At 37.7% G+C, this 119,483-nt stretch overlaps 2 protein-coding genes across 3 annotated transcripts; both read left to right on the top strand.

Moving 5' to 3' along the window:
• The first annotated feature begins 6,971 nt into the window (after positions 1–6,971).
• On the top strand, positions 6,972–34,840 carry LOC306887311 (mothers against decapentaplegic homolog 3). Its single transcript, XM_079444952.1, has 9 exons — positions 6,972–7,411; positions 23,448–23,641; positions 25,344–25,478; positions 27,016–27,090; positions 27,465–27,515; positions 29,205–29,417; positions 29,510–29,647; positions 29,837–29,981; positions 34,040–34,840. Exons 1-9 carry the CDS (start codon positions 7,209–7,211, stop codon positions 34,161–34,163), a joined length of 1,278 nt encoding a protein of 425 aa, XP_079301078.1. The 5' UTR covers positions 6,972–7,208; the 3' UTR covers positions 34,164–34,840.
• Positions 34,841–63,703: 28,863 nt separating this feature from the next.
• Positions 63,704–112,783, top strand: LOC306880874 (dual specificity mitogen-activated protein kinase kinase 5-like). 2 transcript variants are annotated; one of them, XM_079434673.1, is made up of 22 exons: positions 63,704–64,144; positions 64,324–64,372; positions 64,655–64,722; positions 69,198–69,267; positions 69,682–69,722; positions 71,061–71,128; positions 73,228–73,279; positions 74,503–74,567; positions 78,655–78,694; positions 79,997–80,065; positions 81,048–81,129; positions 81,242–81,303; positions 81,629–81,677; positions 81,953–82,026; positions 83,314–83,364; positions 83,738–83,809; positions 85,816–85,845; positions 90,422–90,448; positions 90,770–90,802; positions 98,461–98,522; positions 102,053–102,098; positions 111,519–112,783. In XM_079434673.1, the coding sequence occupies exons 1-22, from the start codon at positions 64,013–64,015 to the stop codon at positions 111,627–111,629; spliced, it is 1,353 nt and encodes a 450-aa protein (XP_079290799.1). In that variant the 5' UTR covers positions 63,704–64,012; the 3' UTR covers positions 111,630–112,783. The 2 variants fall into 2 exon arrangements, with proteins under 2 accessions (XP_079290799.1, XP_079290800.1); XM_079434674.1 differs by lacking the exon at positions 83,738–83,809 and having other exon boundaries at positions 111,519–111,771.
• The last annotated feature ends 6,700 nt before the right edge of the window (positions 112,784–119,483 follow it).

The raw sequence follows: 119,483 nt of genomic DNA, 5'->3' as shown, positions 1-119,483 counted from the left end.
AAACCTGTTTACAATTACAGAGGTCAGACGTTTCCTGTAGTTCTTGACCAGGTTTGCACACACTGCAGCAGGGATTTTGGCCCACTCCTCCATACAGGTCTTTTCCAGATTTTTCAGGTTTTGGGGTTGTCGCTGGGCAACACAGAGTTTCAGCTCCCTCCATAGTTTTTCTATTGGGTTCAGGTCTGGAGACTGGCTAGGGTCATTGTCATGCTGGAAAACTCAGCCACGACCCATCTTCAATGCTCTTACTGAGGGAAGGAGTTTGTTTCTTACTGAGGGAAGGAGTTTGTTGCCCAAAATCTCGCGATACATGGCCCCATCCATCCTCCCTTCAATACGGTGCAGTCGTCCTGTCCCCTTTGCAGAAAAGCACCCCCAAAGCATGATGTTTCCACCCCCATGCTTCACGGTTGGGGTGGTGTTCTTGGGATTGGACTCATCCTTCTTCCTCCAAACACGGTGAGTGGAGTTTATACCAAAAAGTTCTATTTTGGTCTCATCTGACCACATGACCTTCTCCCATGCCTCCTCTGGATCATCCAGATGGTCTTTGGCAAACTTCAGACGGGCCTGGACATGTTCTGGCTTGAGCAGGGGGACCTTGCGCGTGCTGTAGGATTTTAATCCGTGACGGTGTAGTGTGTTACTAATGGTAACCATTGAGACTGTGGTCCCAGCTCTCTTCAGGTCATTGACCAGGTCCTCCCGTGTAGTTCTAGGCTGATCCCTCACCTTTCTCAGGAACATTGATACTCCACGAGGCGAGATCTTGCATGGAGCCCCAGTCCGAGGGAGATTGACCAACAGTTGTTGCCTTCTGACCAAGCTGTTTGCCTATTGTCCTGTAGCTCATCCCAGCCTTGTGCAGGTCTACAATTTTGTCCCTAGTGTCCTTAGGCAGCTCTTTGGTCTTGCCCATAGTGGAGAGGTTGGAGTCTGATTGATTGAATGTGTGAACAGGTGTCTTTTATACAGGTTATGAGTTCAAACACGTGCAATTAATACAGGTAATGAGTGGAGGATAGGAGGGCTTCTTAAAGACAAACGAACAGGTCTGTGAGAGCCAGAATTCTTGCTGGTTGGTAGGTGATCAAATACTTATTTCATGCAATAAAATGGAAATGAATTATTCAAAAATCATACAATGTGATATTCTGGATTTTTTTATATTCTGTCTCTCGCAGTTGAGGTGTACCTACAATGAAAATTACAGATCTCTCCATTCTTTTTAAGTTGGAAAACTGGAAACATCGGCAGTGTATCAAATACTTATTTGCTCCATGGTTAATTGTCCTCATTTGTGAGTCGCTTTGGATAAAAATGTCTGCTAAATGACTAAATGTAAGTATATATCGGAAAGTATATTTTAGCCACATAAAGTTTGAGGTCCAAGGTGGTCTACCAGTAAGAAAGCAGATAAAATGTTCTAAAAGATCTCAGCTGAAAACAAAAGAGTAGCAACTTCAATAGAATGTATTCGCCACCAGGTGGCGCTAGTTTGCTTGTGAATCCTTAAATAACAGCTGGCCCAACTGAATGGCGTCTGTACTATTAAGTACACATTTTGTACAACCAGCTGAGTTGTTGGAAAAACTATTGAGGGTCAAGCTAAAAAGACTTTTATTTGTGTGGTTGCATCCCCCATGTGATAAAACAAATGAGATTATCTTCAACTCTGTCCAAATGAAAGGCCAAGATGGCATGGGCCAGTGGCATCATCATTTTACATTTATGCATTTAGCAGACGCTTTTATCCAAAGCAACTTACATTGCATTCAAGTTACAGTTTTTAAATTTTATCAGCTCTTGCTTTCCCTGGGAATCGAACCCATGACCTTGGCGTTGCTAGCGCCATGCTTAACTATTTGAGCTACAGGAAAGCTACTTCATCACCATTTATGGTCTCTGTTAGACTTTAGTCAGCGCTTGCTGATCCGTGTCATTCTGCCTTCAGTATTTCCAACACACAGTTGGCTATTCGCTCTGACTCATGGGTGCTAAGAACAGTATGCATCACACTCAGCACAATAGAGGAGTCAGATCTCCAGCCCTGTGCACGTATCAGCACGTGAATCATGGTAATCCTCACATGGGTGTGGATGCTTTGGGCCCGTATCAGCCACAAAATATATGCCCTCCATGCTGGGTCTGCACTCTTTTAGTCCCTGTTACTCACACAGATAAATCAAACAGAAACATACACACGGTGAGTCACTGGTGGTTTTGCAACGCAGCACACTCCTTCAGTAATACAAATCCAGAGCGTCATATTACGTAACACCGGAGTGTGGGCTGGTGTTGACTAAGTGATGGTGTCCAGATTTATCACGGCCCTCAGAGCTTATCAGTCTCTTTCCACAGACGAGTGAAGTGACTACAGCATGCAAAATAACTCATATGTTTGGGTTATCTTGTTTATCATTTTATTCCAACAATGAATGCTTTAAAACAGCATTTACTCATTGTTAACATGACATGGAATGGCTGTATTGTAATGGATGCAAGAGGTGTTGATTGGCTTTTAGTTTCATTGTGCTCACACTCAAGGAACATAATTATATATAGTTTGGGTCTTCATGACTTTAATAGCTGTTTTTGTGCTATGGAGAAATAAAGAATCAAACATAACATCACATTAAATTTTCAGAGCAAAAGCTGAAAATAGCATGATGAGTCTGAATTTGACCTTCCCCTGCTTTTTTCAGTTCAGTCAGTGCACTGTAGAGGTATGACCTTCATTCTTTATGAAGACTTCAGGATATGTGTCGATATGACAGCATATAGTGAATGTTTATGACGCTGACTGAGGAGTGGCTTTTCTTTAAAGTTAAAGGTTTTATGGAGGTGTGTGTGTTTGTGTGTGTGTGTGCATATGCCTGTTGTTGTGTTTTGGATCAGATTGATGGATTTAAAAGAGCAAAAAACTTGGGTTGTTTTGCACTCTGCTGCCTGGAATCTTCATGCTGTCGTGGTGTGATGGCTCTCAACATAACATCCTACATATGTTTGCCATAAAATGTGCCTTTTTCACACCCTATGGAGTTGCAAATTTCTCAGGTACACTCGTAAACAAACACACACACACACACATTTTCTTAAGCAATGCAGTGCAAATGGGGACATACCATAGATTTATATCTGTTCTGTGTCAGCCGCACCACACGGATGCGTCTTCTATGTTTATTTACGCTTTAATTTGAACGAAAACAGTGCATCCGTGCGGTGCGGCTGACACAGAACAGCGTACTCAGTTTGCGTCCAGCGGATATTTTCCAAAATGGCACTGCGGTGATGCAGATAAGACAAATTGTTGAATAAAGTCATTATTTTCATTTTCTTTGCGTACAAAAAGTATTCTCGTCGCTTCACAAAGTTCATATTGAACCACTGATGGCAGATGCACTATTTTGACGATGTCTTTACTTTTCTGGGCCTCGACAGTGCTATTTACTTGGCAGTCAATGGGACAGTCACAAGCCTCCTGGTTTTCATCCAAAATATCTTAAATTGTGTTCCAAAGACGAACAAAGCTTTTACTGGTTTGGAAAGACATTGGGTCAGTGATTAATGGCAAAATTTTCATTTTGGGGTGGAGTAACCCTTTAACAACTATCTTATTAACTAAGTAATAAGCAGAAAATTAGGAGTTTATTGAGGCAAAAGTTATATTTAATGGTTTGCTGATAGCAAGAATTAGACCTTAAAATAAAATGTGACCGTGATTTTACACTGGAATAAAAACATAACATATAAACAAAAATGTATGCATGTAAACAACATAGAGATCCCACCATGCACAAACACTGCTACCCAGAGCTTCACAGAACTAGCTCTTGGCAGTAATATTTGTTTATCTCTCAGTACACAACATACTGCCACAAAGTTATCACGTCAGAACTGTTTTCCGAAATGATTAAGTGGCATTTATTTCCATCTGTCTCCTTGTCAGCAGTACACTTTATATGCATAAAGTTATCTGTCAATGCAACAGAGAAAAACATGTTACACTAAAGAAATATTCAAAAATTATATACAGAGAAAAATGCTTATATATATATGTTCAAGATAATACTTAATTGGCCTAAATAACAAAAACAAAAGAAAACAAATAGTCTGACATTGATGTTGTTGTCCCGCTGAGATGCTCTACTGCTGTTTTCAGTTCTGCTGAACATGTACAGATGAAGCCGAGATCATTGCTTTCTTCCAGCTGTCCTTTATCACATTGGTACTAGCATTGTGTTAAACACTGTTGATTAGACATAAGCTTCATCTTATCACTCTAACACATGTCCTCCACTGGGACATAGTTCAGCCCCCTCCGACCCTCTTTACCACCTTGTAGCTCCCCAGGGTCTCTTGAGTCCAAGTATGCACAATACCCTCATCAGCCATCAGATTGTATAGGGCCATTACTCATTCACACAGCCTTGCCTTTTGTGTGAGGCAATTCTTCAGACAAATCCATGCACACACACACACACACACACACACACACACACAGACATATATACCCCCAAATCCCCCCACTTTGCTCTTCTAGATCCCATCTGCCTCCTACCCCCACACATCCTCAACTACAAGCCCTGGACTTCATCCTTTCCTACACCCCTAAACCAGCTGTCCAGGAGCTGAAGCCCCAGAGGGAATAAACAGGTGCTGAGCTTGTGCTGGCCACTGCAGTCAAGCTGCACATTTTAGTACTGGCAGCCTCCGTCCTGCCACACGCTGTCATGCAGATACATGATGAACACGAACAGACACGAACACACACACCCACATGTACTCATGCATGTAAACTGCACATCTATACATGTTTTTCAGGATTCTTTGGTAAATAGAAAGTTCAAAAGAACAGCATTTATTTTAAAGTACTGAATCTATATTGTATCATTATGTCTTTACTGTCACTTTTGAACAATTTAAAGTGTCCTTGTTGAATAAAAGTATAAAAATTACTAGCTGACCCCAAACTTTTGAATGGAACTGTGCATTGTAGACGCATATTTGTCAAATTTAGCCAGCATTATATTGAATAAGATGCAGAAACTACATTGAATGAACAGCCATGCAGTTTTTCAGCACATGATCTTTTAGATTCCTGAGGTGTGTCATGCCGTGCATAAAAAGATTGTCTGTTTATACAACAGTTTTGAGTATATATTGACTATAACCGTGTGGGAGGACAAAAAGAAAGGAAATGCTATAAAAATATACATCAGTTGTTTTTTAAAATAGATATAAGACAGAAACAGTGCCACACTGAGCTGAGGACCTGGATATTTTTAGCACAGCTAGTGAACTGTTTTAAGAATGTACCAAGGGTTGCCAAACATAAATTTAACTAAATGTGTGTGGCCAAACTCTAATGACCAGCACTTTAAAACTCTCCATTTTTAAATTAAGAAAAAAAATCATGAAAATTGCCTTGATAAGTAGGCTACATCTTAGAAAATTTAGAAATGAAAGAAATTAAATACAATTCTTACTTACTGCTTCCTTCTTGAGTGATATGTCTTGTGTAAAGAGACAAAGGCTCAATCTGATAAAGATAAATCAAATCTGACTAGTGCAGGCCCTAGGTTTTCATTTTGTATATAACAGCTGGCCCTTGGCTGCACACACTTCTCTCGACACTTCTGACCTAAACTCCCACTAGCATATGTTCATGTGTGTGTGTGTGTCTACCCAAAGATGATGGTCAGTAATAACTATATACGACAGATACCAAACATAAACAAAAGGTTAAAACCTTATAACCTAAAAATGCATAAATAATTATGTCAATGATAAAATATTATCACAAGGCCACACAAGAGATAAAAAAAGAAAGCAATATTATAATACCTCATGCATTTCTTAGCTCATCTATTTTAACTAACTGGTAACACAATAAAGTGCTGTAAAATTTCCACAATCTTCTATTTGGAAAAGAGCTATTTGTTGAGACTCATTTATTGTGCTTTCAATGAGTCTGGTGCAATGTTTGTGTGTATATGAGTTTACTGCTCATTAGGGACATGTACAGTGGGGCAAATAAGTATTTGATTGCATGTTGTTGTCATCATGCTGAGGCAAGGCCGCTACATACTCAGCGTTGTGTCTTTCATCCCCACTCCCTCACTAAAAAAAGAAGCTAATGCCTAGTATCAGATTAATTAAACCCTGTATACTCCGTTCAGTGGGATGCCCACCCCCACTGACTGTCCTATGGTGAGAGAAAGAGTGGGTGGGAGAGGTAGAGAGAGTAAAAGAGACTCTTTTCTCTTTTGAGAATTAACTGCAATTGTGTTTACTGATTCTGTGAATGATAAGGTTTTGTACAACTCGCTTCCTGTGTGTCACTGTCTAAGTGGTTATTGGGTGAGTTTTATGAGTGTTTACAATAGCACAGGAGGAACAGAACTATAAAACTGTTCAGGAGGTTCAGATTAGTCCCTGTTTCAAATGAATGTCATTGCTCCCAAATCTATGATATTTTGTACATATGTCTTCGTGTATGTAAGTAAGTTTGGCAATGTGATGATGTCAACATGTACGTAGCCCTCAAGAATGGATAGACCACCATAAAAAGTGCTTTATCAACATACTGATATATGACTAAAGTCCTTGTTTCATTTGATTGATTGTACATGATTTTAAACATATATTCAAATGTACTACTCATTTCGGGGTAAAACTTTTCGAGGAAAAATTACTAAGTGTACCTTTAAAAGCAAACGCAAAACGTCACAGAGAGCCGCAGCACACAGCAAAGCGGATGACTTTAAACTTGAGTAAACCTCACGATTTAAACCGTGACTGTACAAAAACATACGCTATATTACAGACATATGAGGTACTGCATAAATTATTTGAACATATCTGCATTTTTCTCGCACAACGGTTTGTTTAATTTGTCCAGACGGGATGAAGGGAACTATTTCCCCGCGCGGAGGGATATGAATGGCCTGGCAGTGGTGTGTGGCGCGCACTACGCTTATGATCTTGAGAGACAGACGGAGCGGAGCTGAGCGCTGAACTTGAGACCGTGTCTCGGTCACGTCTCAAGTGCCTCTCACTTTTCTCAATTTTACTATCGACCACTGAGCAGTTTATTTTGATTCACCGCCTTCGGATTACGCTGAATACAAAAAAGTATCCCGAATTTCTCTCCGAGTTGCGTGAGAGACTGCGCAGTAGAGGACCGCTGAACTGAATTCAACATGTCAATTTTACCGTTCACTCCGCCGATCGTGAAGAGGTTGCTGGGCTGGAAGAAGGGTGAGCAGAACGGACAGGAGGAGAAATGGTGCGAAAAGGCCGTCAAGAGTCTGGTGAAGAAGCTGAAGAAGACGGGACAGCTGGATGAGCTGGAGAAAGCCATCACAACTCAAAATATCAACACCAAGTGTATCACCATACCACGGTGAGTGCATTTAAAACATCCTCTCGACTCATCGAAACTTGTGGTGAAGTGGGCTGTTTTACTGTCGTGATTTTAGCAGAACTAGTCCACATAGTCTTAAAGTCAAGCTAAAACACCTTTGAAGAACACAGTAAAGTTGAAGACAGCAGCAATGCCCCTTATGTTTAGTAATCAACAGCATCTCCATCCATAGTGCGGTAGCTCGTTTCTGTTTATGTTATCAAATTCCGACACTCCTGTTGATTTATTTTAACTTTATACTCTCCTGTGCTTTCATAAACCCACATTTGCCTTGCCTGGGGTTGTCGTTTGGGTTGTGATGAGGTTATATAACCCGACCTTAATCTGGGGAGCGCTGGAGCTGCTGTATCTGGGCTAAACGGTGTGTTATGAATTGTGGATGGTGGGGTATATTTGGTGCAGGACGTTTAGGTTTTTTATTTTTCATCAATGTGTGTGTGTGTGTGTGTGTGTGCATAGGTGGAAATGGGATGGGGGTTGTTGTCTGAAGTTGTTTTTCCTTTTAGTTTGCAATGACTGGTTAATCTTGTTATGTCACAGTACTATGCTGGCCAACTGCTCACAGGTCTTACCCCTACGAGCCACATGAGGGTTGCCTACAAGCTTCAGTCTCAGCACTTCAGTACAGAGAAACATGACATAGGCTCTGGTTCTGTCATCCTGTTTGTTGATGTATTTAAACGTGCAAATCTAGAACTCGTTTATAGAGGTCACTTAAGTGTTGTTGTAAACGATGCCTTTTTGTTGTTGTAAGATGTTTCTTACATAAAGACTGTCCTGGCATAGGGTTAGGATAGCAGATAAAGGTCACTTCTTAAATTGCATTTGATAATAATACATTTGCATTTGAGCCAAAGTGACACGTTTATAATGTTACAAAAAGTTATAAAAAAAAATAAAGGCTGTTCTTTTGACCTTTCTATTCATTAAATAAATCTGAATGTATCAGTTTCTATAAAAATAATAAGCAACTCTGGTTTCAACGTAGATAATAATTAGAAATGTTTCTTGAGCACCAAATCAGCATATTAGAATGATTTCTTATAGATCATGTGACCCTGACGAGTGACGACTGGAGTAATGACTGCTGAAAACGAGAAATCTGCCATCACAAATTTAATTACATGCATTAAAAAAGAAAACATTTTAAAACATTTCTAAAAATCCAACCCCAAACTTTAGAACAGTAGTGTATATTGTCATTATATTACTCAGTAGTTATCATGATCTCTACATATTGCCTCCAGCATATACATAAACCAAACATTTTACATTATTTATCAAATCTTGAAAACGCATGGAAATTTCCAAATGATTTTGTCAGTCTGGTAAAGTAAAAATAATAAACTGTTGTATTACACATCCCTAGTAGAATTCCAACAGTAAAATATGCTAATATAGAGATTAGAATTTAGAAGAGAAAAAGGGAAGAAAGCTTCCTCTTTATGGACAGAGAGAGACACGTGTGTGAGAAAGTGAAATAATTCATGGGATGTTGGTTTTTAAATCAGGTCACCAGATGTCTGTTGTCTTTTTCACATTATAAGATTAGAATAAAAAGTGAGAGTGGTTGGAAAGACTAAAAGAGCTCTTGACAGAAAATATATTTGTGATATCAATATCACATTAAGCAATGCAAGATCTAATGGAAAATAAGTAGAGCATGATGGGAATGTACCACCATACCACCATATGGAATTTACCAAGTCATTCAAACTGATGGATAATGATTATTTGTAAAGCAACCTCTGACTGTATTGCCATTGAAAACCTCATTGGTTGCAATTCAACAATTTCAGTGTACAGACAGTAAAGACAGATCCTTTGACAGACTCCTTTTATGTACTGTAAAGGCCACAAAATCTCACCTATCTGCAGTCTTAAGCTTTCGAATCACAGGTAGCTGTCTGAAATGGAACAAGATGCTACATGTAGATTTAATATGCTGGTAAACCTCATAGGATAATTTATTCATGAGCTATATGCCATTGCCTTGACACATTTAGGTTGCTTGACTAAATTGACTATATTTACTAAATTGGGTTGCCTAGCGGAATTTAATTAAAAACTTGAAGACACAACAAAGAACTTTGTAACCTTGTAGTCAACATTTACATTTCTAGACATATAAAATGGACATAAATAGAGTCCCTTTGAGATTTCCTTTCCAAATTTGAAGTTTGCATAATTGTGTGGTGTTACAGGGCCGAACAGCTGCGGTCCAAGCCTGCAGCACTGTTGTATTGGTTCTTGTTTTCAAACAACAGATATCTCAGTGAAAGCAGGGCTCCCAGCCTGAGATCAGGCTGAGTCACCCCGGAGGGAGAGGGAGTTTGAGCCTGTGGCTTTGTGGTGTGACCCACTGGTGCTTCTCTGGTAGAGCTCGGTGGTGACAGAAACTGTAATAAATGAAGACTTCAGCTATTGGGATATGTGTACCAGGTTAACTCTGATTGACTGGTTTTGTGCATCAAAACAGTTTTGGCTTATACTTCAGTTTTTTTCCTTGTTGTAGAGTAGTGTAACCTGAATCAGCACAACGTCCAGTCCAAGACACTATTCTTGGCCAGATCTGTAGATGGTAGCCTTCACAACACTCTGCCTCACCCTGCTGGAGGATCCAGATTCCTCAGACACCCTCGACTCGCTTCAGGCCACACAATCCTGTTTTGCCCTCACATGCTGCTCACGCTGGAAGCCTGTCCCAGCCTGCTGGAGATCCAGACATTGAGTTCAAAAGAAGCAGCGGAAAGAGGAGATGGAAGACAGATTGAAATTGTCCAAGACAGGATACGAAAAACATAATTATTCCATGGTCACACTTCCTTCGCCTGCCATACACCTGTCGAAGCCCTATCGGAGTCTCCATATAGACTTCCTGAGAGGATGTCTGCTCCGCAGTGTCTCTGTGTTCTGGGATGCCTACTATATCTTAACCCCGCAGTCTTTGTTTGCTTTTGCACTCCACACACAATGACTTCAAAGGCATATGAACTGTGAATAAAATCTGTGGTCCATTGCGTAGGCGCATTCAGCCGATTTCTCAAACAAGTCGCCTATCAGCTAAGAAATTATGTGTGCCCTGCCGCGGCAATGGAGTTTATTGTTGGCATTTGAAACTGAAAGTGTCTGCACCTTGAAGAGATGTCTGGCTTTAAGTCTGGCATCCTGAAACTCTATACAGTATACAGTGATTCAAAAGCGCTTTTGATAAAACATGGAGATTGGATGTCATTGGCTTGTAATTGATGTGCCGAGGGTTGTTTTGTTTCGGCCAGGGTAATCCTTCAAAGCGGCGCGCATCTGAGGGAAGTGAATCTGTCTGATGATTCAGAGTTATTGTGTGGCAGCTGATGGAAAGAGAGTGAAAGACAGTGTGACAGAATTTCACAACTCTTTGAAGTGATGGCTGAAACTAACAGTAAAGACACAATGTGAGCACCATTGGCCTCAGACCTGTCATGGTCTTTTAACACTTTTATCTAAAGCAACTTGCTGTGGACTGCCCTGGGGCAACATGCAGGCTTAATAGAGATGATTCATGGTAGGGGTATGCAAAACTACATATTTTTTGTATTGATTAGTTTGTGGGTTTACAGAAAGACTTGCCCGTAAAGAGCTATTAGTCTGGTTTAGGGTTCACCTGATCCTGAAAGTGCAGAGTGCAACTGAATATAGCAGTATGCAGGAGACCAGACACGCTTTTTAAAATTTGGACTATTTTTAAAAGCGCAACGTTGTGGTGGGGCTTGGAGATACAAAACAGTTCGAGACACAGCGCACCGGCAAAAGACATCTGTCTGAATGTGTATGGTATAGCAGCAGTGCTTAAATAACATTCATGCAACTCAAACAGTAAAACATGATGCTAGCAATGCCAAGGTCATGATTTCAAGGGAATGCATGAACTGATAAATTGTATACTTTAAACGCAATGTAAATCACTTTGGATGAAATGCATTTACATAAATATAAATGGAAGTAAAATGCAAAACTTGCATAAAAGTTCTTACCATGCAAAAAACAAGCACAATGCATTGAAGCACAGTTGCTATAATATAAAAATAGACACATATAGAATCTAGATCTCTAATAGATGGTCCTCAACCAACTAGTCCGACCGTTGTAATCTATCCCTACTTTAGCTTCTAAAAATATAAAAGTAAAAGTTATGCAAAGAAATGTATACTTTTATTCAGCAAGGATGCATTAAATTAATAAAATCTTATGGGCCCCAAACATTTGAACTGTTGTGTATGTAAGTAAAAATGTATATATGCTATTCAACACCACTAATCAGTTAGTTGGTTGTTGGACAATTAATCAACTGTGCAGACCTACTGAATGCAGTTGCCTGTTTAGTGTAAAATGTAATACTGTGCATGAAAGTTGTGTTCATATTTGTGTCCTGAATGACTGATGGTGTGTCTATAGGTATTTGTAGATTCCCTGAGGGTGTTATGATGGCTGTAGCACCCAAGTGATGGAGAAAACCGAGTGTGCCAAGTCTGACTGCGGTTGTGGTGAAGATTAGTGACACAGTTTGTCGTCTGTGAGTTTGTGTACACTACAGTATGTGTTTGTGCATTTCTATGTTCTGGAAGTGAGTGCACTCATTGTGTGCTGTATATGTACACACTCCGTTGTTGTGTCTAAGCAAGTCTGTGCATTGAGAGCAGGTATTTGTGTGTTAGCCTCAACACATACACGTCTCTCCCGTGTGTGTTGTTTGAGGCGGGGTTAGTCAAGCCTCAGGAATGCTCCGTCTGCCCAGGGGAGGGCGTGGGCTGCTTCTGGGTTTGTGGCTCCTGCCGGGGTTGAAGGTTTAGAAAAACTCTATGCCGCCTCCATATCTGCTGGAATAATAGACACTCTGTACAGCAGACAACAAGACTGCTTTGTGCTAGTCTGTCATCACAAACCCTACTGCTGACCCTCAGACTGCTTCTGACCACCGTGAGAAAATAACTGTCCTTCAGTCGTGAACTCTCTCTGTGTGTGTGTGTGTGTGTGTGTATGTGTGTGTTCTAAGAAAAGCGCCAGTTTAGACTTTGCGCAGGATGTTTTGAAGTTTGTCTGAGAGTTTTGAGAGACTTACTTTAAAGTCTGCCATGAATGTACACTGGCACTGATCCAAGTTAATCGCTGTGGTCTCTAATTTTAAGATTGAGGTGTTTTATCTGAGGTGGCTATGTATAGGCTTGGACCGCAATTAGGGCTGGGTGATATGATGTAAATTTTAAATCTCAATTTTTTTTTTCCAGAACGTTTGACCAATTCTTAATTATTATTTTTTTTAAGTAGTCTACTTGAAAATATAACTACAACATGATTCAAGTAACTTTTTCTTTATTAACCCTCTTGTTAAAGAAAATTCAGTTTCCGAGTGCACCACACATGTTGTCAACATGTTAAACAAATCACTTGTTAAATATGCTTGCAGAACAGATGGATGAACTACAATTACATCCTGTACAAATTTGTATTAGACACATTATGTTCAGAAATAATACTAGAAAAAAATCACAAAAGTCAAGGTAATTCAAATTCAAAATGACTGAAGGTATAACACCAGTAGACTATTATTAACTATAAATGATGCACCATGCACCATTATGCATGAAATATCAGACATACAGTAGTAGTTCTTCACAGGTTTTTCATTCGATTTTCTATGTAAACATAGACACGTTTGACTGTTACACTCGCATCTTTTGCAGCGTCTCATGCATGAAACGGCATTCTAAAAACAAGGCCCTCAAGTTAATCTTCTTGGCATGTTTCTCCTATTCCACTGCCCTTGTCGCATCAACACAAAAACACATTCTGTGTGAATGGCACCTAGCGATATAATCGTTAATCACGTGCGCCAACATGCAGTTGGATCAGTCTTTTCTCTTTACTGTTATCATTGGCATACTGCCAAAGTGTCTAATTCTAACGTTTGGTAATATTTCTATTCAAAATCATGATTCCTCGATTTCTAAAAAATAAAATCTTGACAAAACATTAACTTTGAATTAATCAATAGCATCGTAAAAATCGCCCCGCCCTAACTGCAATACATGGAAAGTTCATATCTTTGATTTGATTGTTATTGTAAACTAATAGGTAGGGCACCCTCTGCAGTTTGCCTACAGAGCAAACAGGTCTGTGGATGATGCTGTCAATATGGGACTGCACTTCATCCTGCAGCATCTGGGCAGACCAGGGACTTATGTGAGGATCCTGTTTGTAGACTTCAGCTCCGCTTTCACGGACACCCTTCAGAATAAACTGACAGAGCTCTCCGTCCCCACCTCCGTCTGTCAGTGGATCAACAGCTTCCTGACAGACAGACAGCAGTTAGTAAAGCTTGGTAAATTCACATCCATCACCCGCACCATCAGCACTGGAGCTCCTCAGGGCTGCGTTCTCTCCCCACTGCTCTTCTCCCTCTACACCAACGACTGCACATCTAAAGACCCCTCTGTCAAGCTCCTGAAGTTTGCAGACGACACCACACTGATCGGCCTCATTCAGGACGGTGACGAGTCTGCTTATAGACAGGAGGTTAAGGAGCTGGCTGTATGGTGCAGTCTTAACAACCTGGAGCTTAACACGCACAAAACTGTGGAGATGATCGTGGACTTCAGGAGAAACCCCCCTGCTCTCCCCCCACTCACCATCATGAACAGCACTGTAACAACAGTGGAGTCATTCAGATTCCTGGGCACCACCATCTCTCAGGACCTGAAGTGGGATATTCACATTGACTCAATTGAGAAAAAGGCCCAGCAGAGGTTGTACTTCCTTCGCCAGCTGAGGAAGTTCAACCTGCCACAGGAGCTGCTGAAACAGTTCTACTCTGCCATCATTGAATCCATCTTCTGCACTTCAATAACTGTCTGGTTCAGCTCAGCTACCAAATCTGACCTCAAAAGACTACGGAGAGTAGTCCGGACTGCTGAACGAATCATTGGTACAACCCTCCCCACTCTCCAAGAACTGTACTCATCCAGAGTGAGCAAAAGGGCTGGTAAAATCACTTTGGACCCCTCACATCCAGCACACTCCCTCTTTGAACTGTTACCGTCTGGTCGACGCTACAGAGCTCTGAGCACCAGAACGACCAGACACAGAAACAGTTTCTTTCCTCAGGCAATCCATCTCATGAACACTTGACAATAAAACACGGAACACGCAGCTCTATTATTTATTCACCACACTTGCTTATTTTTTTTATTTATCTAATTTTTTCATGTCAAATTTGCACACATCAGACCTTTACACACATAATTGTCTATATATTGTGTTTTTGCTGTTTTGTACATGGCCTATTTGGATACTTGTATTATTCTTTATTATCTGTGTTCTGTCCTGTTGCTGTCTCTCTGTTGCACTGTGGAGCTTCTGTCACTATATAACAAATTCCTTGTATGTGTAAACATACTTGGCCAATAAAGCTTATTCTGATTCTGATTCTGAAATATGCACAGAGTTTCAGAGTTTTGGGCTCAAGTTCACAGAGATGGAACGCGATTCCTATTTGCTTTCATTATTTTACAAAAGTGCAATGTTTTGTTGTTATTGTGAGTGCACAGAAATAAACGTCTTTACAGATTAGAAAGATATATTATGCTTTATATGTATGACCAAAAATGTAGTATTTTAAGTAGAGATCGACCGATATATCGATTTACCGATATTTTCCCGATATTTAAGCATTTTTCCATAATCGAATATCGGTTTTGTAACATCGGATTCACCGATAAACATGTCATCTTGCCATCTTGTGGACGTTTTGAGAATCTGGCCTTTTAGTAAAAAACATACAAACAGTTTTTCTGATATTAAGATGTAAACGTGAATTGATAAGCCATTGTGCAACTTGATTCATAATGTCAGTCAATATCTGTGCAGCCTGTTGTTGACTTTTTGCATGTACATACAACACAACATCATCCGCATACATTTGACACATAACATCTGGAAATCATTTATATACATAATAAACAATAATGGGCCTAAAATAGAACCTTTCGGAACTCCAATATTATAATCCAAGTAATCTGATGTCGCATTTATAACCCGTACACATTGTTTTCTATTTTCTGAATAAGATTTAAACCACATAACGGCCTCAGTTGAAAAATTCAACTGTAATAACCGAGAAAGTAAAATCTCATGATTTACAGTTTCAAAAGCTTTCTTAAAATCCAGGAATACAGCACCGACTACACCTCCTTTATCCATCAAATATTTAATATTTTCCAACATAAAACAATTTACCGTTTCTGTAGAATAATTTTTTCTAAAGCCGAATTGTATAGGGTGAAGAGGAAAGGCACTATTATCAAGATATGTGATTATTTGCTCCGCTACCCATTTTTCAGCGACTTTCGACATTACAGGGAGAATACTTATTGGTCTATAATTACTAATTTCTGTATAGCTTCCAGATTAAAAATAGGAGTAATTACTCCAAATTTCCATGCAGAGGGAAAAATTCCTTGTGTTATCGATAAATTGATAATCTAAGTTAGAGGTCCGGTAAATAATTCTTTATGAGTTTAAGAAAAGAGTATCTAATCCATATTTATCTTTAGCTGTTGAATTTTTAAGTGAACTAATTATTTTATCAACTTCTCTATTTGACACCTACTTAAGAGTAAACCTAGACAAGACACCATCCATCAATGCAATACATGGAATATCCAGACAAATAGACTTAGTAAGAACACGTATTACATCTACAAAATAATTATAAGTATTTGCTATCATAGCATGATCACTAATTTTTAACTCTAATTCTATATTTCTCACTGATTGTTTTGTTTTCTTGTTAAATTTCTCAGATTTTCCCATATCAGTTTAGTATTTCCTTTTTACCTGCTCTATTATAGAAATATAAAAATTAGCTTTTGCTTTTCTAATCTCATTTATTACTCTATTTCTTAAATTATTAAAATTTCGCTATCTTAGATTTTAAAAACTGTTTCAATGCGTTATCTCTTTATTTCATAAGTGACCAAATATTTTCCTTAAACCAAGGTAGGCACTTTTTCTTCCTTGGTCTACTTTTAACTTGTCTCATAAAACTATTCACAGTACTTTGAATAACATCCATTAGAACATTTGTATCCCTTTCAACACAATTTTGAGAAAAATGTTCTTCCCGCTTTATATCTTCTAATGCCCTTTTTAAATTGTTTAAATATATCTCATCTCAAGAAATATCTGGATCCATCTGGACGAAACGCCTATACGATACAAAATTTGTGTGTATACAGCTAAACGCGTTTCTGTGTGGATGGGGCCTAATTAGTGCATAAAAATTGTAGGTGAATGTGCGAGCATATTAGAAAAATCTGTATGTGCGTGCAGGCATACCCTAATGCACATGTAAAAACTGAAGTATACTTTGGGTTTAAGTTGAGAGAAATTAATTCTGCATCTTGAATAACTGTGACCAAGAGCCTGAAACACAGCTCATGACAATGTGAATAATCTGTTTTGTTGGCTCTTTGTTCACAGTTGTCTTTACACTGTCTTGTCTTCACACTCTGTTTTCTATTACACTACTCATGATGTGTCTAGCCAGCTTTAGCTATGTGTTTTCAACAATTCTCATAACAATTTTGAAAAGGTGGGATGGGAGGATGTGAAGAATAGCCCGGACACAGCAGCTGTCTGTGGTCAAGCCACTTCATAAGTGATGCATTGCAAAGGCTATCAATGTCAAACCGCATTTTTACAAAGACTTTTAAACCAGCTCTGGTCTAACTCGTCAGTTATCTTGTAAGAAATGCTTGCAAAGGTGTTGGTTACCAGTGGCCAGAGCCTAGTTCTGACAGGATCATAAGTAAAAAAGCATATTTGCAGAAAATGTACCTGTCAAAAAGTAAGGTTCAGAACATACTGTATCAAGTGACCTTTACTCAATTTTGATTTCGAACCTTGAAGAAAATATCATTGCCCCTTTGAATATTACTGTTTCAATTAAACTAAAGTAGCGACAAATATTTTCTTCCATGATGGTAAGTAAAATGGATTATTGAAAAATAATCTGACTTGGTTTTGTCCATCGGTTGTTGATTGAATGGAGGCAGAGCTGAATGCGAATTTGCAGTTGATTGTAAGAAAGTGGCATTTGTCAACTAAATAATTAGTGAAATCCAGCATACATTACCAGTCTGTCATTTTTACTGTAAGAGATTGAGTTATTAGATGAAAAATAACTTAATTTAAACATGCACATATTCGCGTTAGGTGTTCACAGTAAGATCAATAACACAGTAACTTTTGTTTAGAAAATGGATAGGATGAATTAAAATGTTTTGGGCCTAATTAAGTATATTGCACTTTTTTGAAGAAGAAGTAGAAGAAGAAGAAGAAGAAAAAGCTCCATCTTTCACTTTTTTTCCTTTGGAGGTGGAAATCTACTCCATACTAGAGAACCTGAGGTTCAGGTGTAGGTTAGGAAGACCTTTGACATTACACCTTATGAACAAGGATAAAACAAGATTTTAAGTGATAAAACAATAGATAAATGTCTAGAAATGTTTTGATTGGCTTGCTTACAGCAGCATCAGATACTGGCCAGTCTCACTGAAATGCCACTGTCACAAAGACACGTGGTGTTCTGGAGTTAATGACAACAAAGGAAAAAACTGTTGGCTTCCCTTTCCTATACTTATTATTTTTACACATTTTTTAAATTTGTTATATGACACTTGGCAGTAACTGTTTTTTCAGTAAGCCATCTGAATGTGTGATTTTGGGTAGCTCATTTGTACATTAATTTACATGGCGATTTAAACTATGCAGTATTTTGTGATTGCTAGATAAGTGACTAACTAACTAGAGTGTTAATTTGGGCCAATGCTGCATTTGTATGATGGTTGTAGTGTTTCTGCTATAGTCCTGCTCCCCTGCTGAGAACGGGCCCCCGTAACCACATCCAACCACCTGCACATGAGACCCCTGCAGGGCTCTGTTTACTTAGGGAAGGCCATAATGACTTTAGCAGAGGGAGGAAAACCAAAGCCTTTCAAAAAAATAATACAAGTTAAACGTGATACTTTACCCTCACTCACATTAATATAGGAAATAAAAGATAAGCAGGTATACTTGGCTTGAATTAGAATAAAATATTAGCCTATATAAGTTTCCATTTGAGTTGGTTTCCTGCAGACATTTAATGCAGTATTTTTACTGTCAGATTTTCTATATTGTCAGCTTCCAGATATTCCAGTACTGATATTATGACCAGTCAGTCCACAGTTGAATTACTGTATGTCCAGACATAAAAAGCGTAACTTGGTTTAGCTTTTATCTTCAGCAGTAACTGTGCGATCAGGTATGTGTCTGTCATCACTGCACTGCAGTGTCGTTTAGTATTAACTCTGTTGTACTGCTGCGTGCCGTCTGGGTTTAGACTGGGGGAAGGGGGAATAGCAGTGGACTTAAAGTGTTTTTAAAGGGGGGCTGTGGGGCCTGAGTTGGGGTATGTTCCACTGGGTGAAATGGTCCCACAGACAGTCTGGTCTGATGTCGAAGTTGCTTTTGTCCTTCTCTCCCTCTGCATCACATTTGCATGCATCACAGTTCACTGAGTTCGTGTTTTGTCAAACTCACTGATTTCAAACAGAGAGGCATGCAAGTTCAGCTTTACAAACATCCACGCTAAAGGCCCTTTCACACCAAACGCAGCATGAAAAAGTAAAATGAAACGAAAGTTACTTAGGAAAAATGTTTGTGTGCCAAACAAATTGATCAGAATCAAATATTTAGAATCAGCTGTAGTTTGCCTTTGTATTTTTGTTGCTCTGTTTAAATTTGTGTTTAAGCAAAACTTTGTGAAGGTTCATGTTATGTTGAATGAAAAGATCCAGATCAGTAGACCTGATTCTGTTTTCTGTTACGCATTGAGTTGAGTTTGATAATGCTCAGTGGAAGTGGCTGTGTCATGGTCAAGTCAAGGCTGCATGGGCTGATCCAGAAATTGCCTACTGCAGCCTACGGCGTCTGTGTTTTACCCTCCAGATTAGATCTGCCCAGTGTGGTTCAGCCTGTGTCAGAGCCCTCCATCCCTCCAGGTCACCCCTCTACTCTCTTTCTCTTCCTCACCCCTCTCTGTTCTAGTCTCACCCCTCTCTCTACTCAAGTGACAGCCGGCATGCGGATGGGGGGGTTAGACCCGCCCTCCAGGCTGTGTGTGTGTGAGAGAGTGTGCGTGCATGTCTGTGTTTCTGTTGGTTGGATGTGCCTTGCTGCTGACCTAATTTGCCCTCTTTAGCTCAATCAATAGTCATTCAGTGCTTCCTTTTCATATGAGGTCTGCCCACGCGGCAGCAAACACAGGCTCTCTCTCCGCTGAGTGCTGGAATGTAATGGAAAAGTGAAGAACTGACGGTGGATACAATATTTTCAGACTGAAGCATCTAATGAATGCCAGAGCCCAAGGACTGATCTCATCGCAGACTTTGCCGTTTCTTAAATGAATTGTAGTTACCTGGCGTATTTCTTTTTATTTAAATTCGACTTTTGTGTATATACGCTACCATTCGAAAGTTCTGTTTCAGTATGAATATTTGAATTTTTAGTTTTTTTTTTCAGAAACGGCACATTGAATTGATCAAAAGTGTCAGTAAGAGTCAGTTTTATTTAATACATGCTGTTTCTATTTATCAAAGAATCCTAAAAAATGTATTTCCACAAAAAATTTAGTTTTCAATTCAAGTCAATTCAGCAAAACTGTTTTCAGTTCAATTCGATAATCGTTATAAATGTTTCTTCAGCACCAAATCAGCATATTCGAATGAGTTCTGAAGGATCATGTGACAAAGAAGACTGGAATAATGGCTGCTGAAAATGTAGCTTTGCCACCACAGGAATAAATTACATTTCAGCATATGTTATTTTAAAACAGAAAAAAGTCATTTTGAATTGTAATAACATTTCACAATATTGCTTAGGGTTAGGTTATATGGCCCCAAAAAAAATCACAATAAAATGTTTCATATCAGTCGATATCGATAATTGTCGAGTTGTGCGATAAATGTCAAATTTTTATTTCTTTCAAGTTTAAAGGCAGATTTCTTCTCCTCAGTAAAAGTTGTAGAACCCAGACAATTAATGGTGCTTTTTTTGACAAACACTTGTCAAACAGGTGAACATTTCACAAATCTGAGGTGCAACTATTCAAAACATTTATAATAAAATCATAATAAAATATTTTTTCTACATCAAATTATGCATGGATAAGTAAATCCTTTTTAATTTTTATCCCCTTTACAAAATATCTTATTATAGAAATGCATATGGTTCTTGAAACAGGTTTGTGTTCCCTGTCTCTGATGGCATGATGCAGATGTAAATTTATGTTCATTAACAAAAACGGTAGTATCTGTAAAAATTGTTGCAACCTTATAGGCTAAAATTGAAATATTCTGACTTTGTGTCAAGACTCGACTTTTATTCAAATTAACCATTGCCCATCTATATATCACAAAATTAGATCATGATAACCGAAGGTAAAACCACACATAGCACCTCACTACCATGGTAAAATGGCTTTTATGGTATTTGTATGAAAAACAGCAGCCTATAGGCCTACATTTAGTATAAATACAAATGCACCAATGCTATAGCATTTTAATACATTAACACTGTTTCGTTCCACTTTTGGCACATAGCTAAACGTTATCTCAAACATTTATCCATGTGTTATTGCTCCATCGAGGGGAAAATATAGTGTTAATTATTTTTAACGCTTTATTGCCCAGTCCTAATATTGCTATTTTTTTGTGTATATTTGATTTTTAAAAATGCAGCCTTGGTAAGTATAGGAGATCTTTCAGAAACAGTAGTGTAGAAAAGAGTTCAGTGTACTATGAAAGCAGACTATAGGCAGCAAGTTTCAGAACTGATGTCAGAAAACTGAATGCCATAACACATGGCTCTTATTTTCACATGTCAATGACACCTATTTTGGTAACAACACCGTGGCTCACCTAGTCACATTGCGGTCATAAGGAGAAAGAGGGATAGAAATTATTCCTAAACACCAGATAAAGTGTTATTTACAATTATCACAAAAATAAAAAAGGTCAGTAGTGACTTAAATACTGTATGCAAGCTGTTGTATGAACAGGGCATTTGGAGAGTCAGACCTGTTATTAGTATCAAACTAACTGAGTGAATGCAGCCATAGAAGTATTCAAGACAAGTACAAAAAAAAAATGATTCTAAGCTTCAGAGAGAGGAAGGTCATGGAAACAGCATTATGATCTGTTTTTAAGTGCAGTACAGTGAAGAAAAACAAAATGATGTGAAATGTATTATTTGACCCCTTTTAGAGGGGTCTGGTAAGGAAAGTTCACACCTCTTTTCTCTTTTCTTTTCATATCTCTGCTTTATGGAGTGTGTATAAAGGATGAATAGTGTGCTATGAATGGTATCTGTGGCCTGGATTCCTCAAAGGGTTGAAGAGCTTTGCTGACCTAGTGCACAGCCCTTCTCTCTCTCTTAGCACTTTGGCTGCTGTTGCATATTTCAAGCACACAATGTAGCAGTCATGTATAATAGAGTGCTTTGAGAGGTTTGGACCATACTGTACGTCCCATTTTTCATCACACCGGAGCAGGGCGTGCATTGCGTTGGCGTGTTTGATCTAATTTCAATCACGAATGTACCGTTATAGGAGGCTGCAACGTTAGTCATCAGGAAAATGTTTTAGTCACTCAAAAGCCCTTGAATGTAGAGATAAGCACTGTAGGTGTAAAGAATGAGGTTAGTGTGAAAATGTGTTTTGATATGATGGTGTGCTTGATTGTGTCTGCAAAAGTCCTCTTTTGTTTGGACCGGTGAACAGCTCGATTCAGACGTAAAAAGTTCACTGTGCGGTTGTTCTCCCTTGCTCGAGGCTTTCGCTGCATTATTCTGAGATGATTATGCTTTTTTCCTTTTCCACATGGGGCCATCCAAAGAGAAGTCTGAGTTTATTTGCCTGCAGTTAAAAAGCGAAGCAGGTAAAAATACGATGTGTACTGGAAGGATTTTGTTGTTCTGTTCAAGTTCTCTCGTCTTCCTCCACTCGCTCTCGTCTCCTTTAGCCTTAATGTGTCTTTGACTGGTGGGGCGTGCATGTGTGAACTGAAGGAAGTGACTCGGTGTTTATGGCTCTGCTGTGTGAGGCCCGTGTGAGCTTGTGCCGTAAACATAAAGTGAATTGGTTGTGCCTAAATATTCTTTTTTTATTCTTAAAACGCATTTGTTTATTCTTCAGATTTTATTGCGTAATATTCTCTTATTTTGGTCAGGTTTTTTTTTTTTTTTCTCTCTCTCTTTTTTTGTAAACACTCTCTCTCCATGGGGCGTCTGGATTTTACATCATTATTTCCCCTCTCGCTATCTGCCTGTGAAGCGAAAACTCTGCAATGAAAAATTAAAAGTATATTTAGCTGCTGGGAGAGCCACAGAAGGCCTCGGGCTGGGCCGGGATCGGTGGGTGTAGAAAGGGGAGGGGGCCTGACAGACATGCTTTAAAGAGCTTTTGGGATTTGCATTATTTGGCCTGCACTACATTTGTGTGTGTGTGTGAGTCTACTGTTGCTTTCATATGGCTATATCAGATGAAGCTGTTGTTAAACTAGAGCATAGTCAACCCCCCTAAACACACACACACACACACATTGTTTTGAAATAGTTTTTTTTTTGGACTTCCTCTTCCTCTTTCTTCACCTCATTCACATCACATGTGACGTGTAAACGAAAGCACCACATTAACAGGAAATTGGGCCACTTTTACTTCATCTGCGGTCTCACATAATACCTTGGCGTTGTCCCTGCAAGTCTTTGAGCAGTGAGTGTTTATATTGTGGTAATTTAAGATTTTACACAATGTTTCTTACTCGAGCAATAATAACATTTCCTCTGTATTTCTGCATTTGATTTTGAGAATGAGCTGCTGGGATTGTTCCTGCTGCAGTCATCATAATTAATGCCTATTCTTTTTCTCTCTTTCTCTCAGATCACTAGATGGTCGGTTGCAAGTATCTCACAGAAAAGGACTCCCTCATGTGATCTACTGCCGTCTTTGGCGCTGGCCTGACCTGCAGTCTCATCATGAGCTCAGAGCCGTTGAACTCTGTGAGTTTGCCTTTCACATGAAAAAGGACGAGGTCTGCGTCAATCCCTACCATTACCAGCGAGTCGAGACACCAGGTAATGCAGCCTTATATTAATGAAAGCATCAAGCACACTATCAGACAGTATCATTTGTTTAGACCTGGGGTTGATCACAGAACTGCAGGGGGTCTACCAGTTATTATGTGATTCCAAACATGTTTTAATGAAAATTTGAATTAACGTATGGTCATATTAGATTTTGAGAATTAAATTTTTTTTGTAGTGTTACGTGTAGTGTGACCACCCATTTAAACAAAAATGTGATACTTCGTAATTTATAGCCTCAACCAAAGCTAAAAATGTTTAAAAAAAATATGAAATAACATTACAATGTAATGATCATGTAACTCTGCAAAGGTATGTTATAAATTCAACACAGTTTTATAGACAATACTCCCATATCCATCTCTTAAATTCCTGTCCATACTCTACACTGTTTTATCTAAACAAAGGCAAAACACCTAAAAACAATATGAAAAAAAATATTTATGATCATCTGAACCTTAAAATTAGTACTGTCACGTTTAATCGCATCCAAAATAAAAGTTTTTGTTTACATAATACATGTGTGTACTGTGTATATTTATTATGAATATATAAATACACACACATGCATGTATATATTTAAGAAAAATGTTACGTTTATATGTTAAACATATTTATATATGATATAAATTATATGAATATAAATATATACATGTAAATATTTTCAAAATATATGCTGTATGTGCTGTATTTCCGCACTACTTAAATACTCATCATATTTAGCATTGGGACTGTGCGATTAATCGAATTTGCATTTAAATCATGATGTGAGAGTGTGCGATTTCTAAACCACCGAAAGCATGATTTCTTCGCCACCCCCTCAGTGTGCATTCAGAATGTAACGCCAAGTTCTAGTGTGAGTATGAAAAAGACTTATGGTTATAACATGGAACAAAGCACAGAAACGGGGCACTCGTGCGCTGTCTGAGACAGTTTTCTGTGCACACACACCCAAAGATGCTTCTCAGATAGCATGTGAACACCGAATTTAGTTCTCTTTCATGTCTTTTTGCGCTTTCTATGTTCAGGTCTTAAGTTAACATAAAGAGTTGAGAAAGAAAACGCAGGTGTAACAGTATATGGGGTCTTAAAGAGATAGGTCACCCAAAAATGTATTAAATCTGTAAGACCTTCATTCATCTTCGGAACACAAATTGTTATTTTTGATGAAATCTGTGAGCTTTTTGACCCTCCATAGGGTCATGTAGAAATGTAGCAAGGACATTGGTAAAACGGATGTGACATGAGTTGTTCCGTAAGTTTATGAAGCTGCGAAAAAAATACTTTTTGTGCACAAAGAAAACAAAAATTAAGACTTTATTCAACAATTCTTCTTCTTCTTCCCCAACAATTCTTCTTCTTCTAACTTCTGTTGTTGTTGTTTCAATGTTAATCTAACAACAAAAGACAGCAAGAACAACTCTCACTGCCCTTGACTGAATAACTTTTGTAACTTTAATAAGGATTAATCAAAACTAATTTATACAATGAAGACTATGGAATCTTGTTTTTGTTTACATTTGGTTATTTAATTTCTGTAACGGAATACTACTGTCAGGCATATCTGAAAGCTTAAAGCAATTTAGGTTTCTAAAGCAGTTAAGGTTTTTAAAGCAGTTTAGTAATGGTAAGTTAGGTTTCGTGTTTCTCTTCTTCTTTCTAATTCTTTTTCACTTTCTCTTCTTCGCTGAAGTTCTTCCTCCAGTGCTGGTGCCTCGTCACACTGAAATCCCCAGTGAGTTTCCCCCTCTGGATGACTACAGTCACTCCATCCCAGAAAACACCATTTTCCCTGCCGGCATCGAACCCCAGAGCAACTACATACCAGGTAGGAGACAAATACACAGTAGTAAGGAGAAGAATCTTGCAGTTGAGGTTCATAGTGTTATAAAAACAGATTTGCCCTGAGATACCACAGAAAAAACAAACCAAATAATGTCAAGCGGCCTCTAAATTAATATATCGTCATCATCTGCCACAAAGAGGCTCACTCTGAAGTGTTTTCCAGGTTTAATAGAGTAAGTTTAGTCTGTAGCTGGAGTCCCAGTGGTCTAGTGGGCAGTGGGTGGATCACTTTACTGGAAGGATGTAGGAGGAGGAAAGAGACCAAACACACAGATACAGCAACAGCCCTGTCCACTGGCCTCCATTCAGGCAAAAGCAATCACTACATCATTGTGTTACAGTGCTAATGAAGCACCAATAAAGAAAAGTAAACACAAAGAGAAAAAAAGTCATGTGCATTAAAAATAAATCAGAATTTTAATCTATGTATAAATATTTATACCTGTATTTTTTTTGTAACTTTGGATCTGATTTAGTTGTAGTTTTGTGCTTTTACAAATGTTGGTATTGGATGCTTATTTTCTTTTAAAGCTGCATTTAAACGGCAAAGTTTAACCCTTGTTTTGTCTCTGTGGTTGATTGACAGGTCAGAAAGGCAGTCATTGACAATATTATAAATAAAGTACTCATATGCATTTCTGACCACCAACATTCAAAAGTTTAGGGTCAGTAAGATTTTTTTTTCTTTTGAAAGAAATTACATTTTTCAGCAAGGATGCATAAAGTGGAAGGAAGTTAATGTTTAATGTTACAAATGATGACCATTTCAAATAAATGCTATTCTTTTGATCTTCTATGAATCAAATAATCCTGAAAATATTAAGCAGCACAACTGTTCTCAACATTGTTAGCATATTAGAAAATTGACCAGAAGAATGGCACACACTCGTGTCCTTAGACACACACAGAGTACATGTGAAACCTTGTTTGTACACACAAGGAACTCGAAAGAGAAAAAGGGCGTAAACAATCACAGCCGTTTATTAGTTAGTCATGTTAATCCCACCTACAGGCCTGTTTTCTTCTTTTCGGACCAGTAAACAAATGACTGCTATGGTTCTGTTGGTTATTATATTTGCAGGACTAATCAAGAGATGTTTAACCATTGTTGCATCAGGCAGACAGAAAACTATTTATGCTGAAGTGCTTTAAAGACTGCTTTTGGCTACATCAGGGGAAGACTATCCCATGGAGTATGTATGGAGTGGCTTTGTCTGGGATTAGTTCCATCAGAATGGTATTTGCTTTAGAGAGGCAGTCTCTTACTGTAATAGAGCGGTGTGTGTTGTTTCATATCCTGCTGCTGAACTGAACTGACCACAGCTTTCTAAATCAAGTGTCTTAATCTGGGGGGGGGGGATAAAATCCTTGCGAGTCATTGTCTCTGCTGCACCTGCTAGATTTCGCCGGATATGTTTGCTGGTGTTCCTAATCCTTCATCCATCAGCTGGGTCACTGTGTAACGAGTGTGTATGTATTGTGTGCATGCAGCCTAACCTGCGTGTTTATGCGTGTTACAGAGACGCCCCCTCCAGGCTACATCAGTGAGGATGGAGAGACCAGCGATCATCAGATGAACCGCAGTATGGACACAGGTGATGCCTGTTATACCACCGTCATGTTGCATTCTTTGATTGGTCGGCATGTTGAATTTTCTATAACTGCACAGTTATGAAGAAGTTCCAGGTTTGTTTCAGTTCCATATCACTTTTCCACATTGTTTTTGAGTTGCTTTCTGATACTCAGTCAGTGGTGTAAGGACGTGGATCTACTCAGAAGAACATTTAGGGAGGAAAACCTAAACAATTTGACAAATGAGACAAACACGTGGTAAATGTGATGGAATGGAAGTGGAATAATCGACTCTGCACACTTGAATGATTGGAAATCTAATAAAAAGTGGTTTAATCAAAATGCGCTGTGTACATTCATAAACTATTAAATCATTGATCTGTCCTTTTCATTTCAGGGTCTCCAAATCTGTCACCGAACCCTGTTTCTCCTGCCCACAACAATTTAGGTAACTCTTATTGCTTGTGTGTATCATTTGCACGTGAATTCACGCAGGTGTCCTAGCAGAGTGCAGTTCATTGTTAACTATGAGTCCAGATTATTTTTGTCTTTGTCAGGGCTGATGTCAGATTTTTGTGATTATAATGATTTGCAAGGCAAATTTTGAAAAAACAACAAATTAAATTCAAGTTAAATTAATCTTTAATTTTTGTGTTTTCTCTTTTTTGACCAATGAATCATACTCAAAATACAAGTTTAGGGAGACGGAGTGAGTTTGTAACCACAACTGGCCAATATCGTACAAAAAGACCTTCTTGTCGATCTTCCTGCAGATTAGGGTGCTTAAATCCACATATTTTTTATGGAATTTAAAAAGCTCCCACACTGGCAAGCTAACTTTTTTCAGATGTGGGTAGAGTGTCTCGCTTTTAAATATTGGTGTATTGTGGCATGTTTAAACAATATATATATTTTTAAGAACTGTCTTTTTGTGACGTTTGCTTAAAGAATTTGCTTGTGCTGTATTTCTTTAAAATAAATGACAGTTGGTTATTAATGAAAAGCATGACATTCATGCTTTTCATTAATGTGGCTTGAATGTCCAAATGCTCCTGGGAGCCACCATTTCTGGGATATTCTTCCTGACATTCGGTTGCATTAACAGTTCTTCCTCATGATTCAGATGCTGATACAACAGAACACTATGCTAAAATACCTAATGTTTCATACACTACTATCCAACAGAGCTGCATTGCTGCTGAATACAGAGCCATGACAACAACAACCAAAAAAAAGATACTAGCTGGGCAAAGGCTGACCACTGCAAAGAGATACAGAGACAATAAATAAACTACATGCCTCGCAAAAACACACAAACATACAGCATATACGGTGTAGACTGTCGTGAATTAATGACTAGTATGAAGTAGCTCTTTTTTTAAATGAATTGGACAAAACTGAGTTAACAGTTTGAATCAGTCTAATGACTCACTCTCTGACAGAGTCAGTTAAAGTAGTTCTTATTCGCTTATTTTAGTCATTATGTTCCTTATGTCCAACTAAAGGACTTTTACTGTATTACGTGTATTTTAAAGCTTGTGAAATCAAAATCAGTGCAAATACTGACCGATTGTTCATATAACGGTGTGTAATTAAAAATACACATTTAGTAGAATGTTTGTAGAAATGTGTTTTCAATCTCTCAGAGGAAATGGATTGCTGAAAGAATTATTTGTATGTCCCCCAAACAACTTGGATGAAAACCACCCACACTAAACATCCTGTCAGTTACCATCTTTGCAAGGGAGGGCCCGCAGTTCCTTTTGTATCAGATCGTACTTTTGCAGACAGCGCTCAGATCCCACAGTGATTTCTCTTCTCCACAGCAGTGGTGTGTGCGTATGTGTCGGAGAGAAATGCCATTGCCATAAGCCTGTAATTTTCTACAGTTTTGCGTCCAAGTGATGATGGTATTTCCCGATTCAGCCTTTATTTCTGGGAAGTAACATTTACTCTTGACATCACAGTGTCGTCAGTTCCCAGCCCCCGTGCTCTGTCTCTTCGGTTATCTCCACCCATTTGCTTGTTTTTCTTTTTCCTGTCTTTTCTTCTATTTCTTTTCAAACGCCTATTTCTGTGCATGTCTGTGCGTTTTGGATTCTCTCCTTTTATTGTTCTTTTTTCCTCTTTATTTCAGATCTACAGCCGGTGACATACTGTGAACCAGCGTTCTGGTGCTCTATTTCCTACTATGAGCTGAACCAGAGAGTTGGTGAAACTTTCCATGCCTCTCAGCCCTCTTTAACAGTAGACGGCTTCACCGACCCATCCAACTCTGAGCGCTTCTGCCTGGGCCTGCTGTCCAATGTGAATCGCAACGCTGCTGTGGAGCTTACACGCAGACACATTGGTACACACCATCATTCTAAATCACTCATTCATTAGACAATTATTAAAAATAAATATTTTATCTACTTATGTGGCAACCTTCTGTTTTTGCAGGCCGGGGTGTGCGTTTGTACTACATTGGAGGTGAGGTGTTTGCAGAGTGTCTAAGTGACAGTGCCATTTTTGTTCAGAGTCCCAACTGTAACCAACGTTACGGCTGGCACCCAGCCACTGTTTGCAAGATCCCACCTGGTAAGATAAAACAAGAGGCCCTCAACAAATAGCCCTCATTAAGAGAGAGTTCAACAGCAGAGTTACTGAATAGCTGTTCTGAAGAGAATTAAAACAGAGCTTCCTTCTTGATAGTTGCTTGACATTCAGCTAAATCAATTTGTCTTTGAGTTTATGAACTGTGTTTCAAACTGCTTTGTGTCCATCCAGGCTGCAATCTGAAGATCTTTAATAACCAGGAGTTTGCAGCTCTATTGGCCCAGTCTGTGAATCAGGGCTTTGAGGCCGTGTACCAGCTCACCCGCATGTGCACCATTCGCATGAGCTTCGTGAAGGGCTGGGGAGCCGAGTACAGGTACAATTACTGCAATCACTTCACTATTTCCATATCTATCAGTTCGCTTGCCCCTCTTGGAATGTGGCCTTGATTTGACTCGCTCAAAGACTTTTGAATCACTTGTGAAGTGGTGTTACCCAAAACCACAGAAGCCACCCGCGCTTCCTGTTAAATTCTTTGAGTTTGATGCTGCACAATATATGGATCCACCATATTTGTCGTTAGCCAGTATTAAGAAATTTTGTTAATTTATTGGTATTAGCTGATGTTGAAAATTTAAATGACTGATTTTAGGTGCCAGGGTTTATTTATTTATTTATTTTAAGTTATTTAGACTAAATAGAATAGAATTATAATATCATTAATAAAAGTTACTATCTCAAATGTATTAACTGAAAGTTATTAGCTGAAAATAATCAGCTTTTTGGTATCGGCCAGTATTTTAATAATATTTGATAAAGAAAAAAATCTCTAATATCAGCAGATATAAATAGTAATGATAGAAGCTGATAATGAAGGAAGCCCAAACATTTTACCGCTCCATAGAACAATAGGAGGGAGTGTCATTCTAAGGCTATTTAAGTATAGACAGGCCTGCGGGGTCAAGGCAGGGTCTGACAGGCTGTGGTTTGCCGGTGTTTTTCCTGGTCTGGCTTGCTCTGGTGAAGAGCGCTGACGTAAGAACACAACCCGGTGATCACCAGCGTAGCATGTCCGTCATATAAACTGTTAGGTCTGCGCTGGCAAATCATTCCACACCAAAAAAACTCACACATGGTGTGCTTCAAAACGTCAGAGTTTCCTGGTCTCTCTCTCTTTCTCTTTTTCTCTCCCTCTTGCACTTTTGAGTAACTTCATTGTTTGAGCCCAAGGAACTAAGACCCTAATCAGAAGCAGTTGTGGGTTTTGATCAGGGACATCTGTAACGAAAGCTTGAGAAGAAAGTAGGAAAGAGTAAGACTGGTGTGAGAGAGAGTGAGACTGTGGTTTCCAGACCGCTTGGCGTGTGGAGAGACAATCTGAGCTGTGTCGGGTTTCGGCAGACACCCACTCTCTCTCTCTCTCTCTCTCTCTCTCTCTCGCTCTCTCTCTCTCTCTCTCTCTCTCTCTCGCTCTCTCTCTCTCATGCCCCTCCACGTCTCCCCACCTTCAGATCCACCTCTTTAAATGCTGACAAACTGTCCCTGTTGCAGTTTAAAAATGCCATTTGAGCACTTTGGTTGGTTGGACCCTGTATTTAGCATCACGTCAGTGAACATCATGACGTAGAACAGCAAAGTGCCTTTGTCTGAATTCAGCTTTATATTCTTTCAGTTGTCTGTCACCTAAACTGCCCCAGATTACTTGGTTGATAACGACACTTGATTTCACCTCTGCTAATTTTTTTTTTTTTTAAACCTTTGTCTTGTCCAAAACTTGACATTAAATGTGCTAATCATTTCACAGTATCTGGATAGAAGAGATAACTTTTGAGTTTAGGAAAAGCCTTGCTTACTCTCCTGCTTTCTCTCTTTCCACTACGCCATCTCCTTTTCTCTCTTAATACGCTGTAGACTAGTGGAGACTGTGGCCTGTGCTTATACTGTATTTCAGCACTGCCCTTATAAAAAACCAGAGGTCTATTCATTTACTGAGAAACTTGTGTCGAAGAAGGAGAGACGGTTAAACGATCAATACAAGAAGTTGCAAAGAAAGAAAACAGTGGGCAGACAAATCATTGTTAGAGCTGTAATGAAAAAGGTATAAAATATAAAGGTTTGAAAAACAGTGTTACACTGCATATACACTACCATTCAGAAGTTTTGTGTCGGTAAGAATTTTCTTTATTCTTTTTTTGAACAAAAGTATGGAAAATACTTTTATTCAGTAAAGATGCAGTAAATTGATCAAAAGGGACAGCAAATACATTTTATAATGTTACGAAGGATTTCTATTTCAAATAATTGCTGTTCTTTTAAACTTGCACTGAAAAATTTACTGAGAAACTCACGTTGAAGAATGAGAGACAGGCAAACGATCAATACAAGAAGCTGCAAGGGAACAAAAACAGTGGGCAGACACATCATTGCTGGATAGAGCTGTAACGAAAAGGGTATAAAATGTTAGGGTTACATTGTGAAGTGATTGGAAACAACATGGAAGCAGCAGAACAGTTTAAACAACCAAAGTAATTAAAAGAGTTAAAAGGCAGAATGTTCTCCAAGAACTCACACTTAACTTCCTTTTTAATCACATTACTTATAATTTTATGGATAAAAAACATTAAATGCACTGCATATACACAAGCATTAAAGTTTTGAATTTTCAGTTTTTTTTAAGTGGCAGACGTTTATAGTGTAACAAAAGATTTCTATTTCCAGTAAATGCTGTTGTTTGAACTTTCTATTCATGGTTTCCAGAAAGATATTAAGTTTTTAACACTGATAATAATAATACATTTCTTGAGCTCCAAATCGGCGTATTAGAATGATTTCTTAAGGATTATGTGACACTGAAGACTGTAGTAATAACGGCTGAAAATTTAGCTTTGCCAGCTTTGCTTTTAGGATAATTAGAAAACAGTGATTTTAATTTGTAATAATATTTCAGATGAACCTAGGAGACTAAATCTTACCGACCCCAAGTTTTGGAACAGTAGTGTAGGGTAGAGTTCATTTAAAACTTTTGTTTAACAGTGGGTATGGTTTTCTGTTGACCTCCTGATTGACACGTACATGCTCGTTTGCTGTTACAAATAACTAACATGTATAACAATTATATCTAATGTGTGACAATAAAATTTAAAAAAATCTTTTTCAATACTTGAACTATTTAAAAGCGGCGTCACTTTCAGAGATTCACTCTCTGCACATTGTAAAGATTTGTTGAATCAATATTGAAAATTATTGTTGCTATTTTCATGATGGTTGTTTTTTTCTGAATTATTCTCTTAAGTGCTGAAGTGACTCATGTAGAAGGAGAGGGACTGAGATTCAGGAGAGACTTACACACGTGTGTGTGTGGGTGGAAGGATTAGAGGAAGTCCCATTGAGAAGTGGAGCAGTGTAAGGTGTTGTGAACAGCGGTTCTGAGACTGTGTCTGTTCATGTTTGTGTGTGAGCACAAGCGAGGGGACGAGTATTATGTAAGCATTGTGGAATGTAAAAGAAGTGTGCTTGGCAGTGAATACCGTCCCTGTGAGGGACCAAAGCAGAGAACAGCAGAGCAGAGTATACACACAGTTCATATCCAGACAAACCGGCAAACTCCGTGAACTCTGTGATCTTCTGCTAGTCATTCACAGTGAAGGATGTTAGTGGACAAGAAACCATACATACTTGAAAAAAATCTATATATTATTAGTTTTAGAAACGATCCTTAAAATATATTTAGCTTTTGCTTGATCACATGGTGGAAACTTAAAGGGATGGTTAAGTTTTTAGTTAAAAGTTATCTACTTTTTCTACCACAAAATAAGATATTTTGGTGACCACTGACTTGTGTTGTATTGACAAAACAAACTAATTTTGAGACATTTCTATAAGTATCTTCTTTTATGTTCAACTGAAGAAAGTAAATCATACCGATTTTAAACATGAGGGTGTGAAAATGGACACAATTTTTATTTCTGGGTGAACTATCTCTTTAAACCACACTTAATGTTCCAATTTCATTCATTTCCATTTATTATAAAGAATGATAAGCAAAATATTTCAAAAGAGGTTTGGTAAGTTTTAAATTGTAACACAGTTGACAATTAAAGAACATGTCTTGAGACCCCTGTGTTCTGCCCCTGTGTCAAAAAAAAAAATGTTTTTGTGGTCTCAAAATATTTCTGATCCAAACAAAGGCATGCAACAGATAATTAAAATGTGTAATGAGATTGAAGTGGCAGTCACTGAAATTGCACATTGCTAAAGAAATGCGAGATGAAGTGCATATACATACAAGGAATCTCCTGAGAAGAAAATTGGAAACACTGATCTGATGCAGTTAAATTCACATATTAAAGTGTTGCATAAATGTCTGAATACTGTGAGTTTGTTTGATCTCTTTTCTATCTTAACTCTTTATTTCTCTCTTTTTAATGCGGTCAGGCGGCAGACAGTGACTAGCACCCCCTGCTGGATAGAACTGCACCTGAACGGTCCTCTTCAGTGGCTGGACAAAGTGCTCACTCAGATGGGCTCCCCCTCCATCCGCTGCTCCAGTGTGTCATAGGAAAAATACTCCTTACACATATACAACACATACAAACCATAAGATCTGGAAAAAATAAAGTTCTTTCAGGAGTGTAAGGCTGAAGACCTTCATACCCACCAACCATTTGGGCTCCACAGACTCACACACATAGCACATGTGTTTCTCTCATGTTGGAGGAGTGTATTACAGTATATGTATATATTTGTTTTTTTATGTTGTCATTGTTAGCCATTTTTATTGCCATTATTGATATAAAATATTGCCATTTATGTTATATGTTGTTATATAGCATGTATATGTAAGATCTCTCCTCTGTCCTGTCTTTTATGATGCTGTGTTAGGTACATGTTTACCACAACAGGTATATGAAAGGCTTGATTATTTTTTTTTTAGAGACATGAAATAAGTGCTTTTTATGTAAAGGGAAAATATGAAGTTTTTCAAATATCAGTTAAACTGTATTTTTGTTCTGTTTTGGTTTTGTCAAAATAATGGAAACTTGGTCCGTAATGTTTTGTATTACATATCAAGAGCTCTTGAACTTCCTCCTAAAATTTGACACTTTTTTTTTAACAGTGACTTCAAACATTGAAAACTCAAGTTAATATTCTTTCTTTAAGTTTTCCCACAACATTGAATTTCTATATCCTGTTTTGGCCTATGCAGTGAAATGTTCTTTAAAGGACATACATTAGATTAGATTAGATTAGATTCAACTTTATTGTCATTTATGCAGAGTACAAGTACAGAGCTAATGAAATGCAGTTAGCATCTAACCAGAAGTGCAAGAATATAGTGTTTTATATACATATAAGTGCAGAGTAAGTGAAGATATGATTTACAGAATATACAGTGGAATTGCTATATACAGTATTGAGCAGAGTATATACAGAATATAAAATAGGAATGCAATGTAGGGATTGTATGTACATTATGAACAGAGCAATGTAGATTATATAGATTACAGATTATATATACACATTATGAACAGCAGGAACGTGAGAACAGTGGTAATAAATAAATACAGCTGGATGAGTGTGCAAAGTATTGATAGAACAATGTATTCTATGCAAATTAGCAGTAGTGCAATATTTTATAGAAATAGTTTACTGTGCTTGTACAGTAACAACTTTAAACAGTTTATAGTGTAATGACTTGAACGATGTGCAGTCTGTGCAAAATATGAGTAGTGCAAATGCATGTGTTTAAAGTACTGTGACCAGTGCAGTAATAAGCAGGTGCAGGTTAGATTGGTGGTGTGGCGTTCAGAAGTGTCACAGCCTCGGGGAAGAAGCTCTTCCTGAGCCTACTGGTGCGAGAGCGTAGGCACCTGTAACGCCTGCCGGATGGAAGGAGGGTGAAAAGTCCATGGTTAGGGTGAGAGGCATCCTTGATGATGTTTCTTGCCCTGCCCAGACAGCGCTTATAATAAATGTTCTCAATGGAAGTTAACTGGGTGCCGGTGATCCGTTGAGCAGTTTTCACCACCCGCTGGAGTGCTTTGCGGTCAGATGCGGAGCAATTGCTGTACCATACTGAGATGCAGTTCGTGAGTATGCTCTCAATGGTACAGCGGTAGAATTCCACAAGGATCCTGGGATTCAGGTGAACTTTCTTAAGGCTCCTTAAGAAGTAAAGGCGCTGCTGTGCCTTTTTGACCAGAGTAGAGGTGTTATGGGACCAGGTGAGGTCATCAGAGATGTGGATGCCAAGGAACTTGAAACTCGACACACGCTCCACTTCAGCTCCGTTGATGTAGATGGGTGTGTGTGCATGACTCCTAGTCCGCCTGAAGTCCACAATGATCTCCTTTGTCTTCTGGGTGTTTAGCTGTAGATTATTGGTGGCACACCATACAGCCAGGTGCTGCACCTCATCCCTGTAGGCTGATTCATCGTCATCCTTGATCAGACCTACCACCGTGGTGTCATCTGCAAATTTGATTATGGTGTTGGAGCCATAAACAGGAACACAGTCATGGGTGAAGAGGGAGTACAGGAGAGGGCTCAGTACGCAGCCCTGTGGCACGCCGGTGTTCAGGGTGATGATGGAGGAGGAGAGGTTATCTAACTTGACGGACTGAGGTCTGTTAGTCAGAAAATCTAGAATCCAATTACAGATGGGTGTGCTGATTCCAAGCTGGCTGAGCTTGGAGATCAGCTTGGAGGGGATTACTGTATTAAATGCAGAACTGAAGTCCATGAACAGCATTCTCACATGTGTGTTTTGACTGTCCAGGTGGGTGAGGGCAGAGTGAAGCGCTGTTGAGATGGCGTCCTCTGTTGACCTATTGTGGCGATAGGCAAATTGGAATGGGTCCAGTGTAGCAGGGAGACAGGATTTTAGGTGGGATGCAACCAGTTTCTCAAAACACTTGGCAATGATGGGGGTGAGTGCAACAGGACGGAAGTCGTTAGGGACCGAGGCAGTGGAATGTTTCGGTACTGGTACGATGGTGGAGGTTTTGAAGATAGTGGGGACAGTTGTTTGGGCCAGGGACAGATTGAAAATGTCCGTGAAGACCTCAGCTAGCTGCTCCGCACAGGCTTTAAGCACACGACCAGGTATTCCGTCAGGGCCAGCTGCCTTCCGTGCATTCACCTTACGCAAAGTGGAGTAAACGTCTGATGTGGAGAGAGTGAGAGGCAGTTCACTGGGTTGATGCTCAGCTTTGAGTGAGATCTCCTTATTATTTTGATCAAAACGAGCATAAAAGTGGTTGAGCTCGTTTGGGAGGGAGGCAGAGCTGGAGGGGGGCACAGAGTTAGGTGGTTTGTAATCCGTGATAGATTGTATGCCTTGCCACATACGCCGGGGGTCTGAAGAATTGAAGTGTTCTTCAATCTTCTGTTTGTGTGTGAGTTTGGCCTGGCAGATACCCTTCCTCAGGTTGGCTCTGGCTGAGCTGTAAGCCTCCTGGTCTCCAGACCTGAAGGCTGCATCTCTTGCTTTGAGCAGGAGGCGAACCTCTCTGTTCATCCAGGGCTTCTGATTGGGGAAGATTTTTATTTTTTTGTGTGTAGTCACTCTGCTCACACAGCTGTTGATGTGCTCCATGACAGAGTTGGTGTAAGTGTCAATGTTAATCTGAGAGTTTGTGGTGGCCTGGGCAGCAAACTCACTCCATTCTGTGAGCTGGAATTGATGTTGAAGAGTGGAGTCAGCACCTTCCAGCCAGATTTTAACAGTCCTTGTTGTAGGTTTCACACGTTTGATGACCGGGGTATACTTGGGGAGCAGGAACAAAGAGAGGTGATCAGACTGACCCAGGTGGGGGAGGGGTGTGACTTTGTAGGCATCACTCACATTAGTATAAACGTGGTCCAATGTTTTATGTCCTCTTGTAGTGCAGGAGACATTTTGATTAAATTTAGGGAGGACTGATCTAAGAGTGCAGTGATTGAAGTCCCCAGCAACAATAAAGGCTCCATCCGGGTGCAGGGTTTGTAGTTTGCTAATAGCAGCACAGAGTTCTTTCATAGCCACGTTAGCATTAGCGTCCGGAGGTACATAAACTGCAGCAGCAACAATGCAAGTAAACTCACGTGGTAGATAGAATGGCCTGCACTTGATAATCAGGAACTCCAGCTCAGCAGAGCAGTAGGTATCAACAATGACAGAGTCTTTGCACCATGATTTATTTACATAAATGCATACTCCACCACCCTTGTTTTTACCAGAGGTTGCTGCTACTCTGTCAGCCCTGAAGAGAGCACGTCCATCCATATGCACCACGCTGTTTGGGACATCGTTGCAGAGCCATGTTTCAGTGAAGAACATAACATTACAGTCCATAAGCCATTTCTGTGTGAGGGTCCAGATCTTTAGTTCGTCCATCTTGTTCATCAGAGACCGTACATTGGCAAGGAAGATGCTGGGCAGAGCTGGTCGATGTGGGTTTAGCCTTAGCTTAGCACGCAGCCCTCCACGCTTTCCCCGTCTTTGTTTACGGTCTCGACGCCGACGCCGAGCACTTCCGGTCGGTACGAGTGATCCGCTTGTCCGCGGTGATCTCAGTAGCTCCGGCGGGAGTTCGCTGAAGTCGAAAGGATGATCTAAAACTATGTTGGAACACTGTTTGTTGATGTCCAAAAGTGATTGTTTACTATAGCTGTAGTTCGCATAACTGGATCGCGCGAACACGAGTGAAATAACCAGGTAAATTAACACTATTTTCCAAAATCTGGTAAGACGCTGAGCCTCGCGATGTGTTCGCGCCGCCATCTTGTCATACATTAGCTATTAACAAAAAATACACATACCTTTTTAAAATTCACTACACAGAATACCATGTAACAAACTTCATATACGCACATAACTGTTTGTTACACTTGTGAAAGTGTTATATATGCTTCACAGTTTCTCTGTTATGTTGAAATGTTAGGGCCTTTTGTCATTGCACAGATGCTGAGCCTGATACTCTTCCTACAGCAGTTTTCCAGTTTCCAGTTGTGCCAGCAGTCCTCAGTGAGCGTTTTGTAGTATCTGGTCTAGTGTTGAGATTATCTTTGTCTGCAGTGAACCGGCCGTCTGCTCTGTGTGAACGAATGTGAATTATTGAGTTTTACAGGATTCATCACTCTTATTTGTTGTGTCATGCTTTCATTGTTATTTGCTCAGTGTCTTTAGTGAGTGGGTGAGGAGCTCTTCGAGGTCTGGTGAGGTCTCTCAATTGTCTGCTTTGGAGAAAACGTTTCTCTGTGTGTTGTGGTAGATTTTCAAAACTGGGCATTACATTATTTTGCGCACTAAGAAGTTGGCACTTCATGTCTCACAGTATCGTTTGTGTCCGTGCATGCCGTATACACACACACCTGCGGGTCTTCATGTCCTCTCACCCTCCAGAAATCAAACTGAGCGAGTGTGCCTTCGCAGCAACTTTCATAACAAGAGTTTGTAAATAGTATATTGGAGACAGGCGTTCATCTGTATTGTTGAGTAAGTGGGTTGTCCAGTGTTGGACCACTCAGGGTTGTGGTCTTTTCTCAGCTGAACTTGTAAATATGTTTAATAAAGTAATTATGCATGCCTATTTTCTGAAACTCATGCCATTTGTACTGTAGACTCTATTTTGCTACCAAATATTTTTTCAGAAGTGGGACGGGAAAGTAAATGCTCTTACCTCTGTGTTTGATAGGTGGGGCTTGTACTGCTGGCAGGTTTTTGTAAGGTTAACCGTGTATTTTTATATGTCAGATGCTCATAGGACATGGAGAAGGGAAATGTCACAATGGGCTTTGTGAAAGCCAGATCATGTACAGTACTTTCAGTTCGCCGCAGGTCAGTGTGGTGCACTTGCAATGAGGAGCTCTTTGCATGCCTTTTGAAATTCTCTGATCTCCCAATGTGTTGGACAGGAATCATGGAAGAAAGTTTAGCATTTAGGTGCATTATGTACTTCGCAGACAGTAGAAAAGATGTGTGACATCTGTGTGCATAAATGTTCATAAAGACTGTTGGGTGATTTAGATGCTCTACTTGATAAAGTCAGAGTGTTATTGTGTTGACTAGGATTCCTTGAAATGTATTTAAACGTCTTGATGTCATCCGGAAAAAAGGTACTGAAATTATTCAGGAAATGATTTATTGTCCATTTAAGCAAACATTAAGTGTTTTCTTTGAGAGGAAAAAAAATCAAATCTCATTTTCTCAACAAATTGTTGAATATATATTTGAAGTAATGTGCATTTATTGTGCTTGTGTTCATCTTTCACATTCAGTGACATTGTGGCTTAGTGGTGATTGTTGTGCTTGACATTGTTAGATTTCTTCTTTGTACAAGTATATAATCGTTATTATTTCTCTCCATCTTTAAAGTTTGTCGAGAGAAAAAAAAAGTTTGTTATTGTTGTACCTTTAATAAATATGTAAATGAAAAATGTCTTATTCGTCTGATTTGTTAGTCTTCACAAACATTTTCCTCTTTTTATCTGTGTTCCAGTCAAGTTAGGCTTAGTTTTTTTATGATCAGGACAATGCAGTAAAAGGTGCATTGCTAGGATACAGGTAACACAACCCTGGGCCGTGACCTACTGCACACTTTTTTTCCTTGCTAAAATGTGAAAGCTCTCTTTGTTCAGAAGACCTTAAGGGCAGGGAGGCATTGGAATTCTTCTCAACCGCACGTGTCTTCACAAAGTGTTTGTTTGTCAGTAAAACATAGGTTAAAAAGTAGAGCAACTTGCTCACATTGAAGTAGTCCAGGTGTGTGGTGACTTAGTAGATCAGTTAGTGCAAATGATTAAACGATGAGTGGACACTCACCTCAATAAGCTTTATTCAAACACAGATTCCTCCCAGTATGCAAACAATGTTGACCATAACTCAGGATCACGTAAATCATTTCAGGCAAATGCTGAAATATCTACAGCACCATTTAGTCCTCATTGACGGACCAGACAAACACCAGACTGGGAGTTTAGCTGCTTAAACTCTCAACCCAGCTCTGCTGCTGAAAAATTAACGCTGAGGTTTGAGGGTCAAAACCTACTAACACCGAAGCTCATGAATCATTCACGGCTTCTCGAATGTGTAGGGCACTGGGTCAAGTTTTGTTTCAGGAGGCAGTTGCATTTGCTCCCTTAGATTTCAGGTTAGATGTACAGTAGTCTTGTGGATTATTTCCGTCGCGCCGGTGTAGTGCCGAATTCTGACCCCCGCCAGATTATTACCCCCCTAGTATTGTTAGGTTTAGGGTTAGGTGTGGGGGAGGGGTTAGGATTAGGGGTGGGGTTAGGATTAGGCAATCAGGTGGCGATTTCAACGAGGGGGGTAATAATTTGGCAGGGAGTCGAAAATAGGCACAACACCGGCGCCCTCTGTGGGCAGATGAGAGTAACGCATGCGCTGTCGCGAGTGTGTGTTGACTGAAGCAATCAGATGGGTAAGTTTGTTTGCGCTGTTGTTCAATCACCAGTTTAAATGTCTTTGAGTTTTTTCATTCAACCATAACACTTCACACCTGGGCCCGTATTCATGAAGAATTTTAATGCAAAAAGTAGCTCCTAGTGACAAAATTCTAAGAAAATTCTTAGAAATGTGGGCGTTTACTCTTAAAATTAAAGAAAAAATCCTAGTAAAGAAAAAAGTAATTCAGAAAGCATCTTAACCTTTAAAAGAGGTCTTAAGGTCAAACTTGTTAGGAGTATGGACGAGGACTTTTAAGGGGCTTAAGAGTTTCTTTAACAGCGGAGAAAATGGACGAAAATGAAGAGGGAGAAGAAATGTGTTGCACACAATGCATGACAGTGAGTTAATAAGACACTACACATTAGTTCGTGCAGGGATCATGTTTGTGACTGATCTTATTAAAGACATGCTAACATCTCAGACACCGCGCAGAATTGCCATAGCGCCAGAAATCACTACATTAAAATATTTGGCAACTGGAAAAATGCAACTATGCAGCAGTGATGATTTGGGTCTGTTACAGCACTTATTAGGCTTATATGTCTCTGTTCATTTCCTAATAAAACACAGTAAATATGCAGGGTCGGCGCCAAGGCGCCCAAACGAGTTACTGTGCCCCCCCACTTTCCATCCTCTCCCCTCCTTGCTGAACGCGATCGATTTTGAAAGCGAAAGTACCGATAAATCTGTAAGTATGACAGCATGGTAAATAAAAAATAAAGAATATACAGGTCCTTCTCAAAAAATTAGCATATTGTGATAAAGTTAATTATTTTCTGTAATGTACTGATAAACATTAGACTTTCATATATTTTAGATTCATTACAACACAACTGAAGTAGTTCAAGCCTTTTATTGTTTTAATATTGATGATTTTGGCATACAGCTCATGAAAACCCAAAATTCTCAAAAAATTAGCATATTTCATCCGACCAATAAAAGAATGGCCATTATGTTCATTTATGCACTCAATACTTGGTCGGGAATCCTTTTGCAGAAATGACTGCTTCAATGCGGCGTAGCATGGAGGCAATCAGCCTGTGGCACTGCTGAGGTGTTATGGAGGCCCAGGATGCTTCGATAGCGGCCTTAAGCTCATCCAGAGTGTTGGGTCTTGCGTCTCTCAACTTTCTCTTCACAATATCCCACAGATTCTCTATGGGGTTCAGGTCAGGAGAGTTGGCAGGCCAATTGAGCACAGTAATACCATGGTCAGTAAACCATTTACCAGTGGTTTTGGCACTGTGAGCAGGTGCCAGGTCGTGCTGAAAAATGAAATCTTCATCTCCATAAAGCTTTTCAGCAGATGGAAGCATGAAGTGCTCCAAAATCTCCTGATAGCTAGCTGCATTGACCCTGCCCTTGATAAAACACAGTGGACCAACACCAGCATCACTGACTGTGGGTACTTGACACTGGACTTCAGGCATTTTGGCATTTCCCTCTCCCCAGTCTTCCTCCAGACTCTGGCACCTTGATTTCCGAATGACATGCAAAATTTGCTTTCATCCGAAAAAAGTACTTTGGACCACTGAGCAACAGTCCAGTGCTGCTTCTCTGTAGCTCAGGTCAGGCGCTTCTGCCGCTGTTTCTGGTTCAGAAGTGGCTTGACCTGGGGAATGCGGCACCTGTAGCCCATTTCCTGCACACGCCTGTACACGGTGGCTCTGGATGTTTCTACTCCAGACTCAGTCCACTGCTTCCGCAGGTCCCCCAAGGTCTGGAATCGGTCCTTCTCCACAATCTTCCTCAGGGTCCGGTCACCTCTTCTCGTTGTGCTGCGTTTTCTGCCACACTTTTTCCTTCCCACAGACTTCCCACTGAGGTGCCTTGATACAGCACTCTGGGAACAGCCTATTCGTTCAGAAATTTCTTTCTGTGTCTTACCCTCTTGCTTGAGGGTGTCAATGATGGCCTTCTGGACAGCAGTCAGGTCGGCAGTCTTACCCATGATTGCGGTTTTGAGTAATGAACCAGGCTGGGAGTTTTTAAAAGCCTCAGGAATCTTTTGCAGGTGTTTAGAGTTAATTAGTTGATTCAGATGATTAGGTTAATAGCTCGTTTAGAGAACCTTTTCATGATATGCTAATTTTTTGAGATAGGAATTTTGGGTTTTCATGAGCTGTATGCCAAAATCATCAATATTAAAACAATAAAAGGCTTGAACTACTTCAGTTGTGTTGTAATGAATCTAAAATATATGAAAGTCTAATGTTTATCAGTACATTACAGAAAATAATGAACTTTATCACAATATGCTAATTTTTTGAGAAGGACCTGTATATCGTCCTATCTCCAAACTGAACATCAGTGGAAAGCTTATTTATTCAGTTTTCAGATGATGTATATAAATCTCAATTTAAAAAAACTGACCCTTATGACTGGTTTTCCAGGGTCACATATAATAATGAATATTATTTCATTTTTATGCTGTTTCTAATTTGGTATACATAAATATGGGGAAATAACATTCCCCATATTTATTATTTAGGCCTATTGATTTCTGTTTATCCTAATACACCCCATTGCTGTATTTGTTCATCTTTAAAACAAATAAAAAGTTGTATAAATGCAGCTAAAATCTTTCTTTTAGTGCTAAGAAAACTAATTAGTATACTAAGTAATCTAGGCCTATAGTACTTTATAGAATATGTCTTTAGCATTACTTTACTGGAGAGTTGTCCTTACAGCTTTTGATGAAGGACTGACAGAGAAGATAAACCGAACAGATGACTCCACTAAACTCGCTCTCATCCGGCTGACAGCATCATGATCATCACCAGCCTAGTGACAGCCACTACCTTTGTTGGTAAACAAATTAATCTTCTTAAAGGTCACCATTTACTGTAAGGCGCCGCTGTCTGTCCTCTCGTGATGAGCGCGGGAGAGGCTGTCAGATTGTCCCGCTATCAGCATTCTGCTCAGGTGACTCACACCTGATTGCGGCGTAACGCACTGCTGCGTCACAGCTGTCTCCGGAAAGAAGATAAGACGGGCCTCATGTCTCAAACTGCTGCGCACTGGAACTCTGCCCAATGGCCGATGCGTATCTCTACTACTGGCCAGCATTTCTCCCTTCAAGCCTTCTGTCCGCGACAAAGATATAGACTCTGCCTTTCCTTAAAAAACGCAAACACCTGTTCTACTTAAGACCACGACTCGGTCTCCAGAGAGCTGAGCCTCAGCGCAAAGCAAAAATGATCAAGAGCACATGGACTAAGCTATGGGTGTTAGATATAGGCATATTTACTGTTAAAAGAAAATGGCCTAGCTCACCAAAATTGAGTGGGACTGATACTAAATGTTTTGCTATTTCAAGTAAATACCGAGTGATTGGGTACAAAATATTTTTGTAAAAGATTCTGTTTTACGAGAAAAGATTTTTTCAGTCATTAAAATTTCTGTGTGAACTATCCTTTTAAGGAAGTATAAAGTTTGCTTACATGTTCCTTTCAATCCAGTCATGTTTTGAATCAGTTTTAAATTGATCAAGTAAAGGAATCTTTTCAGCCCAGATTCGGAATAGCTGGAAACCAGTTTAAATGTTTTAAGAGTGGAGTTATATTATCCTAAATTTAGTAAACTAATTACTTTTAAAAATTCTTTAGAAATTAAAATCTAAAATTCGTAGATTTTGAAATTTGACTTCTTACCTTCAGGCTGTTGATAACCTCGCTCCTTCATACCTTTCTAATCTTCTTCATACCTCCACCCCGACTCGTGCTCTCAGATCTTCTTCATCATCAGTTTTTCTTATGTTACCACAGATTCAGTTCAACATTATGGGGTCTAGAGCCTTTAGATATGTTGCTGCTCATTTATGGAATTCATTGGAGACTGTGGTAGACTATCTTGTCTCAGGACTCACCTACAGTATGTAAACAGGCCTTTTTTATCACTAAACATATATTGAGTTTGTACATACTGTTGGAGAATTTTGTATCTTTTAGTGTGTTGTTGTACAATATAGTATTGTTTATTTAATGATTCGACTTTTGATGTAACGTATTCTTACATTTTGTAAAAGGTACCTTAAAATTTATTCTTCCTTCTGTTAGCTAAATTTAGTATATAGATAATATATGCATAATTGAGGAAATAAGCCTTTGTTTTTAAGTTCAACAATACCTTATTATAAGTTTCAAAAAATAAAAAATAAGAAAGATGTAAAATGTTTTAATATTTGTATCTATGCAGTGTAACCTTGTATATGCAACCTTAAAAACTGGGCTTGAACTTGATTCGGTAGGATTAACCTTACTATCACCTACTGTTTACCCCATCAGATACTGTTATCCAAGCTAAAAACTGTTTAAAATGTGTTTATTGTCAAGTTCAACTTTAGTTGAATTGTTTTATCAAACCTTCCAATAGTCCATTGATATAAGTATGTCGGATGTAACATCACATGGATTGTGAAAAAGGCCTATTGACTAGGTTTTGAAAGCAGTCACCTCCCTGTTACACAGACTGCAAATCTAACAGCTTTAGTTTTAGTCCAGCAGCTGCCAGGCTTCTGATTAATGGCTGCTCAATCCCTGCCCAATGAAGAGTAGCCATTTGAGTGGGACAGAAATCAAGACAGCGACCCATTACTAATAACATTCTACTTGAGCAGTCTATTGAGCGCACAGACCACTAGTGGTTATTGTGCTGGCTGATGGTTGTGTGAACCATATGTGAGACAGGGCAACAGGTTAATAATCTAACCTTTCAGTCAGACCATTCATATCCGTTGTTCACTGAATACACATACCTTGGTCATTTCCTGTAGTACTGAAGTCTTGATCTTGTTTAACTCTTGTCTCAAGACCAATTGGTAGTACATGATATCACTATTAATGCTGTCACAAGGTCTTGCTCTTTGACTCGTTATATTCTCATCGCTTTTTATTAATTAAAAATGCTTTAGGTTACATTACATACCAATACATTACATACCAGGGGGAAAAAAAACAGTTAAACTTGGTTTGCTCATTATACATGTAATGTATAGATTTGCAGCGGCACGACTGGTCTTCAACAAACCCAAAAGGGCCCATGTCACACCTCTTTTTATCTCCCTGCACTGGCTCCCAGTTGCAGCTCGCATCAAGTTCAAGACACTGATGCTTGCATATAGAACACCCACAGGCTCAGCACCCTCCTACTTCCACTCACTTATGAGAATCTACATCCCCTCCAGAAGTCTGAGATCTTCAAGTGAGTGACGGCTAGTGGTGCCATCACAGAGAGGCACAAAATCACTTTCCAGAACATTTTCATTCACCGTTCCTGGTTGGTGGAATGAACTTCCCACCCCTATCCGGAATGCTGAATCCCTGACAATTTTCAAGAGACACCTGAAAACTCATCTCATCCATCATCACTTGACTTCATCTTAAAAAAACAAACAAAAAAAAACTTTGCTTTCTTTCCTTAAAGGAACACTCCACTTTTTTTGAAAATATTGGCTCATTTTCCAACTCCCCTAGAGATAAACAGTTGAGTTTTACCGTTTTTGAATCTATTCAGCCGATCACTGTGTCTGGCGGTAGCACTTTTAGCGTAGCTTAGCATAGATCATTGAATCGGATTAGACCATTAGCATCTCGCTCAAAAATGACCAAAGCGTTTTGATATTTTTCCTATTTAAAACTTGACTCTTCTGTAGTTACATCGTGTACTAAGACTGACGGAAAATGAAAAGTTGCGATTTTCAAGATTCAATGATCTATGAAGTGAAGTGACATACTGCCAAGTATGGTGACCCATACTCGGAATTCGTGCTCTGCATTTAACCCATCCAACGTGCACACACACAGCAGTGAACACACACACACTGTGAACACACACCCGGAGCAGTGAGCAGCCATTTATGCTGCGGCGCCCGGGGAGCAGTTGGGGGTTCGGTGCCTTGCTCAAGGGCACCTCAGTCGTGGTATTGAGGGTGGAGAGAGCGCTGGACATTCACTCCCCCCAACTACAATCCCTGCCGGCCCGAGACTCGAACCCGCAACCTTTGGATTACGAGTCCGACTCTCTAACCATTAGGCCACGACTTCCCCATCTATGCTAAGCTATGCTAAAAGTGCTACCACCAGACCCGGAGATTGGCTGAATGGATTCAAAAACGGTAAAACTCAACCGTTTCACTCTTGGGGAGTTGGAAAATGAGCCTATTTTCAAAAAAAGTAGAGTGTTCCTTTAACCTCTCCTTGTCTAGCGAGTATTTAGTCTGAACAATGCCTGAAACTTTGTATTGCAAGCACTTCCTGTGTCTATTTGCCTCTTTATAATGAATCGCTTATTGTATTCCTCAATTCTAAGTCGCTTTGGATAAAATCGTCTGCCAAATGAATACATGTACAGTAAATGTAAAACAATGGCCCTCCCCTCCTAACTGTGGCATGATTATTTTTTACCAATCATTGCCATTATATTTAAATGCATAATTGCTATAATTCTATATATAGTGTACAGTTTACAGTCAGTATAAAACAGACCTTATTTCTTACATAGAGATACAACAGTTGTTCTAATATTGGTATAAAATAATGATAGTAATAAAGGAAATGAAAATATACATTTTGAGTTTTATTCGCATATATGCTCCTGGAAATTATTTTCAATATATATTTTAGCTACAAAAGGAAATCATTCTCAATGCTAGTTTGTTGATAAAAAATGCTATTTTATGTATAAATCTATATTATATATATGTTTAATAATTTATATGCTGTAATGTTTTTAATTATTTTTAAAAATGATATAGGGAAAAGGAAGTGGTGTGTGGCCAAGTATGGTGACCCATACTCAGAATTTGTGCTCTGCATTTAACCCGTTCAAGTGTACACATCCAGAGCAGTGGGCAGCCATTGCTGGGGCACCCAGGGAGCAGTTGGGGGTTCGGTGCCTTGCTCAAGGGTCTCACCTCAGTCGCGGTATTGAGGGTGGAGAGAGTGTTGGTTATTCACTCCCCCCACCTACAATCCCTGCTGGACCTGAGACTCGATCCCACAACCTTCGGGTTACAAGTCCAACTCTCTATCCATTAGGCCACAACTGCCCAACTTATATGAAAAAACATTATATGAAAAAATATATATAGCTAGCAAGATTATAGCAAATCCACAGTTCTGGTTTCAACAAATATTTTTTAAACATGCTTAAAAATATGGTTTTTGTTTTGGATACTTAGAAATAGAATCTCCATATAATATAAGTTTATTGGACTCTCAAAGTTGATGCTGCAAAAATGTAAAATATAAGTTAAAATTAGAAGTTTTTCTCTAACTTGCACCCATTGTTTCACTTCATAGAACATTGATTCATCAAATAGGGTTGTATGGATTACCAGCATTTTCACTTTCTGCTGTTTGTTGAAGAATCAGCTTTGAGGGTCCTAAGTGATATTAAATGGATTCAAGGAGATGGATCATTTTTCTAAAACTCTTGTGTTCATCTGAAGAAAGTCTTCTACATCTGGGTTGGCATGAGGGTGAGTAAAGCAGGAGAGAATGTTCATTTTTGGGTGAAGTATCATTTTAAGAATTTGAAAGTGTAAATGCAGTCAGGGCTACTTTAGGGTCTGATCGCAGTGCTGCTTTCAGATTTGAGAGTCTTTGTTTGGGTCATGGTCATGTGCAGACTTAATGTAGACAGATGGATTTCAATCAGAGCAACAGTTGCTGATGTGGAGAGAAAGACAAAATAATTTCTTCACTGTTATTAACTTACCAAATGTTGACAGCCAAGTCTCAAGCCAATTTGTTCATTCCAAATTTGTGTGGTATCTTTCTGTCAAAGCAGTTTAGCTGCAGGGAGGAGAGGAGCAGCATCTGGATACTAATGAAGCACTGAGGAGCTAGTGCTGTTCCGTTGTGCTGTCATGTCATGTTGTCCCCTTGTCAGCGCCACACAGGCGTTTTTGTGTTCCAGTGTTCAAAAAGAAGTAAAAACAGCCCAGCTGGTATCATGTAATTTGGCTCATGTAATTGATCAGTCTCATTTTGATTGGTTATGCTGTGCAATAATAATGCCAAAGAAATATTTAATAACTCAAATTTCATAACAGATGTCTCTGGATTTTAGAGAAAAGTTTTCATGGAGTAAATCAGTTGTTGTGTTTTGGGTTGTGAATTTGGATGCAGCACCTTTGATGTACTCTAGCTTTCCAGCTAAGAGAGTATTGTAGAAATATATCAGTTTTACACTGCTTATTTTTGGTACTTGTTAAATGCCTTTCATGTGCGTACATTTTAAATTTTACCCCACAAGAAATTTGAAAAAAGCATATACTGTGTGTACACACACACACACACACACACCACTGTCATGCATCATTTCCTCTATAACAAATAACTATTTTTTTTTTTTGAAGGTGAAGAAAAATGTCCTTTGTAAATATCACAGTAACAAAATATTATACTATGCATAGTTTCCATACAAGCTGTAATTTAATGCTAGCTTTAGAATTTGCCTTAGTAGGACAAATGAGTTGGGCACATGAGTAGGACATTTTATTCCAACTGTTCATATTTCAAATCACAGAATTTTATCAAACAGAATAAGTAATTTGCGATGAGTTGGGATTTGCAAATGACAATTTAGTGGAATGACAAAAATGCAAGAATTTTTTAAAGAAGTGAGTGTGTAAAACGTGTTTTAAGTGCCCTAAGTTAAGAAAACACCCATAAATCTAATACAAATACAGTATATGGTGCAAACATGTTTGTGTCGTCAAAGACGTATTTATTTACTTGTGAATTTGTGACAAAAAAAGAGGGAGAGCGAGAGAGTTTTGTCTCATTTACACATTAATACGTTGTTAATTACACCCATAATGTCCCCCTGCTAGCTACACCATGTTGCTGACTAATTGAATATATGAGTCGAAGATGTTTGAAAGCCTGTAACTGATTTAATTAATGCAGTTTTTGCTTTAAGCATCGCCTGTTAAAAGATCTCTGTGCGTCGGCGTGTTCAGGTGCTTATGTCTGTGCGAAGCAGTGTTAATCCTCCTGTCAATGATCAGTGTTTGTCTTGATTTCTGGCAGCTGGCAGCCAACTGGAAACACATCAGGTCTTCCAGGAGGGCAATTCCCCAGCATCCCTCATTATGGATCTCTCTCTTTTTCTCTCTCTCGCCTGCAGGTCCATCACACATGCACGCACGCACACACACACAGCCATCACAGATTTGAAGCAGCTTTCTCGTCTTATTCAAATTGGTCTCGGCAGGAAAATGGGTTCATGATGATGGGGGTAATAACAGTGTAGAAAAGAGAGCGTCTTCAGCTTCAAACACCATTTAATTTGGAGATTAAGCTAATAAAAAGCCATTAAGGCCAATGCCTTGCTGTTGTAGCAGGCCGTAGTGATGCACAGTAATTCCTTCTCATTTAACGCAAATGAGCTATAAAAGATTAGGACTGGGCGTGTTATTCTTTTTATGTTTATATGTTTCCCGAGGTTTTTGGAAAAGAATAATCAGCCTGTTTTAATGCGTCGCTTTTTTCCTGACTATGGTTTTGCAAAACACATGGACCCTTTTTTTCAGAAAAGCAAAAACTAGACAGAATTATACGCAGGTTTTAATCAAATTTGCAGTCAAAATGATTAGCTATAATGTCTGATATTATTTAGCTCTAATTACCAGCAGAAGGTGTCTTTATCTGCACTTAGGGCGCACGAGTCTTGGAAATGCTGCATGCACAAGAATAATTAAGAAGCTGACTTGAGCCGGGGGTTTTTTCGGGTCTACTTTTGTGAGCTTTAATAGTCAGACTATTAGTGCTAATTTGGTATTTTGATTATATTTATTCCTTTAAATCCGATCATTCTCAATTGTTGCTCAATGTGCTTTATTGGCATAACAAATAACGGTATGTTTGTGTTGCAGTCGCAGCAGTAGCTAGATCTGTTTCCCTTTCTCTCTCTTTCCTCTAAATGCAATTATATTTATTATTCATGCAGGAGATCATCTTGTAAGATCATTTGCAGACAATTCCTCCTCACCTCTGGAGATAAATGGACACTTTTGTGTGTATGTGTGTGTTGTTGTTGGGAATGGGAACACGGTGCTCACCTGTGGAGAGAGAAGCAGACCAGCTCACTGGGGTATTGATGGAGTCATGCGGAGTTAATCAGATTCAATGCCAGCACTGATTCCTTCATTTCCTGCAATGCAGAATTAGACGGTAATACGGTCCCTGTTGGAACTTCGGCAGCATATGGTCTTGGGTAATGTGCCTTTTCCGTCAGGTATAGATGCATTCCATAGGACAGAACAGCATTGCCCAAAATGTAGTTGTATAACAAGCTTGCAGTGTGTGGTGTGGTGCCCACTATTACCATCTACACAAAAGCTGAATATAGACAATATATTTCTAATTGGTTTGTCACAGGATTATATGCAATTGGCCTCTGCCTTGATTGCTTAAATAAAGGCAGTGTTTTTTTGTTTGTTTTTTGTGCTGAACTGCATCTATGAGAGATTAATTCTGTTGGTGATGCATTTAAAAGTATTAACTAATCACGTCACACCATGGAGTGTTTTGCTGGAAGGTGTAGAGCTGATGAAAAAGAGGTCAAACTGTTATCAGTTATTCCCACACATACTGAAGTACCATCTGTAGAATTTTAGGGGAAGTCACTTGATTGGCAACCTTGGAGAATAAAACACGCTTTTCAGCAAAGAAGCAAAAAAGGCTTTTCAGTGAGTCATTTGTTAACGATTTAAAATGATTTCATACTACAGGATAATACAGGATACAGGAGATCACAGCAATAGAATGAAAATTAGGCTGAGAGTGATAGCCTCTCATGTTCCATGGAGTTTTTTCTATTGAAAGACTTTTGATCGCACTGTACTTCTGTCCCTCACAGCCTCGTTTTCATTCCTGTCAAAAATGGCATTTGTCACTTCCCTGACAAACGAAAAGAATCCAGTCAATTCCTGATGGACAAAAACAACTCCTGTCCTACATTTTTCCTCATTTGAGAAGTCATTTCATTAAGATGTACGTCATAGTGGGGAAGAAAAGACAATAACAACTTCCTTTTATGAATATTTTAGATAAGAGAGCAAATTTTTCTGGTTCACATTTTATTTATTTGACAACAAATACACATGTAGCCACTTACAATTATTTAGCTAGAAGCATAATTAACATTTAATCAAAATAGCAAAAAATGTTTCAGTGTACATATTTGTTTTAAGCATATATAATTTAGTAGTACAGTGTTCTATTCAAATACTATATAATAGGCCAACACTAAGTATAAGAGCTGTTGTGGGCTCAAGTAGCCCAGCAGCTGTCTAGATTTTGTGTTTGCAATGTATTTATGTCCAAAAGAGTGCTTGATGGCTTGCGAGTATCCAGATCATAAAACCTTTTAGATATGTAGTAGTATACATTCAGCATGCTTCTAGAGAATAGATGATTAGATGGGATAATTTGAGTGGGATTTGGACATAATTATGGAGGAATAAATGAAGGCCTCACTTTGAAGTTATTGTCTGCAGTGAGAGAAAGTAAGGCAAGCCCTTCATTCTGCTGCAATTACAGACCCTTCAGTGTAGGGCTAATTTGTGCTTAGCAGTTGGCAATGCATTGATTTAATATGTAATCAGTACACATAAGGCTGAAATGTAAATTTTTCTGCTGCTTACAAAGATTTTCTGTCACACTTTAATTACTACATTTTGCTGCTCGACGGGAACTTTTGTGAGCTAATTATGAGGTAATCACGATGTTCTGCAAGGATGTTGTTTATCACTGTTTAGAAGTATCCCATTTTATATATTTTTACAGTAGAGTCACCTATCATGCAGAACAAGCTGTTAGCTCACTCTAATTCTCAGGGTGACATAGTTAGTATCCATCCCATAATTGTTGTGGTATCTGCACTGTTAATTACTGAAGTAAATGGTTGAACTGCTGCCAAGGACCCATTGTGTTGGGGCTTTGAATTGTGTTTTTACCATCTGTAGAATTGGGAAGAGGAGAGAGGGGAGCAGGGGAGCAGGGGGAGGCTTAAGAGCGAGCTCACAGCCTCGGGGTCTGAGGCCATATGGAGCCAGCACTTCGCCTGCGCTTTATTGCACACCTTGCTGTTTTAATCAATGGCAAGCCTGTTCACAGTACACAGAAAACAGAGGTTATTGCACTGTGTCAGTGGGCTTTTACTGCATGTTTGTTTCTCTCTCATGTTCAGAAAACTTTTGTATTTTATCTTGCATGTGGACCATGGTATGAGTTTGCCTCTATATGCCGTGTATATATACTATAATATACTATATTTACTTGGAGGCCAGTTCCACTGCACTGCATTTCCTTAGTTTTTTATATGTAAACATGCACTAGACTAACATCTTTGAACGTTGTGCTGACATCTCACATCTTTTGTCACACATGACACTGCGTTCTAAAAACACAGAAAAATGCTTCTCGAGACCTTGTATATTACCTATACTACTGCCTGTGTCTTTTGTTTTTTCTATAATAAAAGGCATTCTGAGTGAATGGCGTTTTACTGTCTGTTTTTGTTCCATCAGTAAAAGTGGTTCCAAATAAAGCCACAGCAGAATTAACCCTTGCTTGTATCCAAGTAAATAAAATACAGTAGTGGTGGTATTGGATCAATCAGTGTTGCTGAACAAACCTAGTGAAAAATAAATATACATACATATATATAATATATTTATTTAATGTTAAGTATACTACAAATACATTTGCATATTTATACGCTTAATAAAAATATCCTGCCATTGCACTTTTAGTATACTAAACTGGTATACTTAAAGACTGCTAAATTGGAACTAATAATTTTGTGCTTAATGCATTTTAATTGTGCGAAAGTAGTGCTGAAGTCCGACTAAAGATATATTGAAGTATATTTGATTGTGCTAAAGTGGAACTATTGCAAGTAAGTACCCTTTAAATATCTTGCATTTAGATCATTCTACACAAGTAGTACTCCAAATAAAGTTTATTTATAATTTTTACATCAGTAAGTTTCGAGCGATTATACAGTAAATTTGTTAATAGATTTGAACTATGAAATAAATGTATTTTAAATATATTACTTTTTTACTAGAGAAATCATTTGCATGATTCGAAAACTCGCTCATGAAGGCGCTTAATGACTCGCTTAAAGTTTTTAATCAATTCAACCGAGTTAGTGATTCACAGAGCCTGTCTCAGCATTTGCGGACTTGGCCACTTAAAAGACCATATACATGCGACTGTTGGAAACATGCCCTTAATGCACACTAAATCCACACTGAATAGAATTTAATAAACTTTGTTTATTACTTTCATCTAGATACAGGTTATACAACGTTAAACAGCCACATCACAGTTTGGCATGCTCATTCTCTACTATTGGTTTAGTGCCGTCATTATATCTGGTGAAGCCTAATGTTACAGCTTGTGGTAATGGTTACACTGTGCGTAATAGTGTGTTTGTGTGTGAAACTCTTCATTGTAATGTTATAGTTGTGTTAATGGGCCAGACAGCGTGATGTGTATGTGTGTAGGAGTGCGTGGCAGGTTCAGTCAAATGTTATAGTTTATGTTAATGGTGCATTAAGAGTGTTAACTGCTACAGTCCCAGCTGTAGACACAGCTAGGCCTCCCTTGCCCCATGCACAACCCTCTCCAAAGCTGAGAGCAACTCCTGCTATTCACCAGCCTGTGTGCATATTGTTTAATTATTGGCTGTTCTGGAAGCACCACAGGAGGGAACGCACTGAAACTTGGCCAGATGAATGTAAGGTTACTTCTTCTGTACTTTGCAAGGTAATCAATCCACATGCTTTATGATGCGAGCACGTCAAGTGTGGCTCTTGTTGAGGTGGCCGTATTAAGGGGCATATTTAGGTTATTAGCCTGAGGCACAAAGTGTGTGGTTCAACCTCAGGCTGTTGTAACAGAGCTGCCTTATGACTATAACTCAGCATCAGCAGATGAAGACGTCTTTCCTTTATAAAAGTGATCAGATAAAAAAAAAAAAAAAAATTCAGTTGTTCTATTAAGATTTTAAGTGTGGTATGTTCATTTTTATTCCATCAAATTGCATATCTGTCACTGCAAGTATGTGTATTTGAAAAGTTCACATGAAGACTGAAGACTGGAGTAGTGGCTGCTGAAAATTCAGCTTTGCTATCACAGGAATAAATTACATTTTAAAATGAATATTTTAAATTGCAGTGCTATTTTACAATATTATTGTTTTAACTGTATTTCTAATCAAATACATGCAGCTTTGGAGAGCATAAGAGACTTCTTTCAGAAACATTTAAAAATTAATTGTTTAAAATTAATCAATTTCAAAGTGAGTTTTAAAAATTCTTTAAAAGCGATGTAAATAAATGTCTTAATCAACAATATTCTCCAGGGCCTGAAATCTTTAAAAATACACCGCTTTACTCATCAAGCAATTTGCTGTGGAGAATATCAATATTTCCTATGAGAGCGGGTTAACAGTAAGGGCAGCAGCATTTGAAAACAGATGATCATTATCGCCTGACTCAAGTTATTGAATTGTGAATAAATGCAGCGTGCCTGGAGTCTGCAGGTGAGACCACCCTCAATTACTAACCTGAGGGACCTCCTGCAGAAATCTTAACACAGCAATTAACAACATAATTAAGTGGTAAAGTCATTGTGCCATTCTCCCACAGCAGAAACAAGAGTGCGATTGACCAGATGAAAGAGGGCTGGCCTCTGATTGATCGTCTGGTTGACTTGCTTGCATGGGCATTTATCACCCTCTCCAGGATAGAGCGAGAGAGAGAATATGTCTGTGTTTAGGGTAGATGAGGTGCTTAGTCTTGGTAAAGTGTCAGAGGCCTTGTTTTTCACATCATTAGACAATTGTGTGTTAATGAGTGGTCACATCCAGCTCTTATACATTAAATTTTCCTGATGCACATGCTTGTGTATATTCACAGATTCAAACCTGAAAAACAAATGGCTCGCCTCTTTCACATGCTCTGCTAAACTGGCTGTTTTATTTCCATTTTAGATCAGCTGTCAAGTGGCGATAATCCACCTTATTGAATGTCTGCTCATCTGATTGAACAGATGTAGGTGCACAGCAAAGGTTAAGCACTTTTCATTCAGTGCTCCAGGAACATAATGACTGCAGATGTGTGTTTGCCAATGGCAAATATCTGCAACTCAAAGCTCAATATTCCCTATTGAAGAGCTTGTTGTGAAATTGATTGATTCCTTTTTTTATGATTGCATGTTTGTTAAATGTTACATTGATATACCATGTAACTAAATTATTTATATCCATTTTACTTATTATTAAAAGTTTATATGTGACTGATAATGATCTTGTTGTTTATAAATACAACATAGTCATTAGTCCGATAATTTAGTTTATGCATATTTGATCATTTTATGTATGTATATATGTATGTGTATGTGTATGTGTATATATATATATATATATATATATATATATATATATATATTTCAAATATAATGTTAAATGGCTAAAATGTATAATTCTATCCCCAGAAACTGGAAAATAAAATCAGTTTGATAGAGGTATTGGTATCAGTATTAAAAATAAAGTCAACAGTACTTGATACATAGTAAAATTATGCCATTAAACTAATATTATTTATGTTGACTCTGCTTTAATTTGGGAATTCATTCTGTAAATATTTTTTAGAAATATACAGTATTTTTATATATAAAATAAATATAAATGTATAAAAATGTGTTTGTATATTTTTATTATATATAGTTATATATATAATCATTGTATATATCATTGTATATAATTATTATTCATCAAAATAACAATATGTATATAATATAATAAATAAGTATATAAATATATACATTATTAATTTAAATATATAATCTTTATATATAAATATAAATGTATATATATACTTACTATATATATATATAAATGTGTTGTATATAACTATAAACGTATTGTAGATGTAATGTAATTAATTGTGCTTAATCACAGAAACCTGTGTAATTAAATAGCTTTGATTCAGTTTTGTTATTATTCAGTCGAACAGGAATTTAACAAGTTCTCTATCATTACAATATGAGGCACCTAAACCAGATTAGCCACTATGTGAACTGGACTCAGGATCAAGGGACCTCAGAGCATGATAACACCCTTGATAGATTTCTCATTTATATAGCTTCTGTTTCTCTCCTTCCCATGGGATCTGTGAAATTGAGAGGCAAACATGAGGAAGGTTGGAACACTGTGTGATGGAACATCAAATAAACTGCCAGGTCTTATTGTGTCAATAAACTAATTTCTCTTTTAGAGTTTGACCTTTGACCTCTAGCGGCTGGACGATCCAGGGTTGTGACAGGAGAGAAAATCTCTTGGGAAGGAGATGGGAGAATGAGAAACAAAGAGAGAGTGAGATTCGTATCCGCCAAGGATGTGTCAACACAGAATATCTCTCACACATCGATTCTAGCAATCATAAATTTCCTTTCTGTTTCCTCATGTGCTGCATGTTTCACAGATGGATCCCCCGCTACAAAGCAAGCACACCTAATGAGCCATCTCCATTTCCTTCCACACAGTCATGGAACGAGATCTGCTCACAATGGCTTTGTTTGCCAAGAAGCTTCAAGCTGATTTTTTTGAGGTATGTTTTATTTTATGTCAATGTTGTGAGGTGCTCAAGCCAGTTCTACCACCAGAGGGCACTGTTATATGGACAGAATGGGAAGGAACTGCATCAGGATCCTTTCTTTCGCTTGGACTGTGATTAGTACATGTTGGTTAAGATTAGTTTCTTCGGCTTGAAAATGACCCTCCGATTTCAGACACAAAACACATATCGAGAACCATAAAGGCCAAGTGCCATTCATCAAATGTGCTGTCTTTGACCTGCGTACCTCTGCATGATTGAAACGTGTGGCCGTTCTCCATCACAGTCAGGGGTCACAAGACATGACAGTCAAACATTTCCTATGTCATTGAGGGTTTTTATAGCCTGAACTTTTACCCTGTAATTACACAAAGGCGCAAGCTAGCACTACACACATAAAGAAGCACAAAACACAGCATTCTAGCTTAGTCAACAGACCAACATCTGTTTAATGTGCCAGTTATAGATGTTTTCCACACTCTGTATGATATTTACAAGCTACTTTAGAGTATGTAACATTAGCTGCTTATGTGCGGTGGATCTCGCAGCGCTCTTTAGTGCACTAAATCAGCTTTCTGCACACAAAGGGAGCTGGAGTCTTTCTTAACATTAAAGAAACCCACAGACATAAAAGCCCAAATGTTGCATGCTGGACAAACCCAGTTACATTCAATACTCCATTTACATTCAAGCCTTTCGCAAAAACCCACCTCAATTTATCTATTTATTTACTGCTTTTTTATTTTTTGAAGGCTGGCGTCAGGTCCCGTGTGTTTGCCCTTGTGTTAGAGGGCTGCATTGTGGCTTTCCCTGAGGCTCAGCTGCAGGATTGTGGTTTTTAATGAAAAATTGACGCTATAGAGCACAGGTACAGTCCAGGCTTGTATTTCAGTTGCTTTTGTTATGTTTTACAATGAGGCAGTGCGGTTGGATACTTACAGACGCTGTAAATGACCCTCTGGAGCCTGCTCATCATGCCGTCTGCTGGATTAAGCATACGGGAGCTGCTTTAGGATCGATACTGGGCAGAATACCTCGATACCTCTGGTACTTTTATACATTTGCTTCTAGTTCTGGCCATTAATTCTGTCTTCAAATATAACTGAGATGAGGAAGCTGGGATATTTGATCAGCCTGATAGAAGAGAACATTTATTCCAGGATGTGAATGTTGTGAAAGACCAGATTCAGCCCTAGTTCTAATTTTCAATCAAAATCAAAATTAAAATACAGATACATTTTTTAGCCACGTTACACCTCATTCTGATTGGTCCGTTGCAGTATTAGTGCTCAAAAATGTCTTAATAAAGAAAATTTTAGTTGACGACAGTATACAACTCATCCATGAAACCTGTGTTAATAAATAAGCCAAAATAATTAATCAGTATTTCAACACACAGTCAGTCATTCATTCATTATTGCAAAATAAACAGATTCAGAGTGATGTAAGACCTTTCTGCTTTGTGTTGGGGTGCCGGTCAGTATTTATTTTGGAATAATGACCAGCTGACTGTATCGCTTATAACACTACCCTTCAAAATTTTGGGGAAATTAAAAAAAAAATGTTTTTGAAAGAAGCATCTTATGCACATTTGAAAAAAAAAAAACAAAAACAGTAAAAATGATTTAAATAATGTAATATAGTGAAATATAAAAAAAAAAAATATATATATATATATATATATTTAATAATTTACTATTGTAATATTTTTGCGGAAACAGATTCTTTGTTTAAAATAACAGAATTTATTTGAAATAGAAATCTTTACATTATATACTTTAAAAGTGATAATTAACATTATAAATGTCTTTAATTGTCTTGTGGAACACAAAATGAGGTTTTTTTTGTTCTCTTTCATACAGACAAAAAATATAATGCATCCTTTTCAATCCATCCTTGATGAATAAATGTACTAATTAAAAAAGAATATTACTGACACAAAACTTTTGAGTGGTAGTGTATATTTACACGGTATACAGTGTATACAGTACACAAAATATGCAATTTACGATCAGTATAAAAATGTGTATAGAATGTATATTGTATAATATACTATATTTAGGTCTGTAATAGTGTGCCATGTGCAACAGATAATATCTAGAAACAATTTAAAGTGTAAAATAAGATGTGTGTGAGTGTGCTTATAGACATGGATGGTACTGCAGCCATTACTAGATCTCTTAACAGGACTAGGGCTGTCTAAAACAAAGGGAGCAGAGCACTTATGTCTTCAGTATAGGTCAGATCTAGAGGCAGTGCTGTGAGTACATTAGCATGCACGCTGGCAGAACGTTTAAGGTGACGAATAGGATAAGCTGAGAGGGCTGTGCTACCTGGCTCAGAGCTATTACCAGACCCCCTCAGGCTTGATTTATCAACTCCCTTCTCGCAGTGTTTCTGCTCTGATATGACTGTGGAAATGGACTAGTTTAAACACAAAACCTTGATCCCACTGACCTCTTAATATGCTTATAATGATCCCATTTAACAAGCAGATGTTAGGGCAGTCACGGCAAAGCCAGGCCACAACACGTGGTGTTGGCAGTAGATAGTGAGGGCGTTTGTCAGTTAGTGCACAGCATAACAACACATTCTTTAGCAATTACTATTTTGTACAAATCTTGTACTATCTTGTACAAATTCTGATACGGCTTGTTTGAGATTCAGTGTGTTTTCTCAAAGAGACTGAAGTATTACAGAACAATAAATGTATTATAATAAAGGTATATAAAAGGAGGTTCCTAATTGCCTACTAATTACTCAAAATTAATACAAACATTTGTATTATAATACAATTTATATAAAAATAAATAATATAAATGTATATATATAATATGAATATGTAATTTGGAAAATATTTATTTGTGCAAAAACTGACAATGTTGTCTAACATTATAGATGCCAACTGTATTTCTCTTATGCAAAGTGAGATGTAGTTGGTACCCAATGCAGACTCGTTCACTACAGTGATAGATGAGCAAAATAAACGGGTAATAAAATATTAACTAGCCAATTTATTATGCATGTGCATCACTACTTTATGGAAGCAATGAGGATCTCATTTACATATTGCACACACTTTAGCCATTCCAATCAGAGTGGTGGACACAATCCAGATGCAGTGGCTCCGGTGGGTGAGTGGTGTGACAGTCAATCCTTAATGTAGTGTTGATCTTTTACAAACTGAGGAACAAATGTGTGAAGTTTCAGAAATTGCAAGTCTTTTTGCTGATTTATATGACTGACCTCTTCAGGTTGATACAACTCTCTGATCAAACCCTTTTCTGAATTTTTACAGACAATAATATCAGAAAATGTATGTCTTTGAAAAATAGTGGAAAATCTCACTACCAATTTTGCCATGATGGAAACGTTCCCAACTTGTCTTTTATTCCAGTTTTTTCTCCAGATCAGAGAGTGAAACCCCAGCAGATCATGTGTCTATAGTCAAACTGCTCTGTCTCGGCTAAGCAGCTTGTCGATGGAGAGGAAGAGAGAGAAGACTGTTTGGGTTGATAAAATGTTTTTTAATTACCAGACACTGCATTCCAGCCCTCTCTCTCCATTCTATGCTCATCCTCATGGCTATAGGTCCAGTTTGATTTCTGATAATTGTGTTTGCTGATGTGGCATGTTTTTTTTAAATACTGCACCAGACATTAACAGCAGGTCCACAGAGGGACGACAAACTGCAGTTACATCTCTCTTCTAATCAGCACTTTACAGCTAGATACATTGACTCTGGTTCTCCATTTCTGTCTACAATTCAACCTCTAAGTCTGCAACAATGAGACTCAGCCATTACTTATTGTGCTGTGTGACACACAATCAGTGTCATGCAGAGCAGCTGATGACTCATTCAGAAAGCCCTCAGAACATGAAGGGTTAACCACTCATTAGGTTTGATTGTATGTTTATGAGCCACTTGTGTATTCAGCTGTTTATACAAACTACATTTTAAAGCTATCAAAACTATTTGGCAATTGTAATACGAGTAATATAATCTGATTATTAAACAGAGCTCTTTGTAAGTTTTTACCAGAAGGTTAAAACCTGACTGTTTCAATTGTAGTTTGAGACGAGAATGGTCTTCATTCAGTAAAAGTCAATCCCATTGCGTATTTAAGTGTTTCGCTTTTGTCCTCTTACAAAGTGAGCAAAGAAAACATTTAAGGTGGCATTCTTTCATTGCTCTTTCAGACTGCAAATTTGTTCCATTGACAGGGCAGCTTTAGGGCTGATAACAGGCCTCACCACTGAGAGGCTGGAATCACTATTATTTTAAAGTTTGATGTGAGACTTGATCCTGTTTGGAAGGCCGCGATCATATCATTGTAGATTTCAGACTTAGCTTTCATAGCTGTTTATCATTACACAATGCTCTAAATCCTGCCTGTGGTCCGGGGTATCAAGGCTACATTAGCTGGACTCGCAGGTCGAAAGAAACAAAACTCTACTTTGCTGAAGGATCAATGTCTGTTGAGGCTTCTGCAATCAGGATGCGACCATGATTGAGCGAATGAGTCGTCCCCTAAGATAAAGCTGTAATCAACAGCGCACTAAATGTTCTTTGTTGTACATACAATTACACACTAATGAGTTGTGCAAAGTGGAAATCTTTAAATACTATTGAAATTTAAATTGTATATAACTAAAGCTGCAAAGAAGTAAATAATAGCAGTAAAATATGAAAGAGATGAAGTAAATAACAAAGGTATTATTATTGATGAGGTAAGAAATTATCTACAGCAATAAAAACCTTGTGACTACATTACCCTTCTTATATCAAAATAAATATGCATTTGTATTTATATGTGATCCTGGACCACAAAACCAGACATAAGGATACATTTTTCGAAATTGAAAGCTGAATAAATAAGCTTTCCATTGATGTATGGTTTGCTATGATAGGACAATATTTGGTCGAGATACAACTATTGGAAAATCTGGAATCTGAGCATGCAAAAAATAAAAATAAAAAATTGAGAAAATCACCTATAAAGTTCTTAGCGATGCATATTACTAATCAAAAATCAAGTTTAGATATATTTCGGTAGGAAGTTTACAACATATCTTCATGGAACATAATATTTAGTTTAATAGCCTAAGGATTTTTGGCATAAAAGAAAAATTCAACATTTTGACCCATACAATGTATATTTGCATTGCTACAAATATACCTGTGATACTTATGACTGGTTTTGTGATCCAGGGTCACATATATTTATTTGAAATATTTATTTATGTTTTGTGAAAAAATGTCTCTGCATCAGTTTTGATCAAACTGTTTGTGTTTATTTTGTGATAACCATATTACTGTACCTCCACTATTATGTGGCTACTTAGGCTAAATATATTTATATATAAAATAAATAATATAAAGCAAAAATTAACTTTAATTCAAAGTGAAAGCTGAATAAACAGAAATAACACAGCAAGAGAAAGATTTTGCAATGTGTTTATAGTTGATTTGTGACTAAAATGATGTGTGATTAAAATTATACAAACAAATAAAATATATAATTGATATAAAGTTTTTTATTATGCAATACAAGAACAACAAATACAATTACAAAGAAAGAACAAAAGAAAATGAGGGTTACAAACAATAATTCAATGCATACCAAGACTTACATGCAGTTTCTTAAGGAGTTTACATACACATCAAAATCAAAATAAAAAAGTAAGGAGTTTTCTTTGAAAATGTACATTTATGAATGTAAAATTTAGCAAGAAATAGCAATATATTAATAATAAATTTGCAGCGAGAGGGGTCTAAATTCAAAGAGTAACCAAAAAACACAATTTTTGGGGTTATACAGAAGTTTGGATATAAATAATTTATCTAAAGTCTTAAGCAAGCTGGCCTACAAAAACTCTTTTATTAATATTTTAATAATTTGATTTAATAACATTTTGAAAAAATAATTACAGGCAACAATAATTAATACAGAAACGTCGCGAGTAATGTCTAGCAGTCAGCTAACGTTACTCTGTTTCAGGCTTTTATATGCAGCGAAAGGACGTTCAGCTTCCGGGTAAGTGTAAAAACACTTCCGCTAAACTTCCTCTGCTTTACTTTCATTGTTGACAATTTCTTAACTACTGAAAAATTAGTTCAAAACCGGATTAACAGTAGTCGGTCCATCTGGAATGTTTATTTAGTTTATTTAGTAGCCGCTGCGTCAGTTGTGTGGGAAATACTTTCATGTTTTCTTCACTGATAGTGAGCTAAGTTGAGCAGCTAGCCGTCTAGCCTGCTGTGTGTCTGTGAATCTGCACTGAACGCCAAGATTATGTTTCTCGGTGTGCTTTTGTTATGCTTTTACTTGTTTTGAATAACCTGTGCAGCATGGAATCTGAGGGAATCATCATTCGGATAAAGACACCGGGGGGAGACATGGACTCATCAGTGGACTGTCCATCACATCTCAACTTCAATGATTTGCTGGTGAGTTGCTGTTTTAATTTTAGTCACAGCGTGTTTTTATGTGGTGTCTCGGTACATTTTGGAGAGAGAACCCATGAAAGCGTGTCATTCCCTGACGAGTCGTTGTCAGAATAGTGGTGCTGATTGACAGCTGTCAGTCAAATGTGTGATTGCTCAGTGATTCTCCTCTTGTTTGGCAGGCCGCGATCAGAGATGTCATGCCTGAAGCCACAGTCACAGCTTTTGAATGTGAGCATTGTTGTTGTATTTAAATTATTTTCCTATATTAAAGCAAGTTACTATCAGTGTATCCAGTAAACTAGTTTAAGACGATAAGAAAATATGAACGAATAACTACTGTCTTTTTCTGTTTGCAATGCTGTTAAAAAAACAGTTGGTCTTAAGGGGCTAAAATGTAAATATTGCAAAAAAAGTAAATATACAAATTTACAGATGAAAGATAAAAGTGTTTGTTTAAAGAGGCGAGTGAGTAGCTGTTAGATGATTCAGATGTGTTCTGGTTTATTTCAGATGAGGATGAAGTTGGCGACCGAATCACAGTTCGCAGTGATGAGGAACTCAAAGCCATGCTGTCATATGTGAGTATGCCTGATGCATAAACGCAGCTGAAACCTTTCATTTTGAGTGATTTCAGCATAATTTCTTAAATTTGTTTAATAGGCAGTAAAGAACTACACTGCTTATAACTGTAAACAAAACGCCACCAATCAGAGAAGTCACACAAAACTCGGACAAAAGAGCACTGCATGAAGCTTTGCAAATGATGTAACCAAGTCTGTCTCTCTGCACTCTTAGATACTTATGTATTTGTGTGTATATTAATATTACAAAAAAAATCTAAAAAGTGTGTATATACTATTTTATATATATATATATATATATATATATATATATACTGTTTTATACTTATTATTAATTACTTTAAGTCAGTTGTTTTATATTGTACTGTTGATTTATTCAACAACATCATTTGCAATACTATGGGATTCATTCCAGTACACAGTCTTGTACTTTTTTTTCTGATTCAGATTTTTTACAGTCAAATCATAGTTTGTTGTAGTGCTGTCACAATATTAGATTTTCACTGCATGGTTGTTATGGTCAAAAATAATTTATCTGTAGAAGGTCTGGGAAAAAAGCTATCAGTCAGATTCATCTTTAACTATGTTTTCTCCTTTTGGCCAATAAAAATATAAACTAAAAATATAATTCTAGGGACATGGAGAGAGATTTTGTAATAGCTACTATCGGTTATCGCTGATATATTGCAATACCTCATCCTGGAGCTGATTGGTTCATAAGACTGTTCAATCACAATGCTGCGCTGAAATGCCTATGGAGAAAACAGACAAAGAAAAGTACTTTCGGAACCAAGGCAGCTGAAAAGTGTGTGGTCACTGTTGCGCTCTATTACAGTCTGTTGTATTAGACTTTTGAATGCTGAGAGTGTTTTTGTTGGAAGGGAAAATCTATTACAAATCTATTATTCCAGATCTATTCACCCTTGGGGTACGTGTTCTCATTACTTTGCTGATTGGCAAGGATGACAAGTAGCTACATATTTTCTTTTTCACCTCAATTTCTTCATCTATTTCCTTTTTCTGGCTGCACCTCTTGATGTTTCCATGGCAACGTGCTCTCTGGCTCGAACCCCCTTTTAAATTATACAGGTGTTAACCAAGCAAGATTAGCAAAGGGAAAACTGTGATGATAAAATCCTGTTTAATTTTTATTATTCATTATATTTGTGTTGACTCAGGCAGTGGCCTCCCCCTGTGACCAGGCACAGATTGAAAATGCTGAAAATATTTGTCTCACACGTTTAATAATATCGTAAACTTTTGATTCAAATAGTCTTTCTTTTCAAGTCCGGGAATGTTGTTGGCTACTCTTGTTTCCTCTCTTCTTCATCTCGCTCAGATTTCAGTTCGTTGTTTTTAACATTCTTCTTTTGAGACCGCCGTAGAAGTGCTTTCAATACTTACTGCTCACATTGTGGACACCAAGCGTAATGACTCGTAATAGTTTTTCCCCCTGTGAAGTACAGTGGAAGTTAAATGAACTATCAACTTTTATTATTTATTATTCAATACTTAAAGTTTCGCCTCATTAGAAGCACAGCCCTCCTGGGTAGAGGAATTTTTTAAAATCCACTTTCAGCTGGTGTTGTCTTTTACCCCCCATCAGCTCTCAATGACTCTCGAGTAGCCATGGGCTTCAAAACCACCGCTTCTGCAGGAAATGAAATCACTTAGATTTGATATTTATTTATTTTTAGACGCTTTATCAAAGTTGTACCTCTCAAGGCCATTGCAGTCATTAGCCAGATTAGGCCAGAAGGTGACACACTGACAATGATGTCTCGCGGGTGTCCTGCACTGCCTGAGTGTAATTCAACTTTTTTTTTTCCTGTCTTGATTAATTCTGCGGTCGCCGTGTGGCTGGTTTTGAAACACACATTCTGACATTGGAGATATCTGCTGGAATGCGAGTATTCGCGACAATCTGCATTAATGCTTATGTACTTATGTTCCTCCTAAGGAACGTGCCATCGCACATCACCAAAGAATTCTTTGAGGCCATATTACTCTGTGAATATTACCGCACGTTGCAGATTACCTCCCCATCGCATTTTGGTTAACAACGCAACCGAGTCCACTTTTTCTGAAAATTAGTTTTTCCTCCCATGATGCCGTTTGCTCCTCCAGGGAGAGCCCAAGCTGCTGAGAAGGGGGAATTTAATATGCGTGTAACATGTTCGGAAGCTTGTGCCTACATTTAACCGATCATTGTGGTCATATTTCAAGCGTGTGCCCTTTGCCTTGGTGGCTCTTGGGGTCTCTGTGGGCACCTTTATGAATTTGCTTCAATTAATTCCATGTGAAGGGATCTACCGTTATGTAGACTTAATAGGAATTAAGAGATGACTTCTTGCTTTACAGGTGCGTAAGCTAATTCACCGAGCTCTCTGGTGGAATCCGACCTTCAAACTATCTTCACTCATGTTTTTTTTTAGTCCAGCAGCGATCATCTGTCTGAGGTCTCTGAGATATTCTGGCTCCCCGGTGAGCTGCTTCTTACAGTCAGCCTTTCCAGGATGTTAGTTCAAAGTTAAAGACTGACCCATGTCAGATGTAGCCTCGCTAACACACACACACACACACACACACACACACACAGGCACAGATCTCCCAGGCTGTGTTTTACTCGGGGTGTTTTAATGATCGGGGTCCAACAGAGCGGAGGTCCGACTCCTCTGTTCCCTCCAGCTCTCAAGCTGCCTTCCTGTGATCAAACTGCCTTTAGTTATTGTCCAACAAAGGGAGGTTTCTTTTAATACACTGTTACAGATTAGTTAGGTAATTCCAGCCCTAATCGATAAAGCAACTGAGTGGAAAATTAAAGGTGTGTGTTTTGGTAGAGCTACATGGTTTCAGTGCCTGCAGGCAGTGCAGAGAGGTGACAGTGATAAATAGGGTATTTAATAACAGCTGCTCTAACACTGCTTCCTCTGCATGTCCTCGCGCGTGCCCCGGCGTATTCATCATGCATTTGCACGCGGTGGAGGGATGGCGCTGTACCGCCGGCCCCTCAGTTAGGCTTGCTTTTGACCTTTGTCTTGTTCTGCTTTTGTCTCTCTTTCTCTCGGTCTCTGTCTTTCTTTCAAATGCTGACATTCTCCCCTCCTCTCTTGTCCATCTGGATCTGTGGTTTTTAATGGCTTTATTGTGTATGATGGGGCTCTGTGTTTGGAGACAAAGGTCTCGTGCTGGACTGAGAGAAGAGGACGAACAACCAGATGGTTCTGTTAACCGAAACATCAATTGAATGTTCTTTTGGCTGGAGAGAAAAATCTCTGCGTGGGTTCGAAAGAGAGAGTGCAGTTCTTTTGAAATAGAATCCACAGAAGTGGTAGATGACATATCACATGTAAAATACACGTATGAGACAAGTTTCTGAAAAAGGTTTTAAAATGGATTCAGCAAAAGTGACTAACTGCAAGATAAATTTAATTAATATTCAATATTGATAATGCAAATATAATATAAATAATCATTATAAATAATATATCAACTAACAAATTATATAATATGTAGATATTTTTTCGTGTGTGTGATTAATTGCGATTTAATGCATGCAAAATAAGTTTTTGTTTACATAATATATGTGTGTACTATGTATATTTTTGTATATATAAATGCACACACATGCATGTGTATATATATTTAAGAAAAAGTTTATATATTAAATATAAATATAAATTATATGAATGTAAATATATACATGTAAATACATTTTAAAAATTTAAACTATGTGTGTATTTATATATAAATAATAAATATATATAGATCTACAATTTATTATGTAAACAAACTTTTATTTTGGATGTGATTAATCGTGATGAAACTTTTGACCACACACACACACACACACACACACATGTGTCTGTACAAACACATATTTTTATGTAATATCACAAAGTCTTATGTAAGTAAATGCACATTGTCATTACAAAACAAGTCTTTTCAATTTCTTTATTAATGGCATAATTAGAGAAATTAAACAAATTATTATTGGATTAAATAAAGATAAAACATAATTACACAAAAAGCTTGTCATGACATTAATAATATCATAAGGTTTATAAATGCCAGACTCCATTTCAGTCTATTATGCAGTTGATTAATTAATAGGCAGCCATTACTGGCAGATTGCGTTACGTCAGGCTGAAATGAGAAAACTCAGTGATTGGTCTGCGTCTGGCAGCCATTACAACGGATGAATTGATACAGAGGGTGACTGGTGTTTCAGAAAGATTACCTGAGCAGGGTGCTCAATTCATTTAGCATCTTTTCTTTTTCTCCCAACATGCAAGTGACTATGAGAGACAAAAAAATGTGTTTTTTTGACATAAGATTGCTTTTATGTACTCCATGGGACTTTTTTCTGAAAGACCTTCACTGAGCATAATATTGATTGTGTGTGTAATATACTGAAAAAATTAAATGGGCTGTTTATAAGAGTTTTTTTTTATCCACTTTAATCTCTGCAGTATTGCAACACAGTGATGGAGCAACGCATCAATGGACTGTTACCTGAGCCTTTACAGATATTTCCACGAGGTGTGTATTGTGTGTGTTAGTGTGCTGGTCCAAATTACAGTTCAACCCCGCAACAGTAAATGTGCCCGAGGCCCGCCTAGATCACAGTTTAAAGCCCTTCTCAGCAATGCCCTGCTCACGTGTTTGCGTATGAGCGTTTTTTCTTAGCAAAATCCCACTTTATTTTATCCTCAGTGGCTTCTGTGAGAGGAATAAATATCAGTTTGGTTTAGTGAAGGAATTTCTTTGACAATATATACACATCCACACACGCAATATTCTTTATGATAGTTAAAGGCTCCCTAAGCTGTGTCTCAGTATGTCTGTTTTGCGAGGATGCAGATAAACGTCTCATTTTAAACGTTTAATATAATCTGCTCATGTTCTTTTTCTCTGGCCTCACGTGATCTACAATCTAGTCAATTTTCTTTTCAGCTGGTAAGACCCCAGGGATCCGCAACATACACGGCCTGAAGGTATGTGTCTCAATGATTGTTTCAGCAGAGTTGGGCATGGATTGGTTATGCTGTGTACCACTTATTGAAATGTCAATTGAAGTCAAGACACTCTGTCTATCTGTCCCTCATTTTCTACCCCCTCTGTGCATTTCATTAGCATGTCTTTTTTTTTTTGTTTTTTTTTATATCTGCTAAAATTTTTAGAATTATTTATCTTGCTTTCTATGTTACTCATTTAGATAACATTATGAAAAATTATGCAATGTTAAAACAAAAACATATTTAAAGCTTGCGTGGTGATTCCAAAGTTTGGGGATTGTGCTTTTTTTTGGGGGGGGGGGGGGGGGGGGGGGGGTTATGCACACCGCAGCATTTTATGCATCTTATGCTCTTTTTATGCTCTTGTGCATCACCATGGAAATATTATGAGCTATTATTGCAATTTAAAATGGCTCTTTTGTATTTTATTATAGTTTGCAATGTAATTTACACCTGTAATGGCAAAGCTGAATTTTCAGCAGTCATTACTCCAGTCTTTAGTGTCACATGATTCTTCGGAAATTATTCTAATATACTGATGTGGTGATCAAGAAACATTTTTAATATTAAAAACATTTATGCTATTTAATATTTTTGTTGTTTTGATTTTTTTTTTCCAGGACTCTTTGATTAATAGAAAGTTCTTTGGTTAATCAAAAAGAACATCAATTATTTGAAATGGTAATCTTTTGCAACATTGTAAATATCTTTACTGTTACTCTTAAATAATGAATGCGTCCTTGCTGAACAAAAATATTAATTTGCTTTAAAAAAAACAAACTTTCTAACCCCAGGTTTAGGGTGATGTAGTTTCTGTTTATTTAAATAGTATGATACAGACCATCTTATTCTTGTTTTGCAGTGGTTTTTGTTTAATTCTGGATTAATTGGCTTGAAGAGAATAAAAAACCGTGAAGGTCTTCATAGACACTAATTAAGAAGAGAATCACTGCTTTACTGCACTACACTATACGACCTACAGACCTCAATTAATCTACTTATTTATATAGAGACTCTCTTTGAGCTTTTTCCTTCATTCTCCCACTGTGATCTGTTAGCATCAGCTTCATGAATCTTCTTTAATGACAAATAAAGGACGTGATGTTGATTCATTCTTTTTTTTTAATTCAAGGATGTTCCCAGAGTTATATTTAATTTTGCCTGATAGATGAAGTGACCCCTTTCCTCAAGCCTCTCTCTTTATTTCTCTCTGTCTCCCTCACAAAAGCCAATTAACCTTGCGGCCAAACCAGGCAGTTTGCTGTTGAATCACAGGTTAATTAGCACAGGGCTGTGATTGTCTTTGTTTGCCCGCAGGTGAACACGCGGCCCGAATCCTCGAGTGGCAGGGGCTCCTCTGCGGCTGATTCCCGGTCCAATGATAGGTGAGTGATCCCAGATCATGCCTGCCCTCATTGAGAGAAAAATCTTATTTCTAAGATTTATTTTGTTTATAAATACACATATATTTACAGTAAAATAACTTCATTAAAGGAACACTCCACTTTTTTGGAAATAGGCTCATTTTACAACTCCCCTAGAGATAAACAGTTGAGTTTTACCATTTTTGAATCCATTCATCGGATCTCCGGGTCTGGCGGTAGCACTTTTAGCTTAGCTTAGCATAGAGCATTGAATCGGATTAGACCATTAGCATTTGGTCATCAAAAATTACTAAAGAGTTTCAATAATTTTCCTATTTAAAACTTGACTCTTCTGTAGTTACAGAAGAGTCAAGTAACTACAGAAGAGGATGCTATTTAACATACACTGCGATTTTCTAGACCGATATGGCTAGGAACGATACTCTCGTTCCGGCGTAATAATCAAGGGTACAGCAGGTGCAATGATATTACGCAGTGCCTGAAAGTAGTCCCAGCTAGGTAACTAGTTATGATATAGCTGGGGACTACTTTTAGGCGCTGCGTAATATCATTGCACCTGGTGCACCCATGGTACAGCAGCAAAGTTCCTTGATTATTACGTAATAATAGTTAGTTAGAGTATAGTTCCTAGCCATATCGGTCTAGAAAATCACAACTTTTCATTTTCCGTCGGTCGTAGTACACGATGTAACTACAGAAGAGTCGAGCTTTAAATAGGAAAATTATCAAAACTCTTTAGTCATTTTTGAGCGAGATGCTAACAGTCTAATCCAATTCAATGATCTATGCTAAGCTAAGCTAAAAGTGCTACCACCAGACACGGAGATCGGCTGAATGGATTCAAAAATGGTAAAACTGAACTGTTTATCTCTAGGGGAGTTGTAAAATGAGCCTATTTCCAAAAAAAGTGGAGTGTTCCTTTAAGGCTTCATTAGAAATACCTTTACGAAATCAGTAGTTGACTATAAAATCTGTTTAGATCTGTTTTGTTGGATGCTATTTAACATACACTGAAATACAATTGTATATTAATGCCTCAAGTTTTCCATATTGCTTGGGCAACAGCTTACAGTTATGAAATATATTACTAAGCAGTGGAATCTGATATTAGTAGAAAAATTGTTAATTTTGACCCATACAATATATTTTTGGCCATTGCTACAAATATACCCCAGCGACTTAAGACTGGTTTTGTGGTCCAGGGTCACATTTATAATAAAAATAAATGTTTTTGAAGCATCAAAGCAGCATATTAGAATGTTTCTGATGGATCATGTGACACTGAAGACTGGAATAATGGCTGTTAAGAAAATTCAGCTTTGCCATCACAGAAATCAATATAATTTTAATTAAAATAAATTTTATATTCAAATAGAAAAGTTATTTTTAATTTTACATATTTAACAATGCTACTGTATTGTATTTTCGATAAGACAAATGCAGCCTTTGTGAGCCTAAGATACTTATTTTAAAGCATCATCATCATCATCAAAAAAAAAAAATCTTACTGACCCCAAACTTTTGAACTTTAGTGTATGTTACCAATGTAATTCCTGCTTATTTATGGATGGTTTTGTCCCATTATGGTGTCTTTGAGCTTTGGAAAAGTAGAAAACATTTTAAAAGAAATTAAAGGAATTTTTTAATTATCTTTAAGGAAAGTAAATATTAATCAATAAGGCCTTGTTGTGAACAGTTGCAGTTTGGCTTTTGAAAATATTTTTGAAGCTGATAAAAAGTGATATTCATTTATTTCGTTATAAGAGTCTCAGTAATGTCATTCTCTTTACAAGAGAAAGAGAAATGCTAACAGGAGTTTGCAGTCTTCATGCCCTAAATATACATCAGAAAGTTGTTTTCAGTATGAATTGGATTCTGTCTTAGAGAATGAAACCCTCTGGCACAGAACCAAGACATTCTGAAGGCCAGTGTGTGTTATTCAGCAGTGATGTGGGGAAATGAAGTGCAGCAGATCATACTAGACAAATTATGCTCATCTTACATTTCTAATGAGAAGTAACTACTCTAAACAATTTACTCATCGTGTCAGCTTTTTGCAAAGCTTTTACAAAATGTCATACTTTGTCTTTTCACTTCAGCAGTTTAAAGAAATCTTCAGCTGAGCTTAAGAAGATTTTGACGAACGGACAGGTATAGTAGCCCTCCCTTCACAACACACACACACACACACATTTACTTCTGCATACATTTTGATGCAGACATATACTGCACAGTATTCCGGCTTCAATCGAATCTGATTATCTTGTTAGCGATGCTGTTAGCACTCAAACAGTGATGCTTGATATCACACATCCCATTTAATTTGTCACCATAGCCCATATTTGCGAATGTGAAAAAGCTTCTATTGATTGCTCCTAAAGGGCTGCTTTCTGACCCTTTCTCTGTGGTGTGGTTGAGGTCTTTATCTTGATTGATCAGAGCTGTATCTGTGTGTCCTTCTGCTCACCCCTCCCCATTTACCTGTCACCCTTTCTCCTCCCTCCACAGGCCCCCAGCAGGCCAGTCTGTCAACAAAAGTGTGTCAGATAGACAATTAAGACAGTCACATCCCCTGTGACACCTGTAACATGCGCAGTTAATGGAGCATTAGCATCCTCCCTCATGCATTCACACACGCACAGGCACACACACACACACACACACTTCAGCCTAATCGGATGTCCTGCACCGGGCCCCAGCAGTCAGGGTGTGGCCCGTCAGCAGAGCACTGATTTCACATCATGTCCAGTTCACAAGAGAATTACTTCCCCTATGCATACTTGTTGAGGTATATAGTTCTTGATTTATGGAAATGTTATCATATTACTTGGTAGAAGATTTAATTATAGTTCAATATAATAATATACTAATGAAAATGTTGCTGTTAATAATAATAATAATAATAATAACAGCATCATCATTCTTATAAAATGTTCATAATTTATTTGAATTAATATAAATTTAAACATCCACCTTATTCTTCAACACCTTATTCTTTAATGTGTCGTGACAGATCACTGTAGCGCCTCAGTTCAAGCAGCATGCGAACCGATCATCTTTTCATATTTACTTAAAGCACAAAATAAACTGGAATGTTTGAACTTAAACTTCAGAATGTATTTTATTTCAACTGCAGAAAGAAATCAATACACACCATTTTTCAAGTTTAAGTCCACCGAAGGTAATCTATTCTCTTGTCTGATTTGTTTGTCGGACAAGATGGCAGGTTCAGCGTTATGACTGGCCAGATCGCCTGTCACTCAAGCTCTTTCCAAAGGGTCAATTGACCTTACACTGGAATTACGGGGGGGGGGGATAACTTTCTCTTTGGATAACTTCAGTCTTTCTTTGTTTTTATTTCTCTGTTTGTTTAGATAAGTGAACATGACCTCCAGTACCAAGAGCAGCTTGGCCATGGAAATGGCGGAACAGTTTACAAGTGAGTGTTGCTCTCGTGGTTTTTACCTTGAGATTTAATTAGACTGATAGTGGTCAGCCTCTTCAATGGCCTTCTTTACCTTGTAGTGCAATCTATAGGTTTTAACTAGAGCCAGCACATTGAATTATGAGAATGTAACTGAAAAGGAAAAAATGTTTTGTTGTCCGCACTCATGTTCTGATTAATTTTATATTGGTCTCACATGTGCTCATGTTTTCAGACATCCTTCAACAACCCCCCAATATTATGATTCATTAAATGTCTTGATACATGTAAGTTAAGGACAATGCTGATTTAGTGCTCGTGAAGTTGAAGTGACTATTTGTGATCCTTCTAAAGCTCCTTTCGGTGCCAAAGCAATATACTACAGCCTATACAGGACAGTGCAAGGTCATCGTTTTGCACTCAGAATTCATTTAATTAATTTCTTGAACCTATGCTGTTGACAAGGCTCTGTGTGCTTTTGTGGATAACACAGACTTTCGTCATATGCTTCTTTAATGGAGGAGCACCTCTGGGTTGTTGGAAATTGTTCAACCATTTTAAAAAAGCCAATACTGCAACCCAGACAAGAATGCAGTCTGGCGAGCTCAGCACTTAATGTGTTTGCCTAGAATTATTTTTCCCCTCAAACAAAAGAAACTGCTGAATTTTGCATTCATCTCCTAATTCAAACCTTTTTTTTCTTTTTAAAGTGTTAGATCGAGAAATACAATAATGTTCTGAACAAAGGCGGTCTGTATAGAGCAGGCACTAAAAACCAATGCAAAATTGTAATGCCACAATTGTATTTATTTTTTTTAGTTCTATTTTGTAAATATTCATGATCTTTAAAGAAGGATAACATTTACTGTTATTGTGTTTCCTGCTCAGACTGACAGCTGCAGTGCAGTACAGGTAGCGGCAGGTGAAATGTAATATAATCTCTGATGTTGCTCGTAGGGAAATTTAGGCCAGTCTCCCATCCATCTCCACAGCTGTCCTCGATCACCTCTACTGTGCTCGCTCACATACACGCACTCTCCTTTATGCAAAACACACACCTTTGTGACCATTAGACTGCATACAGGATGGCGCCAAGGGTATTCACTTAAATTGCTTTTCTTAGGAATAAATAAAAAAAACATTCTGTAAGGCTTTCACCTAACCTGCACCCCTTGATGTTGTGTTACTGTGTTTATAAGCTTGTTTCTTGCTCACATATCCAAGAAACGATGAAGTAAACAAAAACATTCTTAAATTCATACACTAGAAATCTGAACAAATATATGCACAGATACAAGAATATACAGAATGATAGACAAATGTCACTTTCTAAATTTCTCTTGAATTGGTTTTATGCTCTCGGAAACCAATAACTCACTGCTAAAAATGCGTAAACCATGTGAACCCTTAATTTTATGTAGTCCTGGTCATATATAAGTTCTGTTCAAGGCATTGGGGAATATTCACACACATATGTATATATATATATATATATATATATATATATATATATATATATATATATATATATATATATATATATATATATATATATATATATAAGCTTTTGATTGTTTGTGATTATTTGCCTTTGACATTGTTTTTTGTCCCTACCATTTGTGATCGTATTAGAACCTGCGACTCATTTTTGGGTCACGACCCACCGGGTGAGAACCATTGCTGTAGGCTTTGTTTCTTCTCGTGCACATCTCTTTGTGACTTTCTTTCAGGTGAGGTGATCATCTGGTCATCTCAGGTTAGATGGCATTGAGAAAGAGACTGAGAGAACTGTCTGGTCCGCATTGGCCACTGTAATTGAAACCTGTTTGTGTGGTTGCATGCGTGTGTGTTCGTCTGCAAACGCACATGCATGGGATGGCTGTCCTCGAGAGATCCATGAATACTGCATGACAGAGCTTTCATTACCTCGGGCTCTGGAGTGTAAATAACAAACAGAGAATAGGGACACATTTACGGGGGTCAGGACCACACGTCACTACGTCACCTCGTCCTGACCACGCGTCTGTCAGTCTTAAGTCATCGCTGCATGACTTACTCAGCAGGGTCAAAGTTCAAGGACTTTAGCTGAACTTTGCGAATAGGCTTAGTAGTATACATTACTGTTCAGAATGTCCTGAAGCGACCATTTAGACAACATCATTGGTTGAGTTGGCATTAGTAAGTAGTCATTAAGCAGATGCTTTTATCCAAAGCAACTTATAGCGTATATTACACAGTCAGTTCCAATGGAGAGACCTGGGGTTAAATGTCTTGCTCAAGGGTGCAGTGGTGATGCTTATGACTCGCTACATGCGTGAAGTGAAACTAGCAACCTTCCGATAGTCAGCCATGATGTGCTGTATCACCTCCAACAGATATAGATATTGATATCACTTGATTCTGACTATTCATTTGTGTTCCTTGAACACTTTAAGATAAGTACATATTAAAGTATTAAAAATATTTAAGTACATATTTTTGTGTTAACAATAAGCAAACATATCACTGAGCATCTGTGTATCTTGTATGGCGCAGAATCTTCCGAAGTGTAAAGTGTACCTGCAGAGGACACTGAGGTGAGATGGGATCGAGTGTCTTCGTTCTAAATGAGGGAAGTTAGCCGTCGCGTCACTTACAGCGACATTAATTAAAGGCTTGCCGGAGTTACGAGGTGTCTGGAGCTGTAACCAGATCAGCCAACTATTTCCCATAAATCACATGCACGGTCTCAAACACAAACCACTACCAGTTTGTTTACTGCAGGCGTATATGCACATACATACAGAGATTCATAATCAAATCAGTCTTTTTCTTGCTCTGTCGTTTCTTTTCTCATTTACACAAACACGCATACTGTGCGCCTGTGTTGTTGAATCCACCCTCGTTTGGCAGCTGTCTGTTGTTATAGTATATTATCTGGTGGAATGGACCGTGTCGTGGGTTATTGTAACCCAACCCCTCTTCAGCACCTACTGCAGTAACCAGATCCACTGCTCGGAATGAGCAAGGATCATAATTAAATAATTGCGGCTTTGCCGTTAATTCGACCTGTAACAAGAGGCCTGTCTGGGAGAGCTCATGCTGAAACAGGAACGGAGCTGATAACGCTCCACAGCTCAGAATGTCTGAGGTTTCACAGGTGACTGACTCAGGGTTGACCTCACCTCCATTTGACACTTAGGATGAGGACACCCCTCCTCTGAGCTCTTTTTTGTAGCGATTAAGCTGCTGATAATCTGTAAATAAATACAAATGTTTAAAAAGCACCTGGGTGTCTTTCTTAGTCATAGGGATGATCTCAGGTTGCTCTGACTTAAACAAAACCTTGAACTTATTTTCCATCCTTAAACGTCAATCATGGAATGTCTGTCCATATTTTTTTATTGTGTGTATAATGGCTAAAAAAAGTGTTTGGGTACTTGAGCAAAGTTTAAAATGTTTAAATGCATAAGATAAAAATACAGATACGTGTGTGTGTGTGTGTGTGTGTGTGTGTTTGTGTTATGTCACATAGTTTGGGGTCCGTAAGATATTGTAATGTTTTTGAAAGAAGTCTTATGCTCACAAATGCTGCAGTTTAAAAATTATCATAAATAGTAAAAAAAGTAATATTGTGAAAAATATGGTTATAATTTCAAATAAATATTTTCTGCTCTAATAAATGATAAATGTAATTTATTCCTGTGATGGCAAAGCTGGATTTTTTTGAGCTATTACTCCAGTCTTCAGTGTCACATGATCCTGCAGAAATTAGTCTAATATGTTGATCTGGTGCTCAAGAAATATTTCTTATGAGTAATGTTGAAAACGTATCTGCTGCTTATTTTTAAGGATTCTTTGATGAATGGAAAGTTCAAAAGAACAGCATTTATTTAAAAAAAAAATTTTTTTTGTAAAATTGAAAATGTCCTTACTTATACTTTTTATAAATTGAATGCATCCTTGCTGAATAAATGTAATTTCTTTAAAACCTCACCCAAGTTTTGAAGAGTATTGTACGTATACATTTCGATTTTTATTTTTTTTTGTACATTTTACAAAGGTAAGGTACTGCTAAGAAAATTTGCATTGCCATTAATTGTACATTTTTCCATTTTGACAGAGCTTACCACTTGCTTGGGAAGAGAATTGTAGCGGTGAAGGTAAGAACAATACACGTCTCTGAATGCTTTAGAGCCTCAAGCTCTGGAACTGAAAGCGACCAGTCAAAACGTTATGTTAACTTACAGGAATTCACTGGTTTTCCTTAGTACACTTAATAACACTTGTACGTATTTTGTAGATTACATATTGGCAGAGCTATTTGGCTCACAAAGAAAAACCATGAAAACACACATAAAGACCCAAAATATAATATTATAGCACACGTTCAACTAATAGATAAGAAAATGGATTAAATAGATAAAGAACCTGCAGAGCAAAAGAGGTGAACTCAGGCGGCTCTGTTACAGGTGGACTACACTGCGGCAAGAAGCAATGAATAACTGCTGGAGATGTTAATAGTGCTCTACTAATTGAAGGGCACAAAAGAGCAAATCCAGCACTCCTACACACTTTGCCTCAGTTAAGCATGATTGAGAACCTGTGGCCCTCATACGCCAGACTCTGAGTGGCTCTTTCTTTTTCTATCTTAGCTGGTCTCTGTTCTGTCATTTCTTCCACTCTTTCTCTCCCTTCCCATAATCCTCATTGACATCTGTTTAGTTTACTTTTATCCTCTCACTTCTTTTCTGTCTTATCTCCTATCTGTCCTCCTCTCCTCTCGTTTCTTCTGCTGTGTCTGCTCCTCTTTCCGTTTGCGCTCTGCCTGGGTCTGCTCGAGCAGGCTAAGGCTGTAAGTGATCTCTGCTGAGCTTTAACTGCGTGGCCTTGCCTTACCTGTAATCAATTATTTCAGTGGGAGGCTGATAATCTAACCTTAACTAAAGAAGCATTTTAGCTAGTCGCTGCTTCATTACAAAAGTGGAGAAGAGAGAGATCAAACACCTAGGCTACAACAAACAAAAAACATTACAAAACTTTGTAATATTAGATGAAACTTTGGCCTTGGAATATCTCTTTGGGAGTTTAAATGCCTGCTTTTGATATTTTTTTAAGTGATAGGCTGTTTAATTTCCTGTCAGTTGTGGTTAAAGAGAAACGTTTTGAGCATGTTTCTCAAGCATTCACTCTCAAACTCAAAAGCGAGCTGAAACTGAAGTACTGATGCACAGAAAAGTATACTTGAATGACTGCTTATGTTTGCAAGTTGTATTTACCTTATGCAGAAGTGTTGGGGAAATAAGAAGGCGAAGTGTCTAGCATTGCATATGTGAGTTAGATATAACAAAATTTGCTTAAAAGTTCTGTTTGGATGTAAGTTGCTCATTTGATAGTTCAGAAAGGTCAGTGTGAGTGTTTTTTTTTTTTTTTTTTTTAATGCAGACCTTATTCTTCTACTGCAGGTTATTCCTCTCGACATCACTGTGGAGCTGCAGAAGCAGATCATGTCAGAGCTCGAGATCCTTTATAAGGTCTGAACCTCTTTTTATGTCTGCTTGATCTACTTAATCTATATCTATAAGGTGTGTATTTCAGTCCTCCTTTCCAGACCTAATTTTGAAAATGTGTTCACCCAGTATGACCAGTGACTTACAATGCTTTAGTCATATCAGTTTCTTACCTCCCTCTCAATAACTAAACTTAGAGCATTTTGCACTCAAGTGCCATTTTGTTAGCCTTGAGAGTGTCCGTGAAAAGTAAGACCTGAATACTCTCAATGTTTTGTTCTTAGTAAAGTTTGGAGCCACTTTCCAGGTAAAAACCAAATTTATTTAGAGTTGTGTGTGGTTTCAGCTTTCAGATTAGGTGTATGACTGTGATAAGTATAAAAGAAGTGTCATGAATTATTCAGGGATCAATGCCTATGTAGTTCAGTCCACCTGTTCCTGTAACCTGCTCTGACAACAGCTGCAGGATAGACTTCAGTTTATTACAAATCACCCTTTGCAACAACGAGCCAATCACACAGAATAATCAGCCAATTTCACATTCTGAATAAAATACTGCCACATTAGCATTACATGACTTTATATAGATAACTACCAGCCAAAGTCTTAATGAAACAAATAACCACATCTTTTCACTTGAAACAATCAATCCTGTATGTTTCTAATAATGAAGTATCATTGAGAACCATTCGGTGAATCATGCAAATTTTCTTAATAAACTCAATTATTCAAGTTTGGTCAATAAACTGTTGGCCAAAAAGTATAAAAACATCCTTTTCCTCAAGCCGTCTTCATATCAGTGAATACTAAAAACTGTTCTACTGTTTCCACAAAATTATTAAGCAGCACAATCTTGGTGACCTTTTTTTTCAAAAGCATTAAAAAATATATCTTACAGAGCCCAAGCTTTCCAGTGGTAGTGTACATTCATGATAAAGTGCTAAATGTGTTATGGGCATATAAAAGTTTTACCATAGTTTTGAATATTTGATTGTGTTGTTTACAGTGTGATTCTCCATACATCATAAAGTTCTACAGTGCTTTCTTTGTGGAGAACAGAATATCGATATGCACTGAGTTTATGGATGGTAAGTCTCATCTGTTTTGACATTTGTGAGACATCTAGGAGGCAACAATTACAAAAGGAAGCATCACTCAAAATATGTGAAATTTAATTGTATTTATTTGTTTTTAATGTAGGTGGCTCTCTGGATGTCTATTGGAGAATCCCAGAGCATGTCTTGGGCAGAATTGCTGTTGCGGTAAGTCCTCTTCAAGTCATGAAACGGTTTTCGAATTTTGAAAGCTTGGATTTTCGAGTTTTCGGCATGTTCAAAAATCTGATACAGCTCAGACAAGTGTGTGTATATGTGCTTTGTCTTTGTAACATTTTATTAGTGCTGAATTGTCATTGCTCTCGGTTTTGACCCTCATTACCCTCTCCCTCACACTTTCTCACAATAATCAAAGATACGCCACTGTTCAGATAATTTACAGCTCTATCCTCTACAGACATAGCTCTCATAACCTTTTGAGTCTCTTCTGAGTTTGTTTTCAATGAGTGTGGCTGTGTGTGTGTGTCTATAGGTGGTAAAAGGATTAACATACCTCTGGAGCCTGAAGATTTTACACAGAGGTTAGAAAACTACTTTTGTAAAATGTGTAAAAATACTGATAATATCCAAATGTTGGATATTGACCTTGATAAATAAACTAGTTAACTGTTAAGGAAAGGACTGTTCATTTGTACTTAATGCACAAGTTATTTGTTAAATTTGCCTATTAAAATATGCAATAAAATAAAAGTTGAACTCTCCTCCAGAAGTTCAGTAATCTAGTGAAATCTATCATATTAGATGCTGACATATATAATTGTGTGTCACTGTGTAAATGTATTGTTTCTCTGTGCAGATGTGAAACCCTCAAACATGCTGGTAAACACGCGGGGTCAGGTTAAACTGTGTGACTTTGGAGTCAGCACACAGGTACATGTTCATTTGTATCCTGTAACTATTTGAGTGCATGTTTGTTTGCCTGCATGAATGCATATACTCACACAAGTGCTTCTCATGTGTATGTATGTTGTGAGCACAGTTAGCTCAGATCAACCATTGTCCCAATGTCTGTGTTCTCTTATCTACCTTATTCCTCCAGGGACTTTTTGCCTTTGCTGCCTAACCCCCAGATACCCCATAGATTGCTCCTCTCCTCTCACTTCCAGCTCTTTGTAATTACCACATTGACCAGATATTCAGTGTGTGTGAGTGACGGCGTGTGCATGCGTGTGGCTGGAGACAATAGTTCAGACTGAGAAAGTCAGCATCAGTCTCTCCACCTCTAATACACTCAGGAGTCCAACAATGGGACCCAATCACTCCAAACGGCCCTCTTTTAATTAATATTCATACCCATGTTCCCCGAAGAGATTCAAGCTGAAGCTGACCTCTGGATGAGGTGCGCGTGTGTTCTCCTCTGTGCTCGTCCAGACTATTACACTGTATAGTAAACCTATGTCTCTCTTATTCAATTACACACACGTGCACACAGACGCACATCAGGCCACGGGGGAACGCTCTCATTATGTTTGTCCTGTCATTGCTGACATGTGCCATTGTGCCCGGATCTCACTGTCTCCCCCCTGTGAGAGTACAGACTAAAATTAAACCAGGCTGGCATTTCAATAACACTCCACAATAACACACTCTTTTCAGTAGATTTAAATCAGTTCCTCTTACTGTGTCCTTTAGCTTATGGAAGAGAGTTCAGGTCACCTTCTGTCACATCTGGACTGAATTTCAATGTTTAACCAGAGATAATTGTGCTGCTTATATCAGAGGAATGTGATGGCTTCTCTATATTATTCTTGACTGTGCACATACAGAGGGGTAATGTTTAAATTTTGAGGTTGAGGTGTGATCACTCATAAGTTACTTTTTTCTGTTAAACAACTACAACAAAAATCTATAGAAGAATCTTGGCAATCAAATCATTAGCATTTAAAATATCTTTTTTTTTTCTCTGGCAGTGAGCTTGCTCACCGCTTCATTGATTATAAAGGGAGCACTCTTTGCTTGCTATCATTTTTTTTCGTGCTGCACACAATGCCAAGTTTCGAGAGTTACAGCCACATTTAAATGGATGGTTGAGTCCTAAATTGCCATGATTGACAGCAATAACCATAGCAATGGACACAAAAAAAACAAACTCAAAATAGATCTGTGAAAGCCACATTAATGTATCATTCACTTATGATACATTGCTTTCTTCCACAGTTGGTGAACTCAATTGCAAAAACATACGTTGGAACCAACGCATACATGGCGGTAAGCTGCATTCATACTTGTAATAGTCTTGTAATAGACATTTTATTATTATTTTAACTGAATAGAGAATGCATTGCTTATACGTGTGGTTGTCAAGGCCGTCAGTCAAGTGTGTGTCTGTAATGAACACAATACAGTCAAATGCTTTTATATGGAAAAATAAAAATATGAATATGTCTGAAGTCCAATATACACTCATGCACACACACATTTAGACAACAGAGCTTGTTAAATAGCTTACACAGGAATCGCTGCACAAAATATGTGCATGTATGTGTGGCCTTCAGTGCCAAATTCTTACTCTTAAGTACAATTCATATGCAGAATTGTGCACTGCATTGTAATGCTTCTTTATGTGTCTTTGCCTCTATAGCCAGAGCGGATATCAGGGGAACAGTATGGTATTCACTCAGATGTGTGGAGCGTAGGAATCTCTTTTATGGAGGTAAAACAGCCATATAATAATTTCTTATAAACACGCCCACGTATACACATAGCCCAGCCTTTGTAGTTTGGGTGGACTGGTGTCAGTGCTTCTGCTGAGTGCAGTTGATAGTCCCTGCAGGCAGCCTGTCCAAACAGATGTTGGCCTACAGCTATGCATGGATCACACTCAAGATCTCCCACTGACTGTTACACACACACACACACACACACACACACACACATACACAGACTCTGCTCTGCTATCGTTTTGGACCCTCTCCCTTCAAATTCCCATGTGAGCATAAAGTAAGGAAAGAGATTTTGTGTGCATGCATGTGGTTTCTATATACAAAAATGGGATTATTAAATGGGGAATAAATAATATTAAGGAATACAAAATGTGTGTGTAGTAAAACATTAAAGAAAATGAGTGTCTGTCTGTCTGTGTGTGTGTGTCTGTCTGTGTGTGTGTGTGTGTGTGTGTGTGTGTGTGCGAGCGTGTGTGTGTGCGTGAGCGTGCGTGTGTGTGTGTGCGCGCGCGTGTGTGTGTGTGTGTGTGTGTGTGTAAGAATGAAAGCTTTGGAGTCAGTGTGGCAAAACGCTATCAATCACTCAGCCAGCAGAACGTCCAGTAATTAGAGTGCTGTATTCTCTGTTCCAGAGGTGTGTGTGTTCCTGAAAAAGAGAAGAGAGGTGTATGAGTATAGTAAAAAAAAATTGTAATGGATGTTTTTCTAAGCAGAAACCAGCAGCAAGAACTGTATGTGTGGATTAGATTTTAATATGGCGGTTTGACACGTGTACTGAAAATGCCGTGCTGGTAGTTCTCATTGGCTTTATTGATTCCCATTTTGTAATTGTCAGCGCTTCTCATTGGCTGTGATGAATTGTTATTGTATCCCTCCACTCAGTCCCTTGATTGTATTTATCAATACTGTTAGATATTATCAGTGAGACGTTTTGGGAGGGAAATATCAAGGGTCATATGGATTGACATTATCATGAGTTGATGAACAGTATATTGATTTGATTATGATTTAGTATTGACCTTAGCATGTTGTTAGGGACGTGATTGATTCAGCTCGGCTGCCGGAATGTTTAAGCAGTTTGGGTGAATTACCTCTATGTTCTGTTGGCAGATTTCTTAACTAATGAACTGAACTGAGATGGGTATGTTAGATTTAATAAATGAATGCGCTGTGGTTTGATTTGGATTAAGTTTGTAAATGCAACTGGAATGTAATTAAAGTAACGTATGAAAATAGTTTTATTTTTAGTTTGACTTGTGCTTCTGGGTTTGCTGCATTTTCCACATCTGTTCTTTATTCCAACATGTGCTGTAGACTTCACAGAATAACACCTGCTGAAGCACATACACCTGCGGTGATGCTGGGATGTAGGCAGGATTATAAATATAACTGCTCCTTGAACACTTATGAAAAAGAAGTGCAATTACTGTATAATATTGAATAATTTATTTGAAAATATGGGATACAATATTAATGAAATAAATGGGCATTTGAGAGAGTGTTTTAATAATCTTTTGCCATGCTTTAAATAAGTACACTTATTCTGAAGTGGTGGCTAACATACTAAAACATACTGTATATATGCCTAGTTGCATAGTTTGCATAGTATAAATGCATATTTTCAAAAGAAATGCCATTGAAGTTGTTGTTTTTTTCAGTTAACATAAATAATTGTTAGTGCATTCATCAATACACATTAACCACATCTTAAAGGCTTTATAAAACTAAGAAATAACTGAAAAAAACCTGCTTAATTCCCACTTAAGTGGGTAAAAAAACACTTCAACAAAGGGCATTTAATGTACGTTTATTATAAACTGTATGTACATTCTAATTTAATTGCAATTAATATGCAATTAAGTGCCCAAAAACATGCGTGTAATGTATTTTAGTATGTTCATGCATTGGCAAAAGATCATGTGCTTATGCAGGTGTGTGTGATTATTCCTCTGTGCTTCATTATAACTGAACTTTCCCTCTGTTATTTCATTGGCAGTTGGCGCTGGGCTCTTTTCCATATCCACAGGTAAGTCTACTACATCAAATCAGATAGCATTTTAACCAGTTTAACTTTCAGCTCTTGAATACTCAACAGTTCTACACATTATGTACAGTCCTGTAGACCCGCTCCATTCCTCAATCCCAACCACTCTAATCAGATTTCATTCAGGGATTTAGCAAGATTATCCCATTTTAAGAATGACAAACCCAGATTATTATTCGGATTCATTTGGAGGGTTCCCAGGTGTACCACATGGTACCCAATGCACAAAGAACGTTACTTTATGGTGCCTGTTGTATGACATGGTGTAGATGTATAGTGTGCTTAGTATACTTAGTTGTACATGTTTAATTAGACTGTCAAAAATTGTGTGACAAGTATAGCCTTTCAAAATTACATACATTTTTGAATGCCATCCTAAGGAATATGTTAGATCAATGAACCGCTTGTAAACAGCAGACTGAGGCTGATGATACACGGGGCAACATTTTGAGCAATGTTGCAGAGCAACTTTCGGCAGTGTTGCCATCAATGGGCAACCAGGTGAGACACAGGGCCCACGACCAATCTAAAATATCCAGATCCAGTGCCCAAGCAACATGGCTCAAAAAGTTGCCCCGTGTATCATCAGCCTGAGTTTCTTATTCTTCTCTAGTTCTTTGGAAACTCCCTATTCTAAAATTTTACAAAATTGTTTAATTTATTGACGTTGACATCGATTGACATTATTACAGTAATGAATGTCTTATCATGAGTAATACTTTTACAAAATATATCAATCTAGATTAGTGTTAATGCAAATTGATTGAAAGTGAAATAAGACATTTATAATGTTAATAAAATATTTTATTTCTATTTCAAATAAATGTGGTTCTTTTAAACTTTCTATCCATCAAATGATCCTGAAAAACTGTATCGCAGTTTCCACAAAAATTAAGCAGCACAACTGTTGTGCTGAAATGATTCTTGAGCACTAAATCAGCATATGACTAGAGTAATATCTGCTGACAAATGATATGCCACACATTTAGTGTATATCACAGAAATGCTCTACATTTTCAAATAAATACAAATAGAAAGCTGTTTTTAGTGTATTTTCCGATTGAATAAATACAGCCTTGTTAAGCATGAGAGACTTCAAAAACATAAAAAATCTTACAGACCCCAAACTTTTGAACAGTGGTATATTTTCAGCCCCGTGTATATACTGTAGAAATATACTGTATACCCAAATCTGATTCAGTGCCCTAGTTTTCTCTAATCAGCCTCTGCTTTTTAAAGTTCTGCATGTAAGAGTGCAGTGAGTTTAATGAGGGAAATGTTGACTAATGCTCAATAAATTACTCCCAGCATGCCTGTTGGGTTAATTAGCATATTAAAACAAAGCAGCCACTCAGGGCATGCAGAGGAAATCAGAAAGGAACATTTTGAGGCTGCATCTAGAGCCAAAGCCTTGAGAATCGAATGGTCACGGAGGCTGGGCTTGGCACTGGTGTGTGTTTGTACTTTAGCTCACACATCACTTGATACAGAGCTTTGGTGCACAACGGCGAAAGTTATAAAATTGACATGCAATGCATGAAATTGGAAGGATATTATGAGGAGTGCTTTGATTAATCAATTCTAAATTCTAATCCATAGAAGAGACGGACAAAATAAAGGATGAACAAGCCGTATGAACATTAGACATTAGAACATGAGAAGGCTAGAGGCCAGGGTGGTTTCTGCATACGAGTGCATTCATGTGTGCATTATCCCGTGGCCTGGAGGCTTGTCTCATTTGAAATTGTTTTCCTCTGCTCTCCACCATTATCTATTAACAGGGCCATTATCATGTTAATCCACAGAGTATTATTACATAAACTAATGTATTCACATGTACACACAAACACTTCCTCATACACACAGTGTCTGGAACCGTGATTGGATCTGTTGATGTTAAATATTGTACAGCATTTCTCTTCCTCACAGGACTGCAGAACTAAATTATTATTATTATTTTTTTTTTTTATGTTGGCCTGTATCTAAGCCTTTAAAACAAAAATCCTCTTTTACAATGACATGGGAATGTGAGAAATCCATTCAGGTTCTTCTCATCATGCAGTATATCATTATCAGATAAAGCAATAGCAATTGAAACCAATGAATGGCAAAACTTTTGTTCTTGGCCCGTAGAGCCAGGGGCATTATACTGGAGCATTTCATGTATACACACCCCATTAATTTATTACTTCCTCCTTTAATCTTCCTTACTCTCCCTTTTCCTGTTCCTGCATTTCTGAATTCGTATGGAATGGAAATAGAGAGAGAGAGAGAAAGGCATGAAGGAGAAAGAGGGAGGGGGTTAGTCAGTAAGAAAGAGAGGGAGAGCTAAACCTCCCACTGCTAGAGCGTTTTTGCTCTTGATGTTAATTTTCACAGCTCCATATGGTGCTGCAGACTCTTCACCTGCAGGCATCGCACACACACGCGTGCACACACACCACCCAGCCAGCACACACGCTACCTCGGGCCTGGCCTGTCACTCACATCAGCCTGGGCATCTGTCTGTTTTCTCTCTCTCTCACACACACACACACACATGCTCAAAGAGTCATTGTCCATTGTGCTCTGAGATCTCGAGAGATGCCCGCCGTATTTCTGCATCGACTTCTGATGCCCCGCCCCTGCTCCATTCGCACTCCGAGCTGCAAATATGCTGCCGTTTTGTGTGTGTGTGTTTTCTATGTGTTATCTTGTCATTGATTATAAAAGGCTCTTTAATTTCATCTCACCCCATGTTGGGATTAATTTGCATTCTTTGTCAGGAGTTAATGACGTCTCCCGATGGCTCGCTCGGAAAATCTTTGAAGACTGCAGACTGGCTGGCGTGTGTATACAGCCTCCAGCGCTTTTCCTCCTGATTGATTTGTTGTTGCCTTTTCTGTTTTCCGGCTGTTTTGGTTTCAGCTCATTTTAAGCCTCGTATTCATCTGAATATACTGTATGATTTTGCTCTCCCAGAGCTGTAATGCTATATTTAAGCAATATCACCTTAGCAAGAGTGTTGTTGCTATTGAAGCTGCAGGTAATCACAGCCTTGGTATTTTGTATAACAGCACAGTTTTGAGTGTGATATTACTTTTATACAACAGTTATGTAAACAAGAAGTTAATATAGAGTAACTTGCAGTTCAGAGAAAATTTGGACAAAGCGTTGTGGAATCATTTAGCACCAGCTCCACTCTAGGTTTTTCAATTCTTCTCACACACTCACTGGTGAAACCCCTCTGAGTGATCCTGGAGTCAAAGAAAACACTGGCTCCTCTTTTTCCCAGTAAAATCACTCTTCTTCAACTCTGCCCTGCTCAGATACATTGGTCTGAAACAGAACAAACACAGACAGCTGGAGTGTTACAAACAGAGAAACTAAAAAAAAAAAAAAAAACTGATGCAGGAATTATTCAGTTTTTATTTAGAAATTGTAAATTTCACAAATAATAAGGATGAGATTTTGAAGCAGAAAGACTAAGAGTATTTTCTTGTAAAAACCTTCTCAAAATAATCAGTTTTTTTATCTTTGAAACTGTACTTTTTAAAGGATTTATTTAAGGAATAACAATTTTTTTTTTTTTTTTACAGTGTGCAAGAACAGCATTGTTTTGCATTTAGTTTCCGTATAAGACCTTGCTTAAATGGTAGCACTAGCTGAGGTGATGTGTTTAAAGTGGTCTTGACTGTTCAGTGGAGATCACATTGAAGTATTTCATCGAACTTCTGTGGTTTAGTTGGAAAACGGTGCATACAACTAATATTTATGCCTTTAATTGTCCTGTGCAGTTTTAGCCAATGCTGTGTTATTTAGTTCCTACATTATAGGTCCAGCGTCTCCAGGTATTTAAAGAGAGCTGGGCCATGTTTAATTGAGAAAGAGAATCAATGACTAGCGTAATATGTCATCAGAGCAGTCTCACACCGTTAGCTGTTAGTTGAAACTATAAGTTCCAGGCAGGAGGTTTAAGCCAGATTGCATAAGCAGTGTTGCCCTGAAAGTAACATTTTAATTCAAACAACATAATATGTGAAAAAGTTCTCAGTCTGTCTAAACCCTCTGTCAGATGATTGCTTACATCCAGCAAGAGGGAACTACAAAGAAGAAGAGTACTGGGGTTTTTTTTTCCTTTCAAACCGAAATGCTATGTATTTTATTATCACATGATTATGACTGTAAAACAATTGCTCTGAAACAAGTTATATTATGGTAAAAACAAAAAAACACTTTTTATCTCCAGACTGCATTTTGAGAAGCTTATCATGATTACACTTTTAGAGTCAAACGTATAAACCTGGAGGTGAATAAAATGCAGGAGATATGAAATTAATGGAAAAAATGCTTGGTGAAGCTTATCCTAATTGAGGATCAGACTATTAGCAGCTGTGTTTTCATTATGTAAACGATGTTAACACATTATGCCCATATCTTGCCATCAGGGTTTTCCTATTCTTCCCCCAGTGATCATAAACATGTCTTGGTGCAACGCTTGTGATTGTAACATACTAATTGCATGTTTTTGTTCTTGGTTACTCATTCTCACATAAATCCCTTTTTTTACTCCTTGCAGATTCAAAAGAACCAGGGCTCTTTAATGGTAAGTGTTTTTCATGTTTTTTCAGAGATGTTGGCGGCTCCTCTCACAACCCCTTGCAGTTTTCTCCTCACCTCGCATGGTTGCCTCCCTCTGAAGTTAATACCAGACAATAATACGCTCTCTCTTAACAGCCTGTGTTCAGATTAGGTGCCATTAGAAATAAGAAAACATTACAGATCAAATGGCTTTTCCCGAGTCAGAGTGCATTTGATTAAGCTGTATTGCTACCTGTTTTATTTCATTAATGATTTTATTTCCTTTGCACTGTAAGGACGTTGTATGGGGTCTAATCTCTTTTTCTTCTACCCCCCTCTATCACAGCCTCTTCAGTTATTGCAGTGCATTGTTGATGAGGTGAGTCTGTGTCCCATGTACGAAACCATCCCTAATGGGGTGGAAAGCTGATATTTTGTTTCCTAATGAAGCGAGGTGCATTATCAGCTCTGCTCAGGGTTTGAGCTCTGAAGAGCTGGAGCTGTCGATAGCTCGGCCGTGCTGATGTTAAGGCCTCGAACGGAACGATTGCCTTAACTCTGAATTTGGAAATTCAGCTAAACTTGAAAATACATTGAGGAGGGTTGGGCAGCAAATTGTAGTTGTTTCAGACAAACAGTAAAACAGTCAGTTTAACAAATGACAATTTAGTATATTTTCTTAAATGCACAAACTAATTTAAAGCTCAACGGTTTTTAAATAACTCCATACATTTTTTTATTCTCTGTATTTCTTTCTCTCTCATTCTATCTCTCTTGTGCATGTGTAAACAAGCACACATACTCATTTTGCTGGTTTAATGTAGCATGACAGGGCTCTGGACAACTGAGGGTTGTGGACCACAGAGTTGTTGCATTAACCTTGACATCCGTTAGGCGCTAAAATACACCCAGCTAAACCCTGACACATTTTCTCACCCTTATCTCTCTGAGGAGTTTGGTCAGGGTCAGTTAAACCCAGATATTCCTTGAAATAGATACAGCTCTTGTGTTAAACTCACTTCTCTGATATATACACCTTTCTGGTATAACTCTGGTGTGTTTTTTTAGTTTTCATATTTTACTGGCCCTGTGGCAGTTGTTTGCAGTGTATGTATGAACGTACCATATATGCACATCAAAGCTGCATTTTTTTTTTTTATAAAATACAGTTAAAATATAATATTATGAATTATATTTATTACATTGTAAAATAACTGTTTTCTATGTTGATATAGTTTGAAATGTAATTTATTCATGTGATGGCAAAACTGAATTTTCAGCAGCCATTACTCCAGTCTTCAGTGCCAAATGCCAGTGCCATCAGAAATCATTTTGCCAAATATTTCTTATTTTCAATGTTGAAAATGGTTATAAGAACACCAGCAAATTAGCATATTGGAGTCATTTTTGAAGGATCATGTAGATTGGACTATGAAGATTTACTATTTCAGTTTTACCATGACATTTTTTACACCCACACACACAACACACAATGCACGTTGTGTCAGGTTCCAAATAGTTGGAATTATTATTAAAATGTATCTCAAGAATCTCACATTCTTTCCTATTTTGTTGTGTTATGTAGAGCAGCTTTACACATTCACCATCCATATTTTTTTTTCTAGTTAAATAGTAAAATGACATGGTTACCCAAGCATCTGCTAAAACTATTGGATCTGAATGGCTGTACCTTAGCAAACCTCGGCAGATTTGTTCCTTAAATTAGCAAATCTGAAGAGTTACGAAAGGTCATCTTGTACCACACTCAACAATCCCCAAATTTGCATCAGTCTCCTCAGCATTTAGTTAAAGCCCGTAGGCCACGGTAACTCCGACATTTAAATGTGCTTTCCACCGCTATGTGAGTAATTAATAAGTAATTGTGTTAATTGTGTGTGTGTGGGGGGAGCCTCTCCCTTCTCTTCTCTGCTTGAGCTACTCACTGACACATGCTAATAACAGAACGCCACAGAAAGATGGAGAGGGAAGCATAAACACACATTAAACATACCCAACGTGTCCTCTCTGCTATAGATTGTTGCACGTAATTAATAATTAAACGGCCACTCGTGTAATGAGTTGACCCGCTTGAACTGTTCATTACTCATCCGGCATCACTCAAACTATTTTCTGCCGTGCCCTTCGCTCCGTCTCCCTCAGGCCAAAGAGTGCGCCGCCACACCGCTGCCGACTGCATTCAGCTGACCAAGGCCTTATTACTCACTGCCACTGATTTACAACCTTCTGAGAGAGATGGTGAGAGAGAGAGCTTGAGACGGGTGTTGTGGGTACTCTCCAGGACCTACTTTAAAGAGTAATCTAGTGCACAGACCGAGAAAAAGGTAGAGTCAATGTGATGGACTGAAAGAGCAGGAGAAAAGAGAACATTTAGAAACTATACCTGAGAGAATATGAGAAACAGGCAGAATAAAGAGGATATCTGCTCAAGGAGGACATCAAGACCAGTCAATTAGAAAAATGGGAAAGATTATTCTGTGATGTGAATGTACGATCGGAGACCCATTAAATGTGAGTTTATCAGTAATGTTGAAAAGTCACTAGAAGGAAGAAAAAAGTGTCCCGAATCATATGGGAGAATTTCAGGAAGGTCACAGGTAGTTGATCTAATAATCTGACCACTTTGACTTCAAGGGGATGCTGGTAATGATAGTCTGGCTGTCTAGTTTGATAGTAGTTTTGAATTTTTAAAACTCAAAAACCCTAAATTTTTCTCCATTGCATTATGCTCTATTGTGATTTATTTGTTGTATGTTGTTGTCACTTGACAGCAGCTGAAAAACAAAAATTAGAATGTCAAGAAAAGCAAAACATCTAATTTAAGTGACTGTACCTCAGCAAACCTCAGATGATTCATTTTCTAAATTAGCAGATCTAAGAGTTTGTTCAAAAAGAGTGCATTTTTTTTCCATTCTACTGTACTACTCCCTGTGTTTTTCTGTAAATGTGCTAGATGGACATGTTTGACTGTTGCATTCACATCTGGTGTCTATTGCAGCATCTTGTGCCTGACACAGCTTTCAAAAATTGAGGTTCGACTTAGTGTTGGGTGATAAGTTTCATAGTCATATCGTCCTGTCGTCAACCTGTGAGATCGCCGATACATGATATCATCATGCTAATTTATTTAATTATTTCCTTCCTTAGTTTCATAGCCAGAGAATGAACCAACTCCAGGGTATGGCTAAAAGCAGCCTAATGTTAGTGTAATCTACACATTTGATCTTAGTCAAGTAGCATATGGATGTCATGTCGTAAAATATTTTATAAATTTGTATTTAACAATCACAATTTGATAAAAACATTGTAAGTTACTAATTATACAGCTCACATTTCGCCAAGCGCTAATATTAATTAGATAATACTAGCCTAATAATAATAATAATCGTGTTTATATCTTCAAAGGCATCAGCCACAGGCTATATCTCTGGCTATTGTCGATACACATTACTATCGTCTATCAGTACAACCCTAGTTCAAATTTTATAAAACTCATCTCGACTTTTTTCCCCCATTCCACTATACCTGCATCTTACATTTTTAAAAGCAAAAATGTGGTCTGTGTGAATGGCCCCTATAAGGAGGTTCGAGAGTTCATCTTTTATATCTCTCTACACTCAAAAAAATCCTCAAATTTGCATCAGTCTCCTTAGCACTTCGTTTAAACCTCTAGTAGGCCATGGTGAGCTTACCATCTGTAATGACGAACATGAGCTTACCATTGGAAATTATGAAAAGCCACTAAAAAACTAAAAGTGTCATGAAGTATATGGGGAAAATTCAGGAAGTTCACAGGTCGTTGATTTAATAATCTGACCACTTGGACTTCGAGAGGATGTCGGTAATGACAGTCTTGTTTGAAGGGCATTGTGTGTGAATATAGATGGCTGGTTTCCATGGTGACCCTGGTATAAATAATCAGCTGCAAGGCCTCACAGGTCTCATGGGAAGGGTGAATAAACAGCTAAATGAGGTGAAGTACGAAATGATTTTTTTTTTGTCCTCATTTACTCTATTTCTCTCCAAATAACTAAATCAGGTTCAGCTCTACTTGGTGTCTAATAGTTGTTGCTAGTGCACTTCTTTATAGGAGACGCTCTTTTTTTCAGAACAGCACACTTGTCCATCTGCACGGCGGCCCGTCTTTAATTGTCCCTCTCCGGTCGTGTATTGAAACAACCCTGATGCTTCTAATAAGACTCGGGCTTAAATTCACCTCTGTAATTACTGATCTAATTTTGCCTGATAATTGCTGCTGGGCAATTACATGTATATTTACTGCTGGTATTGTGGAGGAAGATGGGCCTTGGTCTGGCTCTGTTTGTAGTGTTGGATAATGGCAGTAAACTGCATAATATAACAGTGCTTTCATCATCATCCTCATCATGCAGCCGCCACATCAAAGATCCCCAAATGAAGGTGTTTTTGCATCCTCAAGTGTACATGCATCTGTTTGTGTACGTGTGCAAGGCTGTGTGCATCTCGATGTATTTACATGTGGGTTATGAGTGTTGCTCTGAATTTGTGTTTTTGGTCCAGACTTGGGTCATGTATGTGTACTGTGGCTTCCAGGCTGGGAGTCTTGGCTGTGTAATTATGTATAGCTGCTCTAGTGCACCTCTGGCTATGTTCATTTGAATAGGTGTGTTTCAAACTCTCTAGATCACAGAAAATCAGGGCGTCATACAAAAAAAAAATGACTAGGGAGACGATGGCTTATAAAAAGAAACATTTAGGAGACAAATGTCTTTTTAGTTGACAAATTATAGATTTTCTCAGACACTGACCGCTATGAAGGGATGCTTTTAGTGCATTATATAGACCACACATTGATTATATAAACAGTTAAATAATATGTTTTGAATTTAGTATTTTTTAGTTCCAGTTTTGTGCCATTTTTAAGTATCATTCTGTTTTCAGGAATATTCTGTCTGTTTGGGGAAAATAAATGTTGATTGTAGTTTAAAGAAGGGGGCTTGAAAATGTTCCATTACAGTTGATACAGTTGATTCGCGCAGTAAACTCATATGTAGGGCTATCGCGATTCGTCAACTAGTCGATTTTTAAAAATCGTCGACTTTCCTTTGCTCGAGTCGACTAACCAGCAAAATACCGGAAGTGACGCATTTCACATACGAGAATGCATAAAACACATTTTTAGACTATTTTCCAAGGCTGCATGATATATTAAACCCATTTAAAAATCATAATTAAGCAGAATTGTGAATTCACAAACGCTATGATTTAATTAAATAATTATATGCGATGCAGTTTAATTATTTACATGCATGTAGGTTAGATACGTGCATCTCACAGCGGCTCAGTTCAGGTAAATCATTTATAAATCTACACAAACACAGGAGAATACATCGCGATTTCAAAATAAAAGCTCAAACCCTCACTCTGAGTTTACACGGTTTGATCTCCACATATCCATGTAATTACAGCAGCTATAGCATTTCAATCCTAAAGAAATGGCCAAATATCAAAGATTAAGTGTACATTTGAATTAAATGGTGCTTGGTCAATATTAAACAAGGTTTAGATCGCGCAGTAATGTTTAAAAACAATCATCAGGTCGTTGGCGCCCCTGCAGGCCTTTGTTGTAATCTATATTAGCTCTATTGTTTATAATACATTATGTATTTTAACAGTTTTGTTCAATAAAACCATATGATTTCTTGCTTTTGATACTTTATTTCAACTAATTATTATTGCATCATTGCTATTATATATGTATTTTAAGCCATTTTAAAAGCAAATTTTCACTTCAATTTTTATTACCACAAAAAAAATATATTATAATTATTGGGCCCTATGAAATCCGTTTTATTTCCAAATGAATTTTTTTTTCCATTTTCATTTTTCTATACTCTGTTTTAATGGTTAAATTAAATTGTATTAATCAAAAAGCCTGTCTAATTAATTGAGTTTTACAGTTTTATCTTTACCAAATTCTGTTTTCCATTATTTTCTGGATTCCATTTTAATGGTTCCATTACATTTTAATAATCAAAAGCATCTCCAATTAATTGATATATATATATATATATATATATATATATATATATATATATATATATATATATATATATATATATATATATATATATATATATATATATATATATAATATTATTATTATTATTATTATTATATATATTTTTTTTTTTATTTTTTTTATTTTTTTTTCAGAAATACTGCACATTTACATTTTTCACCTAAATAAATTCTGGTAAAAAATGTTTCTGGTAAATACTCCTTTAAAAAGTGTTTTTTGATGATAATTGTATTATTAGTAGACTACAACACGTGGAGATGCTGTCTTTACACTATAATACTGAACTTTGATTTCAGTGATTTGGACTATGAGATAGACGCTAGCTTCTTGCACTCTCTGTTGCACTTCACTTTTGCTTTAAAAAAAAGATTTCATAGAAACTTGGATTTCATTTGGTTTAATAAAATATTCTTAAGTAAAATTGTTGGGGTTTTTTTTTGTGTGGGAAATTAATTGTTTAGATTAATCGATTAATCAATAAATTAGTCGATAGATTAATCGAAATAAAAATAGTCGTTAGTGGCAGCCCTACTCGTATGTTAAAAAATAACCTATGATAGTTTTTGTAAAATATTTGATTTAACTTTTTTTTTTTTAGTATACCAAATGTTGAAATGACATTTATATTTAATTACATTTTGTTGTACATGAATAAGCTAAAAATGTAAGTCTCAAAATATACATCCCACTAACAATTTTTCATTTTGAATAATTTCTTTTTGAAAAATGTAACCGATAAATTACTTGTTCAGTTATGAACTCCTGAATCAGGAATGAGCGAATGTGATTCAAACCACTAACTCTTGACTGAGTTTTAAAAAGATTGTTTATAAGAGTTATTCAGGCAGGCATCACTTCTAATGCACACATATTTCTAGACTGTCTCCAATAACAACTCGATTTTTGTTTTTATCACCTGTGCAACCTTTTTAGTCCCCTCATAACCTCGGATCAGATCATTCCTTTCTATCATCCTGCTATCCATGTGTATGTGTGTGTTTTCAAACTGCAACAAGATTGCTTCTATTGTGCAAAAAATGTTTAATTTAATTCCTACTGTCTGTTAAAGCAGTTTCTTCTCTTTGTCCCTCACAAACAGACATTTCCTGAAAGAAAATCTATTCACTTTCCCTTTCAATAAATCAGTCCTTCCCAACCACCTTGAATCTCAATTCTGTCTATAACATCAAGGCTTTTGTGTCTGTGTAACATGTTGATGTCATCAATTCTTTCCCCTGAGGTCATATTAACACACATTATGGTTATGGTTGGAATACAAATAATATTTTCTCAATAATAACATTTTTTTCAAATAACATTTTTTTTTTTCTTCTCTAGTCGTAGATAAAATAGGGGCTTCAATTTCCAGAAAGTTATGCTACACTGAATATATATCAGTTTGTTCTCAGAGGTGTCTGAATACATGCATGAGAGCAACAATTACACAATTAGAAATAGATGTGGAATTTGACTTTCACTTATTCCATTTGGTTTCGATGTGCCTGTCTTTAGAAGTATCTGATTTAATGTCCTTACCCTGTTAACATTATTTGGAGGTTAAGGTCGCAACAAAATGTTTTTGTCAACTGTATGCCTTCTGCCTTATGAGCCCATGAATGGCTGTCTTGCTCTGAGAGTGTACGCTTTTTGTCTGTTTGTGAGTGTTTGTCCCATGTTCTGTGCGTCAGCAATCGTCCACTGTCCAACAAAAGAGGGGTTCAGGTGCTTCCAAAATTGAATATACACGGCTGCTTTTGAATGTCCGCACATAGAATACCTCATTATAGACTTTAACCCGTCTGCAAACTAGTCAAGGCCACACAAAATCTACAAGTTATACACCATCAATTTTTTTTGTTTTTGTAAAGTATAAACATTTTGTTGATGTTTTTATTCTATTGTGGATATTTTTGTAAATGATCATTTTGACAATGTGTGTGTATGTTTATTTTTTTTAGGATCCTCCGGAGCTTCCAATTGGCCAGTTCAGTGAGAAATTTGTTAACTTCATTACACAGTGGTGAGTGTTTCCAATCCCAACTTAACACCTTCAGTTTTCTTCTCTTCTACCTCTCATAAATAAATAAATCCTTGTAATGTTGTAATGAATTTGCATTAATAAGCCACAACACAAACTATAAAACAAGCTCCTGGGTATTTGGTATTTTTATTATTCCTGGTATTTTTTTATTTTTTTTAATGAATACATTTAGAACATTGAAAAATACTGAAGCTGCCAAATGTTTGACTGTGCCTTGTATATATTGCCAAAATTATGTAATAAAGTGATAGCTGAAAGTTACTTTTTGCATTTATGCCAAGAAATTATTAGGATTTATTGTTCAAACCGCCACTTTGAAACACAGGGATGTATAAATATGTTTGTGTGCGTTTATATAAACACTGAACTTTCTATTCATTAAAGAATCTTAAAATATATATATATATATATATATATATATATATATATATATATATATATATATATATATATATATATATATATGGTTTCAACACAAATATTAAGCAACATGGATAAGAAATCTTTCTTGAGCAAATCAGTATATTAGAATGATTTCTGAAGAATCATGTGACACTGAAGTCTAGAGTTATGGTTGCTGAAAATTCAGCTTTGCCATCATTGAAATATATTCAAATAGAAAAATTATTTAAATAATAAAAAATATTTTCCAATATTACAGTTTACTGTATTTTTGATCAAATAATTTCAGCCTTGCCTTTCTTTCAAAAACATTTAAAAAATCATGCCGACTCCAAGTTGTGTAAAACGTAACATGTTGTGGTCTAATAGGTCTTGTGGTCTAGCCTTTCCTGGGTCTACACACCAGACAGTACAGTAGTTAGACTAGCTATACACAACAGTAAATACTTACCCAACATCTGTCCCTGGTTTGCTGACCTTGCTTTCTCAAACACATCCGCACTCAAAATTGCCTTCCACAGGTCATGCCCCAAGAAACCAGAATTCCCCACCAACCTCTTTTGCCTGAGGGCATGGTGGGTGAAGCCAGATGTTTTGGGATTTGTTTAGCAGCTGATGTTTACCTGCAGCACACTTTATTTACACAAACAGGTCACCTGGCTCGCTAGTGCCACCCCTGCCTGGCACTGCTCTTCCAACATCCCCTTCTATTATTAGCTTGCTCTGAGTGTGTGTGCCATTCATCATGGTCCAAATGAGCCCCTCTGTAGGCCGCTCTGTCCCTATAATCCCTCCCATTTCTTATCTGGGTCAGCTTGACTAATTTACTTGCACTTAGGTGTGATCTGTGCCAAGGAGAATTGATAATTACTTACCTCTCCCTTTATCACTTTGAGATGCAGTTATATTAACCTCAACAGTGCAATGATAAAGAGGATGTGACGATAAAGATGGTGTAGAAGATATACTGGATGCATCATCTGCATCTGTTAAGAAATATGGGATTCATGAATGTTTATTGAGTTCATAATACTAAGAAAGCTTTCTGTAAACTCTTTTAGAATTCTAAACTTCCTCTTCAGTTTAAAAGATTGTGTATTGACACTAAACTACAAATCAGCTTGTTCTCTTATTCTAAAAATTCTTGTATCAGAAACCTAAATGCAGGAACATGTGATGTGACTTGCATGTTAATTATGCTTATTCATTAGTGATCAGACATGTGACCTGCATAGTCACAGTGAAGTAATATTGAGATCAATTATGAATTACGAAAAATGAATTATATGAGCAAAATGAGGGACAATTTGTAGGGTTTACATGCTCTTGAAAGTATTTTCGGACACAGATTCAAGAACCGGAAAGTCCTTGAAAGTAATCGAATGCTCTCTCAGCTGGAAAACCCACAAACTTTGGCCCTGTTTACAACTAGTGAGGTTTCGTTTTAAATAAATAAAAATAATAACGATACTTGTCTGCACTGGCGTTTTCAATGAGTTTCAGAAATGATCTCCATCCACACTACACAACCAAAAACGCATGTCATATGAACATTCATGCAGGTGCAACGATGAGCATGATGTTATTGTTTACACGGTCGTCAAGGATACTAAGAGCGTATGTGGGCAGACACGCCATCGTTTTCAAAATTCTCAGTTTTGGTCTGTTTACACTGAAACGCAATCCCAGCGTTTCAAACTAAAACGGGGTATGCAGCGTTTTCGAAAGTCTCCGTTTTTTTGAGTCGAAAACGCCGAAGTAGTGTAAACAACAGGCGTAACCACAGCAAAAGTTATGCGTTTTAAAATGAAAACACACTAGTGTAAATGACATTCTAACTGAAGTATTTTAACATAAGTAAGCAGTAAGATTGCTATATTGAGCTTGCATGTGCAAATATTAAATATTATACTTGATGTGTTATTATAAAGGCCTTCAGGTACACCATGTATACTGAAACGGGATTAAAGTTGGTGTTTGCGGAGGTACTTGGAAAAAGTCCTTGAATCTGGTGATCATTTAAGAGTAGGAACCCCGAATTTGTCAAATCTTGTGCTGTTTCTGTGTGCAGCACCTGCTGCTATAAAGTCCTTTTGATATGCTTTCAAACAGAGTGACTAAAGTTTTTATTTTCACAAGGTCCCTGATCACTTTAGTCTGACCTTAACAGTTTCAGTGTCACATTTCAACATGGATTGGTTTGTGAACTTGACTTAAGAGGATGGTATTGAAGGGGATGCGCAGTGCATGTGAATGTACAAGCACAGCGGCAAAAAATGGCCCATTTAATTTTGATCCATTTAAAAGGTCAGATTGAAGTTGGATAAAAAGTCAGGAAATTGAAATAGTTTTGTGTACAAAAACCCTGTCTAATGTTAGCAGTATCGAGGGGGAGGGGGGAATAAAATGACAAAATATATTTCAATATGTCCTTTAAAAGCCTTTATAAAGGTTAAAGGTCATTGCACACTGAGTCCGAAATTTTTGAACGTAAAAAAATAAATACAACCTCACGTTGTGTCAATCACGTTTACACACTGCCTCCGAAACCTTCGTCCTTCATAAAAAAATTCGAATCCGGTTCGATTTTCTGCATTTTTGCAACCGTAGCATGCATTTTCATAGGAAAGGATGACGAATACGAAAAAAACGGAAAAACGCATTTTGTAAACAAAATTTTGTTTACAAAACAAAACGAACATTTTGGACTCAGTGTGCAGTGACCTTAATTCCTTGCTGTCCATTGTTATTGTGAGATTCATACTTTCATTGACTGATAAATTGGCCAATATTTGATGAAAAACATACTATTAATGTAAATCTTTTGACTAGCACCATATCACATACGGAGCAAGTATCACTGAAGGTTTAACTCATAAACCCTTGCTATTTTAATATTGGGTTAAAAAAAGTCCTCAAATGTGTCGTGAAATTCTTTAAATCCTCGTTTGATGAGCAAAGCAGGTAAGTCCAGGTTTGGCCTCCTCAGTCATATCTCACGGAGTTCTGACATGCTTCTTTTGCATTCATTCTTTTGAATTAAGAGGACAATTAATTACTACATGTGTAATCACATATAATGACCTCTTATGCTTTTGTTCTTATAGTATGAGGAAGCAACCCAAAGAAAGACCAGCTCCAAACAATCTTATGGTGAGTCTCTTTTACGCTAGTTCACATTTTCCCCGTAAGTCCAAATCAGAACATGAAATGCCAATTATTTCATGAATGGAGTAAATGAATGGGTGTATTCGATGGTAGGAAGGCTTTTTTTGGGACTCTGTGTAAGCCTTTGGATAAAACCTTGACATTTTTGTTTTAGAATCAGAATCAGAAAGAGCTTTATTGCCAAGTATGCTAGCGCATACAAGGAATATGTTTTAGTGTCATAAACTTTAACTGTTCATAAATTGGATTGCCTGGGGGAAGAAACTGTTCTTGTGCCTGGCTGTCCTGGTAATTGGGGCTCTGCAGCGCCGGCCAGATGCCAAAAGTTCAAAAAGGGGATGACTTGGATGTGAGGGATCCAGAGTGATTTTCTGAGCCCTTTTCCTCACTCTGGATATATACAGTTCTCGGACGGTGTGTAGGGGGGCACCGATAATCCGTTCAGCAGTCCAAACCATTCTCTGTAGTCTGATGATTTTGTAGCTGAGCCAAACCAGACAGTTATTGGTGTGCACAGGACAGACTCAATGACGGCTAAGTAGAACTGTTTCATTAGCTCCTGTGGCAGGTTAAACTTCCTCAGCTGGTGAAGGGAGTACAACCTTTTGTTGGGCTTTTTTTTTACAATGGAGTTGATGTGAGTGCCCCAATTCAGGTCCTGAGAGATGATGGATCCCAGGAACTTGAATGTCTCCACTGCAGTCACAGTGCTGTCTATGATGGTGAGTGGGGGGAGTGCAGGGGGGTTTCTCCTGAAGTCCACGATCATCTCCACTGTTTTTAGCGTGTTGAGCTCAAGGTTGTTTAGACTGCACCAGACAGCCAGCTCTTTAACCTCCTGTCTGTAGGCAGACTCGTCAACGTCCAGGATGAGGCCAATGAGTGTGGCGTCGTCTGCAAACTTCACGAGGTTGACAGAGGGGTCTTTAGAGGTGCAGAGAACACAGCCCTGAGGGGCACCAGTGTTGGTGGAGCGGCTGTTTGACATGAATTTCCCCAGTCTCACTAGTTGTTGCCTATCTGTCAGAAAGCTGGTGATCCACTGACAGATAGCGCTAGGGACAAAGAGCTGGGTTAGTTTGGACTGGAGGAGTGTAAGGATGATGGTGTTGGAAGTAAAGTCCACAAACAGGATCCTCACGTAAGTCCCTGGTCTGTCCAGGTGTTGCGGGATGTAGTGTTGTCAAAAATATCGATATTTCGATAAATATCGATACTGAAATATCTGAACGGTACCAATATTAATTTCCCGAAGTATCGATACACCGATACTAGCCGAGCTGTCACTTTCATTTCTCTCCAAAGGCGCGTGGACAAGCACCACACGTGACCGCACTCGTCTCCTTCGCTCTAGTTAAATAGCAAAAGTGAAGTGAATAGAAAGATGACTGCTCTGGATGTTAAAGAACACAACAGGAGCGCTATCTGTAGGAATCTATGATCTCCGCGATGCAGAGAACGCCACGGAATCCAGTCATAAAAACGGAATTTTCAGTTTAACGCGGAATGTCACGGAATTTGTCAAAGTTTGGATGAATTCATCAAAAGTAGGTCATTACACTTAAATCAAATCGCGATATGGAGTAGTATCTGTAAATATTAAGCTGCAAAAGTCGATTTAAATATGAATCCTGCATGTTTTGCGCGTCTCTGTGTGAATGTGCTGCACGTGCGGTTGTGTTTATTTATGTGGCGCTCGCGGTGATTTCAGCGTCTGCCGTCTCAATGAGGACATAAATACATCAACAATATCTCCAGAACTGATCTGAAAGGCACTTTACGAGCATTTTACCATTTAATTTGAGTAAAACTAGCGTCCTATCATACACACACAGAACTTTAAAGGTATTCACGGCAACCCGTCAAAATAAAAGTTCGGTTTAGCGGCCTATTAAAGACTGTGTGCCAGAAATAGGCTATATTACTATTATTTAGTAGAATGTACATAATACTACTACTTACTACTACTGTTCATTTTTTTAAAAGAAATAATCACAAAATATTTTAATTTTAATAGTAAATCCCCTTCATTTGCCAAAAATGTAAATGTTTAATTTTCATTAATTCAGATATAAATTAATTAAAATTGTTTTATGCCTTCATCTGATATCCAGTCAAATTTAAATACACAACACAGAATTTCTGAGGGGGAAAACACATTTCATAAGGCTACTGTAAGAATAAATAAAAATAGTTTGTATGCATTGAAATAATAGACATGCTAAAACACAGAATTTGGTAACAATAAAACATAAGGTGAGAAAAAAACAAAACATTTCATACGGCCCTAAACGTGTCATTTTTGTTACACTTTTAATAAATTAAATGTTAAATTGTATAATTTTCATGATTTTAATGAAATTCAATGAAATTTTAATTTAAAATTTAATTTAAAATTCAAACGGAAAAAAACGGAATCCAGAAAATTAAAATGGAAAAACTTTAATGTAGAAGAAAATAAAACGGAATTTGTGGAAAAATAAAACTGATTTCATAGGGCCCTATATCTGGAAATATTTTGGTTATGAAGCAAATGAGAATATCAACAAATAGAACTTTGGATTTTAATTAGTACATGTATTAGTAAACGTTAGTTTCAATTAACATTTAACTAACATTAGCTAAGATTAATAAATAAATCAACAAATGCAGTACCTCAAGACATTTTTTTGTTCATGTAAAATATACCGCATGTTCTCGACTTGTTACATTTATCTTTAAATTAAAAAAATTACCCCCTTAATATTGTGGCAGTTTTTTTCTCCGTGGTATCGAAAATGGTATCGAATATCGATATTTTTCAAGGTATCGTATCGAAGTTAGAAATTCCAGTATCGTGACAACACTAGCGGGATGTAACGCAGTCCCATGTTGACAGCATCATCCACGGACCTGTTTGCTCGGTAAGCAAACTGCAGGGGGTCCAGTGATGTCCTTCAAATAAGCCAGAACCAGTTTTTCAAATGACGTCATGAGGACAGATGTTAGAGCCACAGGTCTGTAGTCATTTAAGCCCTGTTATCTTGGGTTTCTTTGGAACAGGGATGATGGTGGAGCATTTGAAGTAGGAAGGGACTTCACACAGCTCCAGTGATCTGTTGAAGATCTGTGTGAAGATGGGGGCCAGCTGGTCAGCACAGTTTTTCAAGCAGGCTGGTGTCACACCATTTGGGCCTGGTGCCTTCCTTCTCTTGTTCCTCCTGAAGATCTTCTTCACTGATCTGAAGTACAGGAGTGGGGAAGAAGGGGGTTGCAGGAGGTGTTAACGGTTGTGTAGAGAGATGGTCAGGACTAGTGTGTGGGGGTTTCAAATCCACAATAAAACTCATTCAGATCTTCAGCAAGTTGTTGATTCACCTCAGTGCTGGGGGATGGTTTCTTCTGGCTTTTGTTGGAAAACTTAATCTGTCCTGTGTTACATACTCCACTAATCTGCACCATGCAAGTAACGTCTATGACCATCAGGCTATTGATTTTAATTTTTTAAGTTTTGTGTAACCTTTGAGTCCTCTGCCGTGGATTCAGCCGTGGAAGGACAAAAAAGCAGCAGGATGCTATGTGTGTTTGTGCTATGTGGCACATTACTATTAGTTGCTATCGGATAAAAAGCTGCTTGAGCATTGTGATATTAAACGCCTCTAAATGTTTACATTTGAACATCTTTAAAAGATGTGTATACATTTTAATGTGCTTTTGGTAGTCTAAGCACTTCTTGAAGCTTCTCCCATTAGGGGATATAAAAGGGACAATACAATGAAGGGAAAATGCAATACAATACAAAAATTTTTTTTTAGATTATCAGCCAGAGGTTAATTAAAGGCTGAAACAAGATTTTAATGTTAAAAATGTCTGGTCAATGGGATCAGATTAATTTCAGATGCATTTAGTAGCTCTCTGAATTTAGAAAGAATTCACATACTCAAAATCAAATATAAAAGGGTGCATGTTTTTTTATTTAATTAAAGTGATATTTATTTTTTTAAATATAGTTTTGGTTTTCATAATCAACAAATGATATAATTTATGACATTTTGATGTGCATTTAATGTTTTCCTATTGTCATAAACTGAAAAAAATGATGTAGAAGAGATTTTTACTCAGAAATTGTTAATAAATTTCACACTTAATTACAAAGAAATGGCAAGTAACACATTGAATTAAATGTAACATTTTGAAGTTGGAAGACTGTAAAACATAATTAAAACAACATAATTTTGTATTTGTTTTTAACAACCGTTTGCCAGTGTATGAATAACATTATTTATTTATTATTATTGACTCATTGTGTTCTCATCCAAAAGGGAAACTTGTGAATATTTTTGTCTCAATTCTAAGGCTCAGGCTTAAATGACATATTATTCATTGGAATTCTGAGTCTCAGCCCAGGCTACATCTATGTCTGGGAAATCAGTCCACAGGCTCTTAATGCTTCTTAACTCAAAAACTGTCTATACTGGGCGCGACAAAGCAACCGTTGCAGATCATTTGAACTTTGAGGCAGAAATAGTCAGTAAATGTCTTAAAGAGAACAAAGCATCAATTTACTGTCAGGGTTTTGTCGTGCCACATCCACTATAGACAGCATCACTGATTATAATGGGTTCTACTGTATTTTGTCATATCATGCTGCACCACTCATGTCCGGCGTAGATGCGGTGTTAATTCTATTTCTGTGCAATTTGGAACAACTCAAATTCCTCCAGTGGCTGGGCTGACTAGGTTGCGTGCCGGTTCACACTGTCACAGAAATTAGCACTCAGAGCCTTTAAAAGCTGTCAGCACAGCAGCTGGATTTTCTCAGTACCACGGACAGCGCAGTCCACAGAGATCTGACTGCTAATGCAGAGAGTATGAGTGTGGTACCTGTGCTTCAGTGTATGCTCACTCACTGTTGACTTCAACTCTATCAGAATGATGCTTACCATTTAACTCATCACTCTGAGAACAAATGAAAAATTTTCTTCATCCTCTAATATCAGATGTCTGGATACTTGCACTGTTATTAAAACATACCAGTGTTTGTCTTTTTTGACTGTTCTAATACATTTTTGTTTTCATTTTCACGTTTTTTTCTTTAAATCAGTGTTTATTTATTTATCAGGAATGCATTAAGCAGATTAAATGACATTTATCATTTTTACAAAAGATTTCTATTGAAACAAAATATTATTTTGAAAAAAATATTAAAATATATATCCAACATTTTAACATTGATTATAATAATAATGTTTCTTGAGCACCAAATCAGCATATGCTGATAATTCAGCTTTGGTATCACACGAATAAATTACATTTTAAAATATATTTAAATAGAAAAGAGTTTTTTTAAATTGTAAGAATATTTCATATATTTAACTGTTTTTACTCTATTAGTGATTTAATCAAATGCATCCTCGGAGGCATATATATATATATATTTTATACAATTTTTTCCAAACTTTACAAGATTCCAAACTTTTGAATCATCGTGTGTTTTTGAATATTTTTAGGGTCTTAAGATCAGAAGACCAGGATATGTTACTTTTAGTTAGACACAGTGCAGTGATTGACATCTTTCTCTCTCATTGTCACTCAACCTTTTAGCACCTTTTGTCCCCTCCTGGCCTCTGCCATCCCCCTTTCCCTGCGGGCTGTCCAGGGGGCTCAGCTGCAGCAGATATGAGCTTCAGCCAGGGACAAAAAGCTGAAAGAGTCCCACTAACTCACCGAATCTGTCACAGCCCTCCTTTAGCCACCCCCACGTTTCCAGATTGTGTGGGCTGATGAGCTAAGGAGCGATTGCTTATGTTCATGTGTTTTAAGACCCATGGGAGCGGCCCTTTAAAAGACACACAGTCTCACTGAATGCCAGCAGCCCGTGCCGTGGGGATTCGGATGAGAACAGGCTTTGAAAGCCCTCTGACACCGCTCTGATGACTTGTTTACACATTAGCACGCTGAGGAGCTTCTTGAACTCCCCCGGGGGTAATCCTACCTTTTAGCTCTCTGACACTGTCTGTCTGCCATCCCTCTCTCTCGCCCACACCCCTGAGAATGGTGGTCTTCAAAGCTGCCAGAATCTCTTTGCCACAAAGACTTGATCAAATGTTAGAGATCAGATCGTTAGAATAAATCAATCAGCTGCAGTTTTGATTTTAATTTAGCTTGGGCTGTTATCAGAGTTTGATAAAATTCACTTTATATGCAGTTGTATTTATATAGAAATATTAGAAATGGGAATTTTAAAGAATTGAACAGTTTCTCTTGCGTGTAATCCAGTTACATGAATGATTAATGGAAGGAATCTGCGGACAAAATCGATAATATCTGCATCATTCAAACGTTTGTGTTAGGTAAGACATTTTTATGTTTTTGAAAGCAAGCGCTTATGCTCACCAAGGCTGTGTGTATTTGATCAAAAATACAGTAAAACAGATGTAAACAGTAAAACATGTCTTTACTGTCACCTTTGATCAATTTAATTCATCCTTGCTAAATAAGTGTGAGTTAAAAAAAAATGAACACTTATTTAGCAAGGATGAATTAATTTTTGAACTACAGTTGTAGCTGATTTAAATCATAGTAAGTTAGTTTAAATCAAAGTTATAAGCTGTACGTTTAACTAAAAAGACCTAGGTCATAGGAGTCAAGCAATATTGTGTACTGAGTTTTCTGAAAACATTGAGTTTGAAACACAGACCTGTTTTGGAGCTCAATCTGAGAAATGACTGGCTGTTATTGAGATGTTTGTGTTGTGTTTGATACGTGGCAGCCAACAATCCCGTCTCACTCACAGACATAGTGTTAATTGAAGTAGGCTTACTCTGCAGCTTTTTAATCCAGATAGATGGTCTATCCCATGGTGACTGCTGAATTAAAAGATCAGCATTTATGAAATCTTAACATTGTCCAAGAGCTCATATACATTGTCCTGTATCCATTGGGAGCAGGTCGTTAGTATGCAAATCTGAAAAGACCTAGTTATTACTCCGACTTCTACACCTTCGTTAGTCTGTTTCGCTCTCTCGTGTTTTCTCTCGGCTACAGTATCGGCCTTGTGCATACACACACACACACACACACACACAATGGCACGCATTACGCAGAGCTGTCACTGTTCGCCAACACATTCTAATGAGGTGATGACCAACCACTTGTTATAATTGCTTTGGACTCCTTTTAATTTTCAAGCTTATTAATCATATGTAGAGTTATTTAAAATTGCATAAATTAATCTTAGATTAAAAAGCATTTAACAGACTCAAAACAATTAAAGAGAGATGTGAGATTTCCCCTGGGTTTGGCAGTTTTACTTTAATAGAGAATTCAGGTGATTATCACACTTTGATATGGGGCTGTGATTAATGTAGCCACACTTTTAAATGAGATTTTCCCATTTATTTATTTTTTTGTTCACGTCTTGGAAAGGTAAAGCCGGGAGACGATAATGACCTAACTAACAGAGTATTTATACAGCCTCTCCACTCTGCAAGTGTGCTAAGTTAGCAGCAGGTGGGTTAATTAATGGAGGTCCTGTTTCTGCATGCTCCAGCACACACACTCACACACCCAACAGAGGGACACACAGGTGGTGTGGTTTATGTGTTTGTGATCCATCTCAGCACAGCCAAACAAGCAGGTGACCATCTAAGCTCTGATTTATTTCAGGTCGGCAGAGACGCATCCTAATGTATGTGTGTTTGCATTAGTTAGCAGACCTGCACATCAATTTGCTTTCTGTTAGATGCATGGTTATTAAATAAAGCTTTTTGTTTCATGACCTGAAAGAAATAACTATTAGCTTAAAAATTAAAATGGCATGTACAGGTAAAATAATGAAATCTATTTAAAAAAAAAAATTAATCCATAATAAAAAAATTACTTTAGCTAGTTACCAAGGTAACATTTCTTATTTTAATAGTTTAATTTTATGTACTTTTTATGTATTAAAATAAATTAATTTAAAAAAATTACTAAAACTTTAAAATGAAATGTAAAATCTAAAAATAAAAACTGATTCAAAATTTTAAAAATACATCCAATATATTATCTTAATAATGCTAAAATATTGTTAACGTGCTTGGGCTCTGATTGTTTTGTTAACTTCAGCTGCTTTAATGTCTGAGGGGTTGATTTTATTCAACCTTTTTTGTTATATGAAAATCACATTAAAGTGTTTTACCATGCCTTCATCATTTATTTTTGTTATTTTTCAAATGTCTTATGTAATAATTGTTTTATTTTACCCATGTCCCAGAAATATGAAAATCCACAACAAAAATATTACATTTAAAATAATATCTAAAAAAATTCAATTCTGAAATCAACCATTTTGATATTTATTTTGTGAAAGGGATTTATATATGACTGTCCCACAGCTGTGGTATCATTTCCAATAAACAGAGCAAATTTGGCCTTTGTTGAATATTTATTTATTGTCATTTCCAGTTAAGCTGCAATTTTGTCAAATTATGCAAAAGTTTTACTTGAATGTTGTTTGATAGCACGTCTGCTGTGATGTATGTATTTTACGTCCATGGACAAATGTAACAAGTGAAAGTATAGAAAGTGTTTTAAGAGACTTAATTTCCAAAAGTGGCGATAGTAGAAGAATTATGAGATGAACTCTCTCCTCTGTCTATCGCTGGGGTCAGAGCCTCACCTGAGCAGGCAGGCTCAACATGCAGAAGCAGAGCTGCACATGACTGCAGCAGGTCTGCTTGAGAAGCTGGCAGCGAGGCCATGTGATTGATGAGATGGGTGGCTGGTAGAGTCGCCTCTCAGGACTGCCCTCTCCAGCACTCCAGCACTGAGAGTGATTAACCTCACTGTGGCACAGGCAGAGCTCACCATTAAGAGGACAGAACGATTGATGGTAGAGCGTTGTCCTCGTTGAGAGAGGATGCTGTAGTGGTGAAACGGTATGAGAAGATCATCAAAGGTGTTCAGTCTGCGTCAAATGAACATCAGATTAAGAAACGGTTGTTTGTTTACTGATGAGAAGTCTGATTTTCAGCTTCTTTTCAGTTCAGCTTGGATTTCTTTACAATTAAGGCCTCCTAATGATTTTTTATTTGGATCACTGTCCTTCAAGTCGAAGTTGAACTATTTAATTCTAAATTGGTACTTGAGATTATGCTGCTCATTCTGTTACAGTTCATCTCTGTTGAATATGAATATATTGACATGAACGTAACGGAAAGCTGTAAACTGTATCTGTCCTTTTCATTTTTATTGCACACCACAGTGAGATTTATGGTTTCAGAATGATGTGCTTACTGTCAGTCCATAATTTTGTTGTCTTTGAACAAGTGAACATAATTGTTGTTCAGGCTCCATTACTAATTTATATTGCTGTTATGTATCAGTGAAGAATCATTTGCCTCATTCTGTGTGTTTTTTTTTTTTTTCTTTTCCTCCCTTCAGGACCACTCTTTTATCATGCAATATAATGATGGCAACACAGAGGTCGTGTCCATGTGGGTGTGCCGCAGTCTAGAGGAGCGCAAAAGCCAGCAAGCACAGAGACTCATGTGAACAGCAGCGGCACTGGATGGAATTCTGGGTGTCCACATTTCCTCACTTTACTCTTCCACTGAACCTAGAGAAACAGCAGCTGATCCCGCAGCGCCTCACATAGAGCACCTCCTCCCAACCTTGAGTTAAATGGTGCATGGTGAGAGAGCTGCTACGAGTCTAATGCAGATTATGCTAGCATCCTGCAAATGAGGATTTGAACGGTGTATGTTGGTTTGCATCGATGCAAATCTTTAACTTTGTTTTCTGCAGTGGGTTTCTTTTCACTTTCTGTGCAGATTCCAAAGTAAATGTTTTCACAGAAGATCCTTGCGGGGGGCTGTTGCTTGCTCGACTCAGATTTCGCTCCTGTGGGTTTGGATTTGAGAGAAAATACTGTCTCTGTCTGTACTTAAAGCAACAATCTGGTTTTGCCAAAACATTGTGGGCATGTCATAAATCATCTCGGTTTTTAAATATATGGGCTTGTCGAGTATTGCTCCCTGCTGCAGTGCAAGTCATGCTGCTGTTGTTTTAAAAGACACTTTTTGTTGAGTTTCACAAATGGCCTACCAGTTGTAGTAATACACCACTGAAGATGGAAAAATGTGATGCCTTGTTATGGTGGAAGGCTCGTGTGGATGAGCTTTTAGATAGTAAAACAGCAGCCGACTGTAGTGATGCATGAGAGGCCAGTGGCTTTGGTTCTTGCCCTCATCCAGTATAAGCCCAGCTGCAAACTTTATTCAAGGGGTTCATGGGAATTGGTTACTTTGATTTGGGCATTGCCTTAATCTCTCTTTTAAGGTCATTTTATACACTTTTAGCTCTATGTACACTACTGTTTAAAAGTATGTAATCAGTAAGGAAGAATTCAATTGAACAAAATTGACAGTAAAGACAATTTTGTGGAAGATTTATGTTGCAAATAAATTTTGTTCTTTTGAACTTCCTGCAAAAAAGTTACCATGCTTGCCTCAAAAATATGAAGCAGCACAACAATGGTGAGAAGAAATGTTTCATGAGCACCAAATATCATATCAAAATGATTTCTGAAGAATCATGTGGCACTGAAGACTGAAGTAATGACTGCTGTAAATTTAGCTCTGCCATTGCAGGAATAAGTTACATTTTAAAACATATTAAAAATAGAAAACAGATCCCCTGCTGATTTTGTACACTTGCCCACTGACAAAGAAATGATCAGTCTATAATTTTAATGGTATGTTTATTTGAACAGTGAGAGACAGAATAACAACAACAAAAAAAATCCAGAAAAACGCATTTCAAAAAAGTTATAAATTGATTTGCATTTTAATGAGTCATATAAGTATTTGACCCCTTCGCAAAACATGACTTAGTACTTGGTGGCAAAACCCTTGTTGGCAAGCACAGAGGTCAGACGTTTCTTGTAGTTGGCCACCAGGTTTGCACCTCAGGAGGGATTTTGTCCCACTCCTCTTTGCAGATCCTCTCCAAGTCCTTAAGGTTTTGAGGCTGACATTTGGCAACTCGAACCTTCAGCTCCCTCCACAGATTTTCTATGGGATTAAGGTCTGGAGACTGGCTAGGCTACTCCAGGACCATAATGTGCTTCTTCATGAGCCACTCCTTTGTTACCTTGGCCGTGTGTTTTGGGTCATTGTCATGCTGGAATACCCATCCACGACCCATTTTCAATGCCCTGGTTGGCTTCAATGCCCTGGCCCTGACGGTACATGGCCTCATCCATCGTCCCTTTGATGCGGTGCATTGACGGTGGGGATGGTGTTCTTGGGGTCATAAGCAGCATTCCTCCTCCTCCAAACACGGCGAGTTGAGTTGATGCCAAAGAGCTGGATTTTGGTCTCATCTGACTACAACACTTTCTCCCAGTTCTCCTCTGAATCATTGGCAAATTTCAGACAGGCCTGTACGTGTGCTTTCTTGAGCAGGGGGACCTTGTGGGCGCTGCAGGATTTCAGTCCTTCACAGTGTAGTGTGTTACCAATTGTTTTCTTGGTGGCTGGTTCCAGCTGCTTTCAGATCATTGACAAGATCCTCCCGTGTAGTTCTGGGCTGATTCCTCACCGTTCTCATGATCATTGAAACTCCATGAGGTGACATCTTGCATGGAGCACCAGACCGAGGGAGATTGACAGTTATTTTGCATTTCCTCCATTTGCAGATAATCGCACCAACTGTTGTCACCTTCTCACCAAGCTGCTTGGCGATTATCTTGTAGCCCATTCCAGCCTTGTGTAGGTCTACAATCTTTAGGACAGCTCTTTGGTCTTGGCCATGGTGGAGAGTTTGTAATCTGATTGATTGATTGCTTCTGTAGACAGGTGTCTTTTATACAGGTAAGGAGCTGAGATTAGGAACACTCTTTTAAAGGGAGTGCTCCTAATCTCAACTCCTTACCTGTATAAAAGACACCTGGGAGCCAGAAATCTTGCTGATTGATAGGGGATCAAATACTTATTTCACTCATTAAAATGCAAATCAATTTATAACTTTTTTGAAATGCATTTTTCAGGATTTTTTGTTATTCTGTCTCTCACTGTTCGAACAAACCTACCATTAAAATGATAGACTGTTCATTTCTTTGTCAGTGGGGCAAATGTACAAAATCAGCAGGGGATCAAATGTTTTTTTTCCCCACTGTATATTTGTGATCAAATAAAAGATGCCTTGGTGAGCATAAGAAAACGCTTTCAAAAGTCTTACCGACCACAAACCTTTGAGCAGTAGTGTGTTTTAATATTATACAGCAAATCGGACAAGTCTAGTTAATATTTTTCCATATCTTTGATGAAAGAAAATCTCTAAAATGAAGATGGGAATTCAGATGAGAACCTGTGTATTCTTAATCACATTAGCAGATGCAGATTAGCACAGCAAGATTAGACAAGAATGGCCATAGTGACTCATAGCACCCTCTTAAACCTGAATTCATGTTTATCTTATGCTTTCAACTATAAACTAATAAAATAGTGAACAAAGTCCTTTTACAACATATGCATCTAAATTCACTGACTTAACTTACTGTTAGGTCTTCCTTTACTTAGGATGTAATAAAAGCAAATCAGCAACCTCCTTACATTAACCACATCAAGCCATCAAATCTGCCTTCTTTTCTTATATTTATGTGCCATTTTAATGTCTCGTCAGTATTACTTTAAGGACTTTTTTCAAATGCAAGTGTCAGATATTTTATTTAGATATTATTATTTATCCCTGCCTGTGTCTTTTGAATTATTACACCAGTGGATATGACTGCCGTCACACAGTGGAAGAAGAGCATTTTATATAAAGGAGAATGTGTATAGTTTTGAAAATGTAGTTGTCACATACCAAAGCCAAATACATTATTACATTGCTGTTGTTTTTTAAGCTGTATTATAAGTTATATTATTTGTTGTACCTATTTCTTAATATGTACAACTGTCTCAAATTAATTTCTTAGATTTTAATGACAACTGGCCAAAACTAAATCTATGAGGAACAAAAACAACCATGTGACTACCTAAGGCAATTGTGGTGAGGTTTGCACATAAAGGTGATTTTTCCCAATAAAACTTTTCAGATCTTATTGTTTCATTTGTCTGCATTCCATGTTTCAATGTTTTTTTCAGGACAATCCAAACTAGATTTACATGATTTGTGAAGACTATGTGGTGTTGGTGCTCATGTAGCACACCTCTCTGGACCATTTGCAGCATCATTCAGGTCCAAACCAAAAACATGCAGTATGAGTTATGTTCTCTGAACAAAGTTAACCAATGCAAGACTGTATGGATTTGACCATGCAATCTTCGCGTAAATGTATTTACATGTAGCTGTCTGTATTCTAAGAACTGCTTAAGTTATTTATAAGATAGCCTAAATAATTTAGCATATGGTATTAGAAACCTACTTCCATCTTCAAAGACGTTATTCATTTAAAGATACTTCTCGGGATTAAGTTTAGGCTTATCCCTCAGATGATTAGCATTACATAGTTTACACTTTCTGTGTTTGAAAGGATGGTATTTGATTACACATAATTCATTAGTGGTCATGGGATGCAGTTTTGGTCCAGTGTCTTGTTGGGGTCCGTACAGGATGACAACAATGGGGAGGACAGGAATCTGATACGGAGGTCGGAGTCACTCTCCTCTCCACATGAGTGCATATTGAACCGGATCACTGTAAGTGTACACTTACACAGTCCAACCTTAATGTTTACAATAACACTGCGCATCGGATGTAACATCATGTTGATCAATACAAAAAGCATAATGAATATCCACACACACACACACTATATATATGGTGGCAAAAATTACATTTCGTCAGCACTTGTTTAAATAAAAAAGGGAGTTCATTGTTTTTGACATATGGATCTTTAACTTTGGTTGATAAATAGTCTTTGTTAATGGAAAAATAGCCAAGCAATTTTAAGTCATTTTGTCCCACGTTTGCAATTTAGGGTCAAACAACAGTAAAATCCAAGAGGAGCAGCAGTCTATGGGGCATATGCTATTCCTCCTCCTTCAGCTGTTGGGGCCCATATACCACTGCTCTAATGCGACCTTTCTCCTGCAGTCCAGTTTGATTAGCGCGGGGGCCGGTCGAGCACTGAAAGACCTGTTCACAGCCATTAGCGAGATTCCTTTATCAATGTCTAGTCATTAAAATGTCACCACTTAATTTTCAGGCCATGGTGAACCTCTTGTAGCAATCTTTTCCCAATAAAAACGGTAATCGAAACGCTATTTTCACTCGAAACAAAAAGGTTGCGGCAGGCGACTTGGGGGTGTCAAGGCGACAGGGATCAATATGAGAGAAGCTGATTGATCTCGCGCTAAAGTGAAATTTATTGGGGTCGCGCGCTTTTATACTGCGCGGATATAACGGTGACTGTAGAACACTGCTTTTCAGCTGATGCGTTTATTAAACCTCTCTTGCTAAATTAGTCTGCCTTTGATTTATGTGCCAATCTTCGCAATGACCTCCAGGACAGCATCTCGTATTTTTCTAAAACACACAAGTGTTTCCGTCTTTGTTGTTATCTGAACTTGTTAGCGCGTTCTCTCAATAAAATGAGCTGCTTTGTAAAATAAAATGTTAAAGAAATAAAAAAGTTATTGCATTTTATACTTTATTATTATTATTCGCTTCATGATTCTGTGGTTTAAATAAAATTGGTTATTTGAATATCAACCCACTCAAATAAATAAGACTAGAGTTGTCTGGTCTCTTGAACATAGTCTTTAGTTCTCTAAAACGGCAACCAGAGGGCATCAGCTCAAACTGTCCTGTAAAGGTGTCCAGGTCAGCTGATGATGACATTAGCTTTTTTCTTAAAGTGCCTTAAATATATTTGTGCCTGACTCATTCCGATAATAGCAGGCCTACTGACCACTATAATCAGGTTTGTTTGTTTGTTTGTTTAGTCTTGTCCGAACCATTTGTCACTATACTGACAGATTCAAAATAAAAGACTAGGCTACATAGTTGTGCGGTAGGCTAATAGCTAAATACCGATGTTGGTAGTATTAAACTAAATTAAAGTCATTTGCGATGCAACTAATTATACTGTAAGAAAATGTTTTAATCTTAATTTTCTGCAAAAGAATATTTACAGTGCACTATTTAATGAAGACGTTTTGTTTTCTCGATTCTTTCTTTCATACTCAGCAACTGGCCTATATAAAGTTTCTTTAATTAGTTTACTCATGCTCGTGTAATATAATAGCTTGTATATTAATGAGCCAATAATGCCATATGTCGTCCTGAAACACAATATTTATCGTATTGATTAAACCGTTATGTAAAAACAATCATTGATTATTTAATAGCATGTCAGAGAGGTTACCAAGCACATCAAGTTTATCACAAAGCAACCTGGTCGGCAGTAAAATGAATAGTGATAAATAGCTATATGCAAATGACTTCAAATGTATTTTTTGTTAGAGCGATTTCAATATTTTAAAGTGGTACATGAACGTGCACTGCTTACACATTTTTACAAGGGATATTCTTCTCAAAGGTCTGACTAAATGATGGCAGGATGGCTTGTTTAAAGACGGCTGTGTAGCTGTACCTGCTCGTGGGAGGATCCAGACATGTGAGCCCCTGTCTCCCCGCCATAAACACTAGCAATGCTGCATTGAGTCTGAGCTCTAAATAATTAACAAGGAAGGAATAATTACAGAATAAAATTGTAATTATTGTTGGGCCAGAACGAAGCTTCTTGGTTGTGAAAGGAGACACGTCCAGGCAGATCTGGTTAAAGTTTCCCTTCCTATTAATATTGAATTAGGTTAAGCCGGTGGCCCCTTGGACACAGGGCATACTGAGCATCGCTTGACAGATTTTTAAACTTTTTCAACTCTGACGATATAAGCTAACTATACTTTATGCCTTTAATATGTATTTATTTACTTATTTTTTGCTCAAACATTTTGGAAGTTTCTAATAACCTAAAAACTCATAAATTTAGTATAAAAACTAAATATGTATTGGTAATAAAACCCCATTAATTTAAAATGCATTTATTTACTTATTTTTTGCTCAAACATTTTGGAAGAGTTTATAATAAAAACTCATCAATTTAGTCTAAAATAGCCAATGATGCAGCCTATCCATATGCCTAGATACATGTTCACTTACCGCAAAACACAGTTTAGCTCGAAGGCAGTTCTGGTGTAATGGCTCTGCTAAGAAGAATCATCCCTCTAAGGCATTTTTTGGACATTATTAACTAATTGAATCCGGCTAATTGTTAACATTTTATATAATTAACTACCGTTTAATCAGGTCTGTTTTGACACCTCAGCGAATGACGGAAGGTAGCCTAATAAAAAGACGGTTGCTGTAATAATTAAATGGGATGGAAAAATGTAACAAAACCAATAGGTGAATATATCAGTTGTTTAATTAAGACTAGATATTTCACTTGTTTAATTTTTTTATATATCCAACGTCTGTCTTTGGAGACGCGTGACTGGCGATGCCTGCACACCTCGTCAAAACATTTCTGAGAGAATGCCAATTTTCCACTGTCGTACTTCAGAGTGGACAGCACAACTTTGCCCGGTTCGATATTGATATCTTTACGTCAAGACTTAGTGAGGTTAACTGAAGGTCATTGATCAGGTTTTAAATAGTTAATACGGTCATATAAGGTTGCACCACTTACCTCAGTCCATTGCTCTGATATATCACTGTTTGTACACACTAGCCGCTCTCACTGGCTGCTGTATTTAACAAATGTGCATCATTCACCGGGAGACATGTGACGTAAAATTCGATGACCACGAGCCTCTAAAAGCAGTTTAGACTGCATGGGCATGGCCTGCAGACATGTAGCCTAAAGGAAATATTCAGGGCAAATTCATAATTAGCCTATTGTTTGGTTTCCGATGTGTCACTCAAACATAAACATTATTCAGTTCTAAAATTCATAGGGAACTTATAAATCCAAAACAACAAGACGCAGGTGTACGTGATATCAGTGGGGGAAATAACAAATCATCAAAATGTACTGTTGTTCCTTTTTTCCTTCATCTCTCTGTGCCGCCTTTATTCATGCGTAATCGCACAAAACCGCTAAAACTGCACTTAGCGCCCTGCTTTTGGTGGCATTACTTGATTTAATCATTTCTATCTATCTATCTATCTATCTATCTATCTATCTATCTATCTATCTATCTATCTATCTATCTATCTATCTATCTATCTATCTATCTATCTATCTGCAGAAGCAACTCAATTATAAATTGGCAGTGATCTTTGTTTTGGAGTAGTGGAAGCAAACGGTTAATGCCAGAATCGGATTTGATCTCGGTGGGTGTGCCTTCTTATTCTTTTTGGCGTCCCCTCTCTTGAAGTAGATCGCGCACAACC

Source organism: Barbus barbus (assembly GCF_936440315.1).
Source record: "Barbus barbus genome assembly, chromosome: 2".
NCBI classification, from domain to species: domain Eukaryota; kingdom Metazoa; phylum Chordata; class Actinopteri; order Cypriniformes; family Cyprinidae; genus Barbus; species Barbus barbus.
Note: the sequence above shows the minus strand (reverse complement) of the source record. Positions and strands in the feature narration are given on the sequence as shown.

Excerpts from the sequence above, each read along its gene's own strand:
- LOC306887311 (XM_079444952.1), top strand. The coding sequence starts at position 7,209 with ATGTCAATTTTACCGTTCACTCCGCCGATCGTGAAGAGGTTGCTGGGC. Across the intron at positions 25,479-27,015 it reads CCAGAGCAACTACATACCAG|AGACGCCCCCTCCAGGCTAC; the intron begins GTAGGAGACAAA and ends TGCGTGTTACAG. Across the intron at positions 29,982-34,039 it reads GGCTGGGGAGCCGAGTACAG|GCGGCAGACAGTGACTAGCA; the intron begins GTACAATTACTG and ends TAATGCGGTCAG.
- LOC306880874 (XM_079434673.1), top strand. The coding sequence starts at position 64,013 with ATGCTTTTACTTGTTTTGAATAACCTGTGCAGCATGGAATCTGAGGGA. Across the intron at positions 69,268-69,681 it reads TTTACAGATATTTCCACGAG|CTGGTAAGACCCCAGGGATC; the intron begins GTGTGTATTGTG and ends TTTTCTTTTCAG. Across the intron at positions 90,803-98,460 it reads TGCAGTGCATTGTTGATGAG|GATCCTCCGGAGCTTCCAAT; the intron begins GTGAGTCTGTGT and ends TATTTTTTTTAG.